General features: G+C 35.7%; 4 protein-coding genes across 5 annotated transcripts; 3 read left to right on the top strand and 1 right to left on the bottom strand.

Moving 5' to 3' along the window:
- Window positions 1–31,129: 31,129 nt before the first annotated feature.
- LOC130054927 (uncharacterized) lies at window positions 31,130–39,843 on the top strand. Its single transcript, XM_056166037.1, has 3 exons — window positions 31,130–31,991; window positions 32,231–32,383; window positions 39,697–39,843. Exons 1-3 carry the CDS (start codon window positions 31,977–31,979, stop codon window positions 39,841–39,843), a joined length of 315 nt encoding a protein of 104 aa, XP_056022012.1. The 5' UTR covers window positions 31,130–31,976.
- Window positions 39,844–43,247: 3,404 nt separating this feature from the next.
- Window positions 43,248–68,796, top strand: LOC125652545 (polycystic kidney disease protein 1-like 2). The gene is made up of 14 exons (XM_048881849.2): window positions 43,248–43,686; window positions 49,218–49,387; window positions 50,572–50,793; window positions 51,161–51,331; window positions 51,429–51,577; window positions 51,868–52,564; window positions 55,079–55,211; window positions 55,845–56,089; window positions 56,498–56,672; window positions 57,113–58,384; window positions 59,882–59,988; window positions 64,976–65,104; window positions 67,070–67,174; window positions 67,879–68,796. The coding sequence occupies exons 1-14, from the start codon at window positions 43,488–43,490 to the stop codon at window positions 68,023–68,025; spliced, it is 3,921 nt and encodes a 1,306-aa protein (XP_048737806.2). The 5' UTR covers window positions 43,248–43,487; the 3' UTR covers window positions 68,026–68,796.
- Window positions 68,797–70,923: 2,127 nt separating this feature from the next.
- LOC125650246 (uncharacterized) lies at window positions 70,924–134,673 on the top strand. The gene is made up of 18 exons (XM_048878368.2): window positions 70,924–71,106; window positions 75,684–75,829; window positions 76,362–76,457; window positions 76,688–76,769; window positions 77,475–77,604; window positions 79,391–79,562; window positions 80,660–80,767; window positions 80,940–81,024; window positions 81,606–81,779; window positions 83,350–83,452; window positions 85,768–85,964; window positions 94,769–94,880; window positions 95,052–95,163; window positions 96,858–97,012; window positions 105,015–105,458; window positions 114,770–115,225; window positions 126,242–126,361; window positions 131,430–134,673. Exons 2-18 carry the CDS (start codon window positions 75,723–75,725, stop codon window positions 132,131–132,133), a joined length of 3,357 nt encoding a protein of 1,118 aa, XP_048734325.2. The 5' UTR covers window positions 70,924–71,106; window positions 75,684–75,722; the 3' UTR covers window positions 132,134–134,673.
- On the bottom strand, window positions 113,858–120,717 carry LOC130054801 (uncharacterized). Of its 2 annotated transcripts, XM_056165678.1 has the most exons (3): window positions 120,337–120,717; window positions 119,998–120,210; window positions 113,858–114,726 (listed from the first exon to the last, which is right to left on the bottom strand). In XM_056165678.1, exons 1-3 carry the CDS (start codon window positions 120,363–120,365, stop codon window positions 114,690–114,692), a joined length of 279 nt encoding a protein of 92 aa, XP_056021653.1. In that variant the 5' UTR covers window positions 120,366–120,717; the 3' UTR covers window positions 113,858–114,689. The 2 variants fall into 2 exon arrangements, with proteins under 2 accessions (XP_056021653.1, XP_056021652.1); XM_056165677.1 differs by lacking the exon at window positions 113,858–114,726 and having other exon boundaries at window positions 119,202–120,210.
- Window positions 134,674–144,179: the final 9,506 nt, after the last annotated feature.

Below are 144,179 nucleotides of genomic sequence, written 5' to 3'. Positions count from 1 at the left end.
ATGTCCAGTTTAACCTTTGACCATGTGACCTCAAAATCAATAGGAGTCAACTCCTCCTGAATATACACCACTGTACTAAGTTTGATGTCTGTCAAGCAAAGGGTTCTCAAGATATTGAGCGGACAGTATATTCCAATGTCCAGGTTGACCCTTGACCTTTAAACATGTGACCTCAAAATCAATAGGGATCATCTTCTCCTGAAGATATACCAGTGTACCAAGTTTGATGTCTGTCAAGCAAAGGGTTCTCAAGATATTGAACGGACAGTATATTCATATGTCCAGTTTGACCCTTGACCGTTAACCATGTGACCTCAAAATCAATAGGGGTCATCTTCTCCTGAAGTTGTACCAGTGTACCAAGTTTGATGTCTGTCAAGCAAAGGCTTTTCAAGATATTGAACGGACAGTATATTCCTATGTCCAGTTTGACCCTTGACCTTTGACTGTGTGACCTCAAAATCAATAGGGGTCATTTTCTTCTAAAGATGTAATGGTGTACCAAGTTTGATGTCTGTCAAGCAAAGGGCTCTTTAGACATTGAATGGTCAGTATATTCCTATGCCCAGTTTGACCCTTGACCTTTGACCATATGACCTCAAAATCGCTAGGGGTAATCTATTCCTTAGGATGTACCAGTGTGCTAAGTTAGATGTTTTTCAACAAAGGATTCTTAAGATATTGAGCGGACATTATATTCCTATGTCCAGAGTAGATTTACCCTTGACCTTTGACCTTTTGACCTGAAAAACAATAGACGTCCTTTTCTACTCATAACCAATCGACATATGAAATATTATTATCAGCAAGTGAAGGGTTCTCAAGATATTGAGCGGACAACATGTGGTCTACCGACCGACCGACCGACCGACAGGTGCAAACCAATATGCCCCCCTTCTTTGAAGGGGGCATAATAAGAAGGCTCTCACTTGAAAACTGTGGGAGGAGTAGGGCGGACAAATTATGTACCCTCCATATAATAATTATTTCTAAATAAAGGGGCAAAACTCCTGGAAAAAAGGTCGAAATGGATCAAAATTGCAGTATGATCTAGAGTGACCCACAAAGAAGCTACACAGCAAGTTTCAGCATATGTGAAAGGGAAATGAAATTATAAAGAGAAAACCCCGAACGGACGGACGGACGTACAGACATCGCTGTACCATAATACGTCCCGTCCAAAGACGGGCGTATAAAAAACTGGTATGATGACAGCAAATGCTTTGTATCATTCGGTGGTATAAACTCCACACTTTTCAAAATATCACAAGGTGTAGGACAAGGTAGAGTCCTTAGTGCATTTATGTTTCTTGTGTATATAAATGATTTGTTACACGAAATATGGAAAACTAACGATGATCTTATATTAGGTGATATAAATATTCCAGGTATTTTATTAGCAGATGCCACTGCTTTATCAAGCAATTCACCAAGGTCTTTACAATGTTTACTAAACCAGGTAGAAAAGTATGCATTTACTTGGAGACTTCATTATAATCCATGTAAGAGTGTATCAATTGTATTTAACAAAACGTACAAATGTTCTGTATTTTATAGCATTACTCTTTTTGGTAATGAAATCCCACAGTCTGATAGTACTGTTTATGCTGGTTGCCTTCTACAAGGAAATATGAAAAGTGATCAACTAACGGAACGAGTGTGTAAAACAGCAAGATAAAAAATTCACTCATTATATTCTATTGGTGTTAATAACTCTGACATCCATCCAGCTGTTTCATCAAAAATATGGAAACGTGTCGTGTTACCCTCTGTCCTCTACTATTGTGAGATCTGGCCTTCGTTAACACTTACGGACACACAACAACTTGGATATATACAAAGGCATTTTTCAAGAATCATTCAAGGATTTTCAAAATTTTCCCCATCACTTTCCAGCATTTTAAATATTGGACTGTGGACCATACAGGGTTATATAGACAAGTGTCGCCTATTGTTTCTAGACAGACTTCACAGATCAGACAAAACGTCTGTACATTATAAAGTTTATAGATATCTAGTTGATGCTCAGGTATCTGAAAAATATTTTTCAACCAAAATTATTACAAACGGCAGAACAATATAAAGTTATTGACTTATTAAAAAACAACATCACCATAGTTTTTAACAAATATGAATTTTCCAAACTTGTTATTAAAGCAATATGGGCAACAGAAGAAAGGCAATGGCTTGCTTCTCTTTCCGTGGATACTGATATGTACTTTTTCAGGAAACTACACACAAAGCTGAGGCCTAATATATTATGGCAAATTGTTAAGGACGACCCGTCCAAAAGATTGTTGATTAACTTTTTAATACAAGTGTCTTCAATGAAAATTGTTTGTAAATTGTGTCCATTATGTAATAGGAATACGCATAATCTTGATATGCATCTTGTGCTAAGCTGTTTTAACCTTTTGGAAGACAGAGAAACTATGCTTGAAAATATTCTACAAATACTCGGTGTAGAAGAGTATGCTTTGTTTGAATATCTAGATCATGAATTGCAATTTTTATCTTTAATCGGTTGTGTTCAAGGTACAAGCTTTGAAAATATTTCTTATGCAAAATGGAAGCAAATCATGCTAACTGTCGCAAATACATTGTATAAAAATAGAGGGTTTTTTTGTCATAGACTGCCGTAATCTGTAGATTTCAAATATGTACATAATATAAATATGTTTTTTCCTGTTCTGTTCAAATAAGTTTATAATTTGATTATTATATACTCTCCATTAATTTGAAGGAAATAAAGAATATCTTATCTTATATATAACTTTATAAATCTATATATAGAGATTGCCTGTTTATATGATACACTATACAACTTTATAAATCTATGTATAGCAAACATGGCATTCTCTACAGAAGACTATTTCCCGATATAAATTTGAATGTGGTATAGGCTTTGTACACCATATTATTTGTAAGAGACAGTTTCCATTTCGTTAATTTAACCTTAAAACCCATCTTTCTCTTCTTCTTTTTTTGTTGTTGTTGAAAGTTTTGAAAATGTAATATTTGTTATTTTTGTAAATTTAATCTCATTCCATATTTCTAACAGAATTAATCGAGGTTTCTAATTTTGGCCTGAGAATTTACAATAGTGTCAGAAAAACAAACATTATCATCTGCTAAAGGTAGAGGCCATGTTTGAAACTTTTTCATAAATATAAGAGTGCAAATCACGAAAAAACGATTTGAAAATTTATAAATTATCATATAAAAATGAAAACTGAGAGTCTCTCAGCATAAGCTGAGCGTACAATGTATATACGCAAGAGCCGAGAAATAATATCGACCAAAAAATAAATATAACACTTCCCTGCTTGATGTGATCTGTGAATTTTTAAAACACCGGGTAGCACCGCAGTTGTGATACAAGAACTGGAGATCAGCTACTCCGAACACACATTTATGTGGGAGCTTTTTAGATTTAATGATGCACCCGTCTATATGTGCCCTGGTGCTTCTGGACGTGGGTAAGTTTTTTAACAATATTTTAGTGAATTTGTATAGAAGTACTGTCATGAGTTACTACTTTTAATTTGTGTGCAATTGTGAGAGAAATAAAAATTGCTATCTCAGATAATATTCCTAAACAGATAATTACCTAATCATACTAACACGTTTTCTACGTGAGTCATTTTGAAAGTATAATTTTGATGTATGCACCGTCTGTTATAAACCCCAATACCAGGGTAATGCATACCATACATGGAGAATATAATAATTATAGTCTTTCTCTTTCAAACAAGATACAAAATTATTTCGAATTGTGGTGATTCTGACCACTTTGAACACTCAAATATAGAACGATTTTTCGATGTACATATAATTAATTATTGAAATAATCTCTAAATTGTACGTATGATTAATTATTGAAATAATATCCAAATAAGCGACGTCATTCATTTTTAAAAATAAAATGTGCATATAATAAACTATGGAGGCAACAATTGGCTCTTACATGTTGAAACCATTCTTCATACCAATAAAGGTATGTTTGAAATATGGTAAAATCGATTGATGATTACAATCTTTGATTTAATTTCTGTCAAACAAAGAATTGTAGATCAAGCTAAAGCGTTTATCTTTTCTTAAACTGATTGTTCAAGTAAATGATCAAATCGTTTACATATATGAAATTTAGATCAGGCTGTACAATTTTTTTTTAGGTTTAGCTATATACCTTAAAATATCAACAATATATAGCCACATCACGTGTTCACTTTCTCTTGCTAATTAACAACATAGGAAGACATTATAGGTACATCAACTCTATCGTTTCTGGTGATGTAATCGCGAAAGCTAAGAACACAAAGAAACACGTCCGTAATCCGGAACTCGTAATCTACACCTCCACTTCGTTTTATTTATTTATTAGGGTCTTCCGTCTTCAGCGGAAGACCCTTCTATTATTCTATTGTTGATTTTTCACTTTTCTTATTATGTCTCCGAACACAAAGTGTCGGAGACATATTGTTTTTGCTCCGTTTCTTATTATTCTTATTTTCTTCTTCTTCTTTTTATTCCTCTTCTTTCCAGAGAAATTTGTCCGCTCGATTTTATGAAAGTGTTTTGACAGATCCACTTCAAACTTTGTGAGCTGATAAGGATTCATGAGGAGGGGTGCAATCAACTTTCGAAACTTTCAAAATGGCCGCCGTTTCAAAATGGCGGCCAAAAACGTCAAAAAATCAAGGTTCTCGGATTTCAACCAAATTTTATTTCTAGGGTAATTTGGTGACCCCGAGTTCATTCCCACCCTCAAAAAAAAGTTTTGAGCCGCCATTTTCAAAATGGCCGCCATATCCATAAATATTTGAAAGTGTTAAAATATCTACAACATTTGGGTTCTGGGGTAACTGGAGGGTCCACAGTTCATTTCTAGCATCAGTATTTCCTTCCAATCTATTTTCAAATGTTTCAAAATGGCCGCCATTGAACAAAATGGCGGCCAAAAATCAAGTCCGTCGGATTTCAACCAAACTTAGTTTCTAGGGTTTTTTGAGGATCCTGAGTGCATATCTGGCATCAAAAACCATTTCTGACATGGGGAGGTGTTCGGAGACATTTGTGTTGGCATCCCAACACAGTTTTAGCTCGTTATTACATGTATCATTATTCTTTTTTTTTTCTCCTTACCGATTTTTGTGCAGAAGATTTCTCGGAGATGACTGGATCGATTTGCTTCAAATTTTCAGGATTGATGCGTTGCCATTTGAAGTTTGTACCGCCGTTTCAATTTTTGAAAAATCACTTCCGGTTGGAAGTTATCCCCCTTTTATCGATTTTCAGATTACCATTTTGTCCAGACAAAAACTCAAAAACGATAAAAGCTAGAGTGCTGAAATTTTCAGTGATGTTAGACGACATGTTGTAGTTGTGCACCTGGGTTTTAAAAATTTCCGGAAGTGCCTAGTATGGAAGCTCGGTAAGGGTCGAAAATGGCATTTAAAAAAGTGTCCAATTTTTTTCCACGTTTTAAATCAGAACTTTTTACTCGTAAATATTTTGTTTAGATATATATAACAAAAGTTTTACAGTTTATTGAGATCTTTCGTGTCATATCAAGAAATAGGCCCATGGGCCTCATGGCTCGCCTGAACCATTGAATTTCTGTTACAATGATTAACTTTTTTCTCACGAAACTTTTGGTAAGACATGTAGAATAAAAGTTGTTCAGTTTTGCAAGATCTATTTAAAGATATCTTTAAAAAGGCTTCCTGGCGTCATGGCTCGCCTGAACAGTCGAATTTGTATCGCAATTAATAACATTGATAACTTTTTTCTCGAGAAACTTTTGACAAGACATGTAGAACAAAAGTTGTTCAGTTTCGCAAGCGTTAACTAACGATGTTAAGAAATAGGCCTGCGGGTCTCATGGCTCACCTGAACAGTTGGATTATTGTTGCAATCTATAACATTTTTGTCAAGAAACTTTTAATAAGACATCTAGAACAAAAGTTGTTCAGTTTTGCAAGATCTTTCGAACAACATCATGAAAAAGGCGAACGGGCCTCATGGCTCGCCTGAACAGTTTGATCAGTGTCACAATTACTAACTTTTTTCTCGAGAATCTTTTGATAAGACATGTAGAACAAAAGTTGTTCAGTTTTGCAAGATCTTTCAAACGATATCAAGAAAAAGGCCCACGGGCCTTATGACTCGCCTTAACAGTGATAAATGTCGCATAACTTTATACTCGTAAATATTTTGTTTAGACATATATAACAAAAGTTGTACAGTTTATTGAGATCTTTCGTGCCGTATCAAGAAATGGGCCAATGGGCCTCATGGCTCGCCTGAACCATTGAATTTCTGTTACAATGATTAACTTTTTCCTCACCAAACTTTGATAAAACACGTAGAGTAAAAGTTGTTCAGTTTTGCAAGATATATCTAATGATATCAAAAAATAGGCCTACGGGCGTCATTGCTCGCCTGAACAGTCGAATTTGTATCACAGTTAATAACATTAATAACTTCTTTCTCGAGAAACTTTTGATAAGACATGTAGAACAAAAGTTGCTCAGATTCGCAAGCGTTAACTAACGATGTTAAGAATAAGGCCTGTGGGTCTCATGGCTCACCTGAACAGTTGGGTTATTGTTGCAATCTATAACATTTTAGTCAAGAAACTTTTAATGAGACATCTAGAGCAAAAGTTGTTCAGTTTTGCAAGATGTTTCAAACAACATCATGAAAAAGGCGAACGGGCCTCATGGCTCGCCTGAACAGTTTGATTAGTGTCACAATCAATAACTTTTTTCTCGAAAAACTTTTGATAAGACATGTAGAACAAAAGTTGTTCAGTTTTGCAAGATTTTTCAAACGATATCAAGAAAAAGGCCCACGGGCCTTATGACTCGCCTTAACAGTCTGATATATGTCGCAATCAATAACTTTTTTCTCAAGAAAATTTTAATAGGACATGTAGAACAAAATTTGTTCAGTTTTGCGAGATGTATCTAGAATGATATTTAAAAAATAGGCCTCCGGGCGACATGACTCGCCTGATCAGTCTCGAATTTGTATCGCAGTAAATAACATTATTAACTTTTTTGTCGAAAAAAAGGCTGACCCCTTTAATTAGTGGCCGAGAGCGGCAGAGATTCTTTAATTTATAGCACTTAAATGATCAATATTTGTAAAACATTACCGAAGCTAAATTGTACGTCTAGACAATATATTTGTATCATTATTTATGAATGAAAATCTCAGTCAAATTCTTATCTCATCACATCTAAAATTGGACGGAAGACCCACTCGTTGCTCGCAACGAGATCGCATCTAGTTATTTATCCTTTCGCTGCCATTACCGGAAGTTCTGGATGTGACAACAAACAAATATTATAATCTACTCTTTTCCCCTCTTCAATGGGGAGCATGGAACAAAAATATCATTGGGACACTGATTTTGACTACGGATTACTCCGTTTACCTGATCAAGACATAGGGCTCACGGCGGGTGTGACGGATCGACAGGGGATTCTTATTCCTCCTAGGCACATGATCCCACCTCTGGTATATTCAGGGGTTCGTGTTTGCCCAACTCTTTATTTTGTATTCATTGTGGGAATTATGGGATTGATCTTCGCCTTTCATTTACTTTGTTTAAAATTCTTTTTCCGTTATGTGAACATTGCTCTACGGAAGCATATTGCTGTCAATTGATAAAAAAAATTGCTATGTCGTACATACGAGATACTAAGTCGTACGAACGAGATATTAAGTCGTACGAACGACATAATAAGTCGTAATTACGAGATAATAAGTCGTATAAACGACACAGTCATACTAAGTCGAATGCACGACATAATAAGTCGTAATGTCGTTCGTACGACTTAGTATCTCGTACGTACGACATAACATATCTTTTTTATCAATTGGCAGCAATACGCTTCCGTACTGCTCGAATATTCTAACTATATTGTATATATTAGTGTAGATGTGTTGTAAGAACGATTAAGAAGATGGATTATGTACAAGCCCTCTCCCATAACAATTTGTGATATTGCATGCTATACAATATATTAATTGGAAATTGAAGTTGAAAGTATCCTGATATATACATGCATGTACAATGAAATCATAGTTTACCTCTATATATAAAAAGCAGTTTTTTTAAAAGATTTTCTAGAAAAACGTTTACATTCACAAGGAAAAATTTAAATAACTTTAAACAGTTCTATGTTTTGTGCATCAGATAGGATATCAACACCCCACCCCACCCCACCCCACCCCCAGCAACTGATGCAAGTCTATAATGTATAAGTTATTGAATGCAAAACTTTAAGTAAAATTCCCGGCTAAATCTCCTTTAAACGCAAGTATGGGCAATGAATAGGCAACGTCTCAAGAAACAGTGTATCTGAATTACAAACATTAAAGGAGTATGTCAGCTAAACAATGACTAATGACGATCTGACAAATATTGTATCAGCAACGATCAAAGAAATATTGAACACAAATCAGAGCTGGGATACTTATTGGAAGATAAAAATCAATCTCGAGAAATAATTAAAACCCAGACCAAAAGTGAGAAATAGATTGATTGATTGATTGAATATTGTTTAACGTCCCTCTCAAGAATATTTCAATCATATAAAGACGTCACCATTGCCGGTGAAAGGCTGCAAAAGTTTGGCCTATGCTCGGCGCATAAAGAAGGGAGGGATCTTTATCGTGCCACACCTGCTGTGACACGGGACCTCGGTTTTTGCGGTCTCATCCGAAGGACCGCCCCATTTAGTCGCCTTCTACGACATGCAAGGGATACTGAGGACCTATTCTAACCCGTATCCCCACGGGACTAGAATATTTAAAAACACAGGTTGGTGAATTCACAACAAAAAATGAAAATCTCTGGAAACTAGCGAAATTGACTAAGAGCAAAGCAAATTGGAATGTGCAGTACTCTCGGAAAATACAATATGAAAATTCATGGTTTGAAAGAAGTAAAAAGCCGAGAATGTCAAAGAAATCGTCCAAGTCGCAGCAATAATACGCGACAAGACGGGTTATTTAATCAACCGGGATACAAATAAATACATACTCTCTCTCTCTCTCTCTCTCTCTCTCTCTCTCTGTGTGTGTGTGTGTGTGTGTGTGTGTGTGTGTGTGTGTGTGTGTGTGTGTGTGTGTGTGTTGATATACAGTATAGATACAGTTAGGTGAAAGTGCATTAGTTCAGGAAGAGCAGGCAACATTTAAATTTTGTCAATGATTTAAAAATAAAATACGACATTGTTTTGTATTTATTAACTCATTAAACCTTAATAATGTTGGGATGTTAACAAAATCTTTTGTTGAGAGATATATTTCGGTCGTTTGACAAACATGTAATGAAATTCATCACCAGTGCCACTGCAATCACACATTGTACATGTTCTTAAACATCTTTGACCAGTTTCTACAGGAACACAAAGTTTACAAGTTCGCGATGTAGTTAACATGATCCTTAAATCTCTTGGCAAATTCAACAGATACTTTTCTAAACTTTGTTTGAAAATTCTTTAATTATCGTATCGAATACCTGGAAGAAAAGGCTACCAGCGTCTGGTTAAGAAATTCAGAAACAATTCAACAAAAGGCGGAATTGGGAAACATTGCGGTGAGATAAAAAGAAAATCGAACAACACCCTTCGATTCTCCTGGATCTCATCAGGTTCAGTTTCTTTATTTGCGTGAGCCATATGGCACATTGGATTCCCATACACACATATATATACCCAGGCAGTACAGTAGATATAAAGATATAATACATACAGGAACAGTATATGGAGAGTGCATAAACTTACATAACGTTATACAGTAATCTCATCGCATAAATTTAAGTTATATATAAACCTGTAATATATATATATTACAGGTATTCATAACCAATTACACTGATTCATAATATGTACTGTATCTGGTATATGCGGGCGGGGGGGGGGGGGGGCAGTACTCCCACTGGACCAAAATTTCCTTTCGCCACTTTTTCGGGGTGCGGCGCGGCGCAAATAATCTCATGCTTTACAATTATTTCCATCATATTATTTTATTCATTACATTACACTGATTTTGAATCAGTTACATTACTTAATCATATCCAGCAACCATACCTTAACACTTCTATCTGAAATAATAATAAGTTGATTTGTTTGATAAATTCTATTATAGAAATCAAAAATCAGATAATAAATCATACAAATATAAACTTCATGATGCTACACCCCTCAGTGAAAACATTGTGTACATTGCCCGAAATGGAGATGTCACAAAACATCAAACCCAATTTAGAGTCGTATCTCAAGCATTCCCTATTAAATTTCCGTGTTTGGTAAATTTTTGCAATTTGGACAGAATCAGATGTTTGAGCAGGTGGGGTTGACAGTAAAGCCAAACAGATATTTTTTGAATTTTAGACTGACTAGGGTCAGAAGCTACAAGTTTAGTGTCAAAATAGTATGGAGTGCATAGTCTTATGAGATTAGCATTTTTATACTGTTGTGCACCGAACTTCAAAAAAAAAAATTATTTATTAAAATTACTATGTCCATATCAATGGTGACCGACCGCATTGTTTATGAAATCAATCACATCACAATCAAATCATTGTAATCAACGAGCTTGGCCGCAAAAACAAACAATTGATGTATATACATTATACACAATAATACGGCCAATTTAATTACCGGTCGGTTCTGTGGTTAAGAATTGACATTAATGTGAAGATGATAAAACGATAATGAATAAGAATTTAACGGCATAAAACACCCTAATGCAGTGTTATTTACAAGCCGTTAATGTGATAATTGTTTGTTTGTCAATTAAATCTAATCTGTTTATGAAATGGCTAACAACTGTTTTCAAATCTTCTCGCTCGAGGTCGCATATGACGTCACAGATAATGGCGCGTAAAATATCGAAGAAAATATGCATATCGCAAGATTTGAATTTCATCGCTATCAAACTCGAAAACTACGCAAACTGTTTCTTTTAAAACACATGTAAAGTAGTTTTAGGCATGAAATGAATTACTTTTGCTTTAAACAAATGACCACAGCAGGGTACACAGCTGTCCGATGTACTTTGTTACATAATCACCGACTTTTTTGCAGCCATACATTACCTGCGGCTATTATCTGACCTTCGTGACCAACTCTGTGTGCACTGGAGCGACGCGAGATTTCCTGCATAAACAAACAGGTGATAATGGAAATTATTGCAAAAAGGGATTTTCGCCACTTTAAATTTTTTTTCTCTCGCCATTTTTGAAAAAAATTCGCCATTGGCGAAAATGGCGAAGCCCACCTCGAGCACTGGGGGGGGGGGGGGGGGGGAAGGAGGGGGAGGGGGGGGTATATGCTCTATGTACTAATTACATAATGTAATAACCGTGTCATTACGTAGTTTCGCGGCACATTTAAGATCCTAAATTGCTCAGTTCTTTGATGTTATTTACACTCTGAAGCTTGGTCTCTGTTTGGTACTGAAATGGCCTTATGTACTATTGGTGGGGAAGTAGGGAGGTGTTTTTGAGATTTTTGACAATGTAGATGTGAAGATGAGCGACGAAACTTTCTAGTATGACCTGCCAAATCAACGCTTTTACTCCCGTTAACAAAAAATGAAAACTATATTATTCAGAAATAACACTATTGCATTTATTTTTTTGCCTGTAGACATAGCGAGCTTCTATTCCGTCAATACATTACAAATGTATTTTACTAATTTTATTTCTAGTCTATCCATACCTTTTCTGTTTAACTTATTCTCTTTGCTTCTTTAAATTATTGTTCCAGTGGGTATCATTTATTAAAATTTATTCTATAGTCACGTGATTAGAATACTTTCCGTAAACTGTCAAAGTCTTAGTGATGTACTAAATGTCGACATGCAATGCCTTATTTAATAGTGTGTGTAGATTTTAATTTGATTTAAAACCTAACTTTTACAATTGTAAATGTAAGTTGATTAATTGTATAATGTTTAACGTCCCACTCGAGAATCTTTCACTCATATGGAGACGTCACCATTGCCGGTGAAGGGCTGCAAAATTTAGGCCTATCTCGGCGCTTAGGGTCTTTGAGGAGGGAGAGATCTTTATGAATTATCGTGCCACACCTGTTGTGATATGGGGCATTGGTTTTTGCGGTCTTATCCGAAGGACTTCAAAATTATACACAAGAAGTCCGTTTTCCCTCTAATATTCAGTCCCAAAATGGGGTGGGTGTCGATGAATTTCCATTTTTCAATATAGAATCTGCTCTAACTTTCCCATCTCACAATATTATAAAAGCGGAGATAAGAGTCAGAGGAGTCTCCGATTAGCTCGATATTTGCAATAAAAATTGCAAAATATAATTAAACACATACTCGTAGAAGCAAAAACGTGCTTACCGTAATATTTACGGAATATAATACACAGCCATGTATACTTAATGTGTACCCCCACCCCATTTTGAGACTGAATATTAGGGGTAAAACGCACTTCTTGTGTATAATATACAGTAAAAAATTTGACCAAGCGGTAATCTTAACTTTATACCTTGTAGTAATTTTCACTGAATGTTTTTTTCGGAAATAATGAATTCCAAGCAAAGAATAATAATTTGTAAACCGCGCAGCTATATTTTTGAGATAAGTCATCTTTGACTGTCTACATCGTGGTAATCTTCACTGAATATCATGGGGGGAAATACGTGGGTAATCAGCATGTTAATATAAGCAAAGCAAGAGGTTTGTTGGATTAAAGATTTAACAGATTCGATATTTACTTTGTTCTAACTTATAATCAATTAAATAGTCGATGTTGTAAAAATAAAATCAAAATATTGAATTAGCATTTATTTGTTGTAATAACACACCGCCAGTGATGTACAAAGGTGCGATATATCAAACCTCTCGTTAATTTCTAAAAAATATTGATGATCAAAGGCGTTAATAGGTGCCGTAAATAATTAGTGTTATGTCTGCAAAAACAATGCGTTGGATACGGTAGAGAAATTGGAAAAAGAAAATAGGGCACAGTAAAAGAAATAAGATATATTAAAGAAAATGTTTCAGAAGGCAATATGAAAGAATTGGATATCTAAAATACAATTGTACAATGTACCAACAAAACTTAGAAAATCTTAGAACATATGAACTTCAAGGACATTTTAATTGGAGTAGTAGTAGAGCTAGATTGATGGAGGAAGGGGAAACCACCGAGTATCTTTTGTAAATTTGAATCCAGAACTTTATATGTTACATTATATTGGTGTTAGATAATGGAGAGGTGATTTATATTCAGTCACAAAGACAGACACGAGGAATAAGTATGATTTATATATTTGTAAATGATTTATATAAATATGATTTAGAAACTATACCTTTTCATTTACGAGGACATCCCTAAACTCTTAAAAAGGGAAGTCAGATGACACAGGGGGGAAGATGTTACTTTCAGAGAAGCATCAGCGACACAAACTGATACTAGTATAAAGCGCCGAGTGTAGGCTTAAATTTTGCAGCCCTTCACCAGCAATGGTGACGTCTCCATATGAGTGAAATATTCTTGAGGGGGACAATAAAACGCAGACAATCAATCAATCATATTGGCCTTTGTAAAAAGTTCATACTACATATATATCAGGTTTTCCTTTTGTTACTTGTTGTGTGTCAGGGAGGTGTGTGTGTGTGTGGAGGGGGGGGGGGGGGGGGATTCATGTCTATGATACAACTTAATAAAGCAACTTTTACCAGGGTAAAACCTTTTGTATAACCTTAAAGAATTTTTCGTGAATATAAGTTTGTAATCACAATCAATATCTGAAATATTGACCCACAAAGAGAGTCAATCTTAGAACAACACAAAAATGGTGCGGAAAAAGACAACGAAAATACCCCGTAACCAATTTATGTTCGTCCGTGAGACTGGCGTTTCATGCATTGGTATTTTAAGACAATCTTTCTGTTTCGTAGACGTTGAAGCATTGTTTAAACCGAATCAATGAATTCACTTGCGAAAAATAATGATAAAAAAAGATTTACATACTTCATTTTGCCAATCATTTCATTTAAAATCTAATAATAATGTTAGATTTCGTGTCCGTGACTAACTTCATTTGTTTCGGTAAAATTTTATGTTGTATGATTTTTAAGGTTGTGTAATCTGTGCGTCCGAGTTTTGAAAGGCACGGATTTGACTGGGGTCTCTTTATCAACACTACAAATGACCAAATTGAAGATGTACACACATTTTCTCTCTTGTTTAAAATAAGAATGTTGTTGTGTTAACCTCGCAGAAGAACACATATACATATGTTTGTTTGTTTTTTTTAATCTTTTCACCCATTTTTTTTTTTATATTTTGTTAGATATACATGTACATTACTTATGCATACCACGAAATTCATGATGTAATTCTTGGATTTTAATACTGCCCCCTCCCCCTTTCTGATGCTACTTTGAAAGAAAATGATCATCTTCCTGACAATCAGCAATCTTAATAACCCTGTAGATAATCAAAACAAATCAGGAATAATTCCTTTACATTTTTCCGTCGGTAAACAATGGAGCTGCGTTGCAGTAGTGTATCCCCTAATCTATCTCTTTGCTACTGTTGGAACTATCAAATAAAGCTGGCAAATCGCTTATTTTTATCACTATTTTGTCTTATAACCCAAGGTATAAAAAAAATTAACACTTTTCGCTGTATCAACGATAAAACGCAGTAAAAACAAATGCGCATTGAAAGTGTGTGATTGTGGGAAAGGGAGTTTCTGTTAATGGATAGGCATTTTATTTTACGCAAATAATCTTTGATTCCGAACTTGAAATATATATGATAATTTTAACCGTTAAATCTATGGAGGGTAATCGTGTTCAAAAATCCAAGCATGTAAACTTGTTAATTGAAACATGCAATCGTATTAATTTCTCAGTTTCAACTATGTATGTTTGTAACTCAGGGGGTATAAGTTATGTTTCTCAGAAATGTATACCTCAGTTTTGTACTCTTCATTTGTGTAATCGTTTAATTTCTTATTTTACATTTCTCTTTATAAAAATGCATCATTGTTTCTTAAGTTATACGCGGTCATCCCTACAGTATTTCCGTTTGTAGACTTAGTATTTGCATAGCTGTACCTTACAACATTGCACCTTACAAGTTAGAAGTCAACAAATGTCAAGTTTACATGTTTGTCGAATTTTGATACATGTATGACCATATATGGAAAGTCAACGGAAATTTACGATTACTACCGAGAACCGAAAGAAAAAAATGTGCTAGACGGGCAGAACACGCTGTATTATCGCGAAAGTGTACGTACTTGGGTGAAATGTCAACAATGAACAATATATTTCCGGAATAAATGTTAACGTATTTTAAAAATTTGAAAAATTAATCATAATAAAGTCATATCTATTAGATCTAAAATACCTTACATATCTAATTACATTACGAATTTTACGAGGTACAACTGGACTGAAATTACATGATCGTTTGGAAGGCTTTTTTTTTTTTCTTCAATCATATCTAGGGCTAAAATAAATGCACAAAAAATGACAAAGAGTATCGGCCACATGACGTGGCTTTTCTGAAAAGGGGGTGGGGGCAGAGGAGAAGTCGTCTAAAATTCTTGACAATCTAGCAAAAAAGGGGGACCCCCCCAAAAAAAACCCCACAAGAACCCCATAAAATATGTTGTCTATTCCAAACTAACAGCCTAAGGGAGGGGGAGGGGGCTTAGTCCTTCAAATTATTATTTACTACAATGTACATGTAGTGGGGGGGGGGGGGGGGGGGGTGACATCCAATATACCTTAGTTTGTATGTGAAAATAATTTTGCACGTAAAAATAACGGAAAATCAATTTTATGAAAATTAAAAATGTCCCCTCTCTATTTTAACGTGCCTGAGTATAAGATGGACGAAATCAAGGATATCAAATGTGATTATCCACTCAAACAACTTCTTTGAGACTTCACCCCCCCCCCCCCCCACAAAATTTATAAAGAGGAACACTTTAACAGATGACCTCTGCACTTTTGATATTACATACACATACGCATAGGCGCCCTCGGGTGATACCCCTACTAAGATGGGATAATTTCCTATGTCTCCCTGCTAGAAACAGCCCATAATTGTATATTAACAAATAACGTTTTCAATTTTCATAAATATTTTATTCTAAACATTTGGAACGTTTGTATCTGAATCTTTTAGGCATGTTTTATTAGATATGCATATCATGTACCAAATCACAGCGATATTTGGACTCTAGAATCCTTTATGTTCAAGGTTGTTTTATCATTCTGGGACAAGTCACAAAAAGTCATATAAAATAATGGAGAGCTTGTTTCTCTCTTTCGATGGTGAAATTACACTTCATAAGGTGTTTTAACGTGCCATTAAATAAAATTTTAGTATAGTGAGCTACCTTAACCGGTGCAAAATATTTGTACAAGCATGTTGGATGGTTTTATCCATACTTAAACGTTACATGTCTGTGCACATGTACATCAAGAAATTATATGCTTCTTATTACGCATTGGTGTAAATGCATTCTTCGTAACCTTATAGATCATTTTCTGTGTGTAATGCGTTACGGTACTGTTGAGAACTTGAGAGTGACACATGTCGATTAGTCTTTTTATATAAAAACTTAACAAATTCGAGATGCACATGCGTTGTCTATTTTAGCGTATGCACAATAGATTAGTCCTACATGTGGGGAATTCTTTCGGTTCTCGGTAATAATCGTGGATTTCCGTTGTCTTTCCATATATGGTCATATCGAAATTCGACAAACATGTAAACTTGACATTTGTTGACTTCTAACGTGTAAGATGCGATGTTGTAAGGAACATCTATGTAAATACGAAGTCTACAAACGGAAATACTGTAGGGATGACCGCGTATAACTTAGGAAACAATGATACATTTTTATAAAGAGAAATGTAAAATCAGAAATCAAACGATTACACAAATGAAGAGTACAACACTGAGGTATACATTTCTGAGAAACATAACGTACACCCCCTGAGTTACAAACATACATGATAGTTGAAACTGAGAAATTAAGACGGTTGCATGTTTCGATTAACAAGTTTACATGCTTGGATTTTTGAACACGATTACCCTCCATATAAATCAATGTCATATTTCTATTAGAAATCTAAATATCTTATTAGAACATTAAGGATGTATTAGAAGAATTATGAGTAGAACTGATACAGTACTGTTTTTTTAGTTGGGTGGATACGTAACTACAAACGCATGCGTATTAGATGTGAGTCACTAAGTGTTTTATTTCGTTTATTTTCAACCAGATTTTTTTTTTTTTTTGGTTGAAAAATAGGCATGCTTATTAATGATTTTCCCCATAAAGATTCTATTTTCCAGCTGTTCTTTGAAAATCTAATCTCCGAACGATCAATATTGTCATGCGATCTTATATTTAAAAAAAGAACAAACAAAAAACAACTGATTCCACTGAACGATATGCAATCATGAATATATAATGACCGAATGAAGATCACGAGCAGTGATCAATTTCATTAATCCTAAAAAGAATACAAAATTAAGAGAAGGGCAAACACGGACCACTAGACATACCACAGATGGGATCAAGTGTCTAGGAGAAGTAAGCACCCCCTGTTAAAAATTTAAAAATAATTCATAAGTAAGAAATCAATTGCATATTATTGTGGCATCGTGCAGGAGTTTTATCATCGAATTATGAAAGCCAAGAAAGATAACTGAGTGGTCCCGTACCGATAGTGATCCAAATTGAGCTATCCCAAAATCCTCACTGATAACGCCAAACATGTAGCACCGCTAAAATTCTATGTATAGTGGTATAACATGCATGTTTGATGCTGAAGTGTCGCAGACTGATATCGAAAATGGGCCGAAATCTGTAGAAGAAATCAAATAAATGACCTGAAGAGTCATTCTCTGTAAGCATCAAAATTTTTGTTATAGGGATGGATAGGTACCCTCACAGATTTTTTTGCTGAAATTTGGAATATAGTGATTATTTGATACCCTCTCATAGAATTTGATACCAAAATTCGTAATTGAGGTACCGTTGCCATGGTAACAAGAACACTTTGAAAACAGCTCCCAAGATGCTTAAAAATGCTCGATTTTGGCCTGTTTTTTTTATTAAACATAAACAAATTAATTTTACTGATGTACAAATATGTTTATAAACAATCACAACCCTACCGCCTATTTTCCATATCATTTCTAACTTAAAACCCAGTTTTACGTTACATACTAGTTAGTGGGACTGCGTGCCAGTCCGCTGCTCCTATACGCTTTGCACGCACCTTTCATGGCATATTTATCAAAACCCGATAAGCATATAGAAATCCGAGTAATGTAGCTGATGATTAAACCGAAATTTAGCAGAACGATTTCCCTATGGAAAACAATAAAATATACATGTAACATTAATTTCTAATTTACTTATTTATAGTAACACTTGTCGGTGCCGGTAAGTATATCTCAGTATATTTGGTAAGAACATAGTCTCTCAATATGCCAAGTAAGTATATACATATGTTGGTATACCTAATAACTATATACATGTATACCCCAGTATATTCGAAAAGTATATCTCGGTACACCTTGTAAGTATCTTTTCATTTACTAAATACTAGCAGTAGTATTATATCTCGGTACATCTGGTGAGTACAATCTTATTTAGTAGTGTTATATCTCGGTACATCTGGTGAGTATAATCTTATTTAGTAGTGTTATATCTCGGTACATCTGGTGAGTATAATCTTATTTAGTAGTATTATATCTCGGTACATCTGGTGAGTATAATCTTATTTAGTAGTATTATATCTCAGTACATCTGGTAAGTATAATCTTATTTAGTACTATTATATCTCGGTACATCTGGTAAATATAATCTTATTTAATAGTATTATATCTCGGTACATCTGGTAAGTATAATCTTATTTAGTAGTATCATATCTGGAAAATATATCTCAGTGTATCTAGTAAGCACTGGGTTTTTCCCCTAAGATTTGTTTTCATATAGAGTGGTGAAGTGCCAGAAATTTTTCCTGTAGAAACTGTCAGTATATATTGTAAGTATGTAGAAACCGTCAGTATATATTGTAAGTGTGTAGACACTGTCAGTATATATTGTGTGTGGACACTGTCAGTATATATTGTAAGTGTGTAGACACTGTCAGTATATATTGTAAGTGTGTAGACACTCTCAGTATATATTGTAAGTGTATAGACACTGTCAGTATATATTGTAAGTGTATAGACACTGTCAGTATATATTGTGTGTAGACACTATCAGTATTGTGTGTAGACACTGTCAGTATACATTGTGTGTAGACACTGTCAGTATATATTGTAAGTGTGTAGACACTGTCAGTATATATTGTGTGTAGACACTGTCAGTATATATTGTAAGTGTGTAGACACTGTCAGTATATATTGTGTGTAGACACTGTCAGTATATATTGTAAGTGTGTAGACACTGTCAGTATATATTGTAAGTGTGTAGACACTGTCAGTATATATTGTGTGTAGACACTGTCAGTATATATTGTGTGTAGACACTGCCAGTATATATTGTGTGTAGACACTGTCAGTATATATTGTAAGTGTGTAGGTACTGTCAGTATATATTGTGTGTAGGTACTGTTAGTATATATTGTAAGTGTGTAGGTACTGTTAGTATATATTGTAAGTGTGTAGGTACTGTAAGTATATATTGTAAGTGTGTAGACACTGTCAGTATATATTGTAAGTGTGTAGACACTGCCAGTATATATTGTGTGTAGACACTGTCAGTATATATTGTGTGTAGACACTGTCAGTATATATTGTGTGTAGGTACTGTCAGTATATATTGTAAGTGTGTAGACACTGTCAGTATATATTGTAAGTGTGTAGACACTGTCAGTATATATTGTAAGTGTGTAGACACTGTCAGTATATATTGTAAGTGTGTAGACACTGTCAGTATATATTGTGTGTAGACACTGTCAGTATATATTGTAAGTGTGTAGACACTGTCAGTATATATTGTGTGTAGACACTGTCAGTATATATTGTAAGTATGTAGACACTGTCAGTATATATTGTAAGTGTGTAGACACTGTCAGTATATATTGTGTGTAGACACTGTCAGTATATATTGTGTGTAGACACTGTCAGTATATATTGTGTGTAGACACTGTCAGTATATATTGTAAGTGTGTAGATACTGTCAGTATATATTGTAAGTGTGTAGACACTGTCAGTATATATATTGTAAGTATGTAGACACTGTCAGTATATATTGTGTGTAGACACTGTCAGTATATATTGTAAGTAGACACTGTCAGTATATATATTGTAAGTGTGTAGACACTGTTCGAGGCAAAAGAAAGTAGAAACAAGTCATGATCTTTCTTGATAGGGACTGATTCACGATTTCCCCCAACATTTTGTTTTTCACTTTTAATGATCAAAATCTATTGTCTAATGTGTTTAAAAGATTTCACATAAAAATTAAGGTTATACATCATCATAGAAGCTATTTTAGAGAGTTTATTATTTGTTTTGTAAACAAAGATTGCGGTATGTTATTGTTTACGAAATTTCAAAAGAAATCGATTTCGATCTAATTTTATTATATCTTTCACATTTATAGCATTCTTTAAGTAAAATGTGTCATCTAAAAGTTAAAATTTGTGACTATGCCAAATTAAGATGCTTTATATTATAAAATTAACATTTCATTGGTTTGTTTGTATACATGAAAAGACTCGAGTCTTTGTTTACATAACACGGATTTAAGGCTAAAATATTACTTTTATTCTTGCGTTCAGAAGTTCCAAATTTTTTACTCTCAACATTTAATCAGTTATATTTTTGATATTTAACATCAAAAATGAAAAATATTTTTTTTAAAAATCGTGAACCAGTCCCTTTGAAATGATTCAGTCAAGTATATTGTATTTTGAAAAACCATAATCATATTATGATATTAGATATTCAAATCAAGAAAATAGATATAACAGCATATGGTTTGAAACATTTTTAAAAAATCCTTAAGCATAATTTTTCAGTTTGAAAAATGCTTTATATTTCATTTGTATTTTAGAATATGGGATGCTGTTATTTTGATTTCAAGCAATAACTTTTCCCTAAATCTTTCATTAGAAATTGATCATAATTGATCAAAAATATTCCCTGGGACAGGGTCTTTTAGATAAAGGTCATTTTGGAAAGGTCAAGGTCATTCAGAACATATACCTTATGTAACGAAAAAGTTCCTTATTTCAATTTTTTAACATATATTGATCATATATCACACTAATAAGTAACATGAAAATGGCTTTCAGACAAAGATCATTCAAGGTCATTTTGCAAATGTCAAGGTCACTCAGAACACATACCCTTGTATATGAAAAACTTTTCAACAATATTTCAACAATTATTGATCTCTTAGACCAAGGTCTATTTAGGTCATTTTGAAAAGGTCGAGGTCACTCAGATCATATACCAAATAGGAGAAAAAAGTTACTTTTTTCAACAGTATTGATCATATATCACACAAGTAATAGGCAATGGCGTTCAGACACAGGTCACTCAAGGTCGTTTAATAAAGGTCAAGGTCACTCAACTATGTCTTATATATAAAAAAAAAAATCATTTCACCAATGTTTCAACAATTATCGATCATTGTGCGAGTCAATTAGTCATATGAAGTAGTTCATTGGTTAGATGTAGTTCGGGAAGCATCCATCACTTTTTCTGATATTCTTGTTATCTATAGCCATTCTACAAAACTTCACTTGCACACCATCTGATTCCGTTATCAAGCTGAAAAAGGACGAGAAAGTATCTCTGACATTCAGCCTAGTGACAATAGATGCGGACTACGTGGATTTCAGTGGAAGCATCTTAAACACCAACTGGTCTGTACAGGAAACAAATGTCAGCGATAGTTTCCAGATAGAATTGACATCCTCCTCCTTGTCAGCGTATGGATATGGCAATTTCACGGCTCGTTTTACAGCACACCTCTCTAGTGTTAACAGCACATCACTAAACGAAAGTCTATCACTCACTGTGGTTCATCAGGAGCCGGTCACAGCTGTGTCGGTAAGTGTACACCGGTTATACTAGTATCAAATATGGATTCAGTTCTAGGAGAGAATGTCATCTGTAAATAGAATACAGCTCAAAAAGTGCGGAGGATCAACTGACATAACATGTAATTGCACGTGCTTATATGTTACTACACGTGTTTATTTGTAAGTACACGTGTTTATTTGTAATTAGACGTGTTTATATGTAATTACTCGTGTTTGATTTCCCGTGGGGATCCGGGTGAGAATACATGTAGGTCCTCAGTACTCCTTTCTTGTCGTAATAGGCGACGAAATGGGTCGGTCCTTCGGATGAGACCGGAAAACCGAGACCCCGTGTCACAGTAGGTGTGGCACGATAAAGAGCCCTCCCTGCTCAATGGCCATAAGCGCAGAGCATATCCCTTAATTTTGCTGCCCTTCACCGGCAATGATGACGTCTCAATATCGGTGAAAAAGCCTCGAAAGGGACATTAAACAACATGAAATAATTCAATCAGGTGTTTGATAGCCTATAGTATATATCAAATTTTATATTCCCTCTCCGTTAACATTCATTGATTAACGCACGGGACATAAATGTCTAACTTTCCTTTCTTTTTTCAGCTGTCCTGTATTGCTTTCTTGACATACGGAGATTTGCTTCTAGCCACGGGAAACATTTCAGATGGAACAAACCTCCAAATTTCGTGGTCAGTGGGCAACGAAGAGCTAGCGACTGACTTCATAAGAAATTCACCGTCAGTTGTACAGAAAAATCTTACTATCACATCTCTTGATGATGTAACTCTTGTCATGGTCGTGGACAACATCGTGTCCACAAAGTTCACGTCATGTTCATTTAGAGTATGCAAAAAACTGGATCATCTTGCAACGAAAGACACCCTCCTAGTTGAAACTAGAGAAACTGCTAATTTTTCTCTCATCCAAAGTCTGCACATGTGTTTAACTACAGTTAATGCATCATTTGGAGATGGAAATACAACACAATACAAGGTGCCTGACACCCCTTGGGTTAGCGATGATTTTGAGTTTGGTTATCGATATCCACTTCAGGGTGCATACAACGTATCGATGTTCGTCTACTCTCGTATCGGACAGAAAGAATTCGAAGTCATCGTTAATGTTTGGGATAAATTAGCTGTGGAACTGACGTCTCAGCGATTTGTTGCAGTTAACACCAGCACGCTCGTCACCTTTGTTAATGTTCCCAATTCTAATTTTGTCTATAATATCTCGTTCGGTGACGGAAGCTATCGACAAAACGAAAAGTCGGTCCTGCACTATAAGTACAGTTTGTCCCCATTACCTGTAAAATACACTGATCCGGGAAACTATAGTGTCACACTTTTTGCTTGGAACCTAGTTTACAGTCGTAACTTTAATTGGTGGATTAAAGCGGTTATTCCCATACCAGAGTGTTGTTATTCCCTTACCCCTCAAAATGTGACCATTCCTGTTCCCGATGGAAATGTGGAATTTCGGTTAACTCTGACTGAAAATAAACCTACACCCACCGATGTTACATGCGAAATGGACTTTGTTGATAACAAACGAACCGCTGACGAAGTTATTCTGGAATATATGAAACCCTTCGTGTTTAATTTTACCTTTAAGAAACCCTCCGTCAAAAGGGTGGTGTTTTTGTGTTCTAATCCTGTTAGCAACATCACTATTGAAACCGAAATAGAAGTGGTAAATTACGACATGCGCGAAATGGAGATCTTATACCAAAACCAGAGCATGAACATGTCATTAGAACGCAATGACAATACATCTCCGAAGGGATATAAGTATGACGTAGTGGATGTACCAAAGGTGGTTAACTTCACTCTGCAACTTGAGAACTGTACACGATTACCAGAAAACGTGACAATGGTCTGGGATTTTGGAGACGATACACCGCACTTCATTAAAGATAATACTAGCATGTTGGTAGTCCATCAATTCACAAAAAGGGGAAATTTCACCGTTGTCGTAACAATCAATGATACAAACAAAGCATCATTAATTGACAAAAATGTTACTATAAATATGGGAGAAATACAAAGATTTTATTGTGACAAGGAAAAAGGTATCGTAGACCATGATAGTTTCAAGTTGACATCAGAAACCTTTTCAACAGGTTGGAGTTTTCATTTTTACAAAGACGCCGACGATTCGAATCCGGACAATAAATATGGACCATCATTATATTCATATACATTCTCTCATCTAAGCTATGGACTTCACTTGCCAAAATTAGTAGCTAAGAAGGAGTTGGATGTGGAAGTAGTGTATTTGAAAAATTATTTAGTAGTTGACTACAATTTAACTGTAGATTTAAAACTCTCGGCACCAAAAACAGGCCTGTTACCACCAGGCATCATCAATTTTAACATGATGTCCGTCTTCAAGAAAGACCTACCATATGTGAACTGCACTTTGGATGCTGCCGATGACGTGGACAGAAGATTGTATTCAAAGGAAGAGAACATAACGGGGAATCACAATTTAACGTTCACCTATCAGTACATCGATCTAGGTGTCCAGTCAGCTAAAATATACTGCTTTAACTTAGTCACTGAAAGAACTATACAACATAATGTAAGCCTAGTTAATCCGTCCTTTGGCTTGGAAGGAGTGTTTGATCGACTGTATTCCATGCCAACAAACCCAATGCTTGTTTATACAACGGAAAATGTGTATATTGGAATTCGCATGAAAATTTATGATCGTAGCGATGTAAATTATTTTTGGAGCCTGAAGTATGGGGCTAATGACACCAGTAACAGGGAGGCCTATGTGAACCCTATTATTCCAAGAAGAGGTATTGTGCTGTTTGAATCGAGGAGCATAAAGCCAGGTTTATATTTGTTAGAATTAAACGTATCTCTATCGACCACGTATCTGTACGAATATACCAACATAAAATTCATTGAGCCAACGCAAGAGAACATGTTCGAAAGAGGATATTTTCTATTCACAAACGCATCAGAGAACGAAAAACTGGAGCTAAGGTCCAAATGTCTGAGAGAGGAATTTTTCAACGAGTTCTGTCTTCCAGACTCCTATAGTTGGCACTGTAAATCTATGTAAGTTTAAAAAAACCAAAAAACAAAAAAAACAAAAAAAACAGTAGGATATTAGCTGAGTTTTTTTGTTCTGGGCAAAGTATTTCATACAGTATATAAGAAGTGGATACATCCATAATTACTTATATATCATGAAGATATTTTACTCCACTTAGAACATGGAACGGAACTCACACAAAGGAAGATGTCTGCAGCATTAGCCATTACAATGGGAGTCTTCCTCACGTGACAATTTCGAAAGCCATTTATCTGGTCACATTATCTATCAAAAAGAACAACAGAGTAAATAATTCATCTCAGATGATATATCGACGACAAAATGGACGACCAGAAATAAGGTAGATTTAATTCATACATGTTTGTTGTTTAATGTCCCATTTGAACAGTTATCAGTTATAAAGTAGGTTTGAGGGCAACATATGATTTGTTGGACCTGAAGGTGAACATGCTGCCTGAGGCCGTAGGCAATGTATTCACTTATTCACTTCGCGTCCAACAAATCATATGTTGCCCGCATCCTAGTCAATTTGTTCAAAACTATTGAAGCACCAAACTTCGGCAATTTCCGTTTCGCCAATATTATTTCTCTTATGAAATTTCATCAATTAAACATTATAACTGAAGGTTTACCGAGGTCATCCAATATTTCTCAGTATGCATCTCTGCTCTGATGTAAATGAGACACATTGCTTTTGGTCACTGGGTCATTGATTATGGATTATATATTGGAATTGATTGATGAGGTTTTGGAGCTAAAAGATTGAAATAAAATCTAATAACAATGAATCAATAAAACGAAGGAAACACTCCCACAAAATATTTCCTCTAACTTCTGAACTTACTAAATATTCAAAATCGATTAATCTTATTAGATTTCAAAATATTTGGAGATAATTAAGGTGACTGTGGCATAAACAATCCTGCAATATTGTCATAAACTTTATACTTGTACATTGACAATAATTTATGAATGCAAGGTGAAGATAACGAACAGTGATCAATCTCATAACTCCTACAAGCAATACAAAGTAGATAGTTGGGCAAACACGGACCCCTGGACACACCAGAGGTGGGATCAGGTGCCTAGGAGGAGTAAGCATCTCCTGTCGACCGGTCACACCCGCCGTGAGCCCCATATCCCGATCAGGTAAACGGAGTTATCCGCAGTCAAAACCAGTGTGCCAAGAACGGCTTAACAATCGGTATGAAACACGTCAGACAGCATTTGACCAAATGCGAGGTTGTATTGACGAACTAGATCGTTATAACGACCATAGAAATTGCGAAATGCTGACTTCAATCGAGACTGTTGAAATCCCTGTACCATCAACTTGTTTGTCAGTAGCTTACCTCGATATAATTCCAATGTTATTTATTACAATTGTTTTGATTGGACAAAAATAAGTCTAAACAAGAATTTACACATCAATAAATCCAAAAACGCTATGTATACATACGCGCTTGAAAAAAAAAAAACATAGTGCGGGGAAAGTATTCAAATTATTGAAGTTGATAATGCACGGAACGAATTGGAATTATAAGAATCAAACATTCTTTTTGAAGAATTTATCGATGTGTAAACTCTGGACATTTTACTCACAAACTTAACATAAAAGTGCTTCGCACTTTTATTCAGTTTGTGAGTAAAATGTCCAGAGTTTACACATCGATAAATTTTTCAAAAAGAATGTTTTATCCTTTATTAAAAACTGACTATACCCAGAACAAGCTCTTGCATATCGAATCAGTTGAGATATATAAACACCATATGCAGGTGATAATGGAATATTGCTACATAAATGTGGGAAGTTGACGATGGAGAAGCTGAAATCATCCCGTTTGTCATACAGTTGAGTTGTCAGTTTGCCGTTCACGTCTATATGGACCACAGATAAATTTTGGAGATGCAATTTACAATAATATTATTTGTTTACACTGAAATAAAATACCTATCCAAGATCTGTATCAGAGTTTGAGTTTTCATGAACACATTCGGAATTGCAGTGTTCATCAGGAAAAGCCTAGAAGATAAAACTACTCTGGTTTTCCCCCAATAGGGTGTCCTTGTCTGATCCAGTTGATAAACTTTCAGTAGGCCATACATCTTGATTGCATGTCTGCGACAGAATTGTTTCTTTATTCAATCACGCGCGCACATGAGTGTGCGTGATTAGAAATATTTACACACAAATGGTATGTTATGTTTAGATTATGATACATATGAAAACAGAATGTATATTTCATTTTTATGTTTTCTTTACTCCGAGGTTCTTCCTCTCTGATGTTTATATCTTAGATAGATATATAAATATAAGTTGTATCAATTATAACAGAACTTAGACACACAGTGTCAAAATGTGAATGTTGAGGACTGTACTGTGTATATCTGACAGTAATTGTTCAAAATCATGGCAACAAAGACACCCCTTGAATATGCACGTAAAGGTGAAGATAACAAACAGTGATCAATCTCATAACTGACGTAAGGAATACAAAATACACGGACCCCTAGATATACTAGAGGTGGGATCAGGTGCCTAGGAGGAGAAAGCATCCCCTGTCCACCAGTCACACGTTCAGCGAGCCCTATATCTAGATTAGGTAAACGGAGTAATCCGTAGTCAAAAACAGTGTGTAAAGAAAGACCTAACAATTGATATGAAACATGTCAGACAGCATTTGACCCAATGATAGCTTGTATTGACAATCTAGATCATTACAACAACCATAGAATTTGCGAAATGCTGACTTTAAATTGCGATTAAAATGAATATGGTATTATTGCATGTAACGATGCCATATTGATTGAGTGATGTGAGTCAAATGTAAGAGTCTATGTTGTTATAATTATTTGCATTGTAAATGTAATGATTATTTGAAACGTGTTGATGGTCAACGTGAACAAGGTATATTGTACGATATAATCCATGTCCACATACTGATATTGTATGAAGGAAAATTAAAATTTTAAACGATACTACGATAGATAAAAAAAATTGCACTGCTTGTTTCAGATGTTTATACAACTGTATGTCCAAAATGACCTTGACCTCACGGCTTGCAGTGGTAGCCGTTGATGAAGACTCATTAGTATCTGATACTATCCACGTGTGGAAGATATACAAATTCGATGGAAAAGATTTTACTAATGAAATAAGACAAATCAATGGTAACATATTCTGGATTCTCCTCTCCTAACACCCCTTCCCTCTCTTTTATGAAATATTGAATCTGTATTAGATAGTTAAATTGCCAAAGATTACAAAAACAAGGCTCATTTATGCTACATCACGCTGAAAGTATTTGCGAAGTCGAGATGACTGTTTCTTGGCAAACAAAGCTTCAAATTGTGTTTCAAATACAAATCCTGTAGGTTAAGCTCAAATCCTTTGTATAATTAGGATTCATTATCTTAAATGTTAGTTACAGTGGCCCCTCTGTCAAAAGTTTAAAATTGATATTTTCTAACTTGGTCAGACACAAGGAAGACCTTGGTACTACCACCCAACTTTTTATTGCCTGACGAGATGTTCGCTATGGTAGTGAGTGTGAAAAGCAGTAACGGTGAAAGGGAATCTTTACCACTGCTACTTTCTACAAACAAGCCACCAGAGGGCGGTGTCTGCAAGGTGATATATGACAAAGGTAAGATTCTAAAGATGATGTTAGAATAATTCAACATTTGAAAAAAATATTACACTTATTTCTTAAGGTAGTGTAGTGTAATCATAGCTTCTGAAATTCTCAACTGTTTTTCTGCAATCTCAAAATTTCATTTTAGTTTTGAAATAACTGACTATGTTTTCAGATTTATCCTGCAAAATAGAAACTTTAACAGTACGAGGAGACAGTACATAAATGCAGTAGTACCTATTTCTACTCCTTCAACATCCTAGTACTTATTTCTATTCCTCCCACAGACTAGTACCTATTTCTACTCCTTCCACATCCTAGTACTTATTTCTATTCCTCCCACAGACTAGTACCTATTTCTACTCCTCCTACAGACTAGTACCTATTTCTACTCCTAAATTTCAGATTTGCTGGAAGTAAGTGTCCACTGCCACGACTGGGTTTCCAATGGTCGAAACGACCTGCCATTTATCTATCAATTTGATGCCGTAACATCCCGAGAGTACAACAACAAAACAGAGAAAATTACCAATCGTCTATACCGAGGCAGTAAGTACCTGACTTCAAATATCAATCGTCTATACCGATGCAGTAAGTACCTGACTTTAATTATCAATCGTCTATACCGAGACAGTAAGTACCTGACTTCAAATAACTTTAATTTTATGTATTTGAATCAAACCAAAAAAACATTATAATGAAAATAAATCCAAAGAATGAATTAATATTCTCAACTGTTTATATATACGATAAGATTCAACACATTTCTAATCATGGATTACTTGCTGGCCTATTTCAGTGAGAGTATAAAACATTAACAATAAAATGCTTTATATTGTTTAACTCTCTCACGTGAATTTTTCACTCATATGGAGACGTCAACGTTGTCAGTCAGGGGCTGCATAAGCAAATATAAAGCATTAATGATAAAATAAAAATAAGGGAGATCGAAAAGTAAACTTTATACATTTGGTAGAACACTTTGTTTCTTAACAAATGTTAGGCTGTTTGTTACATACTTATTTTGACTAAGTATTTATCAGTTTACTAGATTAAGATAGAGGGCTCACGGCGGATATGGCCGGTCAACAGGGAATACTTACTCCTAAGTACTTGATTCATCTTCGGTGTTTTGAGGGGTCCGACTTTGTCCTTCTCTCAATTTTGTAATCTTCATAGGATTGATGAGATTGATCCTGGTAGTGATCTTCACCTTTTTCATCCATAGTGTGATGTCAATATTTCTGATATAGAAGGTTATAATTACAGAACATGTTCTAGTATGTGATAATGAAAACTGATATTAAATGTTTTCTGTGTTTTGTATGCAAGAAGAAATGATAGAATTTCTATGGACACACCATTATAATCCTTTATTAGCTGATTTGGGTCCAGTTGCACAAAAGTTAGTTAAATTTAACTGACAGTTAACTTCAAGTTAATGCTATATAAATGTTCAAGTTAATGGCAAGTTAACTGCAACTGGGTTCAGGAATTCTTCTAAGGAGAATTAATTCTACAAGAGAATATTTATCTTCCTGTGGTCTTCAACTCAACTTTAGATAAATCCATGGTATTTTATCTATTAACAATACTCGTTTTCATTCATATGTCGATTTGATATATCACAGTGAACTCGAAATAAAGGACACCACAGTATTTCATATGTCCTTCATATTTGGATATTTCATTGAACGATGAACCGATTGTGAAACCGTTCTTGGTACACCGGTTTTGACGACGGATAACTCCGTTTACCTGATTATCCTCCTAGACACCTGACCCCACCTCTGGTGTATCCAGGGGTCCGTGTTTGCACAACTCTCTAATTTGTATTCTTTATGGGAGTTAGGAGATTGATCACTGTTCGTTATTTTCACCTTTCTCTTAGGCACCTGATCCCACTTCTTCTGTTTTCGGGGGTTACCGTATTTTCCATTTCGTGGGATTTATGTCTATGTACACTTTTCAGGTGAACAGAATGTGACTGGATTACCAGTACAGACTGGAGACCCGTCATTTAACTTCACGGTGACAGTAGAGGTGAAGGTATTCGATTACTGGGGTGACTACGCCTTGTTTGAATCTCAGACTTTTAGCGTAAGTATCCTGGAATGTCCAATCTGTAAAGTAATCTACTAAAGAGGATAAATATTCTCCAAAATATGTCTGAAATACATGTACCGTCACCATAGCATAAAACACAGTAAAACATGACGCTGATGATAGAACAAAATGAGTAACATATAGTTAAAACAATTTACCGTATTCAATACACTATTCCATCAGCTCTGGAAAAATATTCTTCTTTTTTTTCTTTCTTTCTTTTTTTTTTTTTTTTTTTTTTTACATTATCATATGATTATGTTACATTTGTTGTTGAAGGTAACGCCTCTTAGTCGATATTACCCAACGAATTCAAGCGAACACTTTAAAGTAACGGCGCTTCTAGAGGAAGCCCGGAAGACTTTGAAGGACGTGCTTGTTGGCGGTAACGACATTAAGGCTGCATTATACATTAGTGCAATAGCATCAATGATCAGAGAGTTTCCGAATGTAAGTGCATTGTTTCAAATAATATGAAGGAAAGTTTGCTATTGCTAGTTACATGGAGTTAAGTAGATGTAGTCTTTGTGAAGGCATTTTATTTTGTATTGCTTATAGGGAGTTATGAGATTGATCACTGTTCGTTAAATTCACCTTTCTGACATCTACAACATTTAAATCGTAATACCCACAATGTCGTGTAATACCCACAATGCCGTCACGGATTTTCTGTTGATTCAGACACTTAAACACCATGTACTATTTTTTAACGTTAGTTCATTATCTGTACTTGAAAGCAAAACTAAAAAAAATTACATTCTCATTACGGACAAAAGAGGTAAATTTGCTCCACGTGTAGTCATTAAATTGATATGTCAACAATACTAAATCGCCCCCCAAAAATTATGTTTCCCAAGTAAATGACATATTAACGATGTTGGTTGTCTTGGAATGTGATCTCAAACTTTTCCCCTCTGAGGAAAGGTTTCTTTTTCTTATATGTCTAATTTCTGGAAAACACTTTAGAGTCGTAGTTTCACCACTGAAGACGAGGTCCTCCAAGGAGTAGTAACAAGCGTTACAGAGGTGTACACGGCGGAGGAATACATCAGACCTGTTATTGAGATGGAGTATGAAAAGGTACTTAAGTACAAACTATTACTGACATTGAGTATCAGAAATACAGTTTATTCTAACCATTAGGCATTTTTATCGAAAATCGTGTATGACAAAAAATGCAGAAAAGTGAATTTTGGATGGAATGACTACACTTGGTACCACTCCTGCTTTCATTCAGCATTGTAGATGTATGGAGATGTCTTTCATTTTATACTGGTATATCACTGGATAATGATGGCTTTATTTTGATTAACTTTCAGATAGTGAGAGATTTCATAGATAGCCTCAATACGGAAATACAACTGAATTGTTCTGCATTCAAAAATCGATTTTCCATGTCTCATATCCACACTTTATTCGGGACATTAGAATCGCTGACCAGACACAAGAAGTACTTAACATTTGATATGGTGGTACGTATAATATCTTAACTTTCAAATATTTTCTTCATTGTTGGACAATCTTAACCTTTTTATACTGGGTCACTTTACACCAATTTTAAGTTTTCATGATAGCGATTTGTGTATATACGCAGGCTGTTCGATATGTAATGTGTATTGTACGATATCTCAAAAGCATTCGACTCCAATAGTGAAATGAACATTACTTCCCTTCAAAGTATTCGCCGCGGTTTGAAATACATAATTTCAATCCCTGAATCTATTTCTGAAATGCGTCACGGTACGCTGATTTAGGTAGACCTCTGAGGCACTGACTGATGGCTGAGCCAAGGGCTTGTCGGGACTTGTAACGACGACCAGATAGGAACTTTTTAAGTTTTTGAAAAAGGAAAAAGTCACATAGGGCTAGATCTGGAGAGTATGGTGGGTGTGGCAAGACGGTAACCTTCTTCGACTTCAAAAATTGCTTCACAAGTCACATAGGGCTAGATCTGGAGAGTATGGTGGGTGTGGCAAAACGGTAACCTTCTTCGACTTCAAAAATTGCTTCACAAGCTCAGATGTATGTGATGAAGCATTATCATGAAGTAGACGAACATGCCTAAATCCAGACACGGGGCGTCGTTTATGATAATATTTCTTGAGCTTTTTTAGTATAACATCTCGGTTATACCGACATGTAACACTTTTGCCCTTCGGCACCGGGATCTGTACGGCTATACCATCACATGAGTCCAGGAGTCCGTGTATGCCCAACTATCTATTTTGTATTGCTTATAGGAATTATGAGATTGATCACTGTTCGTTATCTTCACTTTTCATGAGAAGATTGTTTTGCCGTTTTCTGCCACACTTAAAAAATTTTCAGTAATCTGGTGGCGCCCAGTTTTTATTGGTGGAAGAGAGAATCCAGATACAATGTAACTGGGAAGAAACCACCTACCTTCCCAAAGTAAACTGGGAAACTTTCTCACTTCCCGGCGCGAGCGGAATTCGAACCCGCGCCGACCAGAGGTGAAAGGCCGTGTGATTTTCATGAGAAGAATATGCAATAAAGAACCTTCTTTGTGCTTATGGATCTTTTGGTAACTACAGGCCTTCTACCGTGTTTAATTATCCATATTTTGTTTCCAAGTTTTCTTACTGGTTCGAAATAGTGAACCCATGTTTCATCACCAGTAACAATGTTTGCAAATTGTCTTAAATTGAATTTGAAAAACATTTTGAACAATTGCTTAGCGGTTTGTACTCGTACCCGTTTTTGGTCATCTGTCAATATATGCGGTATCCATCTGGCAGAAATCTTTCGAACTTTCAAAATACGCTTCAAAATGAAATGCACCCGCGATAGAGATATGCCAACAGCTTTGGCAATATCACAAATTTTGTATCTGCCATCACGTTCAATTATTTCCCTGACTTTTGAGACATTTGCCTTGCCTGATACAGTCACAGATCGGCCAGATTTTGCTGCATCTTTGACAGACTCTGTGCCAGTCAGAAATTCCTTTCTCTACTTACGGACTGTCTTATAAGATACCTTATCAGACCCATAAACCTCTCCAATTTAGTAAACATCTGTATTACGAATAATCGAGTTTTGTGCGAACTTTTATATAAGCTCTAATTTCTTCAATATTCTCAACCCGTTTTCCAACCATTTTTACATCAGTGGTCAATGACTGGCTCTATTGAAATGACTATAAGTTTAAAACTATGTGGAGCTGAAGGCTCGTGTTTATACCGTTGGAAAGGAATTCAATAGAGCTATTCAAGAGTATCATCATCCACAAAATCATGCAAAGCGTTATCGCGCTGTGGTACAATACACATTACATATCGAACAGCCCTCGTATGCATTGTGTTAAGACAAAGATTATCTCAAGAGAAATGTTTGTCCCAATATATATGCATTGTGTAGTGAGCTCTGACTACATGATTTTAATGTGCCACTGTGTGTGTGTTGTACACACTGCAGTAAACGTGTTCTTCATTGAACAGTTATTGTATCCTCTTGAAATATTCTAAAGATAAAATCCACCTGACATTTGACAAAGAATATCTCGTGAACTTGATTCTAGACCATTTTAACCCCCTAACATATATTCGTTCTAAACTATCCGCTGGGTGTAAACTTTGTCATTATTGTTCCGATGTCATAGCGCTCAGCAACAGCTTTCTAATTAACATGGGTAAATGCATGCGATTCATTTCATGTATAGTGTATTTTGAAGATTAATAATGCACAATATAGTCAATTAAAAGAAAAATAAAAGGTGAAGATAACGAACAGTGATCAATCTCAATAACTACGATAAAGAATACAAAATTACGAGTTAGGCAAAAACGGATCCCTGGACAGGTGGGATCAGGTGCTTAGGAGGAGTAAACACCCCCTTGTCGACCCATCACACCCGCCGTGAGCCCTATATCATGATCAGGTAAACAGGGTAATCCGTAGTCAAATTCAGTGTGTAAAGAACGGCATAACAATTGTTAATATGCAACACGTTGGACAACATTTGACACCATGACAGGTCATAAAGAACTTAAAATTTGCAAAATGCTGACTTTAAGAGATATTGTTGATACCCCCTGTAGTATCAACTTGTTCGCCAGTAGCCTGTCCCAATTTAAAACTTTATCAACACAGAATATGCTGTTGCATATTGAATCAGTTGAGAGACATAATAACCATATGCAAGTTATAATGGAATAATACTACATAATTAAGGGACGTTGACGGTGGAACTTTGAAGCCGGGATATCCCGTTTGTCATAAAATTGAGTTATTAGTTTGCCGTTAACATACATGTCCAATAAAATATCCAAGTATGAAGCAGATGTGGAAGACGCTATGGTGTCTTTTACTTCGACTGTCTATTAAAATGTCGAGTTGAAGGTCGCAGTAAGAGATGTTTTCCTCTTTTCTAGGAGCTTTTTAATAAATTCTGCCTCGTAAGAATATAAAAACAGGTCAGCTAATAGCGAAATACGATTCTTGTCCATGGGATTGACAACAAATTGTTGGAAGATCTGATTACCAAACACAAAAGGCAGGCTAATGACAAATAAATTGATGTTACAGGGGATTCAATAATCTCGTTTAAAGTCAGCATTTTGCAAATCGTATATGCGTTATAACGGTCTAGATTGTCAATACAACCTGTCATTGGGTCAAATGCTGTCTGACGTGTTTCATACCATTTGTTAAGCCGTTCTTTACACACTGAATTTGACTTCAGATTACTCCGTCTGCTTAATTTTGTATTCTTTATAGGAGTTATGAGATTGATCACTGTTCATTATCTAACCATTACATATGCATTTCTTGTGAAAAGACCTTTGTTTTGGTGTCAAAGTTTTCACCCTGTGACGTTGACCTGAAAGTTTGAAGGAACGTAACCTTGACAATATCTCCGAAGTATCGAAGATAGGGCTTTCATATTTTCTATATAGATTTCATATGACAAGACCTTACATTTCACACCATGATATATGACTTTGTGACATCGACCCAAATTTCAAACTTTTAGCCAAAAATATCTTTACAATGATCATAACTTTTAAATAGAGAGTTTTCTTTAATGTTTGATATATACATTTCTTGTGACAAAACCTTTCTTTTTGGTATCAACATTTTTGACCTTCTAACTTCGAATTGGCTTGCTTTTAAGAAAACTTAATCTTGGCAATATCTTCATAATTGTTTAAAGATAGGCTTTCATATTTTGTATATAGATTCCTTATGACAAGACCTAGCATTTCGTACCATGATCGTTGACCATTTACCCTTATATCACGGCTATCTTGTGTTTTTTGATGCCACAATATGGGGCTATAAGCGTTTGGGAGTAAAGATTTGAAATGATATTGAAAATTCAACAACTGAAAAACAGCAGGGTCAAGGTCACTCATATTAGCGAAAACAGCAGGGCCAAGGTCACTCATATTAGCGATATGGCCAATAGGCATCTTGTTTATTCATTGATATACTAGTACTAAAATAGAAAAAGCATAAAATTTCATGTTCATGTTTCAAGATAATCAGGGCGGCATCAAATGGTTCATACCGTATCTGATCCTGTATTGGCTCACCGTGTAAGATTTCATTTCTAATATTACCGAATTTTGTGATATTCTGGTAACCAGTAAAAAACTGAAACTGTTTTTATTTGATTCAACGGCTAATTTTACACAAAGTATTCAATGGCGTTGTACATGTATAATATAAAAAGCTTTAAAGAATAAACAATACATCATATACATGCAAACACACTCTACATATACTAAACTAAAAACATGTACATTAAAACTGTCTAAACAAATGTGTTTTCAATTTGGCTTTAAAAGTATGTAAAGATTTGGACTGTCTAAACTGTTCCACAGTCTCGGACCAATGGTTCCGAAACTTCTATCACTGAGTTTTACGCCTGTTAAAAGGAACAATGTATCAACTCTCAGAAGATTGAGCGGACCGCAACTTTTTATTTGGTACCTGTTTCGTTAAAAGTTCTGTTAAATACACTAGAATCGATAGGTAACCAATGTAGGTCAATGAGAGCATCCCTAGAACTGTCAACTTTAATCAGTAATGCATAATTGGATAAATCCCACGAAATGCAATAAAGGTATTATATTAAACGGTATACCATTGTCCTACTAACAATAAACATGTTCTGCTTCTGCATTGTCCTGTAATGTGTGCCTGATACCATTATATCAGGGACCTATATACTGATCCCTGATTATATTCGGTAATTGTGTCGTGCTGACGATGTCAAGAAAAAGTCCTCCCCACCATCTAACACAGTTAGCAGGGAAGACGTGTCTAAAATAGGAAGTGAGCCCTGGAGACGAGAGGTTCAGATAATTAACAAGTGATTTAAATATCTATTTACATCGTCTCATTTAGTCATATCGTCTCAAAATCTCCTGTGTGTTCTATCTTGTTATGTAGAATATTCAAACACAAGATACCCGTTTTTACAACTATTTGTAGATTTTATTTCAAATGAAAAATACAAGGGCGTCCAGAAACGTTATATGTTTTGGGGGGGGGGGGGTGTTGGTGTTGTTGTGGGTTTTTTGGGGTGTTTTTTTTTTTTTGGTTTGCTTTTATTGCAACGTTAACACATGCATGGTAAACCGATTAAAACTACTCCAGCACAGTAGACTAGGCCCCGCCGTCATAAAACATACTTAAGTCTGAGAATATTCTCAAGTCTGAGAATGTTCTCAACTTCCCCATTCTCAGACTCAGCGGCCGTCATAAAAAGGTTGAGCACAAAAAAAATTCTCAAAATCAGTTTTATTCTCAAATATTTGAGTCTACAAAAATGCAGACTTAAGAACGTTCTCAAACATTAAAAATGGCTGCTATGATCAGACGCAGACGTCAGCGGAGACAAAATCGGCGCATTTTAAGACGACCTCGGGTATTTCGGGACCTTAGTAATCCTCTTGAGAGTCTGGAGGAGGATGAAAAACCGATTATATCCAATATTGACCGAGATTTATGTCATAATATATTGGAATATTCAGGGGAAACTTTAACAGTCACTATATCTATTGACTTAACATTTAATGAGACAGATAATCCTTACAGATAATTATTTCAAGTTTGGGATCAATAGTGTTCTCAAATGTCCTCGAAATATCAGGAAAACAATGTCTTTTAATCATCACCGCTTTCTCTTTCATTCATGATACCGACGAGCTAATTGTCTTACTCGCTCCTTTCAGGCCATCATCTCAAAAGCGGCGGTAATCGAGAAATAATTTGTAATTATCGTCGTGGATAATAAACAAAACGCCGGAAAGTAACATGTGGGGAATGTACATATCATTTTCTTTCGATGATTAGCAATTTACATTAAGTACCTTGACAATTATCCATGAAACTCTTTCAAATCAATTGACATTGAAAATGCTCAATTAGTGAAAAATTCAAATTAATAGTTTTCTATTCTAATCTACGTCCATTCTCTCTCTCTCTCTCTCTCTCTTTCTTTCTCTCTCTCTCTCTCTCTCTCTCTCTCTCTCTCTCTCTCTCTCTCTCTCTCAAACTTTAAACCATGGGACAACCCATACGTCCCATACGGAGCGTATGTATGTTACTACAACACACTTCAACTTCACTATGTTGGTGCATTTGGGAGGTGTTGGAGGGTGAGGCTGGATCGCAATGAGATGGATAGTATTATGGCTGATAATACAGTCACCAATCGGTTAACGATATATAGTTAACCAATCCTACCAATATCATACATACAATGACAAATTGCTGTTTCCATTGTAGCCCACTGTCATTACAATGATGACTTCCTGTTTCCATTGTAGCCCACTGTCATTACAATGATGACTTCCTGTTTCCATTGTAGCCCACTGTCATTACAATGATGAATCCCTGTTTCCATTGTAGCCCACTGTCATTACAATGATGACTTCCTGTTTCCATTGTAGCCCACTGTCATTACAATGATGACTTCCTGTTTCCATTGTAGCCCACTGTCATTACAATGATGACTTCCTGTTTCTATTGTAGCCCACTGTTATTACAATGATGACTTCTTGTTTCCATTGTAGCCCATTGTTATTATAATGACGACTTCCGTTGTAGCCCACTGTTATTACAATGACGACTTCCTGTTTCCATTGTAGCCCATTGTTATTACAATGACAACTTCTTGTTCCCACTGTAGCTCATTGTTATTACAATGACGACTTCCTGTTTCCATTGTAGTCCACTGTTACTATAATGACGACTTCCTGTTTCCACTGTAGCCCATTGTTATTATAATAACAACTTCCTGTTTCCATTGTAACCCACTGTTATTACAATAACAACTTATTATGACGACTTCCTGTTTCCATTGTAGCCCACTGTTATTATTATGACGACTTTCTGTTTCCATTGTAGCCCACTTATTACTATGATGACTTCCTGTTTCCATTGTAGCCCACTGTTATTACAATGACGACGTCCTGTTTCCATTGCTACTACAATGACGACTTCCTGTTTCCACTGTAGCCCATCGTTATTATAATAACAACTTCCTGTTTCCCATTGTAGCCCACTGTTATTACAATAACAACTTATTATGACCACTTCCTGTTTCCATTGTAGCCCACTGTTATTATCATGACGACTTTCTGTTTCCATTGTAGCCCACTTATTACTATGAGGACTTCCTGTTTCCATTGTAGCCCACTGTTATTACAATGACGACTTCCATTGTAGCCCACTGTTATTACTATGAAGACTTCCTGTTTCCATTGTAGCTCACTGTTATTATAATGATGACTTCCTGTTTCCATTGCAGCCCACTGTTATTACTATGACGAGTTCTCTATTAGATTGCACGTGGGGTCAGCTGACTACAACTGATACACATACATCTGCTGTATTGGAAACTATCGATGGAATTGCAAAACGTAAAAATGACACAATATTACTTACTTTAAAATAAACGTATAAGAAGTAGAGTAGAGAAGTTTTTTTTACAATATGAAGGAATTGTTACCAATTGTTAATGTCTTAATATCAATTTAATTATTCTGTATTTTCACTTGTTCATTTTTAGAATCATGATTTCATTTGATCCATGCGCTAATATCAAATATGATAGGCACCTCCATTATTTTGCAGTTTATGAATTTGATTCGATTACAATTTGCAAAAAAAAATTATGCAGGAATGAAAGGTGAAGATAACGAACAGTGATCAATCTCATAATTCTTATAAAGAATACAAAATAGGGAATTGGGCAAACTTGAGACCCTTGGGCATATCATAGGTGGAACCAGGAACGCTATGAATATAGAATTCATCTTAACCCCTGCAGAGATTTACATGCATTAAGCGAGTAAAAACGAATGTGCTTATAATGAAAGGCGAAGATAACGAACAGTGATCAATCTCACAACTCCTATAAGCAATATAAAATAGATAGTTGGGCATACACGAACCCCTAGATATACCAGAGGTGGGATCAGGTGCCTAGGAGGAGTAAGCATCCCCTGTCGACCGGTCACATCCGCCGTGAGCCCTATATCCTGATCAGGTAAACGGAGTTATCCGTAGTCAAAATCAGTGTGCCAAGAACGGCCTAACAATAGATATGAAACACGTCAGACAGCATTTGACCCAATGATAAGTTGTATTGACGAACTAGATAAATCAATACAATTTGCAAATAATAGAATTCTAATTAGATAATTATTTGAACTTAAATTTTACGATCTCATTTGAATTACTACCTGTAATTCCGATTACATAATCCAATACAGGAATACATGTGAGAGTTATCGAACCTAGAAGAGAGGAACAACACGTCCAATCTTAATTAATTGATTAGATTAATTAGATTACATCTGTCATTCTGACGTGTTTCACATCAATTGTTAGACCGTTCTTTATCCGATCGAGATCTAGGGATCACGGCGGAGACGCTTAATTCTCTGGTGGACGGGATTCCGTGTTTGCCATACTCTTAATGTTGTATTCCTTATAGGATTGATTCTTGACACTGATTTTAACTACGGATTACTCCTTTTACCTGATCAATATATAGGGTCCGCTGTGATTGTGACCGGTTGACAGGGGATGCTTCCTCCTCCCTCCTATGTACCTGATCCTACCTTTGGTATATCCAGGGGTCCGTGTTTGCCCAACTCTCTATTTTGTATCCGTTATAGGGGGTTATGAGATTGATCACTGTTCGTTATCTTCACCTTTCATTATAATGTTCAACTATAATTTTATATCATAGAATTATGTACCCAGAAGGAACGAGGGTAATATAACTCGTTCGCTTTTTTACACAGATATATCCATTGTTTCTTTGCGGAATGTTTCAAATAACAACAGCATCTAGCAGCATACATTGCCATACCATCATCAACACTGTCAGAATAAATAACATAATTATATATTAACCTATTGCGTCATTCATAAACTTCTCAGTTATGAAAGGTCTGTTTCCTGTGTGGTATAACATTTCAAACAGTAAAACTGACAATAATTAAATAGTAATACATCTTGAACTTGATTTGCCCCGGCCTGTACACCTACCTAAAATAATAATTAGTATTTCTCATGGATATAATTTTGAAATTTTCATTAAAATAACATCAAAATATTTTGCTATATTTTCTATGATTCCTCGGTAAATGAGGAATGTTCGAAACAAAGAGACCAAAAACGGGGAGCGCGGGGTTGGTGGAAATGCTTTCAATTATATCAAAACTTCAATTATTAAGTTTAAAACATTAAACTCATTATTTTTATCACAAACAACACAAGTTTATAAAAAAGAAGAAGAGTAAAACCTCGCAACTGAATTGGACACTCTTCCTCAAAAAAATCATGATTCCAAAATTATAAAGTTTTATGAATTATCATTTATTGTATTAAATTTCGGATTCTACGATAAAGATGCTTTTATTGCGAGTTAGGCTACACTTACCTCAAAAATGCAATAAATAATGTTATATTCACCGAGGGTGCAGATAATATTGACAGATCACAATTTTCGTTATGGTTTAATTTTCAATGTTTTGGCAATATGATCACACCCAGGAATTGTAATATTTCCTTAATAGGAGGAAGTCGACTATCATTAAAAAACAAAAATACGTATAAGAACACACAAAACACACAAAAACGCAACAACAAAAACACACAAACGCAGAGAAACACACAAACACACACAAAAAACGCACAAGCACACAAAAACAATCCTCTTTAGCAGCGACATCAAGATCTAACATACATACTTAAATCACAAAAAAGTAAATCGACTTAACAGTTTGTTTTATGTTTACAGTTGTACATAAGATTTTTAATTCTCTCCTGGATGTTCTACTACCTGAGAGTATTCAGGATCACAATGCTGAGCTCACTGAGAACGACATACACGACGAATTACTGGGGATCAAATCTAGGATTCAGGGCGAGAAAACACTACTCGGAGTCACGATCAATGATACCGACCGCATATACCTACCAATGATACGAAAAGAGGCGCAAATGATTTACAAGATCCGCTCCTCCAAACGAGGGAGAGAGGCGGATCAGATACTTATGGTAAGTGTGAATTTTCTCCAATCCTAGGCTACAGTGCCCATTTTCTGAAAATTGTGTCGCGGTAAAATGTTTTTAAAACGGTAAAGGTTTGTTGTCAGTATTAGAGAGAGAGAGAGAGAGAGAGAGAGTTACAATGAGAGAGAGTTCTCATAAGTGGCTTATGCACTTTTACAGCTTAAAAGTGTGATACATTATACACTTTCATAACTTCCCTGCAAGGGAATAATAAATTTTAGTCTTCAACAGTTAGATAGTGTTATACTTGCACAGTATTTTATCTGTATTTTTACGCGCTTTCAGGCACAGTATTTTATTTGTATATTTACGCGCTTTAATTATTTGTATTTTTTGACGCGATTTCAGGCAGAAAAATGGCATCCAGTGATTCAGAACATCCTTGATGATCTTCAGAAATTAATACTTCAGAAGTATATTGTTGATGGTGAACGCCATGTGCTTCAAGGAAATGTTTTAGAATTGATAACAGAGAAGAGTCAATCTAGTGATTTTCTCAACAGAACAGAAAAGTATTACACATCAATCGCCAAAACGGAGAGGGCAACATCTGGTGACATTATACACCTAAGAGTGAGTAATCCATAACGAGACGGGGTATTGGGATCATATATTCACTTTATTTGGAAATATATTTCACCTTTCTTTTTATCATGTGATTACTATATGTAGTATTGAATTGACAACTTTTTATATCCATACCAAATAAAAACTTAAATTAATCCTCCCATGCAATTTAAGTCCAAAATCTAATATTTTTTACAGATAACTGTGTTCCATAAAAACCCATTTGTTTATGGCAAGGAAGCTGTTTCCATCACCACGGACGTGGCGTCATTTCAGGTCGATGACACTATCGACATAGACGTCAAGTTACCTAATAGAGGAACGCCTGTTTTTAAAGACTACATACCTCTGATTAATCCGAGACTTCCCGATAAATTTATTCATTTTACATTCGAGGTCAAAAATGACCAGGACGCCGCCATTGTGTACATAAAACCTCACAACATGGATCTCAGTGGCGCCAATTCCTCGATGACGCTGTACAAGTTGTACATTCGCTCTGATACCCATCCCACGTCTCTGATATTTGACTTTAAACATTCTGTTTCAGTCCTTGACAATACCAAACATGGCTTTAAAATCTTCATTCCTGCTGGTAGATGCAAGAAAGGCAATTGCTATATGGCACTGGAACCGGAAGAAGGTATATAATACACAAAATGATTACACATGAAACTGGAAGAAGGTATCTAATACACAAAATGAATGCACATGGAACCGGAAGAAGGTACGTATGTAGGTGACGGTATATATTGTTGTTCGGCAAGTATTGTCGTCGGCATCAATATGTGCCGAGACCACCTTTTCCCCATTTTAAGACGGTACATATTATCGTTTGCGACAATATGTACACGAAGAAAATATGTACCAACACAAACCCTTGAAAATGTAGGTACTGACTATCTCGAGTACGAAGGGACTTATGTTTAGAATTATTTATATATTTAAGGAAGAAAATATTTATGCATGTTTAATATCATGATGTCACCAATTCAAACTAGATACCTTCATGTTACGTGACAGCACGTTTGATCAAATTATAATGTGCAATAGGCAAACATAACAAATACATCGCGATAAACAATGCCTCCTTAATGTAGGGTAATATCACTGATATTCCGTGGAAGTCGGTGAAAAAAACATATTGCTTCCTTTTTTCGACATGAGTCTTCATTTGTCGAGAATTTTGGAAATTCAACGGAAAGTGTCCGTTAATTTCTCAGAAAGTGTTCGTTTCAGTGAAAAGCGTCCGTTGTGCCAACAGAATATTCTCTTTAGAGAAGTGGACAGGTATAGTGAATGTAGGCTCTGCTTGTCCACTTCTCTGAAGAGAACTGGAGTAGACCCCCCCCCCCCCACCGGAAAGATGGGCCTGGCATCATAGAATTTCCCCCTAGGAAGAATTAACCCGGGCCCAATTTTCCTCCTAGGAAAAACCGCCCCAGTATAGAATTTCCCCCTAAATGACAGTACGCTTTCCCCCCTTCTTACATTTTAGCTATATATCCGTTTCCAGTTCTATTACTATAATTCTCTTGCTTATCTAGACCCAGGAATTCTTCTTCTTATTTTAATTTTTTTATTTTTAGCAGGGTCTTGTGTATCACAATCATCATTTTATGTTGTTGGTTTTTTTTAAACAGGAAAGTATTCAAATCGTGTAATGGTATATCAAAATTCATTCATACATCTAATGTCTTTGCTGTTATCTACCAGTATCTAACATCTGAAATAGTGAAGTTGGGAAGAAGTTAATGTCTTCTTAATTTAAAATTTCGAATTTGAATAAACGGGAAAATTAAATTACTTTTACTTATACCGTGCATCTAATTTAGTTTTTAGATATTTTAATTGTATATCTTTTAGTCGACTTTTTATGAAAGCCCCTAATGATATTGACCATCGTTATTTAAAGTCTTTTGGGAAGCAAATTGTATTTCCTATATGCAATTCAAAGTTTTCAGCGTGTAAACCCAACTTCAACATCTCAAAAAATTCCTTTATTTTATGAATATCGTAATCTTAATGAGCGCATATCTATTTCATTAAACTATAACAATTTAACAGCACCTTATTTATTTCTTTTTGTAACTTTTTTTGGAGATACACTGTAACATGTACCTCTTTATACCAATAATAACACATTTAATTGATTATTATCTTCAATTGCAAGAGTTTGCTTCATTCTATATTTATTCAAAAGCTTCTACATGAGAAGAAAAAGATTCCGATCGATGAAATCCGGAAACAGGAGGGAGAAATTCTATACTAGGGCGGTTTTTCCGCCCAGGGGGAAATTCTATACTGACTTTGTACATAGGGGGAAATCATATGCTGGAGCGCTTTTCCCCCTATGGGGAAGATCTATCCCGGGCCTGTTTTTCCGGGGGTCTATGCTACAACACCGGATCACCACACTGTGGTTTTCTGATTCCGTAATAATTCCAATGTTATTTATTACAATTGATTTGATTAGATAAAATTAAAGCTGAACAAGAGTTTATACATCAATAAATCCGAAAACGCAATGTATTCGTACACGCCTGAAAACAAAAAGCATAGTGCGGGGAAACTATTCAAATTTTTGCAATTTTTAATAAAGTAAATGAATTGGAATTATAAGAATCAAACATTCTTTTCGAAGAATTTATCGATGTGTAAACTCCGCACATTTTACTCACAAACTTAACATAAAAGTGCTTTGCACTTTTATTCAGTTTGTGAGTAAAATGTCCGGAGTTTACACATCGATAAATTCTTCAAAAAGAATGTTTAATCCTATAGTATCCTCTGAAACTAATAACATCACAATGACGTCACAATGCATCAACGCAACGGGTTTGTTTTTTGGTGTGTTTGTGTGTGTGTGCGTGTGTGTGTGTGTATGTGTGGAAAATATTGACCACGTCACAAACAAAACTGCGTACACAAAATATAATTTCACTGTATATCTGTATTTTTTATAATTTGCATTGCATTTAGTATCTTATAAATGTGGATTTAAAATGCATAAGAGGGTATATGATAAATTTATCATTACTGCATTAACTTGATCTGAAGAGTTGGATCACGTCTCTCGTTGACAGGCGCAGATCGCGTTTCGTGTGATCTAATGATCCATGCCTGTCAACACGACCTGGTTCGACTCTTCGGATCAAGTTACTGTAGTAATAATGTAACGTGTAGCGGTCACCCAGCCAAGTGCTGATCACGCTCGCCGTTGCTTAACTTGCGTGATCAAGAGAGAGGCTCTACCACATCACTAGAAAAGCTAGCTCTCTAGCGAGGCAGTATAAGTTCCCTCTTATACTGTCCGCTACACTTCCCCCCACTCGGGGAAGCTTCGTCCCGAAGCTTAGCGTGAGTCCTCTCTGAGTGTTTGGCACCTGCTCAGTAACGGCACCCGCCGTTCCCGACGACAACCACCGTCGTCCCCGGACGAATCCACGTCCGTATCCAGAGCTCCGAAGAGACTCTACCTGAAGCAGGCCTCCCGCCAAACACCAGAATCACTACGCTGCCACCAATTTGTAACGTGTAGCGGTCACCCAGCCAAGTGCTGATCACGCTCGCCGTTGCTTAACTTGCGTGATCAAGAGAGAGGCTCTACCACATCACTAGAAAAGCTAGCTCTCTAGCGAGGCAGTATAAGTTCCCTCTTATACTGTCCGCTACAATAATATATATTTACCGGTATTATAATGAGGCTTGTCATACTTTAATTTACAATGATAAAATCGTGGATAATCTGATTCCCTATGGAAAAGCTTTGATTATTTGATTACTACTGTAAATAATAAAGGAATATTAACGAATATCCGGATAATTGGGTACGCAATAAAATGCCAGAGTATCGAAATCGCTGCTCGGTTACTCGGGTGCATATTTTTTCTAATATTTTAATGCTCAATTTTGGGGTCAAAATTCATTGAAATATTAACATGAAATATGAATGATGCATGTATAAACAGTAATTATTAAGAGTCACCTGCACAATGCATGGTCGTTATCGCCTGTGTTTATGCAGTAATTAGTAGGACCAATCATCTGGCAACCAACCTCCTTGTTTTCTTGATTTTAATGATTTGTTTTCACTGGACTTTCTTTAATCATTGAGAGTCCATGTAGTTAGTCAAACATTAAAAAATTGAAATTGATTCTATAGTAAAAACTTTGATACGAGAGAGAGAGAGAGAGAGAGAGAGAGAGAGAGAGAGAGAGAGAGAGAGAGAGTTCCATGCATGGTACTCGGAAAGTAAAAACAAAAGATTCATACACTTTAAGTTGTGGTTTATTAAAGCATTTAATACTTTTTATACTATCACATATATAAAATAAATGTGTTTTGTATTCAATTTCCACAATACAACATACAGCTATGAAAACAACGGGTTTTGAAACAGTCAAACATATAATCATTTAATGAGACTGACGAAAAAGCGACCACGACTTTCATTGAAGATTGGGATTGGAATCGAACAAGAATTTCAAATATTTATTCTCAGTAAACACGTCAGGGTCTAACCACAGCTAAATATTCTCTACAGAAAATACCCCACTTCCCCATCTGTCGGCGACAAAATATTCCAATGAACGACAGTACAATGATGGTAGGTGTATATTGTCGCCAACGATAACATGTTCCGCGATGCGAAAAATGTGTCGTGTCTCGGCACATAATGTCGTCGGCGACAATGTGTGCCGACTGGAAACAATAGGTATACTAAGGGCGTGTACACATCGTCGCCGACACCAATATGTACCTGATGACAATGTGTATCCTCACTTCACGGTATATACAAGTACAAACGCTAACCGCACCGTCACGGTATATACAATTACAAACGCTAACCGCACCGTCACGGTATATACAATTACAAACGCTAACCGCACCGCCACGGTATATACAAGTACAAACGCTAACCGCACCGCTTTATCTACAAACGAATACTTGCGTATAGATTTGACAGCTTAACTTCTGCATCGAGTGTCGGCTTGTGTCAAGGTATATACCAAATGAAAGGTGGATATAACGAACAGTGATCAATCTCATAACTCCTATAAAGGTGAAGATAACGAACAGTGATCAATCTCATAACTCCTATAAAGGTGAAGATAACGAACAGTGATCAATCTCATAACTCCTATAAAGGTGAAGATAACGGACAGTGATCAATCTCATAACTCCTATACAGGTGAAGATAACGAACAGTGATCAATCTCATAACTCCCATAAAGGTGAAGATAACGAACAGTGATCAATCTCATAGCTCCTCAGCGTCGGATATCCACGGCTGATCTCGTTTTCTATTCATCCTGATGAGTAGAAGACGAGATCAGCCGTGGGTATCCGACGATGATGGATATACCAGAGGTGGGTCTCCTTAAGAGCTCTCTGATTTCACTGCAGCATAAAACACATAAAATTACATTGAAATTTTATTTTCTTATCAAATAGATAATTGTGAAAAATAGTTTTACTAATTGCACGTAGACTTTGATGCCAAAGTCAGGAGCTTGGTTATTTCAATTCACTCTAGTTGATAAAGTCCTCTGATATTTATTTTCCTAATTCGTAGTTTACAATCATATTAAGGTACAACTGCGAGTGATAACATGTAAAAGGAAATCACAATGGACTGTTGCCCATTAATCAATTGAGATTTTAGTTCTAATCGACATCTTTGATAAGTTTTAAATATTGTGATTTTTAAAACTACAGATACCTAGCATCGATATTTGGGGGCGGGGTGTTGTTGGGGTGGATGGTAGCGTTGGTCCTTCAACCTTCAATATATGTGATCAAGATTCATACCATCAAGTTTACATTCTACTACTATCAAAAATAGTGAGTTGGCGGGGGGGGGGGGGGGGGGGGGGGGTCAGTCATCCAATATATCTTTATGTGCATATGAAAACAATGGATTCTACGTGCTAATTCAGTTCAATTCAATTTATTGGATCTCACCACCATTATGCAATGGTATACAGAGATATAAAGACAAAAAGCTGTTATACATACATTTAGTAAATAATACATGCGTGTAATAAAATATTTATCAAGTTAGAAAGAAAAAAACATGTTATCATTAATGTGAAGTATGGGCATTCTAGGTAGGTGAGCATGATCTAATACTCGGTGTTAAATTTACTACTACTGGTATTGAATTTCAGTGTCAACCACTGAAGGCGCCACGAGTAGGAGGAAAAGATCCACAACGACACATAACGGCACGGTGGTGGAAATCCTGCCGGGTCAGGCTAATTTCAGCATGGCCATATTCACAGCAGCCTGTCGATCATGGAACATGTCTGACAATTCCTGGGACACTCAAAAATGTCAAGTAAGACTATAATATGGATATACATGTATCTATTATGTACGTATGTGCAGTACATATGTATACTAGTATATGGACTATAAGTTTACATTTCCAATCTTTGTGCCTTTGATATCTAATATAAATTCTAATGGTAGTCATTTCGTCCTGAATCCGTCGCAGATGTATTTTCAATAATACACATTTGAATCTTCATAGATATAGTAGGTTTATTTCAACGACTAGGAATTCTGACGGGAACGGAAGTAGAATGTAAACAAAATAACAGATTTCATTTTTAAGAATATATAAGTATATGAACTGCAACGCTTCACGGCGGCACATGTTAACGCTTCATGAAAGAATGGCGGCGTGAAGTATCCCAGTTCATATCATCGTATGTTTTCAGAAATGATTTTTTAAAGTATGTAAACCGGTCGCGATAGCTCTTTGGTGGATCGTTTGCTTCGAACCCGGGATGTTGCTAGTTTTAGTCCCACCCACATCACGTCAAACCTAAGACGTAAACAAAAGCGGCAGGCGTTGGCACGTTAAAGAACCCTTACTGGCAAAGGCCGTAACCGCTTAGCATAGATACTTCACCTACAATGGTGACCTCTTAATATAAGTCAAAAATTCTCAACGGGACGTAAAACAAACAAACAAACAAACAACCGATAAAGAGAGGGCAAACACTGACCCCTGGACATACTAGAGGTAGGATCAGGTGCCTAGGAAGAGTAAGCATTCCCTGTGTTTATAACGACCATAGAATTTGCGAAATGCTGAGATTAAACGAGACTGTTCAAACCCCTGTAACATTAACTTGTTTGTCAGTACCCTGTCTCGATTTAAGAATTGATCATACGCAAAATAAGCTCTTGTGTATGGAATCTGTTGAGAGACATATACACCATATGCAAGTGATAATGGAATTATAAAGTTGAGCTGTCTTTTTGCCGTTAATATACATGTTCAATAAAATATTTAAGTACAAAACAGATGTGAAAGACTCCTTGGCTTGGTCTCTTTTATTTCGAATTCACTGGGACATATCGAATCGACATATGAATGAAAGGGATTATTGTTAATAGATAAAACGTTGTCGATATATATCCAAATATATTTGAAATCTTACTTTCGCGTTTAAATAGCGTAGTGTTATATTATAACGGTATCACTGGTTTTTGTTGTTGACTATTTACTAGATTCTTCCAATGAGTGATATGCAAGAGACAGTGTGCCGCTGTGTTGGAAATGTCTTTTCGTCCACCTTTCACATTCCTGCAAACACCATCAATTTCTTGAATGTCTGGGACAAATTTGACGTGAAGAACGCCTCTGTCTATGCCTCAGTCGTAGCTATCCTTGTTCTGTATGTGGTGTTGGTATTTATCCTGAGACGGGCAGACAGAAAGGATGCAGAAAAGGTAAGGTCTGGAAATGTAGTTATGAAATAATTATGTATCATTTCTTAACTTTGTAGAACCTTCAGAAAATGTTATGTTAAAACAGAATGGCACAGTGTAAATTTAAGGTTTAGCAAAGAACAATTCCCCATGTCAGAAGTAATCGAATTATTAAACAAGGATGTGCTAATTGTTTGTAGTGGTCAATACGTTTTCTTGTAGAGTGGTCAATATATCTTCTTTGTAGTGGGCAATAATTTTTCTTTGAAGTGGGCGATATGTTTTCTTGTTTAATGGTCAAAATATTTTCTTTGTAGTGAGCAATGCTTTTTCCAGTAGAATGGTCAATTTATTTTCTTGTTTAGTGGTCAGTATATTTTCTTTGCAGTGGGCAATACGTTTTCTTTGTGACCATGACCACGAGGACAGCTATTTTTACGCGATGACCGTGCACACAGGTTTCTGTATTGACGGGGGAACACACTCCAATGTCAATTTTATTCTCGGGGGAAATCTCTGCTGTTCAAACGTCCGAATTCTAAGTGACGGGATCAAGAAGGTACGTTGGTATATTACACCATCCTGTTTTCCAAGTCTTTAACACTTACACGGGTAGCCTTTTGGTGGGTATTCAACAATTCCTCTTTGTTCTGTAGGGTTTTGATGTCGCTAGTGTCAACAGATTCGTATTCGGAACGAACGAACCCCTAGGAGAACTGAATTATCTACGAATCTGGCACGATAATTCAGGGAAGGATTGGTATCTTTGTAGGATAGAAATAGATGATATCCTGTCAAACAAAAGGTCAGCCGTGCAGTAGGAAACTTGGTCGTACAAATAAGATTACTATTCAGATGTAAATACTTTGCAGCTTAGTGTTTCATTCGCAGAATCGTAAAAACTTGATATTAATTATTATGACAGCAAAAATGGTACATTTCACAGAATTTTATATCATGTAAAACTAGAAGTGTGTCCAAGCAGAGTTGATGAAAAGTCTTCGAAAATCTTGTATCAGATAGATATTGTAGAGCTTATATTCACTGCATAGGGAAATACTGTTTCTGTATATTTTATCTCTATTCGTCTCATAGATATGTCTTCGTGTGCGACAATTGGTTATCTGTTGAGAAAGAAGATGGAGCTTTGGAAAGGGTCCTTGTAGTTTCAGATAAAAAAGACCTGATGTCATTCAAATCAATTTTTCCCCATCATTCCAAAATGAACTTTCTCGAGGAGCACCTGTGGATGTCTCTGTTATATCGGCCTATGAAAAGCAATTTTACACGGGTTCAGAGATTGTCGTGTCTGCTTGCCCTGCTTTTTCTGACAATGATAACCAACGCAATGTTCTTTCGCTCCTCCGACGAGACCTCAGATGTGCAGCAAGTTCAAGTGGGAACTTTTAAATTTTCCTACAGCTTGTTGTATGTATCATTGGTGGGAATTCTTATAACTACACCACCAGTTTTAGTCATGACCATTCTATTTAAAAAGAGAAAATGTGCATCGAAAAGTTCGTGTGAGAAGCAAACTGAGACAAAGAAATTTCCTGAGAAATACGAGCATAGTACTGATGATGTCTTGAACGATGTGTTCGTGAAGAAAGAATTTTTGTTTCCGTATTGGACAGTGTATATCGCCTGGGCGTTGATTGTCCTGTCTGTTTCTGCATCCGGATTCTTTCTTGTCCTATACAGCATGGAATGGGGGACGTCCAAATCAGAGGAGTGGTTATACTCCTTTTATCTTTCCTTTTTTGAGTCGGTCATTTTCATTGATCCCATTAAGGTAAGTTTGTTTGATTGTGTATTTAAAGTCCTATTGGAGATTTTGTCACACGTGTAGAGACATCGCCAGCATTAGGTGAAGTTGCACGATTGTTTAACTAATGCATGACGCTAACGGCCGCAGCAAGGAAGTTTAAGTATCGTGTAACGCCTACCATAACGAGAACCTCCGTTCTTAAGGTCATATTCAAAAGATCCTGTGACCTTCACCTTTAATGCTGCGTTCTAGGCTAATGAATAGCTACTACCCATGTTAAACGTTTTAGTTTTGACACGACGTTGAGATCGAGAATTTTTAAAACTTGTTACTAAGCGACCGCCTTATTCGCAAGGTTTCAACGACCGGTAGAAGTATTTGGAATATTAACACACACATATATATATATATACCTGCACACACACACACACACACACACACACACACACACACACACACACACATATATATATATATATATATATATATATATATATACATGTATATATATAGCAACGCATTACATTACCTTATATATAGCAACGCATTACATTACCTTATATATAGCAACGCATTATATTACCTTATATATAGCAAAGCATTACATTACCTTGGTAATGTTCTGATCATTTCTAGCAATGTTTTTGTCGGAGAAATCATTATAATTATATCCCTAGTCAACTTCTCATATTTATGTGGCAATATTCCATTCTCACCCGCATACGGTGTTTATGTCCCTCAACTGATTCGATACGCAAGAGCGTGTTTTTCGTATGATCAGTTTTTGAATCGAGGTAGGTACTGAAAAGAAGTTGATGTTACAGGGATTTCAACAGTCTCGTTTGAAGTAAACATTTCGTACATTACATGGTCGATATAACAATCTAGTATATAATTGAAATGATATAACCTATCATTGGGTAAAATGCTCTCTTATGTGTTTCATACCAATTGTTAGGTCGTTCTTTACACACTAATTTTGACTACGGATTACTCCGTTTACCTGATCAAGATATAGGACTCACGGCGGATGTGACCGGATGACAGGGGTTGCTTACTCCTCCTACGCTCTGTTATAGCCATTGGTCCGTGTTTGCCCAAGTCTTTATTTTGTATTCCTTATAGGAGTTTTATAGGATTTATCACTGTCCATTAATTTCATCTTTTCATAAAACTCCACCTCATGCTAATCCTGTTTGTAGGTGTGTTAATATTATACACCTATTTACTGGCTATGAGGACTATAGCAAGTAAACTTGCTATTGTCCGAATAGTCAGTAAATAGATGTTTTATTACACCGAAGTCGACTTTACTTGTGTCAGACATACCAAAGTGAAGTAAACTAATATTCGGCATTAGCCTAGATGGAATCGACGGAGGTGATCCGAGTGGTAAACTAATTAGAGCTATCAGACTTTGACGTCACAGAAAAGAAAACGCGGGCAAATATAGCATCCAGTAAATACTATAGTAGTTCAATGTGTTTACTCATTAAAATCTAATGAGGAATCTATGCTCATGCATATAAAGGAATGGCAGTGTCCAAAATAGAAAACAACAATTAAATAGTTAATGAACAACAAAAATAACCACAAGTTTGTGTGTGTATATATATATATATATATATATATATATATATATATATATATATATACTGTACAGGTCAATGTAACTGTCTAGTACGGTGAATGCCGGGGCCATGGCTGGAGGATTTGGATGGATGATTTGAACACCTCCAACGATGGTGAAATCACAACTGATTGTAGTTTCGAGACTATTTCCCCAATCGGAATTCCTCGAATGTCTCGCGCACTCGACATATAATGACACATTCGAGGAGTTCCGATTGATATTTCCCTATAAAGTGAGATAGTTTTCATAGATAAGCTTACGTTCTTTTTCTACGAAAGATGATACATCAATGTTGTTATTTTCAATTTTGCTACTTTCTATCCAGACTCCTAGAACCTTTTAGAATAAATGATCATATTTCCAAGTGAGTTGACACGGTGGCGAGCATTGTTGTTGCCATAACTTTCCTGCGGTTTGTGAATGAGAACAGTTGCGGGTATACTACCCTCTATAGATACTTTGTGGCATTTGATGTTTGCTGTAACTGAATGCTTTTGTTGAATTCTTCCTCGTAAGTCACAAAAAACATTTTGAAAAACATGAACTGCTTAAAATAATGCTACCCTTACAAAAACTGTCGATTACGAATACCATCGATCACCAATGTGAAGGAATGAAAGCTTTATAGTAAGTATAAAAGGAGTAGCATACTGTAAGCAGTTATACGTGTTTTGTAGTAGACTTTTATGTGATAAATGTGAATTATTCTTGAATGATATATAAATTGTCATTCTTATAATGCTAAGCAGGTGTGTATTTTACGATCATTAATTATGTTCTGTTTACTAACTCAAACCTGGGTATTCTGTACTGTAACAGGCTGTTTTGTTAGCCCTCCTGTTGATATTATGTACTGTATCAGGCTGTTTTGTTAGCTCTCCTGTTGATATTCTGTACTGTAACAGGCTGTTTTGGTGGCCCTCCTGTTTGCCACACTACTGAAGAAATTGTCTGTTGAAAAGCAACCCAGTGTAAACCTCCAACAGTTACAGAAACTATCATTTCAACATCACAACACAGATCAGGACAAGTTTAGAGGTAAGAAACAGCTCATTGTAAAACTCTAAATAGAACAGAGCCAGTCAAATCAACATCACAACACGTGTCAGAACTGCTACAGAACCAATTAACATCACAACACGTGTCAGAACTGCTACAGAACCAATTAACATCACAACACGTGTCAGAACTGCTACAGAACCAATTAACATCACAACACGTGTCAGAACTGCTACAGAACCAATTAACATCACAACACGTGTCAGAACTGCTACAGAACCAATTAACATCACAACACGTGTCAGAACTGCTACAGAACCAATTAACATCACAACACGTGTCAGAACTGCTACAGAACCAATTAACATCACAACACGTGTCAGAACTGCTACAGAACCAATTAACATCACAACTCGGATCAAGAAGGGTTTGATATCAAAACATTCTGTGGTGTCAGTGTATTATAATAGAAATATTCCTACTGGGCATGGAATGTTTGATGATGTGTATACAATTGGTGAACAGCAGATTCAAGCGACATCTTTATCAGTCATTTGCTACTTCTGTAGTTAAGAATCGATTTTACACGGGGCAGGACTGCCCTGTACATATCTCCCTGATCCGGGATCCTGTGTGAACCTTAATCAGTATGTCATTCTGTATCTTTACTAGTATTGATGAACGAATTAATCAAGAAGGACCCGCCCACAGAGGAAAACATACAATACATGAGACGGAAGTGGAGGGAGCAGAACGAGGCGAAGCTGGCCTTCCGTCGAACAGTAACCTTCCTTCTCTTCATGCTGGTCATATTCACCATCAGCTTCCATGAGAGAGACACACGCGCGTTTGCCCTGAAGTCCAATGTTGAGAATTATGTTCTTGCGGATGGTTACGGACAGTTTGGATTTGTTGCTGTAAGAATTTTTTTCATTATGTTGAGAATTATGTTCTTGTTGATGGTTACGGACAGTTTGGATTTGTTGCTGTAAGAATTTTTTTCGTTATGTTGAGCATTATGTTCTTGTTGGTGGTTACGGACAGTTTGGATTTGTTGCTGTAAGAATTTTTTTCATTATGTTGAGCATTATGTTCTTGTTGGTGGTTACGGACAGTTTGGATTTGTTGCTGTAAGAATTTTTTTCATTATGTTGAGAATTATGTTCTTGTTGGTGGTTACGGACAGTTTGGATTTGATGCTGTAAGAAATTGTTTCATCATGTATTATTTTCATATGTACTTTTCACATGTACCTCTTGCATTATTCGCAATCAGATATTTTCTTTCTGAATAACAAGGTCGACATATTCGTAACTTTATTTTAGATTAATGAGACAAAATATTTCTTCGACTGGATGAAAAAGACCCTTATTTCGGCTTTATATCCGGAAACAACCTATAATAGCGGAGATCTTGGAGTAAGGGAGCGACGGTGGTTTGGTGATCAAACCAGTATCAGGGTTGGGCCTCCAAGGATTCGTCAAGTTCGCATGAAGAGGAGTACGTTTCAATAGAATTAGCTTTTCTCTATATGCCATCAATAGTATCGAAATAATTTTCCATCTTGTTTGATTTGCATTGTATATTTTTCTTATATTGTACCGTAAATCAACTTTTGATTGCGTGCGAGAATTTACAAACTTTTGCTCGATCTTAAATATTTGCTGCCGAGAACCATCAGAATAATGCTTGTTTGTATTCTACGTTTCTCTCCAATGCGAATTATAGTAGTCGAGGATCCGAACAGATTCCTCACTGCTGGTTCGTTACGAATAATTGTCTTGAAGACAAGGTTTCCCTAACATTGTATGCATCTTAATTTGCTGAATATTTCTGAATTGTATAATTTCCATTTGTATTCTGTACTAGTATTTTGTAAAATTTGCATTGTGTAAATGTGTATGTTCTCTCATTTACAATTGTATGTTTTCTTTTGACAGAGCCTTGCATGTACAATATGTTAACATACCCTTATACGTGTATCCCTGGGTACAGCGAACGAGAAGAAGATACTGAATATTACTGCCTTGGCTGGAAGACATATATTAACGAAACCCAATGCGACATGGGGACATACAGACAGACACACTATACTGCCGATTCTTGGCACTACACCCACGCAGAGGAAATCTGGGGGGTGTCAAGGACAGGTGAACTTCGTACCTACAGTGGAGGGGGATACATAATCAAAATGGGAAACGAAAAGAAAAATGCACTTGATTTAGTTGAGGAAATGTTAACTTTAAGCTGGATTGATCGAAGAACGAGGGCTGTCTTTGTCGAGTTTACAATTTTTAATCCGAATGTAAATCTGTTTGTTTATGCACTTTTTCTGCTGGAAATTCCTGAATCAGGAGGTGTGTTAACATGGACAGATATACAGGCATTCCGTGCGTTTATGTCAGTTGGTCAATTTGGAACAATAATCATTCTGTGCTACATTTTCTTCAGTGTGTATTTTATTGTCGTCTCTGTTCAGCTCGGCATCAAAATGTATTCATCAGGGATTCGCTCCTTTTTCCATCAGCCCTGGAATGTTGTAGATATTTTGTGTACTATACTAGGCTACCTAGCTGTGGTTCTCTATATAGTCCGCTACATTTATGCCAAATTGGCTTCAGAAATGTTTTACGACGATCAGCTGACAGGAACCAACAGGTTCATCAATTTCAGTCACATTGTCATTTGGGATAGTGTCTTCATCGCTGTATTTGGTTGTTTACTGTTTGTTAGTGTCATAAAAGCATTCAGAATTTTGGGATATAACAAACGTTTCACACAAATCATGTCAGTCCTCGTTGATGCCTGGAATGATATCATCGGTTTTATCATCGTTTTTTCGCTTGTATTCTTCGCTTTCGTTGCGTTTGGTTATCTTCTGTTTGGGTCCAAACTGGAAGATTATCGCAGCTTTCTCAGAACGTGTGGAAGTTTAACCAACAGTTTTATCGGGAAGAATAAACTAGATAAACTAGTGAGAGCGTCTCCCAACGCCGCCCAGTTCTTCTACTTTTCCTACATTGGCTGTGTGATTATGACCTTGATGACGATATTTATTGCCATTCTCAACAAAAGTATATCTCTTGTAAAATCCCAGACAACGTCTTCTCCAGCGGTATTTGGAATATCAGACTTCCTCCAACAGCTAGGAAACAAAGCACGCAGCATGTTCGGGTTTTCAAAACGGATGTCATCACAAAACTTAGAGACACGTAAGATTCCTTCAAGTATGCCATTATGATTGGTTGATTGTATATTGTTTTATGTCCCTTTAGAGAATTTCTCACTTATATGGAAACGTCACCACTCTCGATGAAGGGCTGAAAATTTTAGGCCTATGCTCGGCGCTTGAGCAGGGAGTGATCTTTATCGTGCCAAACCTGCTGCGACACGGGCCTCGGTTTTTGCGGTCTCATCCGAAGGACCGCCCCATTTAATCGCCTCCTACGACAAGTAAGGAGTACTGAGGACCTATTCTAACCCGGATCCCCACGGGATTACTATTATAATACAAACACTGTGAACGTAGAGATTTAGGCCTGGGTGTGATCGGTCGACAGGGGATGCTTACTCCTCCTAGGCACCTGATCCCACTTCTGGTCTATCCAAGGGTCCGTGTTTACCCAACTCTCTATTTTGTATTTCTTTTAGGAGTTATGAGATGGATCACTGTTCATTATCTTCACCTTTCATTTGTCAAATTTGCATAATAAACCTTACTAATAGGGAACGAACACTGTAATCTGCAGTAATTACTTGTAAAACAATTTAACGGCAATATTGGATTTTCTACAAGCAAAATTGCTTTTTATTGAGTTTAGTCGTGATATGAAATCGAGTAAATTACACGTTTACCTGTGATTTCACCTACTTAACAATGCGCGGAATTCACAATCAAATACCAAACATCAGCTTTCAAATTCAAATCATGGTAAAAACAGTACGGAAAACAAACATTCAAATTCATTCAACTATGAAATCATATCTTACAATTTTTGCTAGAAGAGGTTAATAGTGACAAAAGTGAAACTTGATCTGTATCTACTCATTGGGTAACAATATATCAAATTTCAGATTTTTAAGTTAAACCATTATGGAAAAAGGTTCGGTACAATGTCTCTTATGTAAAACTTATACGGTACCAATTTTGATGCACCAGATGCGCATTTCGACAAATAATGTCTCTTCAGTGATGCTCAACCGAAATGTTTGAAATTCGAAATAACTATGAAGTTTTAGAGCTAAATATAGCCAAAAAACAGCGTGCCAAAAAAGTGGAGCCAAATTCGTCCAAGGATAAGAGCTATGCATGCGGGAGATAATCCTTAATTTTGAAATGAATTTCTAAATTTTATAACAGCAATTAAATATACATCCGTATTTTCAAGCTAGTAACAAAGTACTTAGCTACTTAGCTACATAAAAGTCACTCAACTGTGACGAAATTTAAACCAATTTTGTAAACATACAGAAGTAAACCAAATACTAAAATTTAGCTTCCTTAATCAAAGCATGAGGTACAGACAGACAGACAGACAGACAAAGACCGACAGACCCTTCTGTTTCACTGGGGACTAATAAGTGGCAGGATAGGACAGAGAATGCATGCTTGCCTCTTACACAGAAATATTGGTATTGTACGGGTTACCATGCATGAGAAAAAAGTGGGTGTGTATCTGACTAAAATGAGCTTGTGTATTCTGTTGTAGATAGGAAGATGTATGCCCAGTCATCAGAAGGCTTTATGACAACAAACGTCGTGCGTTTGATGAGAAGCATACTGGACAACAACGAATATCCCGACACCCAGAAGCAGGTGCACCCTTCCTGTATATTATGTATACATGATACAGCTACATTATGATACTGTATATAATGTATACATCATCCAGCTACACTATGATACTGTATATAATATATACATCATCCAGCTACACTATGATACTGTATATAATGTATACATCATCCAGCTACACTATGTTACTGTATATAACATATACATCATCCAGCTACATTATGTTACTGTATATAATGTATACATCATCCAGATACACTATGTTACTGTATATAATGTATACATCATCCAGCTACATTATGTTACTGTATATAATGTATACATCATCCAGCTACACTATGATACTGTATATAATGTATACATCATCCAGCTACACTATGATACTGTATATAATGTATACATCATCCAGCTACACTATGTTACTGTATATTATGTATACATGATACAGCTACATTATGATACTGTATATAATGTATACATCATCCAGCTACACTATGATACTGTATATAATGTATACATCATCCAGCTACACTATGATACTGTATATAATGTATACATCATCCAGCTACACTATGATACTGTATGTAATGTATACATCATCCATCTACACTATATTACTGTGTATAACATATACATCATCCATCTACACTGTGTTACTGTATATAATGTATACATCATCCAGCTACACTATGTTACTGTATATAATATATACATCATCCAGCTACATTATGTTACTGTATATAATGTATACATCATCCAGCTACACTATGATACTGTATGTAATGTATACATCATCCATCTACACTATATTACTGTGTATAACATATACATCATCCATCTACACTATGTTACTGTATATAACATATACAACATCCAGCTACATTATGATACTGTATATAATGTATACATCATCCAGCTACACTATGTTACTGTATATAACATATACATCATACAGCTACACTATGATACTGTATATAATATATACATCATCCAGCTACACTATGTTACTGTATATAACATATACATCATACAGCTACACTATGTTACTGTATATAATGTATACATCATACAGCTACACTATGTTACTGTGTATAACATATACATCATACAGCTACACTATGTTACTGTATATAACATATACATCATACAGCTACACTATGTTACTGTATATAATATATACATCATCCAGCTACATTATGATACTGTATGTAATGTATACATCATCCATCTACACTATGTTACTGTATATAACATATACATCATACAGCTACACTATGTTACTGTGTATAATGTATACATCATCCATCTACACTGTGTTACTGTATATAATGTATACATCATCCAGCTACACTATGATACTGTATATAATGTATACATCATCCATCTACACTATATTACTGTGTATAACATATACATCATCCATCTACACTGTGTTACTGTATATAATGTATACATCATCCAGCTACACTATGATACTGTATATAATGTATACATCATCCAGCTACACTATGATACTGTATATAATGTATACATCATCCAGCTACACTGTGTTACTGTATATAATGTATACATCATCCAGCTACACTATGTTACTGTATATAATGTATACATCATCCAGCTACACTATGATACTGTATATAATGTATACATCATCCATCTACACTATATTACTGTGTATAACATATACTTCATCCATCTACACTGTGTTACTGTATATAATGTATACATCATCCAGCTACACTATGATACTGTATATAATGTATACATCATCCAGCTACACTATGATACTGTATATAATGTATACATCATCCAGCTACACTATGATACTGTATATAATATATACATCATCCAGCTACACTATGATACTGTATATAATGTATACATCATCCAGCTACACTATGATACTGTATGTAATATATACATCATCCAGCTACATTATGATACTGTATGTAATGTATACATCATCCATCTACATTATGTTACTGTATATAATATATACATCATCCAGCTACATTATGTTACTGTATATAATGTATACATCATACAGCTACACTATGTTACTGTGTATAATGTATACAACATCCAGCTACACTATGTTACTGTATATAACGTATACAACATCCAGCTACACTATGTTACTGTATATAATGTATACATCATCCAGCTACATTATGTTACTGTATATAATGTATACATCATCCAGCTACACTATGTTACTGTATATAATGTATACAACATCCAGCTACATTATGTTACTGTATATAATATATACATCATCCAGCTACACTATGATACTGTATATAATATATACATCATCCAGCTACATTATGTTACTGTATATAATGTATACATCATTCAGCTACACTATGTTACTCTATATAATGTATACATCATCCAGCTACACTATGATACTGTATATAATGTATACATCATCCAGCTACACTATGTTACTGTATATAATATATACATCATCCAGCTACACTATGTTACTCTATATAATGTATACATCATCCAGCTACACTATGATACTGTATATAATATATACATCATTCAGCTACATTATGATACTGTATATAATATATACATCATCCAGCTACATTATGATACTGTATGTAATGTATACATCATCCATCTACACTATGATACTGTATATAATGTATACATCATCCAGCTACACTATGATACTGTATATAATATATACATCATTCAGCTACACTATGATACTGTATATAATGTATACATCATCCAGCTACATTATGTTACTGTATATAATATATACATCATCCAGCTACATTATGTTACTGTATATAATATATACATCATCCAGCTACACTGTGTTACTGTATATAATATATACATCATCCAGCTACACTGTGTTACTGTATATAATATATACATCATCCAGCTACACTATGATACTGTATATAATGTATACATCATCCAGCTACACTATGATACTGTATATAATGTATACATCATCCAGCTACATTATGTTACTGTATATAATATATACATCATCCAGCTACACTATGATACTGTATATAATGTATACATCATCCAGCTACACTGTGTTACTGTATATAATATATACATCATCCAGCTACACTATGTTACTGTATATAATGTATACATCATCCAGCTACACTATGTTACTATGTATAATGTATACATCATCCAGCTACACTATGTTACTGTATATAATGTATACATCATCCAGCTACACTGTGTTACTGTATATAATATATACATCATCCAGCTACACTGTGTTACTGTATATAATGTATACATCATCCAGCTACACTATGTTACTGTATATAATGTATACATCATCCAGCTACATTATGATACTGTATATAATATATACATCATCCAGCTACATTATGATACTGTATGTAATGTATACATCATCCAGCTACATTATGTTACTGTATATAATATATACATCATCCAGCTACACTATGTTACTGTATATAATGTATACATCATCCAGCTACACTATGTTACTGTATATAATGTATACATCATCCAGCTACACTATGTTACTGTATATAATGTATACATCATCCAGCTACACTATGTTACTGTATATAATGTATACATCATTCAGCTACACTATGTTACTGTATATAATGTATACATCATCCAGCTACATTATGATACTGTATGTAATGTATACATCATCCAGCTACATTATGTTACTGTATATAATATATACATCATCCAGCTACACTGTGTTCCATGATTACTTGAAATTAGACTGAGTATGTAGCAAGCTTCGAGGGGTGGGGGTGAATTACATTGTGAAATAATGCATTATACATACAATTGCTTTAAATATTTGGGCATTAAGGTCATATGCAACGTTTCTTGATAATGCTAAGCATTTTTAACTTCACCTTAACAACTACTCTTGATATTCTTTTGAAATTTGATATAAAAAGGGGGGGGGGGGATAAGTTTCATGGCTTCTTTACCCCCAGGGTCTTAGGGACGGGACAAAAACTGCCAAAAATTGACCAATTTTCAAACAATATTCTTTATCTATAAAGAAAAACTAAATGCATAGTCATGTATATGTAAATTTCCTGATCCCCGGAGTAGAGGTTCTGAATCCAATGTGGAGCCAATTTTGGTATATATAGTGTTAATTTGAGAAACATTTAAATAGTATCTCCTTTAACACTATTAATACTACATTCAAATGAAATGGATATTCAGAAGGAACGGGTACCCCTTTACCAAAATTGCACGATCGCATAGGTAGGGGTTTTAGAACCAGGGTGGGGCCAAAATCGTTATAGTGAGTAAATCACTAACATTTGAAAGACTTCTTTCAATTTGCTGATTTTATATAAAAACTAAATGAAACAGAAAGAAACGAACCAAAATTGTGAATTTTGCAACCTCAGGGTTCTGACTCTAGGGCAGGTCCAAAGTAGTCATATAGTGTTTGTATAAAATATATCACAATATGTAAATCTGTTCATCAGTAATGGCACTTTCGGGGGACATAGGCATTCCATCATAGATTTGGTAGCCTTTGGGGTTAGTGATACTTTTAACTAATACTAGCTTGACCTATAAAGTATTTCAGCCGCTTGTATAAAATTCCTTGTAAATTCCTATTTTCTATGTGTCAGCCGCTTGTATGAAATTACATGTAAATTCCTATTTTCTATGTGTCAGCCGCTTGTATAAAATTACATGTAGTAAATTCCTATTTTCTATATGTCAGACGCTTGTATAAAATTACATGTAAATTCCTATTTTCTATGTGTCAGCCGCTTGTATAAAATTACATGTAAATTCCTATTTTCTATGTGTCAGACGCTTGTATAAAATTACATGTAAATTCATATTTTCTATGTGTTAGCAACTATGTGCTAAACAAATATTCTTGGATATTGATTTCTCAGCTGCTTATTGAGAAAGATTCCACCCGTTTGATATTGTTTTGAATTTACAACTTTGATGTACTTGTATATAAACGTTATTTTGTTTCATCTAGCATCCACAGGCACCTTCAAATGATATTGATGACGTGGATATTATCTTTGACAACAGAAAGCTTACGAAAACTAGGACACGTGTAAAAAAGGATCTCCTCTATAACGTATTAGGCGTTAGAGGACACGAGGTAGGACTGCATGTGGTTCCTATAAAAATCAAAGTACTGAAAGTATTAATGTATTATAGAGCTATAAGCATGTGAACTCTAACTTTTACATGAAGTATGGTTTTAATGGTAACATTAAAACGATATATGGAAAGGTGAGTATAACGAACAGTGATTAATCTCGTAACTCCTATTAAGATTACAAAATTAAGAGTAGGATAAACACAGACCTCTGGATATACCAAAGGTGGGATCATGTGCCTAGGAGGAGTAAGCATCCCATGTCGACCGGTAATTTTTATTATAGCATATCTAGATATGTATTCCATGAAATAGATACTATGAAATGATCTTGTAAGTTTAATCTAATTAGCACATTTCACAAGTGAATGAGCTGGATTTGAATTTTTAATAATGGTTCGCTGCTGCTAATGACACAACCAGTTTGCTTTAGGAACACAGTCTTTCCCGATACACATGTTGTCTGTGATTCTCAACGCATCATTTCAGATATCAGTAAAGTTTACTTGGAGAAAAGTTTGTTAATTTGAAATAGCAAATATCTAAATTTTAAACATACACAGAGGGTGTTTGTGAACTTAAAATGCTTCACAATTCACGACCCCGTATTTTGACGAGGTCGATGTTACTTAAGGCGGGAAAGGATGTGCGATTGCTGTCTGCGGTATAAAAGGAGTGTAATGGTTGTGACCTATTTAGTATCATTTCAAGGAGTCAAAGGCCAAAGACTATCTGATGACGTTTTGGGAGTAGTACAGGGCCGTAAATTACATGGAGGCGGAGGAGGCAGCTGCCTCCTCCAACTTTTGAGCCAAAAAAAATTAAAATTTAAAGTTCATTAGAATTTATGTTGTTTCCAATAACTAAGAACATGATACCTCCCTTAAAAAGCATTCCAAATCTTTCTTTTAGAATGAGTTAGTCAAGTAACATCTTAGAAGGCCCTAGAATCAAGGATTTTGCACGAAACGTGTTCAGTGTGCACAAAATGTGCCCCCAGACCCCCCCCCCCCCCGCCTAATTTCCTGCCTCCTCCAAATTGAAGGTAATTTACGGCCCTGGAGTAGTACATCTATGAAAGGAATGTCCTCTGTCAGCAATTATTATGATGACAGCTTTTGTAAACAACGAATCAGAAATGTACTTTTTTGTTTCCGGATTTAAATAAAACAATATTTATTCTTTTGTTTCCGGAGTTAAATAGAACAATATTTATTCTTTTGTTTCCGGAATTAAATAGAATAGTATTTATTCTTTTGTATTCGGAGTTAAATAGAACAGTATATATTTATTCTTTTGTTTCAGGAGTTAAATAAAACAGTATTTATTCTTTTGTTTCAGGAGTTAAATAGAACAGTATATATTCTTTTGTTTCAGGAGTTAAATAAAACAGTATTTATTCTTTTGTTTCCGGAATTAAATAGAATAGTGTTTATTCTTTTGTATTCGGAGTTAAATAGAACAGTATATATTTATTCTTTTGTTTCAGGAGTTAAATAGAACAGTATATATTCTTTTGTTTCCGGAGTTAAATAGAACAGTATTTATTCTTTTGTTTCAGGAGTTAAATAGAACAGTATATATTCTTTTGTTTCAGGAGTTAAATAGAACAGTATTTATTCTTTTGTTTCCGGAATTAAATAGAAAAGTATTTATTCTTTTGTATTCGGAGTTAAATAGAACAGTATATATTTATTCTTTTGTTTCAGGAGTTAAATAAAACAGTATTTATTCTTTTGTTTCAGGAGTTAAATAGAACAGTATATATTCTTTTGTTTCCGGAGTTAAATAGAACAGTATTTATTCTTTTGTTTCAGGAGTTAAATAGAACAGTATTTATTCTTTTGTTTCAGGAGTTAAAGAGAACAGTATTTATTCTTTTGATTCAGGAGTTAAATAAAACAGTATTTATTCAATTAAAGATGACAATCACATGGATTATGATCTGAGTTCTTGTGTTTATAGATTTCAGAAAATGGTTTTGATGATATTCTGACCAAAAAAACGCTGGGGACCGCTCCAGTTCGGAAGCGAATAATACAAAACATGTTTGGTATACAGGGATGCGAGGTAATCGGATTTCATCGCACGTTTGTCTTTGTTCATAGGTTTTTCGTTGTTGGTGGGTTTTTTTTTTTTTTTTTTGGTGAAGATTCATTATAGGTTTGAACGTAATTTGGTCCCTCTAAATAGTTTTCATGAAAGAAAAGAAAGAAGAAAAGTTTATTTTGATGAAGGATGCATGTACACCTTTCTTTAAAAAATTTAAAATTGTTGTTAATCCTATGATATAACGTCTAAAGTAGTCCCCACGAATCAAAAAGTGCACTTTTCATATGATTTTCCTTTTCGACTGAAATATTCTAGTATTTCCGTGGAATAAAATTCATAACATTGCCACATATGTGAATCTTTTAAAGAATAGTCATTAGTAGACTATTTCTCGCTTAATTTTTATAAATCTTGTTCTTTTATTAATCAAACGCAAAGATATACTTATATTGCGCTATTTGTGGTATAAAAAAAAAAGACAATAGACGGTTATATGCTTTATTTTTTGACGTCTTATAACAAGAAATGGTGCAAGAATAGCTGTAAATAAGCTTTGTCGCATAAGTATAGTTGTTTTTGTTTTAAATAACAGTAAAATTTCTTTGATTTCACTGAAATTTTCACATTTTTCAGGGGCCAGAAAGTAAAATTCTGAATGCTCAAACAAATTTTGAATTACCGTAACAATATGACATATTTGTAAGTATTTGTCATTGTTTTAGGCTCCGGGCAAGACGTTTCATCACTTCGACGATATTCTCTCAATGAAAGTGAAGAACGAACGAAAAACTCTGGTACAGAAGAGGATAATCCATGACGTGATAGGCATTCCCAACGTCACTCTCACGGACACGACAGTAGATAAATGACTGCATTTTTAAATCGCTGACAACTGTTGTGTTGCGACGATTGCTATCATGAAGTGCATGATAATACATTGTTTCCGAAAAATACCTGACTATTTATATTTACCAAAAGTTCGAACTGAATACCGTATTTATAAGTAAAATTTTTAGCAAGGATTTGATTTTGGCTTTGATAGACCCAGTGCTGAGATCACTAAAATTGAATATCGCTTACAATTTATTCCATATCAGAGGTAATAGCTACATGTATGTTTGTTGGAATTATAAAGTCGCTCTCGCTAAATACATAGACCCCTAATTTATGGACAAATCGCTAAATTTGCGGGCCGCTAAAATATCACTTACACGGCAATATCAAGTCTTGTATGGTATATTCCACAATATTGCCCGAGTCTGTCAGAAGCTGTGGTTCTATTACATCTTTTAAATCAGCATATTTGCAGCATTGCAACTCAAACAAGTGATATATAGATATGTATGTTTATTTTTTCCCAGTGATATCGTGTGCATATTTTATGTATACATGTATATGTTGTATATTATATTATCTATTTTTCTATTCTCTCATTTCTCTGTCTGTGAATATGTTTTATACAGGACCACAATGTAAACTAGTCATTTGATACTAATTGTACTATCCTGTCTAAATAAAGAAATTATTACTGTTATCCATCTATAGAGTTTGAGTTATTAAATCATTTCATTAAAAAGATGATCAACGACATGTGTCAATTTTCACTGCAAATAATTGTAAATAAAAAAAACTTATCGACACGTTCCTTGATGTTATTTGTGCAGTGAGGGGCTAAAGCGACAACAAAAGACCCTACAATAAAAAAAATAAAGATATTCTTTTTATTTCATTGGATGAAAAAGGTGAAGATAACAAATAGTGATCAATGTCATAATCCTAGATAAAGATACCAAATGAATACAAAATTGAGAGCTGGACAAACACGGACCCCAGGAAATACCGACGGTGGGATCAGGTGTTAAGGAGGAGTCACACCCGTCATGTTACTTTTATCTTGATCAAGTAAAGGGAGTAATCCGTAGTCAAAATCAGTGCCAAGAACGGCCTAACAATCGGTATGAAACACGTCAGACAGCATTTTACCCAATGATAGGTTGTAATGGCAAATTAGATCTTTGTAACGACCATAGAATTTGCGAAATGCTGACTTTAAACGAGACTGTTGGAACCCCTGGAATATCAACTTGTTTGTCAGTAACCTGCCTCCAGTGGCGGATTTAGGGGGTGGGGGGAGGGCGCAGCCAGTGCGCGCCCCCTAAAATATAAGATAAATCGTGATCTCTTGTTAAGAAAAATGTAAACGATAATAGAAGCAATGATTTCTTCCTCTCTCGGAGAAATAAATGACAATTTTTTTTTATTCATTGAATTACTTTTTTGGGAGAACTTACAGGTTTTTCCATAAACATTTAAATTTGCGTCATTTAAAGAATTTCACCTTGTCAAATATGATAGAAAATAGTAAAAAAAATGACTATATAGGAGACATATTTTAAACCCTATAAAATCCAGGAGCTTCTAGGGCGCTTTGTCCCCTAGACCCCACCAGGGCTTCGCCCTGGACCCACCAGGGCCTCAAAGCAACCCCAGACCCTCTACCTCATCAAGTTGCGCCCCCTAACCACAATTCCTGGATCCGCCCCTGGTCTCTATTTAAAAACTGATCATACATGCAAAAGCAAGCTCTTGCGTATAGAATTAGTTGAGACATCGAGATGTAAACACCATCTGCAGGTAATGAATGGAATATGGCTACATAAATATGGGAAGTTGACGATGGCGAAGCTGAAATCATCCCGTTTGTCTTAAAGTTGAGTCGTTAATTTGCCGTTAATACATGTATCTATTTCCAATAAAATATCAAAGTATGAAGCAGAGGTGGACGACTCTGTGGTGTCCTTTATTGCGAATTCACAGGGATATATCGAATGAAAATGATTATTGTTAATAGATAATCGTCATCGATATATCTGTCGAGTTGAAGGCCACACCAAGATGTTTTCTTCATTTTGTTTTTATAAAAATAGAGCAGCTAACGATTTGTGCCCATGGTGAAGTTTCAAATGCATATTATGAATCCTGAAAATTATACATTCACAAAGCAGTTTGGTCAATATTTGAATGAGTGTTTTAATCTAAGGTACCAGTGGCGGATTTAGAGGGGGGCGCAGCCGGCGCCCCCCCCCCCCCTAAAATTTTCAAATTTAAGGTAAATCGCGGTATCTTGTTTCGGAAAACGTACTAAACGATAAAAGAAGCAATAATTTCTTCCACTCCCAGAGAAATAAATGACAAAATCCTTTGATTTCTTGAATTACTTTATTGGGAGAACTTAAATGTTTTCCAAAAACCCCTTAAAATTTGGGTCATTGAATTAATTTCACCTTATTAAAATGATAGAAAATAGTACAAATGACTTAATAGGAGAAATATTTCAAGCCCCATAAAATCTGTAAAATCCAGGAGCTTCCGGGGGCTTCGCCCTGGTCCCACTGCCTCATAGTGGCGGTGTAACCGTGGTGGCGGTCGCTGGTGCTCAGGGTCGCTCTTAATAGAATATATAGGGAAAAGAACGACTCGGATCACCGGCTTCTGCGCATGCGTGGTATTTAACTCGAAGCGGTGTCCAAATCCGCCCGTAATCACAATTCCTGGATCCGCCCCTGGGTATATTGAAATAGTATATGATGTTAATTTATGATGTACGTTTCGTGTTTGGTCAATAAAGCATTTGAATTATGTGTAACTCTATATGGATGCTGTCATATGAAGTTACAACAGTAACAGAGACGAGGTATCGGAAATAGACATGGAGCTGTCTTACCAAGACAGCGTGCGAAAAGAAGGAAGTATGTTACGTACGATTTAATATTTTTTACAGGTTTCATCCACATCCGGGGAATTCCAGTGGCGGCGATTTTATTTTAGTTTATTAAATTATTTAATATTGAATGTTGAAATCTGTGGGAAATTCATGTCATGTTTATGGAAATGTTCGTTTTAACAGAAAGCTACTTGCCAGTTTAAGTATGAATTGATTCCAGGTAAAGGTAGGTAATTCATTCGTATGCAATCTGGGTAATTCGAATTTTCTCGGCCACCGTCAAGTGACCACCGTCATCGGGTAGACTATTCGGTAATTTTTAGGGGGTACACATAGATTAAAAATTTAGTCGAGGCAGTAAAATCAAGGTGCTGTACATGGAACAAAGTACTGGATTTAGGTAGGAAGTTAATTTACCCACGAAAGTAGTTTCCAGGGCAGATGCTTGCATATTTTTCTTCTTCTAAACATATAGGAGGTCGCAAACTTATACTATTTAAAATAGATAAATCGATATGCTTTTTACCTTTACTTTTCACACTCCTTTCACTCCTAGCAGTTTAGAACAGTATTGGAAGAGAACTAGCAATAGGGCTGCCACGGTTTCAAAAGTTAGTGGGTCGGGTCGGTTCAGGATTTCTTAATTCGGGTTCGGGTCTATTATGGCTATTTTAAAAATCTAATATGCAGTTAAAATAAAAAACCTTTATTGTATTTTGTTACAATAATTGTACGTGGACTGAGGTTTAGACTCGACATCTGTGGTACTAGGAACAGCGTTGTGATTTGTCACTTCTATTCATTTCCATTCCATACTTTCAATGTTTTGTCATTGACGATGTTCATCCTGTGGCGTATTTTAGATGTGTCTGACATCTTTTACACACTGTCACTGTTTTGTCCACAATGCCAGCACATAACTATTGATCAAAATACAGCCACATTTGAGGAATTTGATGCCATTTTTTGGGGTAAATTCCAAAATGCCCGTGATTTACCAAAATGCCCCCAGAAATTACCGAAATGCCACCTAAAACTACCAAAATTCCCCTCTAAATAGATACATTAATATATATCAAGTTCATATATCTTCAATTTCGATTGTAAATCACTAATAAAATTGTGATTGTAATTATAGAAAATTCAATTGTGTTCAATTCTCGCATACACGGTGTTTCAAAGAATGATAGCTTTAGCAAGACATGTACATGTATATATCACCGATGAATTTTTCCCCATATAATGTTTGAATTGCATAATATATCTAAAAATTTATTAAATTCAACAATGTATATACAGAGCTCAAAATTAGCTAGAAATACTCGCAAAATGTAAGTACATTTGAAAAATAGCGAGTTAAAAATAGTGGACACTCGAAAATCTTAGCGAGTGGTGAATTACAAACCATGATAGTATCATATCCTTTTTATATGGTGATCATATGCTATGCGCTTTTCTTAAACTTGCACTCAGAATCATGCAAACGCTTACATGAGCGACTGATTTCAACAACCGTTTCTATCCGTATTTTTTTTTAATTTATAATTTTGAAAGAAACCTAGAGTCAAATACTTTAAAGGTCAGACATCGTATTAGGCCAACAACAAAAATTGTTGAGTTTCCGCTAACATTCCAGAAAAAAATAGGATAGGTAGGAAATAATTTTTTTTCAAAGTATGTGAAAACATTGTAAATTCTAACAAGTTAAATGTTCTATTGAATTTTATACTTTCAAAATAAAGTTTTACTTAAATTGCATTGCAAATTTATTGCAAGTATAATATAAATCATAATATTTCACCTGTTATTGGCTGAGGATTATGTCCAGATGTTTTATAAGAAACAATATTTTTCAATGAAATATATAGCATAAAACACAAAAGTTAACTCCTTTATGACACTATGCTATACAAGTACCAGATATATATTGTTTCTACATTTAAATTGGTTGTCATAGCAAACTACTATTGGATATGTTTGACAGGAAAATGATGTGATGGTTTTGAATGAAAAATGAAATCATCACCAAAATATCAACAGCATTGACATATTTTAAGTTTATTAATGTTTCTGAATGCACTTACACAATCTAAATAGAGCAAGGGTAGGAAGACAGTCTAGGCAGACCCAACTTATCCTAATGGGATCCAATTATCTTCCAGCTAAACTTTTTTAACGGACATAAATTTTTATTTTTAAAAAAGTCTGCACATCTCACCATCCATCAGCAACTCGGATGCTTTCACTGCTTTATTTGTGGCTCTTTTCATTGTGTTTTCAGTTAGAATTACGGCAGAAACCATGGATGTGCATACAAATTTGACAGATTGGACATTCAAGTACACTATATTATAATGTTGCATCATGACCTCCATATAAAACTAGGGTCCCCGTGTATATACCGTAATGCCCACTGAAGCGATAGCATATGACAGTGGCTATACATAGGAGTTGGCAATTTTAGCAAAAGAAAGTCTTCTATGGAAACATGACACTTGGCAAAGTCTCTCGACCATCTGTTAACTTCGATTGTCAAATCACCTTTGTGTTAGGCAAGCGTGGAGGTACTAGTAATTAGCTGTTACTTACAAACATTATCAATGTTGTTTAAACGCTTGACACAGTACCATGCAAATTTGTACATCGTGAAAGCGTTTGAATGACTTCATCTCAATGTTTAATTAAAAGAAAACCAAGAATTGGGAATATACTTTTTCCGGAAAAATTGCGATTTTTTTTTCTTCTTCAAAAAATCAACAACAAAAATTTAGGGTCGGTCGGGTTAGCAGAAACACAAAATATTTTATCACTGGCCTTATGATGAAAAATTTTAACACATGTGCCACAAGTCCTGTTCACTTATAGGGATGATTAAATTGAATTCCAAGTATAAGGTTTTTGTTATTCATTTATTTTTAAAAAGTCGGAGTCTATGTTTTACCAAGTCTTCCGGTAGCCATTTTTATCAGAACAAAAAGTAGCGTCGTTTGTTTTTATTAACTGATCATCGACAACCAACAACTGTATTCCATCACAACATTTATTAATCACTTCAATATGTCCTATCTACATTAATTTGTTTTTGTATTGAAGTTGGGTTGTAGTGATATGATACAAGAGTGCACTGCTGACCGTTTAGACGATTATCAAAAAAGTTCATTGGACTTGTGCTGCTTATGAACCATGAGTCCGGGATTCGCTTTGAAAAATCCCTAGTGACAACCCTGATGTGGCATGATATTGGAAGACTGGATCTAGACCTGCGGTAAACAGGTTATGGATTAAAGGTGTGATGGTCAAGAGACCTAAACATTGCACCATATGACTTCCGTTAGTGACGTACTTGTCCAAACGGTGTCTGTTGACCCGCTATGCTCAGTAATCATGGGAAAATCAATGATTTTATAAAACATATGAAATAAGAGCGCTGCTTCATTATTTTTATTTTAGCTTGTAGGTTTTCATATTAGCCTGTGGATTTTATACCCACAGGCTAAAATTAACCTGTGGTAGAAAAAGTTAATTTCAATCCCTGTATATATAATAAAAAGGAAATAAGGGATGAACACATTCTTCTAAAATGGAAGAAAAATAACATGAGTTACCTTCCTTAGATTGACACAAATTCTAATAACATGACTCTTTTTGTTATTTTTTTCTTCAGAGGCGGAATTTTACACAATCCCTAATTTCTCAATATATAACTTTTAAAAATGGATTTAAAGGGGAATTTTTAAAGATTTAAAGGGCATTTTGGTAATTTCTTGGGGCATTTCGGTAATTTGAGGTACTGCATTTTGTTTAAACGGATTTCTTATAATGAATCTATCATAAAAACCCGACCTGAACCAAAATACTGAAAAATGGAACAGAACTCACCCCGAACAACATGACCCACGATTTTTGGTTATTTCGGATACTCGTTACAGCCCTATGGAGCAGTTATTTTTATTTCATGTAAACTTTGATGTGAAGTAAGGGTGGTTGTTTTATCATGTATTGCTGTTGACTGATTCATAGAATTAAATACACATAAAACACCATCTTTGATATTTTGCATGGCCACAGGTTTGTAAGGAAACTTTTGTCTCAGGAAACCTTAGTTAATCTGACAGTGTTGTCACTATTAATGCAGGAATCTGCATCCTGGATGCAGAAAATTCATTAGGGATGCAAAGATATCTGAAGTGAGTCTAGATGCATCTCAGACTTACGTAAAAATCAAACTAAACTCAGAGAAGTCATTATTCATACATTCCAAAATCATAATTAGTAAATTACACTGTTATTTTAAATGCACACAAGATTAGGGATTCTACAGTCAATAAGTATGGGGTTTTGTATAATGATTTTGTCATAGTCACATGTGTGTTTGAATCCAGATCAAAACTTATCTTTCTCAATATTCTGTTTTATATTTTATAGCACATGTCAGACCAGACATGGGTGTACTGTTAATTCCTTTTGTGTATCAAGCCACCTTAATAGTTATGAATTGTTACACTTTGATTGGATAACAACTGCGGTCAGTTATTATTCACCAAGAGAATTCATTTGACAAGTACATATGTATCTCATAATGTGAAGAAACTATACTTATATATAGGTCTCAGTGCATGTACATAACAGTTATTCAAATAAGTAAAATTCATGGAAAAATTCACATTTCTTGTGTTGTCTAAATACTATGTAAAATCAAAGTATTTTGATGATCGGAAGCTGAACTCTACCATTTTAAAACTTTTATTATTGAAGTGAAATTCATGCCATACTTGTCTCTCTATAGCTGCATAATATTTCCAGCAATGCAAGTCCCTGAAGCGTACTAACGGTTAACAGATAATGATGGAGGAGGGTCCAGATCTACAAGAATTATTTTTCACCAACCTACAGCTTCTTGGGTTCAATGTAGAAAGAATGGAGGCACAGGTCAAAATACCATTCAACAAGTAAGTGTAATAATGTGTTAGCTGAAAATACCATTCAACAAGTTGAAACATGTGCTACCTGCATGATCAGATAGGATTTCCTATGCAGTGTTGTGAAAAAATGCCCAATTTTCTGTATATTGGATAGTTTTGGTGTGTTTGAAATGTTGGCATTTTTAGTGGATGAGGAAAATGTGTCAAAATTGAAAGTGCCAAAATTTCTATCCATATAAATAATACTCTTGATAGATGAATTTGCACCCAAAAATAAGGCACTAAGACTTCAAACTACTTTAAATACAATTTTTTTTTTTAAAAATCTGCTAAATATTGTTAATGCCCAATTTACCTGTTACATGTATGTGGTATGACATTGGACTGGAACTTTCCAGTTGGACCTTGCATACAGAATCCATTTTGTTGAATAAATTCCACTATTTAGTTTGATATTGACTTAAAATGTCTGATTGAGAGAACTTGGACCTTACAGACAGAATCCAATGCATATCTGTCAAAACTTAACAGGATCCTTGTATCTTTTTTTTCTCTTCAGAAACATGTTTGATTTACCAAATCGTAGAGGTGCAGAGGAAGTGCTGTATTTTTTATTCAGTCGCCTGAATCCTGTGATGTGTAAAGAAGAATTTAGGTTAAATTCCTTTTTAGAACAATTTGAATTTCCATTAAATTAAGTAACTGTTCATCATTCTTTTTAAAATGAGTTTTTTATTTCATTCGACATGGAAATTTACGGCAATGTAATGGAATCTTTAGATCACCCAAATTTGTAATCGGATACACGCACACATGAAACCTAAAGAGTTGTGATATTTTATAAATCTTTGTAAATATTAATGAACGGATTTGTTTTTATTGCAGAAACTGTTGGCCAATAGCAGACAAACAACAAGAGCAGGTGTTCAGAAGAGGCTGCAATAATTGGCTGAGCAACATTAACAAAGTACTTGTTTAAAACCTTCATCTGTAGGGGCATTATCTGTCGTCTTGTCACGAAAAATTGAATTCAATGAAAATAGTTCTATATTATATATTATATATTTCAGTAATAACACCAGTATTTAATGGTTTCAAACACTTTTTAACCTCAAAACACATACATTAATATGTGATTTTGGTGATTAAATGATTATTGGCTTGCAAAACAATAGTTCTTCCTTATATATTTCTTTACACATGGGGATCCGGGTTAGAATAGATCCTCAGTACCCCTTGCTTGTCGTAGAAGGCAACGAAATGGGGCGGTCCTTCGGATAAGACCGCAAAAACCGAGGACCCGTGTCACAGCAGGTGTGGCACGATAAAGATCCCTCCCTGCTCAAAGGCCATAAGCCCCAAGCGTAGGCCTAATGTTTGCAGCCCTTCACCGGCAGTGGTGATGTCTCCATATGAGTGAAATATTCTCGCGAGGGACGTTAAACAATATTCAGTCAATCAATCAACATAGTTTTATTAGGTTTTTCTTGTTTTTGTACAAAATATTTTTATTACTTATTAATATATACTCCTATGCCATTGAGAGATTTTGAGAGAAAAATGGTTGCCATCACTTTCACAGCTATGTAGGTTTTTCCTGATATTTTATTCAGACTTTACAGTATTAAATGTGATGATTGATGTTACGTAAATCCTAGTCTTTGTTGTACAGGAAGAACCTGACGCCATGTTGCCCAGGATTTCCCCCTCCTTGTTCCTGACACCAGGGGGCGCTAAATTTTACCAGCTCCTGTACCGCTTCTCACGCTATGTCATCTTACAAGTCAATGACAAAGACAATGGTAGGCATTCAAATCACGAATCAGCAGCGAAGAAAATAAATAGACGTTACAGATCAACAATAAAACAATAGATACACAACAAAGTAAACAATAGATACACAACAAAGTAAACAAATGATGTACACAAACATGTATGTTACAAATTGACAAGAAAACAATAGACACACACAAACATGTATGTTACAAATCAACAAACAATAGATGTACACAAACATGTATGTTACAAATCAACAAACAATAGATGTACACAAACATGTATGTTACAAATCAACAAACAATAGATGTACACAAACATGTATGTTACAAACCAACAACAAAGTAAACAATAGACACACACAAACATGTATGTTACAAATCAACAGACAATAGATGTACACAAACATGTATGTTACAAATCAACAACAAAGTAAACAATAGATGTACACAAACATGTATGTTACAAATCAACAAACAATAGATGTACACAAACATGTATTTTAAAAATCAACAAACAATAGATGTACACAAACATGTATGTTACAAATCAACAACAAATTAAACAATAGACACACACAAACATGTATGTTACAAATCAACAACAAAGTAAACAATAGATGTACACAAACATGTATGTTACAAATCAACAAAGTAAACAATAGATACACAACAGATCAACAACAAGGTAAACAATAGATGTACACAAACATGTATGTTACAAATCAACAACAAAGTAAACAATAGATGTACACAAACATGTATGTTACAAATCAACAACAAAGTAAACAATAGATGTACACAAACATGTATGTTACAAATCAACAACAAAGTAAACAATAGATGTACACAAACATGTATGTTACAAATCAACAACAAAGTAAACAATAGATGTACACAAACATGTATGTAACAAATCAACAAAAATAAAACAATAGATATACACAAACATGTACATGGTGTATTCTGAGACGATATTAAGCAATTTATCAGGCAGTCAAATTAACATGAAATTCTTGCTAAATTTGAGTTAAGAATTAAATGCGTGTGAATCAAAAGTGACTTGAGGTCACAAACTTTTGTGAGTACCATGTATTGGGGAATTTTAGCATTTGGAATATATAACGGATTTTTCTGAAAATTCATTTTGACATCTTGGTGCTTCATTTTTTGGTGTATTTTCATTTTAAAAGTGTATCATTGATATGGATACAGACTCATTTCAAGTTGATAACCAAAATTTTGAAGTTCTTAAAGCAAGGATAAGGGCAATATTTTAACCTTAACTCTGTGTTATGTAAACAAGACTCGGGCCTTGTTTATGTTTACAAGCAAACTAGTGAAATGTTGATTTTGTAATTCAAAGCACTCTAATTTTGCACAGACATAAATTTTAACTTTTGAATGGCTCTTTACCTATAAATGTGTGATATGTATTATAAATTTAGATAACCATGAATTTTCAAAACTTTGCAAACAATAACATACCCCAGTCTTCCTTTACACAACAAATGATAACACTCTTCTTTTATAATGTACAACCTTAATTTTTTTTGTTATTCTTTTGAACACATTAGACATTAGATTTTGATCACTTAAAGTGAAAAACAAAATTGTGGGGAAAATTGTGAATCATTTCCATTAACTTACAATAAAGATGATCATAAATGAAAAATCACTGAATATTAAACTCTAAAAGTTATTAGTTGTAAATACAGTATTAATCTCTCGATACATGTATATAGAAATGCAAGTAATACAATTGTTCTAGTTATGTAAATGAGGTTGGTTTTCTTCTATGCTTTGGTTCAAGGAATGAAAGATAAAGAGAAACACAAATATCCGATGTTAACACAGGAAAACAAGGAACTCGCAGACAGTATAGCAGACACTGTGATAGGCTGTGTGATTAGGGGAAGGAACTCCTTCCTAAAAACAGCACAGGAGATTGTCTCCCTTAACAGGCAGTGGAAAGATCAGTCTACGTATGTGATTTATACAATTTACATGTACAGTCAAACTTCGTTATCTCAAACTTGATAAGGCCGAGAAAAAAACTTTGAGATGTCTGAGGATTCAAGATAATGAGGGTAAAATAGTTTAAGAATATGTGGTTTGGACTTCCGAATCACTTGGACATATCCATGGTATTCGAGATATCAATGTTTGAGATGTCGAAGTTGAACAGTACATGAAAAGCTCATTCTATGTAAGGCATGTGATTTATATATGATTGAGAAGAATTGTTCACATTTAGGGATCTATATTAAACATGGGATATAAAAGCAAAGGATAACTAGTGAAGTTTAAATCAAGATGAATCACATAGAATTTTATTTATAATAATTGAAAAGATATAATGATCATTGATAAATAGAAATTAGCATGAATTTTGATCTCTGTGGTTTAGCACATTCAGATACCTTTCTTATCCTCAGAGAATTCCTAATTTGTACTGTCTGTGAAACATAATGACATTGTGGGATTGTATTGTCTATCTGTCAGGATTGTTTTGTGTATCTGTCTATCCATCAATCTGTCAGGATTGTTTTGTCTATCTGTCTATCCATCAATCTGTCAGGATTGTTTTGTCTATCTGTCTATACATCAATCTGTCAGGATTGTTTTGTCTATCTGTCTATCCATCTGTCGGGATTGTTCTGTCTGTCTGTTCGTCAATCTGTTAGGATCGTTTTGTCCATCTGTCTATCCATCAATCTGTCAGGATTGTTTTGTCTATCTGTCTATCCATCAATCTGTCAGGATTGTTTTGTCTGTCTGTCTGTTCGTCAATCTGTCAGGATGTTTTGTCTATCTGTCTGTTCGTCAATCTGTCAGGATGTTTTGTCTGTCTGTCTGTTCGTCAATCTGTCAGGATTGTTTTGTCTAGGTTGATAACTTCACACTAGGTGTCTTTTCTATGTGTGATATTGGATATATACAATATTAATGGTGCAATTGTAGGTGAATCGTGGAGCATTATTATTTTAGTTTATTTCAGAAATTTCTTAAGTGTATATAGTTTCCCAACTTTTGTGAAAATTCTAATTGTTAAAATAAATCTAAGTTGTATGAATTATAGTGAGATGGTGAGGGAGTACCGCAAACTAAACAAAGAAATCCGAGACACAGATTTAAAAATACGAGACCAAATTCAGAAGTCGTCCGAGAGGAGTGCTGCTAGAGGCAGGTAGGTGTGGAGTAAGGTGCCCCAGGTATACACCGATGGAAAAAAGTTACTGTAATGAAAATCAATTCTCAGAAATGTCCTGGTTTTATGTGATCTTTTCTGTGCCTGCATTTACAATAAATGATTACCTGTTCCTGACTGAGTCATTTGAATGTTTTATTTTATTTTAAAGCCCTATTGCCCGGAAACGAAGATCTAAGTCCTTTGAACCAGACTTTGACCCCAAGTCCACACAGAGGTCACAGAAAGTGAATGAGGTAGGAGGAACAGCTGTGTTGTACAGATTTAGAACTTGGTTATGCTTTGAAAATTACAAGTAGTGTATATATAAGACAGTGTGATTTTGTTACATTTATTTTACACATTTAGAATTGAAGATTAGTAGAAATACATATGTAATCTGTATTATGGTCAGTCACGATCAGTTACCGAAACTTTGGGTTTAATTTTTTTTTAAACACAGCTTAGAAGGCTTAGATATTTATTACATGTGCGTGTCACCATTTTGACATGACCTTTCCATTGATGCCATATCTCTAATAACCACGATATTGACCCCTGTCTGTCGTATTGAAAATTTGAGACTGCTAATAATTTTGATTTCAATGTACCGTACATAAAAAGTGATTGACTATGAAATGGATGTATTCTCTCCAACTGTGCAGATAAAGGGAATTTGTTACCAAAAGATGTATTGCTCTGGTAATCTTTATTTATTTCCAATTTTTGTGGTGAGAGGCTTGTGGAAGCAGTTGGTAATGTTGATTTATTTCCTCCCTTGTAGGTGAGAGGCTTGTGGAAGCAGTTGGTAATCTTTGTTTATTTCCTTCCTTTGTAGGTGAGAGGCTTGTGGAAGCAGTTTGATGGTTTCATGGTCAGTGAGGCCTCAGAGAGGGAGGTAATAGAATCTATAGTGGACCGATCCCTTACTAAGTACAGGATAGACTCCGCCCACGTGTCCATCAAAGTCCCGGACCTACTGCTGCGAGAGTGTGAGAAGGAAATCAGAAGGGTTAGTATAGGTCTTCTGTAATCTTAGGCTGGGAAATCTGTCACCCTTATCCCACATTTTTATATGCTCATCATTGGACATGACGTATTACTGTAAACATATTATATTGGGCGTGTACGATATTTGGCGGAAATCATTTTTTCAACAAGTTAGCGTAGATTTGATTTAGCGCATTCCTGAATTACTTTAAACATCTAGATTTACGGATGGCATTTAGCGATGTACTTGATTTAGCGGAAGCTGCGTTCCGCCAAAGGCGCTAAATAGAATACACAGCCAAATGTAATACATTTACAGTATGTTATGACGCTGTCCGAGCGTCTGACTGGCTGCCCATCCGTCCGAGGTCATGTTTTCCAGACTTTTTTCTGTAGCGGATGCATGTATGGCTTTGGAATTTGGTCACAATTTCTCCCTCAAGAAGCGTAAGAGTGAGTTTGCATTTCAGCTGGATTGTTGCACTTTGACCTACTTTAGAACTATAAGTAGATCAAACAGTTTTCCATACTTTTTTTCATTACGGATACAGATTTACCCTGAAATTTAGTTGCACGCTTCCTCTCAGAGGAATGCAAGTTCAGTTTGCATTTTCCTCTCAGAGGAATGCAAGTTCAGTTTGCATTTTCAGCTGGATTGGTCCATCCTTGACCTACTTTTGGGCTAAATATAGGTGAAACAGTTTTTCAGATTTTTTATTATGGATACTGTGTTGCCCTGAAATTTAATCACAAGCTTCCTCTCGGAGGAATACAAGTTCATTTAGCATTTCAGCTGGGTTGGTGGACCATGACCTACATTAGGGGTAAGAGTAGGTCACAGACATTTTGTCACAACCTCCCTCTCAGAGAAATACATAATTAGTTCACATTTCAGATATATTGGTGCACCATGACCTTCTTTAAAGCTTTTCTATTCAGAGCATGTGTGGCATCAATTCAGAGTGCACAATGTGCTTCTAGGTTGAATTTCACTGACTGACGGGCGTTTATTATACCTTTGTTGAATTTCACTGTCCGACGGGCATATAATGTACCGTTTGTGGTGCTCTTATTATGACTTGCCAGTTGGCTTAGTAGCTGAGTGAAATGCAGATTATAAGGTAGAGAAATAAATGAGAAAAAATTTAGAAATGAGTTGAAGGTGGTCAATTTCTAAGTATGTGTAACATATATTGGGTAATTGACATGCTGGAAATGTTAACTTTTCTGGTGGATGAGGAGAATTTGTTAAAATTTCTATTTATAGGAATGATACACTTGTTGAATGAAATAGCTTTGAAAAATAAAGTGTTAAGATTTCAAACTACTATTATGAGAAAAATCCACAAAATATTCCCAATGCTAAAAATACCCAATACATGTTATCTGACTGTTACAAACCCTTTAAAGGGATTATAACAGAATATCATGTCCAGATTTTAGATTTATGTGTGTCTAAATAAATGATGTATTATATCGATGGTTTACAGATTTTAGATTTATGTGTATCTAAATGAATGATGTATTATATTGATGTATGGATTTTATCAGTTGGACATACAACAATGTACGGTACTTGTTATTGCTTACAGAGACATGTGGACAACACTTTTCATCACGGGAAATTAAATCTGATAAGCCTGCTACAGCTGTGGAACCTCTGTCTGCGTCTCCTCCACACCAGATTTCAAGACAGTAAGTTCCCTGTAATAGTCAATCACTAAAACTGTAAAGTCAGGACAGTAAGTTCCCTGTAATAGTTCATCACTAAAACTGTAAAGTCAAGACAGTAAGTAGCAATTGTACTCAGCATTGACTCCTGTTGTGGGTTCCTCTCCTGTTACATGAACTAGCCTTGCCTGCAGAAAGAGAGTTGTAGTTAAACTTGAGTACACCCCCACCCCCCCCCCCCCACCCCCCCTCTTCCTCCTCTTATCCTGAAAGTTGTTAACTGATTGAAATATCTTGAAAGTTGGTATATTTTTACACAAAGACATGGTTTAGTGCAGTCTTGTGATCTTTAACATTTTTGCTGTAAACTGTTGCTGTAGTAATGGTATGACATGTTATCAGAATCATTGTGTACAGTCAAGAGCTCGAAGCTACAAATCATCGGAACAAAATCCTGCACTCAAACATTTTCCTCGGAAATTTATTTTGCATTAAATTTTTTTTTTAAAGTTTTATTTTTAGATTTAAAGAAAGGGGTTGCTCCTGCTACAACCCCTCCCCCGTTTTAGCTCTGCACTTGTGAATTAACTAATCAGAATAGAGTGAAGAAGGAATAATGCTGATATAGAAATTGTAATGAATGAAAAATGTAAGATGTATACACTGTATTATGATGTTTTTGATTTTGAAAAATTTTGAATTTGCTCTACTTATGTTACCGTATGTACTCACCTTTAAGTCGGATTTTTGGGAGTCAATTTTTGGTCCACAACTCTATGTCCGACTTATAGGCGTGTCCTAAGAGATTGGTATTTTTCTGGGCGGCATCATGTAGTGTTTTTTAAACAACTCCGACGATTATCATGGACTACCACACAAACGATTATTGTTCACAAATATCTAGACATATCGTATTGTTTATGTATTTTAAAATTATGTATAATGTACAAGTATTTACATATTTTTATCTAGTTAAAAATTATTTACATACCGGTAACTAATTCTTTCAATTCAACTAATCTATCGTTTATCGGTAAAATTGAATTACGAACCCGATTTAATATTGAAATATTCATATGTATACCGGCTGAAATATATTTCATAAAAGATCGAATATTGTTAACAGATAATTAAGATCTTCATTCTTGACTCTTAAAAACTCGATTGTTGATACAATGAATTATACCAGAATCCCACAATAACAGTTTTTGCAAGGTGCATGCCACTAAGTAAACACAGTGTCAGGTACTGGTAATTAGACCATAATTGCTTAGGTAAACAAGTGATCATTGCCCATAATAGATCAAGGGTTGTGTTTAAACCCCAAACAGATATGGCTTGGATATTGAGCACCTCATAATTATTAATTTCTATAAATAGTTTTTGAAACATAGGTAAAAACACTAGAGCATTGACTTGAAATTGTCAACCGATTCTGACAAAAATTTGTACCGACTTACAAGCGGGTCAATGGCAAATTCCTACAAAATAACCTTAAAAAATACAACTGACTTATGGGCGAACCGACTTATAGGCGAGTATATACGGTAATAATGTTAATAATTCTATTGTCAAGTCACAAAAGAAAAGAAAGAGTTGAAATATTAATACAGAAAATGACCTCATGACCTGTAGATTGCCAGCTTTATTCTGTAATCCTCCGAGCTTATCAAAGATAGGCAACAAATTCTTAAAAGGACAAGAAATTTATCTATGCATTTATACAGTGGAACTCGGGAATTATAGACCGGAACCTTGTATCTTAATCCATTGACGTAACCAGAAAGTTAACAACAAATGATAGGACATATCATATAACCAAACCAGAAAGTCAACAACAAATGATAGGACATATCATATAACCAAACCAGAAAGTCAACAACAAATGATAGGACATATCATATAACCAAACCAGAAAGTCAACAACAAATGATAGGACATATCATATAACCAAACCAGAAAGTCAACAACAAATGATAGGACATATCATATAGTGCAGTTGTCAGTGTATCGGGTATTGACAGTTTTTAAGAGATATTAATTGATCATTTTTTTATGCTGATATGTTCTGCGTAAAGGGCAGTAACTCTGATTCACCCAGAATATGAGTGATATAATTCGAATTGACAACTTAAACTTTATATTCAAATCCCAAGTTTCTGTTTAAAATTGATGTAAAAAAAAGATTCTTCCTTCTAAGGGCCATTATCACTGGAGGTTAAAACCAGTGGAGACTTAGTGGAATATACTCATAAAATGGAAATGTCTTTATAGAAGCGCATAATTCATGGATAATCACCAATATTCTTTTAAAATTTCATCTCTTTTCTTGTTGATAGCTGGTGTGCCAGATTTTACTGAAGACATTGAAAGAATATCCACACTGGCCCATAAAAATCATGGTTTACTAGTGGCCAGCCAGAGTCTGCAGAAGGAGATCGAGGAGTTACTACCGGAACTGAAACGGTCAGTGGACCAACTTCGGACAGAAGTAGAGCAGGATATGACCAACACGCCCACACTCCTCCGGACCACAGTATGTTATTAACAATAGTTACCAGGATGTAGATTAGGACAAAGTAGTACTGACTGTAAATAAAGACTGTCCGGGTTATATTGGGTTATCGTTGTGTTATTGAAAAAGAAAGATTATCAGGGGTCGAAATTAACTTTTTCTACCACTGGCTAATTTTAGCCTGTGGGTAAAATATCCACAGGCTAAAATGAAAACCTACAAGCTAAAATAAAAATAATGAAGCAGTGCTCTTTTTTCATTTTTTTTAAAATTATATATTTTCCTTATCATTACTGAGCCTAGTGAGTCAACAGGCATCGTTTGGACAAGACACTAAGTTACGTAAGTCATATGGTGCAATGTTTAGGTCTCTTGACCATCGCACCTTTAATCCACAACCTGTTTACCGCAGACCTGTCTAGATCCAAAGTCTTCCAATTTCACGCCACATCAAGGGCGTCACTAGTGATTTTTCAAAGCGAATCCCGGACTCATGGTTTATAAGCAGCACGATCACGAGTCCCGTGAACTTTTTTGATAATCGTCTACGCGGTGAGCAGTGCACTCGTGTAATCACTGCAACCCTACCTCAATATGAGAATAAATTAATGTAGATCAGCTGTAGTGTAGATAGGACAATCTGATAAACTTGACTACCGAAAGACTTGGTAAAAGATATACTCTGATTTCTTTGTAGATAAATGAATAACAAAAACCTCATACTTGGAATTCAATTTAATCACCCCTATAAGTGAACAGGAATCGTGGCACATGTCTTACATGTCTATATTTTTTCATCATAATGCGATGTCAGACCTCTAAAGCATTTGTTTGACGCCGAATTTCTTTAAAAAAATCATAACAGAAATCCAGATGGAAACGGTTGTTGAAATCGGTCGTTCATGTAAGTGTTTGTATGATTCTGAGTGCAAGTTAAAGAAAAGTGAATAGCGCATCACCGTATAAAACGGATACGATACGATCATGGTTTGTAAATCACCACTCGCTAAGATTTTCGAGTGCCCACTATTTTTACTCGCTATTTTTCAAATGTACTCGCAATATGCGAGTATTTTTCGCTAATTTCGAGCCCTGGATTATCATTAAAAAGTCATTATAAGGTAGATTATTTTCTGTGTTTGTGATGTATAAAAATTTTGTCAAGGACGTTTGATGATTCTCGTATACAACTTGGATCTAATTGTATTACTTTTTTATGCCGGTTCTATTAATTATGGCTAAGTTTTGTTGCCTGTAATATCTAGCTGGATCTAATTGTATTGTTACTTTAGTATTCAAATATTTACTGCTTGTGAATGCTCAATGGGAAGTCCTTCACCAGTGTATATGAAAATTTTAAATCTCTATAATGAAAGATATCTTACCAGACATTGCCATTTGATCAAACACTGATAGATGGCTCAAACTTTACAATGAAGGAGTGATTAAAAGATCAGTACAGTTAAATCATTACTCATTTATGTAGATAGAAATAAAAAAAAATTGCATTACAATCAAAATTAATTGAAACGCAGTATGTATTATAAAAATCTGTATTAGTAGGTGAGATATCTTGTATACTTAAAATCCCAATATTTCTAGGTAGCCTAAGTGAACTTAATGATAATTTTAAAAACCTCTTTTTGAATAAAACTTGTTCACAGTTTCTTAAATTCGCAGATGTATCTACACCTTGAATATTTTCACCAAGAGTTATTCCCCACTCATAAACAGTATACGATATACTGCAAGCTATACGATATATCACAGTATATACAATATATTATAGGCTATAGGAGGAAAAAAGCCTATGTAGTGTTTTTAGAATTAAAAATCACATGATTGACCTATTTTCGATGATGTGTTGTGGGATAGCACACCAAAATTGAAAGAAAAATATGGTGGACCACATGCCCACATTCACTTTGATGGTCCGTATCTCAACTTACAAAATGCCATAAATGAAATTTGTAAAAGCACACACATTTTCATTTTATAGATATTCTGACAAATAGGGAAAAGGGCTGTTAATTTCCTTTTAAACCATATGATCACAACGATGTGGAGAAGTCAGTATATTAAAAATATACTGGGCAACATAAAAACTTATCGTAGAGTGAATTGCTTGCCATCATGTTTATCTAAATAAGAATTATTAACTGAACACTTTATATATTTATGCAATTAAACTTGCATTCATGCATAAATGTAGAAAAATTCAAACCAAAAGCATTTCTGGATTTTTAAGCCTCTGCCACAAAGTGGTCGGGGCATTAAGTTTTACTCTTGTCCGTCTTTCCACAGTTTTCCGGACTTTTTTCTGAACGCTCTGAGACATTGAACTGACTTTTTGTAGGCAGGTGTATATTGATGAGTTGCAGATCGAGTTTGAGTTTTGTTCTGGTTCGTTGATTTTTGATGGAATTGTACCCCTTTAGCATGGAAGAATTACTGTTACTACCAGATTTCTGGACTTTTTTTTCATATGATGTTATTGATTCAGAAGAAACTTTTATAAAGTTTGTATTCATTTTATGGCTGTTAAAACATTTAAAGGATTGTTGTTGATTTCTTCGTTGTACTAAATGCATGTAACATACAATCTGAATACCACATTCAGTACTATACTTCGATGGATTTCCTACATTTGATTTTACTGCAGGCAGAGGGATCTGTGTCGTGCCGACAAATCTAGTTTAATAGGATATTAACAAAGATTTGATTGGTGGTAACAACAGTAATAGAAAAAGGGGGTGAATTGAATTTTTACCCACCCTCCCCAAACTACAAAAAAAATTCATAAAACAACTAATATAATAAAAATTGGCCTTGATTGCTTTGAAGTCATGTTAAAAGTAATGTATGTACATGTATTAAAATGGATACAAGGAAGCTTCGTGAAAATTTTAGTGCACTTTATTTTCATGTTGGATGACTGATTTAAAATATGTGGGGCAAATAACCTGATCAAAGTTTTACTGCCAGGTTACTTTAACATAGAATGCTATATACAACATGTATCTCATTTTTGAGTTGACTCTTGTAGTGAGCTACTCCTTGGCTTCAGGTCCGTCCTGTAGATTCCATGCTTCACTACCATCCTAGTTCATACGCAACTGAGTATACTTTGACTGGCAGTGTATGTTTTGTGAAATAAAACTATTGACGCACAGATAAAGTTCTTAATAAGGTCAATGGTACACACACATTGTTTGAAAGAATTGGAAAATAATTTAGAATCAGGCATTGACCTAGTAGGTCTGCAACTGAATACAGTTGGGAGAAGATGAGACTCTGCAGATATGAAAGCAGACACTACATACCTTTCATTGAGTTTAAGATTTGTTAACATGGTTAATAAAGTTATGTATGATACATTCAAATTTTAGCCAAGCAGTGGTGAAAGACATATGAAGTCTATCAAAATGATAATATTTTTAATCGCATATCCCCTTGCAATAACTGGATTGTCCATGGTTCACTTGAACCTGGGTCACATAGCCATCACTCAACGACCAATGGGACCTTGTAAAACCACTTGCAGTTAACCCAGTCCTTTCATTACCTAGAGGTTTATCAGGGAGAAGCCTCTCAGTCTGAGAGGGAACACTACTATCCCAAACCGGACGGAGACCCACAACCCACATCTGCAGGGTCATCTCCATTAAACCCAGCACACAATGGTACCTTTGTCAGGTGCCTTTGGGACAGACTCCCCAGGGAACTGATACGCCACTGCTTCAAACATGGCTGGGGCATCTGTAATGATCAGACTTTGCCCCTTGGCAACAGTCTCTAGCACTACCACTGAAACCGGCAGGCTTTCAATCTCATGTGGTAGGTCCACATAAACCTCAACACCAACCCCAGTGCATGGATTTCTGCCTGCAACATCCTATACTCACCAACACTACACTCGAATAACGAATGCATCCTCGTCCTCCGCATCTGAGAACTGGATATCCACTGGACATCAGACCCCCATACTCCACTGTCCAGCACTACTGGTCCGACCATTCAAACTGGACTGAGCTGAGATGCCCATCACACCAGACAGAGCTCTAGAACGGCCTCAACCTGACACCCCGACTCAACTCCACCTATCAGTGACAAAGCTATTGTCACCATCCCAACTTTCGGACATATTGTGGAAGGATCACCATCGACACACAGAACGCCTGAACAGTGACATCAACACCAAAACCCCGAGATATCCCGAGAAGTTGTAACACTACGGCAACCGGCACTATCCCCAGTGTTCTCCAGCCAACCACCCTGGTGACTTACACCTGCCTCAGTGCCCTCCGACCAACCACACTTATCACCTGTGCCTGGCAACACCCTGGTCTGTGCCGACCCCGTGTTCCCGACCCTTAAATCATGCCACGCCTCCACTGCCTACCCCCGACACACAACCACTCTGCTTCACTGGCACCCTAACCTTAGGATATACACTGACAACTGCTGACTCTGCTGCTTTGGAGCTATCTAAGGGTTTACAGAGCTCTTGTCCTGACCTATTTCGAGCCCCGGTCCCTGGAGACATACCAACATACAAACACTAATTACACTTGGAACCATCCTTGCAGCCTTCTGCATTGAAATGTCTAATCAGTGGAGACTGCGACCTTGACCTACTGTGATGTCTCATCACTTGTCTGACTGGTAAGGGACCATACAACACCTCCCTGTCTATATTTCACTGCCCAGACAGACCCCTCCTTAGATAGAGCTATCCCACCTCTGGCTTGACCGACCATCGCTTGTGATACTCGCCACACTGAGTGTGCCCATCCCTACACCTCCACTTGCATGAATGGGCTGTGTATCTGCATTCCCACTGGGGGACCCTGGGTTATTGTTGTCCTCCTTAGGGCCAAGCCCCTGGGATTATCTATCCCCCAATAAGGAACCCGATAACCCCACAAGCAGGTCCAGCCGAGACTCGACCCTGGTCCCAAATGCTTCTAGCCTGGCCATGACTCCCTCACTGCCCTGTGCAGTACATAGACTCCGTTCATCTCCCGCTGTGCTGCTGTTATTCTCTTTCTGAGATCTTCAACAGCAAGTTCAGTACCCCCCTGGGTCAATGACATGATTACTGCCCCCGCCAAGGTAGTATCCCCAAGTGCGAAACCCAAACAGACCATCTACCCAGTCAGGTGGCGAGCCCCCCATGATGCCTGCATTTTGCCCCTGAGCCCTGCCAAGCCACCCGGGACGTTCATTCTACTCCTTAACCACAGGCTCCCCCTACCATGTCCAAATCACTACTGTTTTTCAACCATTTTGCCCTCAATAGACCACCAAACACCTAAACCCTCAACCAAAACAGAATCAATGCACCTACTGGCCCACCGTAGCCACGCCCACCGCAACACAACATTAAAACAATGAATTAACAGAAAGAATAACCGTACTAAATATACTTAAAATTTTAATTGTAACTGGACCACGCGGTGTCCCCTATGCACTGCCTCAGCCCTAAACAACTGCCGAAAATTCTATATTATTTCAAAATGACTCCCACCTGCGATCATGCTGCCCTTGCAATGATTCGCGATGCAGGTTGGCAAAACAATCCTACCGCCGATGCCAATAAAGTGTTATAGTGTTTTCTATCAACGAAACAATACCAGAAAAATACTTATAAACACGTACAGTGATTCCCCACTATATTGCCCCCTGTTATAATTCCACCCCCGCATATTGCCAAAAAAGTTCAAAGTCCCGTTTTCGTCGCTATGTAAAACCCTGTTATTACGCCATCCCCCGCATACCGCCATCTGCCAACCTATTTACTGGTACAATTTGGTCAATTACTATTATAATCACCCCCGCTAATTATCACCAATCAACGGCAGGACAATTTCAGTGAGCAGGCTTAAGCAATTATCCACCATTAGTCCTCAAGGTATCAAAGTTTGGAGCAGATAATAAGTTACGTAAATTATGATCAACTGAGTTCAAATATGCAGTATTGTTTTTTAAATCTGAGTATGGCAGATACACCGAAGTCTAAGCGTGTTTTACATAAACAAAAACTGGAAATCATTAAATACCCCTACCATTACAAGTCATTTACAACCACTAGACGCCGGGATTATCCAGGCATTCAAAGCACGATGTAGTAGATAAATTTTTTAAAATTTTTTATAACAGCTGTACACATACCCCCCTCCCCCAATATAATGCCACCCCCGTTATAATGCCAAAATTGCCAAGGTACAAATGTTAGCGTTATAACGGGGGATCACTGTATATTAACAAATTAACAAGACAACTTACAAAGGCTCAACGAATATCTCTTCTACAGTGCTGTGCTCTTCAAAGCACGCCCACTTGCCTTGAGAGTCCGTGGGAAGGCAAGAGAGAATTGCACTTGCAGTCGCAGAGGACTCCAAGTCTGGAATCCTAAAATCCACCTCCCAAATCACTACACTTTCATTCCCTTTAATTCAGTTTAGTAAACTGCGTTTGATATTATTTGATGAATAATTCTGAAGAAAATATTAATTCTATATGATGTGAATCACTATTGCCATAGCAACAAAATGGAAACTGAACAGTCAAACGTATTGTGACGTCATTCCTAGGACGTCATATAGCGGGACGAAACGGCAACTTTGTATATATACGACAAAAGAAAGTTTATAAAGTCAAATGAACCAATCATATTGTATGTTGCAAGTAAAATTAAGTTACAGTGTATATAAATGAAGAAAAAAATTCAATTTCCAGTTGTTTCCTGCACATGCAGTTGCACTGAATGCCAAAGCTTTATTGCAAGTGATTTTTGAGACAATATATGTGCCTAAAGATATTGAAAAAGGAACAGAGTAAACTTCCAGCATTTGCGTAAATGATAATGGTTTTTGCCATATCAAAGCAGTTACCACAGGTTGAATTACTCCCCTTGATTGATTATCCTCTTGCAATGGAGTTAGGAGGAGGTATAGTAGAAGTGGAAATAGTAAAGTGATTGCATGTGTAATGAAAGGCGAAGATAACGAACAGTGATCAATCTCATAACTCCTACAAGCAATACAAAATAGATAGTTGGGCAAACACGAACCCCAGGGTATATGTATCAGAGGTGGGATCACCGCTCAAATAAAGTGTCGTGTTCTATGTTCTGTTTATGAATGTGTTCATTGCAATTAAAGGAAGCAACACTTTCTAATACTTTTCAATGTTTAATCACAGAAGCAAATTGCTAGGGGAAAGAATTAATTCAATCTCTCTCTCTCTCTCTCTCTCTCTCTCTCTCTCTCTATATATATATATATATATATCAATTTCTTGTGAACTTTGGGACCTACACTTAGGAGCACATTGTGTTTCATGTCCAGCTATTTATAAACATCAGATCTTCGTCGTGAGCCATCCTCATACTCTGCATTGCTTACAAAACCTTGACAAGCATGATTATCTGAAACTTAAACCGATATTCAGAATTTAATTGGCCCATGCAAGTCAGTGTGTGGAACCAATCAGCGAGTGGAACCAGTCAGTGTGTGGAACCAGTCAGTGTGTGGAACCAGTCAGCGTGTGGAACAAGTCAGTGAGTGGAACCAGTCAGTGTGTGGAACCAGTCAGCGTGTGGAACAAGTCAGTGTGTGGAACCAGTCAGTGTGTGGAACCAGTCAGCGTGTGGAACAAGTCAGTGAGTGGAACCAGTCAGTGTGTGGAACCAGTCAGCGTGTGGAACCAGTCAGCGTGTGGAACAAGTCGGTGAGTGGAACCAGTCAGTGTGTGGAACCAATCAACGTTTGGAACCAGTCAGCGAGTTCATTCCAGTCCACATTAAAACAAAGTAAATTATTGTATTTTAAAAGAATATGGTATTCAAATTGACATTGTTGGAACATTTAAAAGATCGAGAAATCAACTACTGACAAAAAAAAACAGAGGCAAAAGAGATTGAAATTTGCTCATGATCACAAGCATTTGACGGCTGAAGACTGGGAAAACTACATCTTTAGTGATCAATCTACAAAATATTTATTTCATGTTCCGAACTGACAGGACAATGTTGTATGGGGGTCCCAGTCAGATGAAGTTCCAGATGTAAGCTGTGTCAAGTCAAGCGCTAAAGTGATGATATGGGGTGCGATGGGAGTTCAGGGTTTGTCCAAACTTCACATTGTTCCAGCCGGCAAAACTATCAATGGTGATTATTATGTGAATAAAATTCTTCAAAAAGAATTAAAACCTGCTCTGAATCGACAGAAAAATAGTGGTAGGATTGACGAACGAATGTTGGTTCAATATCCAGGACATGCTACGTTTGTTCAAGACGGAGCGACACCTCACACTGCCCTCCTAACACAAAATTGGTGTGAAAATAAGTTACCAAACTTTATTTCAAAAGAAGAATGGCCAGGCAATTCCCCAGACCTAAATTGTATAGAAAATCTTTGAAGTATTCTGAACAGTGAGGCCTACAAGGATCCGCGCCCAACAACAATGAGCCAATTACGCCGCCGACTTCAACGTACATGGAGGGAGATACCTCAGAAACATTTGATTTCTTTAATTCATTCAATGCCAAACAGAATTAAAACTGTATTGAAAAAGAAAGGTGGACTGTCTGGTTATTAAAAACATAAAAATTGTATACAGAGTTGTTTATAAATAAGTTTAGGCATGATGTGAATCATGGAACGAACTTTCTTAACACCCTTTATATATTTGGAATACTGAATATGTAATTCTTATTTCAGTACATATATTTGGAATACTGAATGTGATATTTTTATTTCGGTACATGTATATATGGAACACTGGTTGTGATTTTCTGACACTGAAGAGTTCTCTTGTAGGCAGTTGGACTCGGGTTGATGGAGCCCACACCTGATGTCTCTTTCTCACCAGCACCGAGCACTCACGAGAGACGAACTACAGACCCCTTCGTCACTCTTACCCCACAGGAATGTAAGTAACCATGAATAGAAAAATCGTTACAAAAACTTTTCATTTCAAAGTAAGCCTCACTGTGTCACAGTGTTGAATTCACTAAAGTAGTTTCTTTTTCTGCAATGATGTGCTGTCTTGCTCTTGGGTTATTTGGCTGCCATTAATTGAGATTCATTAATTGGATTTTAGATGCAACACCAGAAGCTGTGGCCAGGATATCGGAGGATATTTCAATGAGAGTTAACCGTGTCAAACTCTTCAACAACAGCCCTCGCATTTCTCAGTTAGAAAATCCTGCTGTGTAAGTATTTATCAAAGAAAAATAAATCTTTTATAATGATTCAAGTAAATCTGTTGAGTAAGAAAAGAGATATCTTTGATTGTGCAGATTTCAATGTAGTTGTTCCAGCTTCAGGTACTAGGTGATCTTGAATTCAGTTGTCATTTTATTTGCAACATAGATTTTGAGCTGCTCTCAAGACACATAATGGTACATTGATTAAAAAAATATATAGATAGGAAAATTTGAATTAAATTCTTTGACAAGTTTTTGTGATTTTGTAAAATATATTGCTCTTTGAAATGCCACCCCTTTTAGAGATTATTAGACTTTTTATGCTTATTATACCCCACGCGAACGAAGTTCAGGGGGGTATATAGGAATCACTCTGTCTGTCTGTCTGTCTGCAGATTCGTGTCCGGGTCATAACTTCTTTGTTCTTTGACATAGGCATACCATATTTGGCGCACAGGTGGATCACCATGAGACGATGTGTCGAGTACCTTCATGACCTCTTTATGACCTTGACCCTTGACCTCAAGGTCAAAATTAAAGGTTTTTTACAATGGATTCGTGTCAGGGCCATAACATCTTTGTTCTTTGACATAGGAATACCATATTTGACACATGAGTGTATCACCACGAGATGATGTGTCGGGTACCTTCATGACCTCTATATGACTTTGAACTTTGACCTCAAGGTCAAAATTGATTATAGGGTTTTGACAGTCATACCATAAGACATGGGTGTATCACCATGAGACTATGTGTCATGTACATTCATGACCTCTTTATGACCTTGACCTTTGATCTCAAGGTCAAAATTATAGGTTTATACCATGGATTTGTGTTTGGACTATATCTTCCATTTTCTTATACAAAGGCATACCATATTTTTACACTGAGGAAAGAGGTAATTTATACCTATTAACAAAATCCTTTGGGAGATTGGGGTAAGCAGGGGGTATTCTTATTGAGCATTGTTCACAGTACCTCTTGTTAATCCAGGCCTTGTGTTTGTTCAGTTTTTAAAAATGTTCACTTTGTTGTTAACGACATTACAATCAGTAATGAAGTAAATGAAAGCTTTTAATTGATAATTAGAATAATTGTGTCATTTAGTGTTCCGTCTTTTATTGACCATCGATTGAAATCTTCAGAAATTCTTTCCACTGTATATCTTTTGCCAGTGTTTAATAGTTTTGCTTTGCAAATCGATAAAAATATGTTCATACATAGTGTTTATGCTGTAAATGAAAACAAAATTTGTAATTAAACAGTGATAAATACATCTAATGGAATTTTGAGATCCTGTTAGGAAAAATTAGTGACCTTGAGAAATTTGTGACCTTAAACTAACCTTAACACAAGAACCATGACACCGGGTATTGCTTGTCAAGAGAATATAGTTTTTACAAACACAATGTCACATCTCAATGTGCCCAGTGAATGTTGGAAGACTCCATCCTTTAACACTATTGTTTGTTTCCCAACCAAAGAACCAAAGTAAAATATCATCATTTAATTAAAATTCAAATAGATATGACTAACATTGTGGCATCATAACTACACCGTGATAATATAATGAAATTCTTTTTACTGATTTGAAACAAGTTGGTATTTGTGTTTTATATAGCAGTATTATATACATCTATTTCAAAATACGATATGAGGGGGACAGAATATGGTCACTGTAGCACGGTTCTTTCTATTAGCTCTACGAACCTACCCAGAAAGCTGGCCATGAACCAGAAAAGCAATTCTAAAGGACATGTGGTTAGGACCAAGCCCCGGGTGGTGGACGTAAGGGGTCAGTTGCAGTCCACACCCACCAAGTCCATGAGGGAGCAGCCAGTCACTGGACACACAGGTAATAGTTATCTAAAGACCTTCAAAAATTCAAACAAACCTTCTGGCCTTGCAATTTTTGCACCAGTAAAGGTTGACATGATTTTGTGTCATGTACTTTTATCTGTTTATAATGAATAAACATCTGATGGATGTATCATATGCTGTGGCGGTGCATTTTTAGGTCACCTAAGTAAACTCAGGTGACGTATTGCAATTGGTTGTTACGTCAATCATTGTGAGTTAAAGGGACTGGTTCACGATTTTTGAACAAAATATTTTTTTATTTTTGATGTTAAACATTAAAAGTATAACTCATTTGATATTGACAACCAAAATGTTGACCTTCTGAATGCAAGAATAAACGCTATATTCTAGACTTAAATTTGTGTTATGTAAACAAAGACTCAAGTCTTTTTATGTATACAAACAAACTGGTGAAATATGGAATTTGTAATATATAGCATCTTAATTCTGCATAGTCACAAAATTTAACTTTTAGATGACACATTTTACACAAAGAATGCTTGAAATCTGAAAGATATAATCAACTGAGATCGATATCCATTTCTTTTGAAAATTTCGTAAACAATAACATACCGCAATCTTTGTTTACAAACAAATAATGAATTCTTTTAAAATGAGCTTCTGTGATAATGTATCACCTTAATATTTATGTGAAACCTTTTAAACATGTTAGATAGTAGATTTGGATCATTAAAAGTAAAAATTAAATTTTTGGGAAAATCGTGAATCAGTTCCTTTAACAATTGAACATTTTTATCTTCTTGATAACTACTATTCCAAAAGTTTGGTATGGAGCATCACTGGGACAAGGGGGACATAAATTGTAAATTTCAGGACTCCTGCACCCCTGGGGTCTGAGGGGTGGGGCAAAAACTGCCCAAATTGTAAATTTCATGTTACATGGGGTAGAGGTTCTGACCCCAGAGTGGGGCCAAACATGGTACAGAGTGTTTATGTGTAAAACATTTAAATAACATCTTCTTTAGTGCTATTGATACTACATTAAAACTAAATCATGGATATTTAGAAAGAGCCAGTATTCCTTTATCAAAATTGTAAATTTTGTCCCCAGGGATAGGGGTTTTGGTATTAGAGTGGTGCCAAAATGGTCAGTTATTAAATGTGGGGAAAATAAAACTTTTTAAACTTTTTCTTGATAAGTACCATTCCAATTCTTTTCAAATTTGGTATGAAGCATCATTGGACAAGGGGGACATAAAATGTAAATTTGAAGACTCCTGCACCCCTGGGACCTGGAGGTGGGTACAAAATTGACCAATTTTGAAAGATTTTCTTTTCTACAATCGCATATGTGTAAGAGAAACTAAATGCATAGTGATGTAGATCAGGTAAACTTCTACAAAAAATGTAAATTTCATGATCCCCGGGTAGAGATTCTGACTCCTGGAATGGGCCAAACTTGGTATATACAGTGTATATGTGTAAAAAAAAATTTTACAGATAATACCTTTTTATACCCCCCGCAACAAGTTGTGGGGGGGTATACTGGAATCGGGTTGTCCGTCTGTCTGTCCATCCGTCTGTAGACGCAATGGTTTCCGGGCTCTAAAGCATTATCCTTTCCACCTACCGTCACCATATCATATATATGGACTACCCATGGGATGAAGATGTTCCCTATCGATTTTGGGGTCAAAAGGTCAAAGGTCAAGTGCACTGGACATCAAAGTAGCAATATGGTTTCCAGGCTCTAAAACGTTATCCTTTCCACCTACAGTCACCATATCATACATATGGACTACCCATGGGATGAAGATGTTCCCTATTGATTTTGGGGTCAAAGGTCAAGCACACTGGACATCGAAGTAGCAATATGGTTTCTGGGCTTTAAAGCGTTATCCTTTCCACCTACAGTCACCATATCATACATATGGACTACCCATGGGATGAAGATGTTCCCTCTTGATTTTGGGGTCAAAGGTCAAGTGCACTGGACATTGAAGTAGCAATATGGTTTCCGGGCTCTAAAGCGTTATCCTTTCCACCTACAGTCACCATATCATACATATGGACTACCCATGAGATGAAGATGTTCCCTATAGATTTTGGGGTCAAAAGGTCAAAGGTCAAATGCACTGGACATTGAAGTAGCAATATGGTTTCCGGGCTCTAAAACGTTATCCTTTCCACCTACAGTCACCATATCATACATATGGACTACCCATGGGATGAAGATGTTCCCTATTGATTTTGGGGTCAAAAGGTCAAAGGTCACGTGCACTGGACATCGAAGTAGCAATATGGTTTCCATTTAAATTCTTTAATGGCTTTTTTCATCGCATGGAGATGCTGTGTTCCTAGATACCTTTTGGATCATAATACTGAAGTTTTACCTATTACCAACACCCTTTGGGAGATTGGGGTAAGCGAGGGTATTCTTAGTGAGCATTGCTCACAGTACCTCTTGTTTAGCTCACCTACCTAAGCTGAAAGCTTAAGTGAGCTTTTCTGATCACCTGTTGGTCTGATCTGTCTGTCCGTCCGTCTGTAAACATTTTACATTTTCGACTTTTTTTTCCGAACCAACAGACCAATTTCAACCAAACTTGACAAAAAACATCCTTGGGTGAAGGGCTTTCAAGTTTGTTCAAAAGAAGGACCATGCTCCTTTCAAAGGGGAGATAATTACAAAAATGCAAAAATAGGGTGGAGTCATTTAAAAATCTTCTCAAAAACCACTGGGCCAGAAGAGCTGAAATTTACATGAAAGCTTCCTGACATAGTACAAATATATAGGAAAAATCATTAAAAATCTTCAGAAGAGTCACTGGGCTAGAGAGGTTTACATTTACATGAGAGCTTCCTGACATATTGCAGATTCAAGTTTGTAAAAATCATGGCCCTTGGGGGTAGGTTGGGACCACGATAGGGATCTATTATGCTAACACATAAGGAAAATCTTTGATATGGGCCAAGGTGACTCAGGTGAGCGATGTTGCCCATGGGCCTCTTGTTTAATACCATTGATACATGTAATATATTGAAACTAAATAGATATTCAGAAGGAGTAGGTATTCCTGTACCAAAATTGCAAATTTCATGATTCTAGGTGATAAAGGGTTTGGTTCCAGGGTTAAAGGACACATCGCATGTTTCTAAACTTTTTAATTTTTTCAGCAAAATTAATTCATTTCATGCCTAAAACTACTTTACGTGTGTTTTAAATGAAACAGTTTGCGTAGTTTTCGAGTTTGAAAGCAATGAAATTCAAATCTTGCGATATGCGTATTTTCTTCGATGTTTTACATGCCATTATCTGTGACATCATATGCGACCTCGAGCGAGAAGATTTGAAAACAGTTGTTAGCCATTTCATAAACAGATTAGATTTAATTGACAAACAAACAATTATCACATTAACGGCTTGTAAATAACACTTGATTAGGGTGTTTTGTGCCGTTTAAGGGTGTACTTGCTGTCAGTAGAGAGGATTTGGACTGGGTTTTTTTTTCAATTTTCGAAGGAAGGTATGAGGGACAAGTCGTGAATATTTTTTGTCGACACAACGACTTTGCCATAAAAAAAACCAGTAGAATTTATCCCTGTACTTTTTCAAACAAGCACTTGGACAAAGACATAGATAAACTGCGAGAAAATGGTTCTATTGAAGCTACACAGTTACATATAGGCCTAAGGCATATGCTTTCCGTTCTGCTCTCAAATTCAATACACACTCGCACCAACTGACCTTCACCTTGTAACAACATATAGGCAGAACTTGTGCTAGCAGTGTCTACCAACTGGTAGTTTTAAAAAAGAAATTTAAAGATTAAAGATAATTGAACTTTCAATTATAAATAATAAAATATGATATTTCCCAACTTTGAATTGAATTATAATGCTTTCATTTTTTTTTAAGGAATGTGTACGTAACAACAACAGCACGCCATGCTCCCATGTCCTAAGTAACAATGTGTAGTAAAAAAAAAAAAATGATTAATAAGATTGCTTGAATAAAATAATTTAAAAGTTTTGTGATTTTCATAATAAGTTTGATCATTTTTTTTGGTTATTATTTTTTTTTCTTTTCGAAATGCACCCGTGACAGTAGGCCTAGTCAATGATACTTAATCGTATCATAATTTAGACCTATCTATCTTCTCCAAAAATAAATTTAATGATAATTACACTGATTATTTTAGAAAAGCAACAACGCTAATTACAGTTGTTTACAGAAATGGCATTACCAAATAGTGTTTAGACAGTGATCCCATGTAAACATTATTTACTCGCGAATGCAGACTTCATACTCGCTTTCCTCGCTACATTTGGGTCGCTATTTGTATGCACTGGTGGCTAAAAGATATAAGACTCGGGAAATTTGTCAACATCGAAATAAATGTTATCCATGGTAAATAAATTAGGCCCCTAAAACCCGAGTTTTTAAAAATATCTAACACTACTTTTACTACAAGTTGATCGACGAAGGTCGCATATGACGTCACTGTAGCACGTGACTACCTACCTAACCTATCTAATTAACTAGGCTTTTTGAAATCGGGGCTTAGATTTAAGTCCGTATTGTGGCTAATACGCAAGATCGCGACTACTTTTTCTGTCTTGGTTTTAAATTTTACTTTCCCCTTTCAAAGTCTCGCGAGACCCAGAGTTTGCGAGAATTTGGGCATGTTGGTAAATAATACCAGTTCTGCAACTTTTGTCGTGATCGATTCACCCGATTTTAACAATGGTGTACTGTCATTGCATTGCAGTAGACTGTAGTTAATGATTCAAGAAAGAAACATAATACGCAGAAATATCCACAACTGATATATTTTAATGGAAATGTGGTGGATTTTTTCCCACTGCTGTCAGCCAGGAAATTCCCAAAGCTGAGAAGAGCTTGCGTCAAAATATATAGCTTCGCGAGCTAAATTCAGAAGTTCATTTTTCCTGTATCCAGATGCTTTTACACACCTTTCATCTAAAAATGCTTTTAATTGTGTAAAGCACGTGGAGGTTAAATCGTCTTCCGATGTCATGTTTTGAATAAACAAAAAATGCCCAATATCGACACGCTTTTCCGGACTTCTTTACAAGAGAGTTCCGCTAACTCGGTATTTACGATCTTGCGTATTATCGCAATACTTCAGCGAACGAACTATTACAATTAATTTCTATAAGCATAAGGAAGACAAAATGCATATAATTCTGCATACTTTGAAAACACAAGATGTGTCCTTTAAGCCAAAATTATGATAGGGATGATATTTCCTTTATCATTTGAAATACTTCTTGAAGTTTACTGATATGGTAAAAAAAAAACCCAAAAAAACCCCCATTAAATGCATATTTAGGAAAAGCAGAAAAGGATGTACCAAACTTGTGAATTTCACAACCCCAGGGTATTGACTCTAGGATGGGTTCAAATTATAGTCATATTGTGTTAATTTTATTTTTTTTATTTCACTCAATCGACATAAATTTGCACAGAAGTAGATACAAAACAATATGAATATATATAAGCATACATATATACAGATATATTATTATGTTCATTTTCTTTTTATGAGAGAGAGAGAGGGAGAGAGAGAGAGAGAGGGGGGGGGAAGGGAGTCAGTTGACTAATAGGGACCATTTTTCTCAGTCCATTTTAAATTTATCTAATTCATTTCTTTCCTTATAACTATACTGGTTGATTTGATACAATTGTTTCCAATCATTTAGAAGGGCTTTAACTGTTAGCTGATATTTTTGTGTTAATGTTACATACCACTTACACCACTTATATTGAAGTCACTTATTTTGAAATATTGCAAAATCCCCAGTCTCAGTCTCTTATTTTCTTTGCATTAAAATGACAGTTAAACTGAAATCGCCTAATTTGAAACCAGTTATTAATCCATTGAGTTTAGGATGACAGTATTGTTTTTATAATGGCCATATTGAAGTCATCTTTGATGGTAGTCATCAAGGTTGGCAGCCTCATAATTACACAGGTATGTAGATAACGAGGTGTCAGACAATTAATTTCACATGGATTTGTTTTCATTGCGTGTTTTTATAGAAATAAATATAGTGGGGTATAAACCACTCATTGAACACAAAATGCAGATTAGTGACTGCAATAGGATTAACTCCAGTATTTTCAAAAAGCCTACCCTTACCACAGGGTGTTGAAAATAGTTTTTGCAGGACTGGCTTCACGATAAAATCTCAAAAATAAAGTTTGATGCAGACAACGACTTTACAGACAACATGCCACTAGCCGATATTATATAGTGCAAACATACCGCATGGGATATATTGGCAATGAGAACAAAAATTTAGACATTCCAGATGAAAATGCGACTGACAATCAACCTTGAAATTATATTTATAAATTGAAAGAAAAAAATATGTACAGACACTACCTAAAGTTGATGATGAAATTTTTGTAGACACATGAAATTGAAATATTCTACATTTATTGCATGATAGTGAGGGAGATATGAAGATTTATTCACCCAAGAAAAATCATATTGCCTGAGGGGAATATGATTTTTCTTGGGTGAATAAATCTTCATATCTCCCGAACATTCATGCAATAAATTGTTTATTATACCGAAACAAAGCAAGACCACAAAATTGCATTTGAGATTGGAGTCCGCTCATCTATACATTGTACATGTATGTAGCTGAGATTGCCCTAACGGTAACACCGCACCTCAACGAATTAGAAGGTACAAACAGCGAAATACAGTGATATGATAACCAGTTTTTGTATTTCCATTCTCCTTGAATGCTGATTTACTTGTTTGTTTTTGTATCAACCAAAACCAGGCAATTTAACTGTGGATCAGAGACCCGCATATTTTGTGCCTTACGAATTATGGAAGTAGAATGACTCGGACTTATTGTTACGTCACAATACATTTCGTTGTCTTTGACGTTAAATTTATGGAAAATGCACGAGGCTGCCCAAGCGGTAAATATGATAGGGAGATATGATGTTTGAGAGGGAGATATGAAGTTTTGTTATCCCTGGCATGTGACTGTCTAGACCAATCAGATTACGCGTTGCATAGAATTCTCATACTGAGGTATAATATTAATTGTTGATCAACTGAATATGAAACCAAAGCTAATGAAACTTGAAATGTTTTTTAAAATCTTAAGTGGACTGATAATTCATATGTTTTAAATTGTGAAATGTAATAAATTCATATTTCTCATTTCGTCATCAGGATTGAGATGCAAAATGAAGCTTCTAATATGGTCCACATTTCCGATTTCGCTTATTTTGAACTTCGGCTATGTTGAAAGAAAAAGATTGATCCCCTGAATTTCAATATATCCAGAGTAAGCTGTAGATCATATTATGTAAACCCTTTCATCACTATAGGCACTTTCAAGGGCATTTTAAGGAAAAATGTGTTCTTAAAACTTACACATGTACTTTTGTTGAGTATTAGTATTCAAAACAGGATATTGTTTTTTCTAGATATCATAGCTATGGCCTTGGGACTAGTGATACTTGTATAACTAATACTCAGGTGACCGATAAGGCCTGTGGGCCTCTTGTATTTTATTGTCATGAAATGTAATTTTTAAAATGCAAAGAAAAAGAGAAAATGTTCAATGTGGAACTACTTTTATTTCATATTTAAAAATGATAAGCAATATTTTAAAACTCTGAACAATAGAAGTGGAGAAATCTGCATGTGAGAAAGGTGACTCAGGTGAGTGTTGTCACCCATGGGCCTCTTGTTTACTTGGGAGAATAATGATATGGTGGCCTCTGAGAATCAGATAATTATGTTTTTGAGGCCTTGCAGACAGATTGCAGTTCATGTTTCATATTAATGTTGTAATATAGAGCTTTTTTTCCCTTTGGCAATGCAGAAGTCATTTGATTCATGAAATTTCCCTTAATCAATCAATGCTGGAGAAATTCCAATCCTGGAATTCATCTGTCACTGGGACAGAGTGCATTCATTTTGCATGTTGAAATGCTGTATCGTGTGAAATAGTCGATTATTTTTGTGAATTCATAGGTCTAAAGGCATTGAATCTTCAGCTGGATGTCTCATTCGATGACAACAATGATGGAATTTCTAAAGACCAGTCAACTTTGGTGCAAAGAGACCGATCAGCTGGAGGATTGAATGTTTCAATTTCAAAAAATTTGAGTGCTACCTCGACACCCCGGGCGCGTGATAATCCGTGTAATGTAAGTCAGGAGGTCCCTCGATACTGTGATAGAACCCCCTCATATAGCCATGTATCAGACTTAAACCAGGGAGATGTGAAACACGGGAAGTCTCCCTCGGACATTTTAGTGGACGAGATGTTTGGGGAAACTCCAAAGCAATCCCCCACGCGTGTTCCAAAATCACCTGACTGCCTGGTAGGGGAGGTCCTTTCAAAATCACCTGACTGCCTGGTGGAGGAGGTCCTTTCTTCGGGGGTCCTCAATTCTCCCTTTGTAACTAATATAGGTGAGTAATGAGATTTTTATCTGTTTCAAATTTGCTATTTTTTAGGTTTAAGACAAATTACTGAAATTTTATACCATTGTTAAGCTATTTATAGGATTACTGACAAATGACTGAAATTCTATACCATATTGTAAAGCTATTTATAGGATTGGTGACAAATTACTGAAATTCTATACCATTGTTAAGCTATTTATAGGATTGCTGACAAATTACTGAAATTTTATACCATTGTAAAGCTGACTATTTGTAATCCTGCAGAACGAAACCGAAATTTTATAGTGTCAGGCTATCCATTTGTACCCACATACAGCTAAATTGCTCAAATATGATTCAACACGTGTGTTCTGCATATATGGTCAGTTTTTAAATCTAGGCAGGGTACTGACAAACAAGTTGATGGTGCAGGGGTTTCAACAGTCTCATTTAAAGTCAGCATTTCGCAAATTCTATGGTTGTTATAATGATCTAGTTTGCCAATACAACCTATCATTTGGGTCAAATGCTGTCTGACTTGTTTCATACCGATTGTTAGGCCGTTCTTGGCACACTGATTTTGACTACGGATAACTCCGTTTGCCTCGATCAGGATATAACGCTCATTCATGAAGGGTGTGACCGGTCGACAGGGGATGCTTACTTCTCCTATGCACCTGTTCCCACCTCTAGTATATCCAGGGGTCCGTGTTTGTGCAATTCTCCATTTTGTATTGCTTATAGGAGTTATGAGATTGATCACTGTTCGTTATCTTCACCTATCATGTTGATACATATATCCAACTCTGTCTTTGTAACCCAAAAGAGATGTGTTACTTTTGTAACTTGATATTGTTTGAATAATTCACATTCTCATTTAGTTACATGTACAGCCAATACATATCATTTGTCCACAGGTCAATTTGTGGTGGGTTTTTTTTCACCTTTCAGTTTTTAGCTCACCTGTGCCAAAGGCTCTAATAAAAATTTGTCCATTTGTTAGCGTTGGTGTCATGTCGTAAACTTTTCACATTTCCGTCTTCTCCAGAACCAATGGGCCAATTTCAACCAAAATTGGCTCAAAGCATCCTTGGATAAAGGTGATTCAAATTTGTTCAAATGAAGGGCCATACCCCCTTCAAAGGGGAGATGATTTTCAAAAATGCAAAAATAGGGTGGGGTCAATTGAAAATCTTCTCAAGAACCTCTGGGCCAGAAAAGCGGAAATTTACATAAAAGCTTCTTGGCATAATGGAAACTCAAGTTTGTTAAAATCATGACCCCTGGGGGTAGGATGGGGCCACAATAGGGGATCAAAGTTTTACATGCTAATTTATAGGGAACCAAACTTGGCACAAAGCATCCGTAGGTGAAATTTGGTATAAAATTCTATTCTGTATTTTAATATATATCCATACATAATCAATCTACATTACTTCTAAAGTTCATTCCGAAATTCCATATACTTCCAAAGAAACGCAGAAATTAATTGGGGGAAATGCCTATAATTTTTTTTGTTGACTTAGCATGGCCCTGGCACTATACAACTAAACAGAATGTTAGCATTGCTACAAGCTAATGTGCAGCATTAGATATAATTTCTAAGTTGAATTTCTTACCCCAATTCATAAACTGAAGTACGTAATAGCTCCAAGTAACTGAAAATTGTAAAATTGTCTGTGATTTTACTAATCAGTCACTTTGACTGTGCTGCTAACTACCCAAATTAACATCATTATTAAAAATCATCAAACCCCTGTGTTAATGTGGTTTGGATAAAAATAGACATAATAAGACATTTGTATCTTTATAAAGACTTGTTATTGGCCTAATTTATGTACTCTAATGAATTGATATTGATAAGAATTAGTATTTTGAGTCTCTAAATCGTTATGGGGCCTTTCATCCTTTTTGGGTAATTAATGACACTGTCAAAATGACTGTGATAAGTAGAAGGAGCAGACGGTTTTACAAGTTTCAGTTACTTGGAGCTATTACGTACTTCAGTTTATGAATTGGGGTAAGAAATTCAACTTAGAAATGATATCTAATGCTGCACATTAGCTTGTTGCAATGCTCAAACATTCTGTTAAATGGTATAGTACCAGGACCCAGCCAAAATTTTCAACCAAAAAATATTAGGTATTTTTCCGAATTCATTTCAGCATATCTTGGAAAGTATACAGAATTTCGGGATGAACTTTAGTAGTAATATAGATTGATTATGTATGAATATATTAGAATGCAGAGTAGAGTTTTATACCATTTTGTTTTATAAATAGTTATACCCCCCGCAACAAGTTGTGTGGGGGTATACTGGAATCAGGTTGTCCGTCCGTCTGTAGACGCAATGGTTTCCGGGCTCTAAAGCATTATCCTTTCCACCTACCGTCACCATATCATATATATGGACTACCCATGGGATGAAGATGTTCCTTATCGATTTTGGGGTCAAAAGGTCAAAGGTCAAGCGCACTGGACATCGAAGTAGTAATATGGTTTCCGGGCTCTAAAGCGTTATCCTTTCCACCTACAGTCACCATATCATACATATGGACTACCCATGGGATGAAGATGTTCCCTATCGATTTTGGGGTCAAAAGGTCAAAGGTTAAGCGCACTGGACATCGAAGTAGTAATATGGTTTCCGGGCTCTAAAGGGTTATCCTTTCCACCTACAGTCACCATATCATACATATGGACTACCCATGGGATGAAGATGTTCCCTATCGATTTTGGGGTCAAAAGGTCAAAGGTCAAGCGCACTGGACATCGAAGTAGCAATATGGTTTCCGGGCTCTAAAGCGTTATCCTTTCCACCTACAGTCACCATATCATACATATGGACTACCCATGGGATGAAGATGTTCCCTATCGATTTTGGGGTCAAAAGGTCAAAGGTCATGCACACTGGACATTGAAGTAGCAATATGGTTTCCGGGCTCTAAAGCGTTATCCTTTCCACCTACAGTCACCATATCATACATATGGACTACCCATGGGATGAAGATGTTCCCTATCGATTTTGGGGTCAAAAGGTCAAAGGTCATGCACACTGGACATCGAAGTAGCAATATGGTTTCCATTTAAATTCTTTAATGGCTTTTTTCATCGCATGGAGATGCTGTGTTCCTAGATACCTTTTGGATCATAATACTGAAGTTTTACCTATTACCAACACCCTTTGGGAGATTGGGGTAAGAGGGGGGTATTCTTAGTGAGCATTGCTCACAGTACCTCTTGTTTATCTTGGTTAACGAAACATCAAAAACGTTGGCCTTATATTTAAATATAACACGCCAGTCTATTATTGGAAACCCGTGTTTTCCATTTAGATTTCTGAGTTGGCCGTATCGTCAGCAAATGCGCTATACCTCTTTGTAAATCTGATTTTCATGATATTCAAAAAAAAAAAAAAATATCCGATTTGAAAAATGTGGGTCGGAGTACATCAAACAAACAAAAAAATTTAATGATGGCCTCAGGAGAAGATGACTCCTATTGATTTTGAGTTCACATGGTCAAAGGTCAATCTGGACATAGGAATATGCTGTCTGCTCAATATCTTGAGCATCCTTTGCTTGACAGGCATCAAACTTGGTACACTGTTACAACTTCAGGAGAAGATGACTCTTATTGAATTTAAGGTCACATGGTCAAGGGTCAAACTGGACATGGGAATATGCTGTCCACTCAATATCTTGAGAACCCTTTGCTTGACAGACATTAAACTTGGTACACTGGTACATCTTCAGGAGAAGATGACCCCTATTAATTTTGAGGTCACCTGGTCAAAGGTCAAGGGTCAAACTGGACATAGGAATATACTGTCTGCTCAATATCTTGAGAACCCTTTGCTTGACAGATATCAAACATGGTACACTGGTACAGCTTCAGGAGAAGATGACCCCTATTGATTTTTAGGTCACATGGTCAATCCACTCTTGACATAGGAAGATATTGTCTGCTCAATATTTTGAATTGATGATACTATTATCAGTTAAATGATGTGTGTGTATAACCCTTTTCAATTTTGCACCATGGGGGCATATGTGTTTTACAAACATATCTTGTTCTGTTGTGTGCTGTTCGATCATCATTTGAAGGCAAGCTGGGCTGGCAACCCTGCAAAGCTACACAACATAATAATTTACATTTCCAATGTTTTTGCCTTTGATAGCAATTTCCTCATGAATGCAATGCAGTTGTGAATAATGCATAAATCATGATAAATATAGAACATCTTTTTTAACTGCTGAAAATTCCAACAGAAATGACAGAAGAATGTAAACATAAGAAATGAATTTTGTTTTTGAAAATAAATGAAGGTATGAAAATGATTTAATAATTTCTTGAATTACCGGTGTATACTATAAATATGATTACTTGCAATTAAACAATATCATGACATGGATTGTTAGTTTTAATCATAAATTTAAGAGGGGGGGGGGGGAGAAAGGGAGAGAATTTTTCATATTTCTCTCTCCCCCTTTCTCTCCTCTCCCTTTCTCTCAATGAACAATAAAGAAATGCTGGATGAACAATGTAGGATATAAGAAAGTGAACGATAAGCAGTGTACAAAATAGCCCAGAGGCTTACCAACACATTAATTTAGCCATGGATAAGATGTAACGAAATATTTGGTGAGTGGAATTTTGATGGAGATTGAAATTATGCTGAAAATAACAGTAGGCTCACAGGCCTTGTTGGTCGCCTGAGAATTAATTAAAAGTATCACTAGTCCCAAGAACTATGAAATCTACAATAATTTTCCTGGTATGTATTATTCTCATGTGTTCTTCTACATTTTGAGTGGTTGCGCAATAGCTGGTAAACATGGAATAGACGATCTATGAAAGCAGTGTACATAAGCTGTGATCAACACCACATGTGTACAAAAATATATTTTGCATCTCACTATTTATAAGCAAGACTTGATTAAACAAAGGGAAATGACTATTGATGACTCGGAAATTGTGTATTAAGCCATTGAACATGTCCATGTTGAAAGAACATGTATGTATTTTTATAAGATCAACTTCATATTTTTCACATATATACAGGTTTTATAAACATCACACAATAGAAATTTTCAGTATTATATACTATTGCTTATCGATGTCGAAACAGAACAGAATTTGCATGGCAGAATTTTTGACTAATTTTGAATTTCTCGGTGCTGCATCATGCTCTCTGTTTTTCATCATCAGAAAATGAACTCCCTCTTTTTTGACTAATTTTGATATTTTCTCAGTGCTGCATCATGACCACAGTACTATAATTTTGATATTTTCTCAGTGCTGCATCATGACCACAGTACTATAATTTTGATATTTTCTCAGTGCTACATCATGCTAAACATGCTGCATTACACAGTGTGCTCTTAACTTTAATGCCATTACGGAAAATCGAACATCAAATACCAACTTGTGTTTAAGTTTTTATGCTCAGCCCGGACTGCACTCTTGAACTGTTATATTGGTCATCAGGGCTTGCAATTAACATATGTCCGTCAGTCTGTGACTGGTTAAAAGTCTGGCGGACCGACTGACATTTGTTTTAGTCAGTCTGATGGGACTGGTTAATTTTCAAAAGCATCATTTTGGAAAATATACTTATGAAATTTTATGTACACATTTGGCATGCTTCGATCTTTAGATATCAGACAAATCTGATTTGCAAATATAAATCCCACATTTAAATGTTACAATATTATCTGAGGCATATTGAATTAAATTTCTTTTTAATAACATTAACAAAATATGTTTAATTAATTTCTGGAAAATTCTGTTGGAGTGGTAATTTTTTCTGCGGACTGGTTGAAATTATACCTCATCAGTCCGGCTGGACTGGTGACATAAAAAGTTAGCTCCAAGCCCTGGTCATGATTGTAGAGCTATCAATTTTAAAATGTAGAATTCATGATGGCATATTTTCAGCAGTCTCTCTGATCTTGAAGTCGTTGTTGTTGTGCTAGACTTTTCTGTAGAGCATGCGTGTTATTCAGTTTACAATTATTGATCACAGATTTACTCTGAAGTCTATCTAATTTTATGCTCTGCTGTGTAGACAATGAATAATTGTACCTAAAGCCACTGAGATCCATTAAATTAATGTATTGATCATTATAATTGACATCTGCTGAACTGATTTATTATAACTGAATAAGGTCTAAAGTTCTTGGAATAGAAATTGGTGTTGGGAAATGACAGTATGGTATTTGGCAGCCTTGGAAATCAGTCTTATTTCAACATGCTCAAGCTTTAAAAACTTCTCAAGTATTCAGAATGATAGATTTCTTTACTGGTTCTCAAGTATTCAGTATGATAGATTTCTCTGCTGGTTCTGCTTCCAAGCTTTGCATTCTACTTTGCAGAACCCTGGAGAGTGGTTATTAGTGAAAGTGTATGTCAAGGTCCCCATGTCAAAGTGTGTATGTCGAGGTCCCATGTCAAAGTGTGTATGTCAAGGTCCCCATGTCAAAGTGTGTATGTCAAGGTTCCCGTGTCAAAGTGTGAATGTCGAGGTCCCATGTCGAAGTGTGTATGTCAAGGTCCCCGTGTCAAAGTGTCTATGTCAAGGTTCCCGTGTCAAAGTGTGAATGTCGAGGTCCCATGTCGAAGTGTGTATGTCAAGGTCCCCATGTCAAAGTGTGAATGTCAAGGTCCCCGTGTCAAAGTGTCTATGTCGAGGTCCCCGTGTCAAAGTGTCTATGTCGAGGTCCCTGTGTCAAAGTGTGAATGTTGAGGTCCCATGTCAAAGTGTGAATGTTGAGGTCCCATGTCAAAGTGTGAATGTTGAGGTCCCATGTCAAAATGTGTACATGTCAAGGTCCCCATGTCAAAGTGTGTATGTCGAGGTCCCATGTCGAAGTGTGAATGTTGAGGTCCCATGTCAAAATGTGTACATGTCAAGGTCCCCGTGTCAAAGTGTGTATGTCAAGGTCCCCGTGTCAAAGTGTGTATGTCAAGGTCCCTGTGTCAAAGTGTGTATGTCAAGGTCCCTGTGTCAAAGTGTGAATGTCAAGGTCCCGTGTCAAAGTGTGTATATCAAGGTCCTGTGTCATGCTAGAGATGGTACAGACAGTCAGTGATGATGTAAGTGAAATATTCTTGAAAGTGATGTAAAGTGAACAAAGATAAATCTTCTTCACACTTAACAAATTTTAAGGTACTGTTAAAACATGGTTTATATAGCGAATCTCCAGGGCCAGCAAAAACAGGTTGTTATATCCAATATTTACATTCACTGAATCTTTTCTCTTATATTTCTATTGAAATTGACATTGCTTTCATCTGCAACAATGAATGCAATAATTGTTGCAAACAAGTTCCATCCATTTTTTAGTACCCCCTGTCTGTGTAGTCATTACCAAATATGGAGCATCTATCATCAAGGTCAAAGGGTGCATGCATTGGCTCTTCCCTTTAACGTAACAAATGGGTCAACCTTATGATATTTTAGTACTTAAATCTAGTTGGGTTTTTTTAAAAATACATAAAAATATAAACAATAAAATGTCTTTCTTTGCTGTTTCATTGTGTGATGAAGGTAGCAAGCTTTGCAGAAAAAATGTACATAACTTGCTTTAAACTCGGGTTATGAATTTTTTCTGCAATGTTTGCTACCTTCATCACCCGATGAATAAATCAGCTCTGTCTCACCTGTAAACAGGTGGAGTGTATGTCTGACACTAATAAATCAGCTCTGTCTCACCTGTAAACAGGTGGAGTGTATGTCTGACACTAATAAATCAGCTCTGTCTCACCTGTAAACAGGTGGATTGTATGTCTGACACTAATAAATCAGCTCTGTCTCACCTGTAAACAGGTGGATTGTATGTCTAACACTAATAAATCAGCTCTGTCTCACTTGTAAACAGGTGGATTGTATGTTTAACACTAATAAATCGGCTCTGTCTCACCTGTAAACAGGTGGATTGTATGTTTAACACTAATAAATCAGCTCTGTCTCACCTGTAAACAGGTGGATTGTATGTCTGACATTAATAAATCAGCTCTGTCTCACCTGTAAACAGGTGGATTGTATGTCTGACACTCACCTGAAAACAGGTGGATTGTATGTCTGACACTAATAAATCGGCTCTGTCTCACCTGTAAACAGGTGGATTGTATGTCTGACACTCACCTGTAAACAGGTGGATTGTATGTCTGACACTAATAAATCGGCTCTGTCTCACCTGTAAACAGGTGGATTGTATATCTGACACTCACCTGTAAACAGGTGGATTGTATGTCTGACACTAATAAATCATCCATACAGTATCTATTGCAGTGCATGCTGCTCAGTGCTGATGAGTAAACACCTTGCACAAAGCCAGGGCCTTCATTTTCTAATTACATTGTCAGTACATTTCGGCTACATCATACTTATATACATGTACCTGTATGTTTCCATATCTCAGAAATATTAATATTTTACTATAATAATATTTCATTACATTTTATACAGTGAAAAACCAGTACCAGAATTTAGCTGAGGAGAGGTCCCCAACCAAATGGAAATATCTCTTCATTTTCATGTTTTTAAAACCGATAATATTGAAATATTAAAGTACATCTTTACATCAGTTTAATTTTAAGTCCTCTGAGAATCTTTCTTTCTCTCTCTCTCTCTCTCTCTCTCTCTCTCTCTCTCTCTCTCTCTCTCAGATAAGACTTGTTTTCTTTTATTAGAAAAGGATTAACAACCAGAGCAGATTATGATACACAGGAATTTATAAAAAAAAATATATATTCTCACTTTGTCTGCTTCAGTTCATTTAAAAAAATGAAATTGTAAATGATTTCCAACATACATTCACATATATTACAAAGAGCATAACCATGTTAAGCAGATGAAAATTCTCCAGATAATAAACATTTGACAATAACAACAATATGTGTGTTTTGAAGTGAACTATAAATAGAAACCACATCCCGCTCTGTTGAAAGGAATGACACTATGAGCTGGCCTGCTTTGGCAGGTGTAACTGTTGTGTTGTTGTGATGGGGAAAGTCTGCCACAAGGACAGTATTAGATATCAGTGGCTAATTCAGCTTGGTATTAGGTACTTTATCTGACTCTCCCTCTAGTCGGGGATTTTAACGTTGTTCAATGGCTAACCCAGAGCTGTTGAACATTTCAGAAAGGTGAGATGCCATCTGTTTGTTTATTCAGGTCTCACATTTATTTATTATTTTTTTGCAAGGATTTGAAAATTCTTATGGACTATAGAAAAATTCTTGTGAGCTGCATCAATCATCTTTTGATCCAGGGTTCACCAGAAGCATCCTGTATGTATTAAAGAAATTGTATTAATTTTTGTATTTTTCAGATATGAGCCATTTAACTGAAGATGAAATAAATAGTGACCCAGGAGATAAAAAATCAAAGCTTCCTGTAAAGACTTTACTTGAGGGTCTAGAAAAGAGAATGTCTAAATTGTATGCAAGTGGAGACTTCAGCAGGGGGGATATGTCAGTCACACCTGTACAGCGACCCCATTCCCCAGTGGCAGAATTCTTGGATCACCTAGAGTTTGAACCTCGTGAAAAAAGTCTCGTGATTATGGAAAAACAAGTGGATGCCCTCTCTGATCTGGAAAGTTCAAGTTCATCTCAGGGGTTAGAGGCATTAGATAAAGAAAACGTCCTCCCTGTACTGCATTCAGTGGATTTACTGTCAGATCATCAAAGGTCAAGGTCACAGGTCTCTGCAAATCAAAATGTTGAACTACATGTAGAGGGTGACTATGATTTGAGACCAGAAGACTCCGGAGTTCCTGTTATCAGTGAGTTTGTATTCATGTATGTAAATAGTAGATTTCATGCTTTCCTTTTTTTTTTCTTTTTTAGCATTGAGTGTTTCTTTAATATTTAAAGTAAAGGTCGTTTTGCTAAAGAACAAGGTACGGTTGTATACATAAAAAGGCCCAAAAAAATTCTCTCCATAAAATGTGTCTTGAATTAACCTTAATCAGCGTTTTAAGAAAGTAAAATAAATGCCAGGTATACTATGTCAACAAAATCAGAATGATAGTCCTAAATGGATAGCATTATGACATCATGAATAAGACATTTCCCGCCTTTTTCTCAAAATAAGCCTGAAAACTGTCAAATGTCATACAAATTATTGCTCAGGAAAAGATGTGCGCATTTGTCGAGCAAAATGAAAATGATATAGTGTATTATTTTGAGATGAAAAACATGCTTCAATATGAATTTGCTTGACGCATGCGCTGTATGTTTTCTAAAAGGAAAACCACCTGAATTTGTGGATATTTTCATTGAAAATGGCATTTTTGCAATTTTATGCCAACTTCAAGCTCTCGTCATATGACACAAATCATTTTGATGATCAAACTGAGTGAATTTTGGGTTTGCTAAACTATTCCTTAATTGAATGCCAGGATTTGAGCTCCAAGTGAAATCATCAATATTTTGGGCCAGATGACTGTAGAAACTGTACCTACTTCTTTATAAAGAATAAAAATGAATCTAAATGATTTGTACATTGAAGTTATTTTCTGTAAATTATTTAAATGATAAAAATTTATGCATTTATTTTCGAAGTTTAAAACAATGATAATCTTCAAATATGTCCCTTGATTTTTGGTTCCTAGACAGCTATATAGGAACAATAAATGAGAGAAAAAAATGCACCAAAATTAGCTATATTGTCTCTTTAAGAAGGGAAGTGATTTGTGGCAAATTCTAATATTAATTTAAAGCTTGAATATGAAAGCATTGCTTTTTAATGCTGATTCAGTACTACGGTGTTATACATGAAATTCAGCACATATTAACAATTTTCCTGTTTGTAGACCCTGTGTGAACCTGTTTACATGTTCTTTGGTACATTATTGTACATGTATACCAGTCAACCTCACTAAATACGTACATCAGCCTTTTTTTTAAGTTCTGATATAAAAATGTTATATTTCTCATGACTAACAACTGGCCAATTTTAAGGAGGAGTAACACACCAGAGAAATCTGATATAAGGATGGAAAGTGGAGGATATGTACAATAATATTTTGAAATTGAAAAATTTCAAATTTTGAAAAATGCAGTTTTAGTAAGAAATCGGGGTTGGGGGGGGGGGTTAAACCCCTGCTGGACTCAGACAGGGGTCGAAATTAACTTTTTCTACCACTGGCTAATTTTAGCCTGTGGGTAAAAAATCCACAGGCTAAAATGAAAACCTACGAGCTAAAATAAAAATAATGAAGCAGTGCTTTTTTTAGCTCACCTGAGCTGAAAGCTCAAGTGAGCTTTTCTGATCACCCGTATTCCGGCGTCCATCCGTCCGTCTGTCCGTCTGTAAACTTTTCACATTTTCAACTTCTTCTCAACAACCACTAGGCCAATTTCAACCAAAGTTGGCACAAAACATCCTTAGGTAAAGGGAATTCTAAATTGTTAAAATAAAGGGCCAGGCGACCTTCCAAGGGGAGATAATCAAGAAAAGGTAAAAATAGGGTAGGGTCATTAAAAAATCTTCTTCTCAAGAACCACTGAGCCAGAAAAGCTGAGATTTATATGAAAGCTTCCTTATATAATGCAGATTCTAAATTGTTAAAATCGTGGCCCCCGGGGGTCGGATGGGGCCACAATAGGGGGTCAAAGTTTTACATACAAATATATAGGAAAAATCTTCTTCTCAAGAACCACTGAGCCAGAAAAGCTGAGATTTATATGAAAGCTTTCTTATATAATGCAGATTCTAAATTGTTAAAATCATGGCCCCCGGGGGTCGGATGGGGCCACAATAGGGGATCAAAGTTTTACATACAAATATATAGGAAAATCTTTAAAAATCTTTTTTTCAAGAACCACTGAGCCAGAAAAGCTGAGATTTATATGAAAGCTTCCTTATATAATGCAGATTCTAAATTGTTAAAATCATGGCCCCCGGGGGTCGGATGGGGCCACAATAGGGGATCAAAGTTTTACATACAAATATATAGGGAAAATCTTTAAAAATCTTCTTCTCAAGAACCACTGAGCTAAAAAAAGCTGAGATTTATATGAAAGCTTCCTTATATAATGCAGATTCTAAATTGTTAAAATCATGGCCGCTGGGGGTTGGATGGGGCCACAATAGGGGATCAAAGTTTTACATACAAATATATAGGGAAAATCTTTAAAAATCTTCTTCCCAAGAACCACTGAGCCAGAAAAACTGAGATTTATATGAAAGCTTCCTTATATAATGCAGATTCTAAATTGTTAAAATCATGGCCGCCGGGGATCGGATGGGGCCACAATAGGGGGTCAAATTTTTTTTTTATTATTTTTTGTTTGTTTGGGTTTTTTTTGTTGTTTTTTTTTGATAGAGTGCAGATTCAAGTTTGTTAAAATCATGGACCCCGGGGATTGGATGGGGCCTCAAGGGGGGCATCAAAGTTTTACGTACAAATTTATAGGAAAAATCTTTTAAAATCTTCTTCTCAAGAACCACTGAGCCAGAAAAACTGAGGTTTATATGAAAGCTTCCTGATATAGTGCAGATTATAAATTGTTAAGATCATGACCCCCGGGGGTCAGATGGGGCCACAATAGGGGGTCAAAGTTTTACATACAAATATATAGGAAAAATCTTTTAAAATCTTCTTCCCAGAACCACTAAGCCAGAAAAACTGAGGTTTATATGAAAGCTTTCTGATATAGTGCAGATTCAGGTTTGTTAAAATCATGCCCCCCTGGGGTAGGATGGGGCCACAATAGGGAATCAAAGTTTTACATACAAATATATAGGGAAAATCTTTAAAAATCTTCTTCTCAAGAACCATTGGGCCAAGGAAGTTCACATTTACATGAAAGCTTTCTGACATAGTGTAGTTTGCAAAAACCATGGCCTCCAGGGGTAGGTTTGGGGCCATAATAGGGACTACGGTTTTACATGCAAATAGATATGGAAAATCTTCTGATATGGACCAAGGTGACTCAGGTGAGCGATGTGGCCCATGGGCCTCTTGTTTAATATATATTTTTTTTAAATCAATGATTTTCCCCATCATTATCATTAAACCTCTGCTGGACTCAGTGAACCTGTGGCTGGGGCCATGTGTGACATCTGTCTATCCATGAGGAGGCAGATGGAGGTCAAAAGTCACAAGCAAAACAGAAAGCAGTGTCATATTCTAGTGCCAGTGCTCGAGCTGGGCTTCGCCATTTTCGCCAATGGCGAATTTTTTTCAAAAATGGCGAAAAAAAATTGAAAGTGGCGAAAATCCCTTTTTGCAATAAATTGTATTTTTAATCCTTTGTCAGTGACACATTATCGCCTGTTTGTTTATGCAGTCAAAATCTGTTTATTCAGTCAACGCGTGCGACCGGGAATCTCGCGTCGCTCCAGTGCACACAGAGCTGGTCACAGCCTCAGGTAATTTATGGCTGCAAAAAAGTCGGTGATTATGTAATAAAGTACATCGGACAGCTGTTTACCCTGCTGTGGTCAATTGTTTAACATTTAAAGTCTTATTCATTATCGTGTTATCATTTCCACTTTAATGTCAATTCTTAACCAGAGAACCGACTGGTAATTAAATTGGCCGTATTATTGTGTATAATGTATATCTAAATACATCAATTGTTTGTTTTTGCGGCCAAACTCGTTGATTACAAGATTTTGATTTTGATGTGTTTGATTTTAGTTCGAATATTTCATAAACAATGTGGTCGGTCACCATTGATATGGACATGGCGATTTTAATAAATAATTTTCTTTGAAGTTCGGTGCGCAACAGTATAAAAATACTAATCTCATAAGACTATGCACCCCATTCTATTTTGACACTAAACTTGTAGCTTCTGACCCTAGTCAGTCTAAAATTTAAAAAATATCTATGTTTGGCTTTACAGTGAACCCCACCTCCTCAAACATCTGATTCTGTCCAAATTGCAAAATCTTCCATACAAAACCGGAAATTTAATAGGGAGTGGTTGAGATACGACTCTAAACTGGGCTTGATGTTTTGTGACATCTGTATTTCGGCCAATGTACACAATGTTTTCACTGAGGGGTGTAGCATCATGAAGTTTATATTTATATGATTTATTATCTGAATTTTGATTTCCATAATAGAATTTATCAAACAAATCAACTTCTTATTATTTCAGAAAGAAATGTTTAGGTATGGTAGCTGGATATGATTAAGTAATGTAACTGATTCAAAATGCTAAAATAAGTGTAATGAATAAATGATATATAATATGATGGAAATAATTGTAAAGCATGTGATTATTTGTGCCGCGCCACTCCCCGAAAAAGTGGCGAAAGGGAATTCTGGTCCAGTGGGAGCACTGTCTAGTGCCCCGATAGCTCCACTACCACATGGACTGTATAGTTAGGGAATACATCAGAACATGTGATCTCTCTATACTTATAGAACTAGATATATAATGTCCACCATTCATTGTGAATAATGCTGAGATAACTCTAATGTCTGCTCTTGGTGTCAGTAATTGCAGTAAAGTAAATCCGGGTGGACTTTCAGAAGAGACAGAGAGAATCAGAGAATGTCCGTGTACATTGTAAAACTGGGTCTGAGATAAGTACCAGATCACTTGCTTGTTGTTAACCCAAAACATGCCATCCACATCCGATCCCTTCATTCTGAACCTTTCTCTGTAACTTCCACTATACATCACTGTTGTTACTGTCTGCGTAATGTCTATCAAATCTCTCCACATTGTCACCTGTTGTGAGGTCCCCACTGTACGACACAGTCCCACAAACACAGACTCTGACATATGTTGTATACCTGTTTCACTGACAAAATAAATACAGTTGCTGTAATGTAAAAACTTTTTTGGTCAGATAGAATTTTAGCTTTGATTTTAGAATGAATTTTCATTAAATTCATAATTGATTTTATGTGATTTAATTGTTACTTACATTTGGGATGTGAAACTAGGGGAGTCCATTGTTAGGTATGAATGTGGGTATTTTCACGAGTGGAAAGTCCCACTTTATCTACTTCATTTTAGGCTACTTATCTTATGATGCAATCAGCTATTTATAATTATCTAATGTTCTATTCTATATGAGATCATTTGCTGAGGTTTCACTAAGTTTGTAAATTAATGCTTCAACTTTGCATTGTGATGATATATTCCATGAAGAACCCAAGTGAGTGAATCCGCTTGGCACAGGCTTGAAATGAAAACAATATAAAGTTAATTTTATCTTTTAAGATAAAACTTTCTAAGGTTAAATAATGGCAAAAAACATAAATAATAGTTATTATAATGGTAGGATGTGGCAGGAAAAATTCTAATCAATTGAAATACTTAAAATGAGTCAATCTAATGGTAGCTTAGGATCAACTGTGCTAGGCTACTCCAATTATTTACCTTGTTTTAAGGTGTGGTAAAAGAGCCCAGCTGAAATACTAAACGTGTTCAAGGTTATATACTTGTTCAAGGTTATATACTCGATAACCCAATTTGGAAGAATACGATTTACTAGTTAAACTCTGATAGGATGCTAAATTAAAATATAGAAATGCTTTTTATGAACCACATGTACCAAATTATAATTTCATTGTATTATATATATGTGTGTGACCTTTCAACGTCATAGCATTAAAAGCCTTAGTATGCATTGTATAAACAAGTTGAAGTAACATATAATCTAGATATATGGAGTAAATATCCAATATTGAATAATACCAACTAACTAAAATTTAATCCATAAAGATTATATCAACAGTAATAAAAAACAATTGAATGGTGAATTAAAAACTTTAATTATGGTGATCAATACTGTGCTATTGAATCTCGGTTTGAAATGTAGTTCATTTTAATTCAGTCAGCTGAACAAAGTGTCAATAAAAGAAGTGAACTGTAAATGATTATGAATTGTAGGTATGCACCTATAAGTTTATTCTGTTATTGATTTTATATGGTCAAAGGGCAGTACGTAACTTATCAGTATATTTAGTGCTCTAAGTTCCTACACAATTGTATGTATCTGCATTCTGAATTAAAAACATCACTGACACCCTTTATCTTAGTCAGATATTTGATTAGATATCAATATGTGTTTATGAAATTGCAAAATAACGTTGTTTGAAACCTATAGAGAACTTGTGACTATAGGGGACAAAATGAATACGCATAGTTGTTTGTTTTTGTATTTGTATATACGCTTGTCAAAGACGGAATGTATCATGGTATTGGCTCCATCTGTCTGGACCTTGTATGCAAATGAACCGTAAGCTCCAGGATCTTACAACTTGGTACATTTGATCACCTTGGTGAGAAGATGCCTATTGTTTGTCAAGGTCATAGTATTTATCTACAGTATCTTATAGGCAAAATAGACTGAACTATAGGGGCTAGGACCATCAAACTTGGTACACATACACCTTATATCAAATGGAGGATGACTATTGTTTCTCAAGGTCAAGTTGGTGTCTCTTTTTACCTCACATGAGCTCAAAGCTCAAGTGAGCTTTTCTGGTTGTCTGTCTGTAAACTTTAATTTACATTTTTGACTTCTCCTCCAGAACCACTGGGCCACTTTCAACCAAACTTGGCAAAAAGCATCCTTGGGTAAAGGGGATTCAAGTTTGTTCAAATGAAGGTTCATGCCACTTTTCAAGGGAAGATGATAGCAAAGTTGTGAAAATACATTGATGACATTTAAAAATCTTTTCTCACCACTGGGCCAATTTCAACCAAACTTGGCACAAAGCATCCTTGGGTGAAGGGGATTCAAGTTTGTTCAAATGAAGGGCCATTTCCCTATAAAGGGAAACTAATTACAAAATGCAAAAATAGGATGGGGTCATTTAAAAATCTTCTCAAGAACCACTGGACCAGAAGAGCTGAAATTGTACATGAAAGCTTTCTTACATAGTGCAGATTCAAGTTTGTTAAAACCATGACTACTTGGGGTAGGTTGTGGCCACTATAGAGGATTAAAATTTTACATGTGAATATATATGTATAGTCTGAAAATTTTCTTCTCAAGAACCACTGAGCCGGAGGAAAGTACATGAAGGCTTCCTAGCATAGTGCTTATTCAAGTTTGTTAAAATTATGGTTCCTGGGGGTAGGATAGGGTCACAATAGGGGATCAAAGTTTTACATACAAATATATTGGGAAAATCTTTAAAATTATTATTCTCAAGAACCATTGGACAGAGAATTTTACATTTACGTGAAAGCTTCCTGACATAGTGCAGACCTCTATTCAATTTTGTAAAAATCATGGCCCCTTGAATTAGGTTAGAGCCACAATAGGGATAAAAGTTTTACATGCAAATATATAAAGAAAATCTTGTAATATGGGCCAAGGTAACTCAGGTGAGCAGTGTGGTCATTGGGCCTCTTGTTGCCTTTAGGATTTAAAAGTAGACATTCAACATGTGTTCTTAACATGCATCACCAGCACAAATTATCAGTAATTGTAAGTCACTAATTATTGTAACGCACTGATTATCAGTAATTATAAGTCACTAATTATTGTAAGGCACTGATTATCAGTAATTGTAAGGCACTGATTATCAGTAATTGTAAGTCACTAATTATTGTAAGTCACTAATTATTGCAAGGCACTGATTATCAGTAATTGTAAGTCACTAATTATTGTAAGGCATTGATTATCAGTAATTGTAAGTCACTAATTATTGTAAGGCACTGATTATCAGTAATTGTAAGGCACAAATTATTGTAAGGCACTGATTATCAGTAATTGTAAGTCACTAATTATTGTAATACACTGATTATCAGTAATTGTAAGTCATTAATTATTGTAAGGCACTGATTATCAGTAATTGTAAGTCACTAATTATTGTAATGCATTGATTAACAGTAATTGTAAGTCACTAATTATTGTAAGGCATTGATTAACAGTAATTGTAAGTCACTAATTATTGTAAGGCATTGATTAACAGTAATTGTAAGTCACTAATTATTGTAAGGCACTGATTATCAGTAATTGTAAGTCACTAATTATTGTAAGGCACTGATTATCAGTAATTGTAAGTCACTAATTATTGTAAGGCATTGATTATCAGTAATTGTAAGTCACTAATTAGTGCAAGGCACTGATTATCAGTAATTGTAAGTCACTAATTAGTGCAAGGCACTGATTATCAGTAATTGTAAGTCACTAATTATTGCAAGGCACTGATTATCAGTAATTTAAAGTCACTAATCATTGTAAGGCATTGATTAACAGTAATTGTAAGTCACTAATTATTGTAAGGCATTGATTAACAGTAATTGTAAGTCACTAATTATTGTAAGGCATTGATTAACAGTAATTGTAAGTCACTAATTATTGTAAGGCACTGATTATCAGTAATTGTAAGTCACTAATTATTGTAATGCACTGATTATCAGTAATTGTAAGTCACTAATTATTGTAAGGCATTGATTATCAGTAATTGTAAGTCACTAATTAGTGCAAGGCACTGATTATCAGTAATTGTAAGACACTAATTAGTGCAAGGCACTGATTATCAGTAATTGTAAGTCACTAATTATTGTAAGGCACTGATTATCAGTAATTGTAAGTCACTAATTATTGTAAGGCACTGATTATCAGTAATTGTAAGTCACTAATTATTGTAATGCACTGATTATCAGTAATTGTAAGTCACTAATTATTGTAAGGCACTGATTATCAGTAATTGTAAGTCACTAATTATTGTAAGGCATTGATTATCAGTAATTGTAAGGCACTAATTATTGTAAGGCACTGATTATCAGTAATTGTAAGTCACTAATTATTGTAAGGCACTGATTATCAGTAATTGTAAGTCATTAATTGTAAGGCACTGATTATTGTAAGGCACTGATTATTAGTAATTGTAAGTCACTAATTATTGTAAGGCACTGATTATCAGTAATTGTAAGTCACTAATTATTGCAAGGCACTGATTATCAGTAATTGTAAGTCATTAATTGTAAGACACTGATTATCAGTAATTGTAAGTCACTAATTATTGTAAGGCACTGATTATCAGTAATTGTAAGTCATTAATTGTAAGACACTGATTATCAGTAATTGTAAGTCACTGTAATTATTGTAAGGCATTGATTAACAGTAATTGTAAGTCACTAATTATTGTAAGGCATTGATTAACAGTAATTGTAAGTCACTAATTATTGTAATGCACTGATTATCAGTAATTGTAAGTCACTAATTATTGTAAGGCACTGATTATTAGTAATTGTAAGTCACTAATTATTGTAAGGCACTGATTATCAGTAATTGTAAGTCACTGCAATTATTGTAAGGCACTGATTATCAGTAACTGTAAGTCATTAATTAGTGTAAGGCACTGATTATCAGTAATTGTAAGTCACTAATTATTGTAAGGCACTGATTATCAGTAATTGTAAGTCACTAATTAGTGTAAGGCACTGATTAACAGTAATTGTAAGTCACTAATTATTGTAAGGCACTGATTATTAGTAATTGTAAGTCACTAATTATTGTAAGGCACTGATTATTAGTAATTGTAAGTCAAATAAGCCATAATTTTAAGAAAACATTGGTGGAGAAAATGATGACCTGTTGAAAGACAGCATTGTAAAATGCATGGAAATGTAGCATTGTTTTATTCTGCAGGCATAGGAGAGGAAACTGCATTATTAAGATATACCGTATATACTCGCCTCTAAGTCAGATTTTTCGGAGTTAATTTTTGGTCCAAAACTCTATGTCCGACTTATAAGGCCAAAACAGATATGGCTTGGATATTGAGCACTTCATAATTATTAATTTCTCAAAATATTTTTTGAAACATAGGTAAAAACACTAGAGCATTGACTTGAAATTGTCAACCGATTCTGACAAAAATTTGTACCGACTTATAAGCGGGTCAATGGCAAATTCCTACAAAATAACCTTAAAAACTACAACCGACTTATAGGCGGACCAACTTGTAGGCGAGTATATACAGTATATATAGGTCTGCTGTTCCCATTGTTCAATCTTTTGATTATACATGTAGCCACTTAACCATTGTATCCCCTACCCAAAAGAATCACATTTTGGGATTGCAGTTCAGGATTGATGGGGTCTTTTCTGTAGAATATGTAGTAATGTAGGCCTGCTGGGTTATCAGGAGTTCATTATAGTAAGAATGTTGGTTGTATATTGTTTGACGTCCCTCCCAAGAATTTTTCACTCATATGGAGACGTCACCGGGCTGCAAAATTTAGGCCTATGCTCAGCGCTTACAGCCTTTGAGCAAGGAGGGATCTCTATTGTGACACGGGGCCTAAGACAATTTTTGCTGTCTCATCCGAAAGACCGTCCCATTTAGTCACCTTGTATGACAAAGAAGAGGTACTGAGGACCTATTCTAACCGGGATCCTTACGGAACTATTATAAGAATGTCATTACAGTCTAACTGCATGGGATCCTTATGGGACTATTATAAGAATGTCATTACAATCTAACTGGGATCCTTACGGGATTATTATTAGAATGTCGTTACAATCTAACTTGGATCCTTACAGGATTATTATTAGAATGTCATTACAATCTAACTGGGATCCTTACGGGACTATTATTAGAATGTCATTACAATCTAACCGGGATCCTTACAGGACTATTGTAAGAATGTCATTACAATCTAACCTGGATCCTTACGGGACTATTGTAAGAATGTCATTACAATCTAACCGGGATCCTTACGGGACTATAAGAATGTCATTACAATCTAACCTGGATCCTTACGGGACTATTGTAAGAATGTCATTACAAGTGACATGTGAGTGTAGAAATGGGATGTGGTGTGAAAAAGTCGTTAACAAACTCATGTTTACTTTCCAGAAGATTCGATGCACGTCCAAGAAAGTCCACTGTTGTTGGACATCAGGAAGATTTACAGAGAGGCTGTTGCAGAGGAAGAGGGCTGTTCCCGAGGCACCAGAGGGGAACATTCCCATACAGGTAAATACATAGAATGTGTCTGTTACTCGAGGCACCAGAGGGGAACAATATCATATGATACATAGACTGGGTTACTCGAGGCACCAGAGGGGAACAATCTCGCTCTATTAGACTGTTACTCAAGGCACCAGAGGGGAAAAGTCTCACTCAGGTAATACATAAATAATGTGCATTTCTCGAGGCACCAGAGGGGAACAATCTTACACAATACATAGACTGTCTGTTACTAGAGGCACCAGAGGGGAACATGCAGTCTCGCTCGGGTAATGCATAGACTCGCTTCAGTATTTGAGCACCAGAAGGAAATTTGGAACAGGCGATGTGAATATTTTGTTTGTAGAGTATATTGATATGTGGTTTTAGATCACCTGAGTTATTGCAATTGGTTGTCGTCCATAGTGCGTGAACAATTGAACATTGATAACTACCATTCCAATTTTTTTCAAATTTGGTATGAAGCACATTTTGGACAAAGGGGACATAATATGTAAATTTCAGGACTCCTGCACCCCTGGGGGATGGGGCAAAAACTGCCAAAAATTGACCGATTTTTTTAAATCTGCTCTTACAACCGCACATATATAAGAAAAACTAAATGCATACAGGGTTTGACACTAAGGCACGTCCGACCAACCGAATCTACTAAATGATAGGTCCGGTCGGGTAAAATAGTCCGACTGGTCATGTTAAAAAATAAACAAGAAACTTTAATTTTAAACCAGAAGGTATTTTATTCTTAAACCAGAAAAATAACTGCAAAGAGTTTGAGAGCAATATGGAACCGCTTGGTGACATAATCTCTATTTTTGGTTCTAATAAATAAGTCGCGGTCGGAAGTGATGTTTTACAACATCTACTCAATGTTAATGTGTGTAAAGTTATGTTTCGGATAAATAGATATAAATTGATTTCATTTTTAAAAAAACGTTTAATTGAATTAAATATTTATAAGAAAGTGTTTATCAAATTAATGAATTACGTCATAAACAGCCATTTTTCGTTGTTGAAATACAGGGTTTGAAATTACCTCATGTCCGTAAGTTCGAGACTAGTAAAAAACGTGTCAGACTAGTAAATTCTCTATAGCACTAGTCCGTATGGACTAGTGAAAATCCGGAAATCAATCTTGAATTGGTTAAGATTTTAGTAAAATTTGTCTGAGTCTCTTAGATGTTTGAACTTATTGTCGATTACCTGCATGGTTAAGTGTTTGCGTGACTATGACATCCTGATCTTCCAAACACATGGAACGAGCGAGTAGGAATGAATGGACCCACGGGTGATGGAGAGAGGAACGAAGCGTAATCAACCATGGGTTTCCGACAATGTGAGATTGATCACTGTTCGTTATCTTCACCTTTCATACTGGACGGACTAGTGAAATGCTTTGCGGACTAGTGAACATCAATAGTGACTAGTCCGTACAGACTAGTGCTTGAAAAAGTTAATTTCGAACCCTGAAATATGTGCGGGAATGTCTCTATATTCAAATACGACTTCTCGTCCTCAAGGAAAGATGTTCCAAGAGAGAAAAAAATGAAAAGGTTGGCAAGAAACAAAGCAGGGCTTATGAAATAGAAATTTTAAAAAAAAAAGGTTGAGGTCATTTTATTCTAAATGGACTAAAGAATTTCCGTGACAGGTAGAATTTAAAGAAACAGAAAACGTATTTGAAAATAAAAGCATCAAATTGAAGGATGAGATTAAAGATTTGTTTGAGACAATTAAATATGTTTTAGTTCAAATTTAACGTTTGTAATTTGAATTAAGTATTGAGATATATATGGAGAATCTATCAGGGGTTTTTTTTCTGGAAAGTTGGTCAGGGCTAGTGGATGTAAGGTCAGATCCAGTAAAAATCATTTGAAGTAGCCCGACTGGTCTAGTGCTCAAAAAACTCTGGCATAGGGATTTAGAGCAGGAAGGCCTCTTCCAAAATTGCAAATTTCATGATTCCGGGGATAGAGGTTCTGACCCCAGGGCGGGGCCAAACTTGTTATGTAGTGTTTCTGTGTAAAACACTTAAATTACATCTGTAGTGCTATTAATACTAAATTGAAACCAAATGGATATTTATAGAAAGAACAGATAGTCCTTTACCAAAATTGTAAATTTGATGATCCAAGGGGTAGGGGTTTTGGTATCAGTGTGGGGCCAAAATGGTCAGTTATTGAATGTGTGAACAAAAGAACATTTTTAACCTCTTGATAAGTAGCATTCTTATTCCTTTCAAATTTTGTGGTAAGCATGTTTTGGACAAGAGGGATATAAATTGTAAATTTCAGGACTTCTGCACCCATGGGGCCTTGGGGATGGGGCAAAAAATGATGAATCTTCAAAAATCTTCTCTACAATCACTCATGTGTAAGAAAAGTAAAATGCATAGTGATGTATACATAGCAAGAAGGCCTCTACAAAAATTGTAGATTTTATGATCCCTGGGGTAGAGGTTCTGAACCCAGGATGGGGTCAAAACTTAGTATTATATGGTATAAATGTGTAAAACATTTAAATAATATCTTCTTTAATGCTATTGATACTGAATTGAAACTATATAAATATATATTTAAAAGAAGTAGGTCAACCTTTACCAAAATTGTAAATTTCATGATCCCAGGGGGTAATGTTTTTGGTATCAGGGTGGGGCCAAAATCATTTTAGTGATTATTGTCTTTATCATTTGAAAGACTTCTTTATGTTTGCTGTTACAGTATAAAAACTAACTGCTTATTTAGGGAAAGCAGGAAAGGGTGTACTAAAATTATGAATTTTGCAACCTTATGGCTTTAACTAGATAGGACAGGTCCAAATTATAGTCATATTGTGTTAATGTTAGATTTTTTATGGCCCCCTTCATTTCTTTGCACCTGTGGGTCAGTCAGTAGACCACATGTTGTCCACTCAATATCCTGAGAACTTGACTTGATCGTAATGATATTTCATATGTGGGTTGGTTATGAGTAGAAAAGAACCCCTATTGTTTTTTAGGTCAAAAAGTCAAGGGTCACTCTACTCTGGACATAAGAAGACATTGTCCTCTCAATATCTTGAGAACCCTTTGCTTGACAGACTTCAAACTTGGTACACTAGTACATCTTCTCGAGAAGATGACCCCTATTAATTTTAACGTCACATGATCAAAGGTTAAGGGTCAAACTGGACATAGTAATATACTGTCCGCTCAGTATCTTGAGAACTCTTTGCTTGATATCAAACTTAATGGTATACTGGTACATCTTCAGGAGAAGATGACCCCTATTGATTTTTAGGTCACGTGGTCAAAGGTCAAGGGTTAAACTAGATATAGGAATATACTGTTCATTCAATATCTTGAGAACCCTTTGCTTGACAGACATCAAACTTCGTACATCTTTAGGAGAAGATTACCCCTGTAGATTTTTAGGTCATGTGGTCAAAGGTCAAGGGTCAAACTGGACATAGAAATATACTGACCACTCAATATCTTGAGAACCTTTTGTTTGACAGACATCAAACTTGGTACACTAGCTGGTACATCTTCAGCGGAAGATGACCCTATTGATTTTTAGGTCACATGGTCAATCCACTCTTGACATAGGAAGATATTGTCTGCTCAATATTTTGAATTGATGATACTACTTTCAATTAAATGATGTATATGTATAATTGTTTTCAATTTTGCACCATGGGGGATATATATGTTTTACAAACATCTCTTGCTTATATTATGTTAAACCCTTCATCAGTATAGACACTTTCAAGGGCATTTAAGTTTTAAGAACACATCATAGCCTCTGGCACTAGTGATACTTTTAACTAATACTCGGGTGATAAAAAAGGCTTGTGGATCTCTTGTTACAAACAATTTCAGTCTATCATCATGTAACTACAATTTTCCATACTGGTTTGTCTTGTATGAAAACAGGTAAAAATAGTGGAAATCATGGTATAGTCCTCATGCAGTAACTTCAAAAACATTCACATCTCCCCTCCATCTAATCACCTTCAACAGGAAGATTAATGGTGTACACAAATCTCTCGCATGTCAAAACAAATATAGGAATGTTGGATGCCCATAACCTGTGTTAAAGTCATAATGCAGCTCTGACCGATAATACAAAATCTACACTAAAACAATTTTTTGTAGTGGGGAAAACAAAACACTTTTTCAATAGAATGAAATGTGAGATAGAGGAAGCAGGCAGAGCAGTTTATCATATAAGACATCTATCCTGTTTATGAATGTGTTGTGGTAAATACCGGTAGTTGTTTTTGTAGCTATAGGCACAGATCTATGTATTTTCTATAATCATTGTCAGACTTTGAACTTTAGAAGTTTGATATATACAAAGAAATGAGGTGAGATCTGTCATGCTTATGCCAGCCAGATATCTGGAAGGGGGCCCACTAGTGTGGACAATACCTGTAATTCTGCACAGAAATAAAAAGGAATCGACCACAACAATTCTTCTCTATATTAGGATGATTTAGATCACGTTTTATGATGGTACACATGTATTTGCTGAAGTGCACTGTGATATTTACACGTTTACTCTCATGAAATTCATTTACTTGATATTAGTCGTTAATTTTATGAAATTGTACAGGAATTAATTTTTGTAAGGGAAAATGTCAATGTTCTGTGTGGTATGTACTTTTAAATGTACTTCTGCCCAGCTACACATGTAGCTCTTTAAATCGCTGTTCATAACTGCAGCCAGCTTCTTGAACCAATGACACCTTGCAATGCTAAAAGTTAATGTTTGACGGGCTGGCAACGGATCACGATAAGCTCCATGAAAAATTGATGTTTTTGTTATCCCTTGGTGTAAGAATGAAGCTACAACAAGCTTAGACTAATGGTGTGATGGGTGCACAATAAATGTGGTCAAAGATAATATCACATAAAAAATTCATAAACACCTTTTGATGATTCTTGCAGGGGGTTGATTTCTTGTAAAGGTCAAGGATTTCAGCTAATGAAAAACATTCATTAAGTTATATACTTAGTATAAATAAGGTAGTCTTAGAAGGGGTTTCAGGTGAATTGGCATTTGATGAACTTTGTTGATTATTTTTGCACTTTCAGACATATTAGATGAACTTACAAGCATAGCAGACACTCATGGAAACTTAGACAGTGTGGCAATGCCAGTGTTTAGCCTGAATGATTCGGACATCATGGATCAAAAGGAAAAATCTACTGATAGTGTTCATTCTCCTGTAAACCCAAGGGTACGTCCACCAGTGTCTCCGGGATCTGATAATGTACAGGAATTAGTGCAGAACTTGTCACATCTAGGAGCTGACTTGAACGGGAACCCAGTCTACCACAATCAAACTAAGGGAGTGGACAGGCGAATTGTAAATCAACAGATGAGCAGGGACTGGGAGGAGCTGGAACTGTCCATGGAGGTCCTGGATGATTTAATGGGGAAATCCCCAGATCAGCAGAAATCTCCTTTCCTACTCTCTCCAGAGTACAATTTTTTTGGTGACCATCAAAAGTCCTCTCTGCTAAACTCACCGCTGTGTCCCCAGCCCACGGATAATTCCTCCTCCCAGGGGTTGGATTTATCCGATGACCTGGAGGAGTCCTTTGTTCCATTTAAGGAGGGCTTCAGTTTGGAGGGCGGGACAACCCCAGCTAAGAGAGTTACTTCCGACCTGGATAAGGATAATGGTTCAGGACAGAATAACACAGATGATTTACTAGCCAGGTTTCAAAAACTGAAGCAGAAGACTTCTCAGATACAAAATAGTCACCAACATGGACCGGAGTCTTGTACATGACTGGATCTGTGAATAATCCCCGCAGTATTGTTAAGTTTGTGTTTCTAAGTTACTCTTTGTTAAGGAGACCGGAATGCTAAGCTGCTCAATTCACTTATTGTTGCATTTAGAATATTTGATCTGCAACATCACATTGTTATTGTGAAAATGTATTTGTAGCAGTATTCTTTTATTTAGAAAAGGGATTTCCATTTAAAGAATTTGGTTTTATCAAGTGAAAGTTACATTGTATTCATGGACAATTTACATGTGTATGGGGTAAAAGGTAAATCAGAATGAAGTAAAAAAAAATCATATATTGCTCTATACCTCTTGTGATAAAATCCTTGTCAATGTGAAGAATGCTAACTGAGGACAATTTTTCATCTGTGAAAATACGACAATGTAACTGTAGAATCCATAGTGTACGCAGGTACAGTTAGTTAAACAGGTACTAGTGTAGGCAGGTATTAGTGTACGCAGGTACTAGTGTATGCAGGTATTAGTGTACGCAGGTGCTAGTTTACACAGGTACTAGTGTTTGCAGGTACAAGTGTACGCAGGTACCACTTTCTTATTGTCTCTATTCTTCATAAACAGCATTTTAATGTTTTTCCTGATCTATTTATTAAATGTGTACATGCACTCTAATGAGTTTATTTTGGAAATGTTCATGTTATAGTAGGAGTGAAGTTATCTATTGACATGGTCATATGATATTTTTTTTTAGGAGATTACAGAATATGATTAAGGCCCCACCATGTGGAAGGTGCGCTATAGTATTTACTGTCTGTTTATTATGGCAGGTGCCCTACAGTAATCATTGTCTGTCTATCAGTCCTTTCTATGCTATGCGATAACTAAGTTTCCTAGATTTTATGGATGATTTTTGGATTAGGCAGAGGAAAACGCATTTATCGGCTTCATCATTATGGAGTTATGGGACTTATTTTTTTTAATAATATATACAATGAGATAATAGCACTTTCTATGACACACAAAAACTTAGATTACTTGAGAAAAATTTTCATAGAATTTAAAGGTAATGCTTGGATTAGGAAGACCTCTTTCAATTTTCAGATTACTGGGTTTTATCATTATAGGATTACTTAACTTAGAATTATTTTTTTATGATAATTAGATTACAGCATTCTTTGGCACAAGATATCTTAGAATCCAGAAAAACAGTTAAGGTGGATGTACCAACTATCCGATTTAACTACCAGACCAAACACACCTAGTTATTTGTAGAGCACCTGATGGATATATTCATTGCAGGGCCCTTTCTGACTTGTCAACATCCAGTCTGATTAAAATCAAATTTCTCACTTCGCTCTTGATATACAATATTGCCGAGAAGTGAGAGGTTTGATTTTCATCAGACTGGTCGACATCGGTTTTTTCAGTCATAGAATCATCTTTAGTCCATGACTTCATTTCACGCATCATCAGGATTATTATGAGTTATCGCGTATTATATGCTTTTTTAAAATTTGAAATGTATGAGTAGGTATGGGTTTTTCCTTGACCCTTTTTTAATCGTTAATTCATTTTTAATGTATTTTATTTTTAAGCAAAAACTTGAGTTTGGTAAGAGTATGTATAAGCATTGATGTTTCCATGCATTACTAAATGTGATGAAATTAGATCATGTGAGAAATGGACTGTTTATTAACAATTCATTTACAGGTGTTTCAGGTGTACATGTAATAAATGATTTACCTGTTTACGAGGGTTGTTGAAGAGTTCTGGTCTAACATCATAAGGTTAAACATTATTTTCAACAAAGATGAACTTCAGCTGTACAACTTTGGCAAGTGTAGAAAGCTTCCATCAACTTGAGATTAAAAAAAATTAAAACTAAAAATAGATGGAGATAGATGAATGATTTGATGTCCTGTAATGGCTGTCATTTTCTAAAAATAGATAGAAATCACTGTTATATTTTGTCAATAGTCATATGATCTGTACCTATAGTTGTGTAATATCCTGTAATATTCACTACTTCAGGTGCTAGGACACCCAAAGGACATTTTCAATTCTCGGTTTTTATAATTGCACCCCTTCAATTCTTGGGACATATAGTATTTTGTGAGCAGAAAAAAGTGCATCTTGGTTGTAACTTTCAAGCCAAAATTGAGAGGGCTTTGATATTTTTGGGATGTACTCCTTAAGCAGGCGCTTTGTGACTTAGCTATGTTTATCTTTAAATCAGTTATTGAAAACTTGTAACTATAACATTTGTGGTGCATCTATTTGAAGAAGGGCTTTCAATTTTAGTACAGTGGATATAGATATAATCTTGTCCAGCGTTACATTGTAACGGCAATGAATACCGAAAACTGTTCCCATACTGTGTCACAAACACAATTTGAATTATTTATGACTCTAATCATAAACCCTTGTGTGTAAAGTGGTTCAGATGAAGTTTTACAGCTGTCTGGCAGGAGCATTTTATGTGGAGTAAATTTGGGATAGTCTGTGTAATTTGTTTAGCTTTTTGTTGTTGAATATGTGAATTAAATATATGATATATGGTAATAAAATTCTTTAAAAGCTTCTATGTTCACTGTATATAATATACAAATTTATAGTATATAATGACATAAGGTCATAAAACATGAGAGCAGAGCTTGTATGGTGTGACAGGTCAACAGGGGATGCTTACTCCTCCTCGGCACCTGATCCCACGTTATGAGTTTGTAGAATGCAGATTATAGATTTCGAAGTTACATGTACCAGACACAGAGTTTACCCCACAACCTTTAAGATAAATGTTTGCCCTCTCCTGGATCAATATAAAAGGGCAGGTAAGCAAAATCTTTTTTTTCCTAAAGAGGTAGGAACTTGTTGATTGAAAGAAACTGATACAGATACCTAAAAATAAACCCTGTAAAATCGGTAGGGAAATATGATTAAATTTGGATGAACTTTTGTTTATTTGCATGGGGGGGGGGATTTATTTCAGTTGGGAGAGGGCAAACATTAATTTTGCACATGACTTGATGGGCCATATTTATAGTATGGGCTTTCTTTCTGTTAGCTTTTTGTGTTGGGGCCGTATCTTCCACACTGTTTGGTCTAGGACTATCAAACCTGATCAGCTGATGCGGGGGGGGGGGGGGGGGGGGGGGGGGGGGTTGGAATTCTAACCCAGACCTCTTCCGATTTTTTTGGCTATTGCTGGGGGAAAATAGGGACAAACGAGAGCCACAGATCTGCCCCATATATCACTTGTTCATGTATTTATTTATTTTTACTTCTACATGTATAAACAAATTTAGGTTTCATTTTTTAAATAAGTTTGTAGGAAATATGGTCACGGTAGTTAATATCAGAAATAAAACCAGTTGCTGTGGGTTGGGGTGACCATGCACATTCTCAGTAATGAAAAATGTTTTAATGCATATGAAAGGTCGATGGGCTCATTTATTGAAAAAAGAAAGAAAAAACATTAAATGTGTTATTAATGAATGAATTCGATTTTCTCTTAAATAACAAATTAGTCTAGTTATGATAAGTTAGTTATCTCGTTATAATGAATTATATACATCTTATTATAATGTATAGTTATCTCTTAATAACAAATTAGAATCTCATTATAACAAGTTGATTATCTTATTATAACAAGCTAGTTATCTCGTTATAATGAAATTGTATAATGAGTTATAAAATCTTAAAACTAGTTAATCCATTATGAGTTTGCATTAACATGAGTTAGTGTCTATGGAAACATTTTTAAAAAGGGGCATGGACACAATTTGAGCTGAAAATTTTCAAATTTTATTTTTCCATTTTTAACGTTTAGAATGCTTAACTAAGATATCTGATGATCAGCAAAAATTTGAATGTCAGTTGTCGAGGTACATGGGAGATGCAGAACTCGCAATTCTTTGTTGTGTAAACAAGGCCCGTGCCATGTTTCTTTTACATAGGATAAATATACTAATAAAAGTTCATTTAAAGCAGATTTTTCAATTACATTTTAATTTTGAACACAATTAAATAGTTTCTAGTTTGTAGCACATCTCATTTTGTTTTAAACATGCTATTTTCTATTGAGTAATCTATATGTAAACAAACATGGCAGAGGCTTGTTCACATATCAAAGAATTGTGAGTGATGTACCTCTCTTGTAACTCAACTCAACTTGATATTCAAATTTTGGTTGACCATTAGAAATACTTAATGAGGCATTGTAAACAATAATAATGGAAAAATAAAATTAGAAAATTTTCAGCTCAAATCGTGTCCATGTCCCTTTAAGGGCCTCTTCTTTTCAAAAGGCCAACACAACCATTAGTAATTATTTATATCTCCAAAAATGAAGTCCTTAAATTATTTGGCATGTAACTACATGTATAATGTAAGACTATTAGTCATCGTAAAGATAACAAAATTTAGTTTTTTCATTTCTTGCTCCAAGGGAATATGTAAGTGACAATATACTTTATTGAATTCAACAATTATAGTCCAAGTTTCTGTTGTCAAAAATTAATGTAACTTTTATTTGTCGTTGTAATAAGTTGAATTAGACAACTTACAGTGAAACTGATTTTTCAAAATTCTATAGTTAAATAGATATTTGAGCAACAACAAAAAATCAACCAGGCTATATGCAGATGCTGTTGAGAAGATACATGTACTTATACGAGTTAGTTAATGTCAATCCCCAATAAATATAACCATGAATAAAATATCAGGTAGCGGGCACAGAGAATTATTACTACATGTACTTCCCGTTTTGAATTAATGAAGGCCTGCTAGGATCGTATCAAAGGAAAGAAAGTATTTTTGAAGGTGTAATAACGTGAATCAATTAAGGCGTACATGTAACAACGAAAAATAAAAGCTACCATGATTTGAAAGAAAAACGTGATAACATGAAAGAAGGTGATATAACGCAAATGATGACACGGATTTAAAAGGCGTAATAACACGAGCGAAAGAAAACACGGTATAATGCTGAAGACGGGCGTTATAACACGAATGAAATGCGAAATAACGTGGATTTAAAAGAAGAAAGACCTCATAACGCGAAATAAACGCGGTATTTAATGCTAAAGACTGGCGTTATAACACGAATGAAATGCGAAATGACCTGGATTTAAAAGGTGTAGTAACGCGGAAGAAAGGCATAATTCGGAAGAAAGACATCATAACGCTAAATAAACGCGGTATAACACGAATAAAATACGAAATAACGCGGATTGAAAAGGTGTAATAACGCGGAAGAAAGGCGCAATAACGCGAAAGAATGGTGTTGTAACGCGGATTCAAAAGGCATAATAAACGCAAATAAAAGGTATAAGGCGAATCAACGGTGTTATAACGTGAAAGAAAGACACCATAACGCAAAATAAACGTGGTATAGCGCTAAAGAAAGGCGTTATAACATTAATGAAATGCGAAATAACGCTGAAGAAAGGCGTAGTAACGCTAAAGAGGGACGTAATAACGCGATATTAAAATTAAAAGCGTAATAAAGTGAAGTTAAAAGCGTAACAAAGCGAAGTTACAAGTGTAATAACGGAAAATTAAAAGCGAATAACGCGGGTTCAAATGCAGAATAACGCAGATTTAAAAGCATAACTACGCAAAGTTAAAAGTATAACGCGAAGTTAAATGCGTAACAACGCGAATATACGCGAAGTTGAAAACGTAATAATGGGAAATTTTTTGAAAGTTAATAACGTGGATTTTAGGATATTTAAACAGTGGCTGATTTAATGGCGGCCTATCACCCCTCCTCTCTCAGTGTCATAAATATAATTCAGTTCTTGTAGAAACACGTTCAAACAGTCGAAAGTATATAGGTCTTATTTTGTCAGAACTCGGGTGTTTCAGACTTCGCTCCCTAACAACCCCTCTACCCCCATTACTTCGCCCTGGGCCCATCGGGGGGGGGGGGGCTGAAGACAAACCACGCCAGCCGTAATACCTCCCCCGTTCATACATTTCTGGATCCGCCACCGCTATACGTTTAGTTATTTGGATGTTCTCCTTATATTGGTAGATAGTGTAGGTTTTGAAATAAAAATCTATACACGAAGTATGAAATGGGTATTTTGCACAATTTTTAGCTCACCTGAGCTGAAAGTTCAAGTGAGCTTTTCTGATCGCCTGTTGTCCGTCGTCCGTCCGTCTGTCTGTAAACTTTTTACATTTTCGACTTCTTCTCCAGAACCACTGGGCCAAGTTTAACCAATCTTGGCCAAAAGCATCCTTGGGTGAAGAGCTTTCCAGTTTGTTCAAATGAATGGTCTTGTCCCTTTCAAAAGGGAGATCATCACACACATGCTAAAATAGGGTGGGATCATTTAAAAGTTTTCTCAAAACCCACTGGGCCAGAAAAGCTGAAATTTACATGAAAGCTTCCTGACATACTGCAGATTCACGTTTGTTCAAATCATGGCCCCGGGGGTATGATTGGGCCACAATAGGGTATCAAAGTTTTACATACAAATATTATAGGAAAAATCTTCTTCTCAAGAACCATTGGGCCAGAAAAGTTGAGATTTACATGAAAGCTTCCTGACATAGTGCAGATTCATGTTTGTTCAAATCAGGGCCCCTAGGGGTTGGATGGAGCCACAATAGGGGATCAAAATTTACATGCATATATATAGACAAAATCTTTGAAAATCTTCTTCTCAAGAACCATTGGGCCAGAAAAGCTGAGATTTACATGAAAGCTTCCTGACATAGTGCAGATTCAAGTTTGTTCAACTCATGACCCTCGGGGGTTGGATGGGGCCACAATAGGGGATCAAAGTTTTACATGCAGGTATTTAGGAAAATCTTTGAAAATACTCTTCTCAAGAACCAATGGGCTTGGATTGGGCCAGAAAACCTTAAATTTACATGAAAGCTTCCTGACATAATGCAGATTCAAGTTTGTTAAAATCATGGCCCCCGGGGGTAGGATGGGGCCACAAGGGGTGATCAAACTTTTGCATTCAAATATATAGGGAAAATCTTTAACAATATTCTTCTCAAAAACTACTGGAAAGTAGAAATTTACATGACAGCTTCCTGACATAGTGCAGATTGAAGTTTGTTAAAATTATGGGCCCTGGGGGTAAGATGAGGCGACAATGGGGGATCAATTTTTACATACAAATATATAGGAAAAATCATTAAAAATCACTGGGCCAGAAAAGTTTACATTCACATGAAAGTTTTCTGACCTAGTCCTGATTCAACTTTGAAAAAATCATGCCCCCGGGAGTAGGTTGGGGTAACAATAGGGATCAAAGTTTTGCATGCGAATATATAGGAATTTTTTTTTAAATATGAGCCAAGGTGACTCAAGTGAGCGATGTGGCCCATGGACCTCTTGTTTGAAAGTAAAAACCCTTTATAAAATGATCGGAGTATCCTAGCTTCTCGTAAGGATAACCCACCCACCTTTAGTGCCAAATCTAGATCGAACCTGTTTTTTTATGCCCCTTTCTCTTAGAAAAGGTGACATAGTTTTTGTTCTGTTTGTCTGTCCGCAAAAACTTGACCTTGGCTATAACGTTTAAATGGATGGTGATAGAGCATCTTCGCAAGCCAAGCGTTTTCGGTCCGCTTCGAACCCCACAAAAGCGAAGCGGACCGAAAACGCTTGGCTTGCGAAGATGGTGATAGAGCTTTCATATAGCATGTGTGTATTCCTTGTGACAATACTTTTCTTTGGTACATGTAGCAAAATTTATGACCTTGTGACTTTGACCTTGGAGTTTGATTTACTTTTGAAAAACTTTAATATTGGCCATAACTCTAGAAACGTTTACTGCTAGGGATTTCTTGTACATGTGTATTCTTGTTGACGCGACCTTTCTTTTGGTACCATGCGTGAGTGTTTCACAAACACATCCTGGTTGGTTTTTTTTAATACAACGACAGAAAAAAGTATCTACAATTATCTGAATAGAACACGCATGTACATATATGAATATGTACAGGCTGTCATAGATCTGTGTACGATAAAATGTCTATGAACAAAAATACCTGTAAGGTAAGTAGGCCAAGTCAGAGTTATGGGAGAAAAAATGCGTGTATATTTTGAAAAGTAGGCGAACACGACAAACTTCGGGGAAGTGGAAGGTCCGGGCTATTGAAGTATAGGAGGTCAGAGATAATGAAAGCGGTTATGTCATATATGGTTTTCTAGATAAATTACTGGTATAGTAGACAAAAACGGTAGCTATAGTAAATAAATGGTTTTATCGTAGAAGACGGCGGTAACTTCGCATTGCATATTCCCTGGACACGCAAGTAACCGACATCCTCAGGAGAGTTTCACTCGAAATAAATTCAAGTTAAGTGTTAATATATAGACATCATGGCTTTATTTATAGAGAAAGTCTTGTACTCTCTACGATTAATTTATATGAATGTGTTGATTGTAGATTAACGTCAATGACCGACAATATTCGGTGGAATTTCAAATTAAGTACCCTGTGCTAATCTTAGTGCACAGACTCCTTCGTTTCGCATTCTTACGTCTTTGTTTCATGTTATTACACCTTTGTTTCGCCTTAGTACCCTTTATTTCATGTTAATTATTTAGCCTTTGTTTCGCGTTATTACACCTTTGTATTGCGTTACATTTTTTTTCGCGTTATTACGCCTTTGTTTTGCGTTACTACCCTTTGGTTCGCGTTATTACGCCTTTGTTTTGCGTTACTACATCTTTGGTTCGCGTTATTACGCCTTTGTTTTGCGTTATTACATCTTTAGTTCGCGTTACTACATCTTTGGTTCGCGTTATTACACCTTTGTTTTGCGTTACTACATCTTTAGTTCGCGTTACTACATCTTTGGTTCGCGTTATTACGCCTTTGTTTTGCGTTACTACATCTTTGGTTCGCGTTATTACGCCTTTGTTTTGCGTTACTACGCCTTTGGTTCGCGTTATCACGCCTTTGTTTCGCGTTACTACATCTTTTTTTCGCGTTGTTACACCTAAAAAAAATAAATGTTTATTCAGTATATACATACATACAAACACACATACATAAATACCAAGGATAACCCATGAAAGCTCGAAAGCTTATTTCCAATGGGGTCCTTTAATGTACGGATGTTTGCGCTAGGGGGTCATTTATGTGGGAGGAAACCGGAGTACCCGGAGGAAATCCACGTGTCTGAGCGGGTGACCGCCATTCCCTCTCACATACATTTACTACCGATCACAAGGATCGAGCTCGGGTCGCAGCGGTGAGAAGCGAGAGCGCTACCTCTACGCTACCCGGCCTTTGCTTCGCGTTACTATATCCCACCCCACCCCCATCCCCAGTTATTATGCCTTTGTTTCGCATTATTACACCTTATTTGTCTCATTTTATTACGCCTTTGTTTCGCGTTAGTACACCTTTGTTTCATGATAATTATTTAGCCTTTGTTTCGCGTTATTACACCTTGTTTGTCTCATGTTATCACGCCTTTGTTTCGCGTAGTACACCTTTGTTTCATGAGAATTATTTAGCCTTTGTTTCGCGTTATTACACCTTGTTTGTCTCATGTTATCACGCCTTTGTTTCGCGTTAGTACACCTTTGTTTCATAATAATTATTTAGCCTTTGTTTCGCGTTATTACACCTTATTTGTCTCATGTTATTACGCCTTTGTTTCGCGTTAGTACACCTTTGTTTCATGAGAATTATTTAGCCTTTGTTTCGCGTTATTACACCTTATTTGTCTCATGTTATTACGCCTTTGTTTCGCGTTAGTACACCTTTGTTTCATGAGAATTATTTAGCCTTTGTCGCGTTACTACACCTTTGGTTCGTGTTATCATGCCTTTGTTTTGCGCTACTACGTAATTTTTTCTCTCGTTATTACGGTTTTGTTTCGCGTCACTACATCTTTGTTTCGCGTTATGTCGACTTTCACTTCTTTTGCGTTAAATGTCGACGATTTTATCTATCTATATACGTCGATCGACTTGATATAATCCAATGAATTATAAGTAAATGACACCACAGAATCTTCCATACCTCCTTCATATTTGGATATTTTATTGAATTACCGTATATCAGGTTTTTTCCGCGTCATGTTTTTTCCGCGAATCAGAACCTAAAATAGTGTATTAAATTTACGCGAATCAAAATTTCACTATTTCAAAGTCATCGTGAAAATATAATTCACGATTATTTAAACTTATAAAAGAAGCTAGCTTGTGAAAGTATAACTCTTAATTTCTAATGCAAAAAAATTCACACGGTGAAACGATTTACACGATTTCTGAGTTACTGATCACACAACGATTTTGCACTTTTCTTTATACTATAGTAAATAAGTACTGCTGTATGTGACCGTAATAATCCATCCCAAGGCGTTACCCTATCTGTTGTACTTGTATTAAACGACCTCCTGTCTAACGGGACCAACGACCGTGATTTTTACAACATTTCCGTGTGATTTCACGAAATTTTACCTTTATTCAACGACTGTACATTTTTCGATCTACGCGATTCCTACTTTCGATTTCATTTCAATCGTGCATGACTATTCTGGGAATGATCACCCCTAACACTTTCGTTTTAAAACGCACGGGTAGTAGTTCGGCTGTGATCTTGTTTAGTCGACACACTGACTCAATTATTATACCCAAGCTATCAACTGGTTAACGTATAATCAACACAGGGTCGGATGAGGTTAGTTAACAAAACCTGAGTTGTTGTGTATTTAATAAAATAAAAAAATCGGGGAATCAAGGCCGTTGTTTTCATAGTTGTGAATTTCAACAGACTTTGAGATGTGCGGGGTAGATCGGCCGTATAACTTCATCATAAAAGCAAACTTTGTATCAAATTTACGCGGATTTATTATCCGCGATTCGGAAATCGTCGCGAACAAAGCGGAAATTGGATACACGCGGAAAAAACCCTGATATACGGTAGATGTCAACGGCAAAATAACAACACAACTTTATGACAAACGAGATGACTTCAGATTCTCCATCGTCTGCTTCCCATATTTGTGTAGCAATATTCCACTATCACCTGTATATATGGCATTTATGTCTCTCAACAAAGTTGATACACAAGAGCATGTTCTGCGTATGATCAATTTTTATATCGGAGCTACTGACAAATAAGTTGATTGGTTGGCTGTTTGTTTTACATGTACGTCCTGTCGATAATTTTTCGATCCTTTAGAGATGTCACCTCCTGTTGGTGAAGTACCGCAAATTTAGACCTACACATATGCTTAGCGCTCATGGTCGTAGCAGTGCGGGTTCTTTAACATACCAACGCCTGTCACGACACGGGACCTCTATTTTCAAGGTCATATCCGAAAGACCTGTTATTCTCAGTTAAAGGGGTTTCAACGGTCTCGTTTAAAGTCAGGATTTCGCAAATACTGTGGGTGTTATAATGAATTGATTTGTAAATACAAGCTATATTTGAGTCGAATTCTGTCTGACGTGTTCCATACCAATTGTTAGGCCGTTCTTTGCATACTGATTTTACAGATTGCTCCGTTTACCTGATCAAGATACAGGTCTCGCGACGGGTGTGACCGGTCAACTGGGGATGCTTACTCCTCCTATGCACCTGACCCCACCTCTGGTATGCCCAGAGGTCCGTGTTTGCTCTTAATTTTGTATTTTTTGTAGGTTTTCTGAGATTGTATCTTCACTTGCTCATAATACCTTTGACTTATTCGCATTATTTCGCCTTTAGAGATCCGTCTTGTCTATCGAGCGGTCCTGGTAGGCTTTTGTACAAAACTAAGTAGAGAACGTCTAATATTATTCCGATTAATTTATTTCAATTATTGTAAAGACTGTCTGAGTCTGCACTGTATAGATATTATCAAGTGGGTTTCTAGTTTCAACAATGGATTTAAGGCAAAACCACGCTATTTCTTTTATATTTCATTAAAATAACGTCACATAGGAGCTAAAGATATGGTATATTCTGCGTTTATTAAAATAACGTCACACAGGAGCTTAAGATATGGTATTGTTTGCGTTCGAACGTAGACGACTGTTACAAATTTTTTAATTAACCATCCTTAGACTGATTAATGTGACGCATTCCTTGGGTATATGTTTTCGTATGGAATT

The sequence above is a fragment of the Ostrea edulis genome, chromosome 5, assembly GCF_947568905.1.
Source record: "Ostrea edulis chromosome 5, xbOstEdul1.1, whole genome shotgun sequence".
Classification (NCBI taxonomy): domain Eukaryota; kingdom Metazoa; phylum Mollusca; class Bivalvia; order Ostreida; family Ostreidae; genus Ostrea; species Ostrea edulis.
The sequence above is the reverse complement of the archived record's forward strand: the minus strand, read 5'-3'. Positions and strand labels throughout refer to the sequence as shown.

Excerpts from the sequence above, each read along its gene's own strand:
- LOC125650246 (XM_048878368.2), top strand. The coding sequence starts at position 75,723 with ATGATGGAGGAGGGTCCAGATCTACAAGAATTATTTTTCACCAACCTA. Across the intron at positions 85,965-94,768 it reads CCACACTCCTCCGGACCACA|GCAGTTGGACTCGGGTTGAT; the intron begins GTATGTTATTAA and ends GTTCTCTTGTAG. Across the intron at positions 94,881-95,051 it reads CACTCTTACCCCACAGGAAT|ATGCAACACCAGAAGCTGTG; the intron begins GTAAGTAACCAT and ends ATTGGATTTTAG.
- LOC125652545 (XM_048881849.2), top strand. The coding sequence starts at position 43,488 with ATGGATCTCAGTGGCGCCAATTCCTCGATGACGCTGTACAAGTTGTAC. Across the intron at positions 51,578-51,867 it reads GATATCCTGTCAAACAAAAG|ATATGTCTTCGTGTGCGACA; the intron begins GTCAGCCGTGCA and ends TTCGTCTCATAG. Across the intron at positions 59,989-64,975 it reads ATCCCGACACCCAGAAGCAG|CATCCACAGGCACCTTCAAA; the intron begins GTGCACCCTTCC and ends TGTTTCATCTAG.
- LOC130054927 (XM_056166037.1), top strand. Across the intron at positions 32,384-39,696 it reads ACTTAACATTTGATATGGTG|CCCACTGTTATTACTATGAC; the intron begins GTACGTATAATA and ends TTTCCATTGCAG.
- LOC130054801 (XM_056165677.1), bottom strand. The coding sequence starts at position 120,365 with ATGGACTCCCCTAGTTTCACATCCCAAAT. Across the intron at positions 120,211-120,336 it reads CCTAGTTTCACATCCCAAAT|TGAAACAGGTATACAACATA; the intron begins GTAAGTAACAAT and ends TTATTTTGTCAG.